This window comes from Balaenoptera ricei, chromosome 8, assembly GCF_028023285.1.
Source record: "Balaenoptera ricei isolate mBalRic1 chromosome 8, mBalRic1.hap2, whole genome shotgun sequence".
In the NCBI taxonomy this organism is placed as follows: domain Eukaryota; kingdom Metazoa; phylum Chordata; class Mammalia; order Artiodactyla; family Balaenopteridae; genus Balaenoptera; species Balaenoptera ricei.
Window position 1 is genome coordinate 64,100,396 of NC_082646.1, and position 143,061 is coordinate 64,243,456.

The 143,061-nt window shown below is 44.2% G+C and overlaps 9 protein-coding genes across 20 annotated transcripts; 7 read left to right on the top strand and 2 right to left on the bottom strand.

Moving 5' to 3' along the window:
* Positions 1 to 1,114: 1,114 nt before the first annotated feature.
* LOC132369825 (olfactory receptor 52B6-like) lies at positions 1,115 to 2,122 on the top strand. Its single transcript, XM_059929510.1, is given in 1 exon segment — positions 1,115 to 2,122. A coding segment is annotated over 1 exon segment (1,008 nt).
* A 12,654-nt stretch (positions 2,123 to 14,776) lies between these two features.
* On the top strand, positions 14,777 to 30,589 carry LOC132369826 (tripartite motif-containing protein 6-like). 2 transcript variants are annotated; one of them, XM_059929512.1, is made up of 8 exons: positions 14,777 to 14,811; positions 22,811 to 23,300; positions 23,797 to 23,892; positions 24,567 to 24,797; positions 27,309 to 27,331; positions 29,016 to 29,116; positions 29,402 to 29,428; positions 29,642 to 30,589. In XM_059929512.1, the coding sequence occupies exons 2-8, from the start codon at positions 22,878 to 22,880 to the stop codon at positions 30,202 to 30,204; spliced, it is 1,464 nt and encodes a 487-aa protein (XP_059785495.1). In that variant the 5' UTR covers positions 14,777 to 14,811; positions 22,811 to 22,877; the 3' UTR covers positions 30,205 to 30,589. The 2 variants fall into 2 exon arrangements, with proteins under 2 accessions (XP_059785495.1, XP_059785494.1); XM_059929511.1 differs by having other exon boundaries at positions 14,801 to 14,885.
* A 1,595-nt stretch (positions 30,590 to 32,184) lies between these two features.
* LOC132370169 (olfactory receptor 52E5) lies at positions 32,185 to 33,672 on the top strand. Its single transcript, XM_059929913.1, has 2 exons — positions 32,185 to 32,197; positions 33,140 to 33,672. Exons 1-2 carry the CDS (start codon positions 32,185 to 32,187, stop codon positions 33,670 to 33,672), a joined length of 546 nt encoding a protein of 181 aa, XP_059785896.1.
* Positions 33,673 to 52,875: 19,203 nt separating this feature from the next.
* On the bottom strand, positions 52,876 to 53,845 carry LOC132370170 (olfactory receptor 56A1-like). Its single transcript, XM_059929914.1, is given in 2 exon segments — positions 52,876 to 53,278; positions 53,280 to 53,845. Coding segments are annotated over 2 exon segments (960 nt in total). The 5' UTR covers positions 53,837 to 53,845.
* A 9,652-nt stretch (positions 53,846 to 63,497) lies between these two features.
* LOC132369827 (olfactory receptor 52W1) lies at positions 63,498 to 64,473 on the top strand. The gene is given in 2 exon segments (XM_059929513.1): positions 63,498 to 64,082; positions 64,084 to 64,473. Coding segments are annotated over 2 exon segments (963 nt in total). The 5' UTR covers positions 63,498 to 63,509.
* A 1,685-nt stretch (positions 64,474 to 66,158) lies between these two features.
* Positions 66,159 to 96,027, bottom strand: FHIP1B (FHF complex subunit HOOK interacting protein 1B). Of its 9 annotated transcripts, XM_059930948.1 has the most exons (14): positions 95,908 to 96,026; positions 88,102 to 88,430; positions 87,334 to 87,972; positions 86,807 to 86,965; positions 86,527 to 86,613; positions 86,120 to 86,320; positions 82,119 to 82,198; positions 81,703 to 81,908; positions 80,535 to 81,314; positions 77,882 to 78,060; positions 77,560 to 77,722; positions 74,843 to 75,031; positions 74,384 to 74,470; positions 66,159 to 68,548 (listed from the first exon to the last, which is right to left on the bottom strand). In XM_059930948.1, the coding sequence occupies exons 2-14, from the start codon at positions 88,237 to 88,239 to the stop codon at positions 68,484 to 68,486; spliced, it is 2,973 nt and encodes a 990-aa protein (XP_059786931.1). In that variant the 5' UTR covers positions 88,240 to 88,430; positions 95,908 to 96,026; the 3' UTR covers positions 66,159 to 68,483. The 9 variants fall into 9 exon arrangements, with proteins under 9 accessions (XP_059786931.1, XP_059786935.1, XP_059786934.1 ...); XM_059930952.1 differs by lacking the exon at positions 74,384 to 74,470; XM_059930951.1 differs by lacking the exons at positions 66,159 to 68,548; positions 74,384 to 74,470 and having other exon boundaries at positions 74,509 to 75,031; positions 81,745 to 81,908; positions 86,153 to 86,320.
* Positions 69,479 to 74,185, top strand: C8H11orf42 (chromosome 8 C11orf42 homolog). Its single transcript, XM_059930956.1, has 3 exons — positions 69,479 to 69,550; positions 72,991 to 73,789; positions 74,055 to 74,185. The coding sequence occupies exons 1-3, from the start codon at positions 69,479 to 69,481 to the stop codon at positions 74,183 to 74,185; spliced, it is 1,002 nt and encodes a 333-aa protein (XP_059786939.1).
* Positions 96,028 to 100,054: 4,027 nt separating the features above from the next.
* CNGA4 (cyclic nucleotide gated channel subunit alpha 4) lies at positions 100,055 to 105,295 on the top strand. The gene is made up of 6 exons (XM_059929514.1): positions 100,055 to 100,116; positions 100,252 to 100,353; positions 100,554 to 100,660; positions 100,962 to 101,607; positions 102,384 to 102,733; positions 104,835 to 105,295. Exons 1-6 carry the CDS (start codon positions 100,055 to 100,057, stop codon positions 105,293 to 105,295), a joined length of 1,728 nt encoding a protein of 575 aa, XP_059785497.1.
* A 20,253-nt stretch (positions 105,296 to 125,548) lies between these two features.
* CCKBR (cholecystokinin B receptor) lies at positions 125,549 to 135,987 on the top strand. Of its 3 annotated transcripts, none has more exons than XM_059929515.1 (5): positions 125,549 to 125,699; positions 134,134 to 134,385; positions 134,540 to 134,789; positions 135,098 to 135,270; positions 135,449 to 135,987. In XM_059929515.1, the coding sequence occupies exons 1-5, from the start codon at positions 125,549 to 125,551 to the stop codon at positions 135,985 to 135,987; spliced, it is 1,365 nt and encodes a 454-aa protein (XP_059785498.1). The 3 variants fall into 3 exon arrangements, with proteins under 3 accessions (XP_059785498.1, XP_059785499.1, XP_059785500.1); XM_059929516.1 differs by having other exon boundaries at positions 135,098 to 135,255; XM_059929517.1 differs by lacking the exon at positions 134,134 to 134,385 and having other exon boundaries at positions 135,098 to 135,255.
* Positions 135,988 to 143,061: the final 7,074 nt, after the last annotated feature.

The following is a 143,061-nucleotide window of genomic DNA, read 5'->3' on the forward strand; positions in this document are numbered from 1 at the left end:
TCCACAGACAAAATTTAATTTAACACACCGATAGAAAAACAATTATGTTATTTTCAAGATCAGAAAATTGCTTCTCAGAAGAGAAAGACAAATACCATATGATATCACTTACATGTGAAATCTAAAATATGACACAAATGAACTTCTCTACAAAACAGAAACAGATTCACAAACATAGAGAACAGACTTGTGGTTGCCAAGGGGGAGGGGGGTGGACAGGGAGTTTGGTGTTAGGAGATGCAAATTATTACATATAGAATGGATAAACAACAAGGTCCTACTGTATAGCACAGGGAGCTATATTCAATATCCTGAGATAAACCATAATGGAAAAGAATATGAAAAATAACTTACATATATGTATAACTGAATCACTTTGCTGTACAGCAGAAATTAACACAACATTGTAAATCAACTATACTTCAATTAAAAAATAAATTTTAAAAATCTTTTTAAAAATCAAAAAAAAGAAAATTGTATCTCAGAAAAGACAGCGACTTGTCCAAAATCACAGAGTCTAATTGACAGAGATCTCTGAACTAGAGTTATTCACACCCTGTCCAGTGTTCTTTGTAAATGCCAGAGCAGCCTTCACTGCTTTGGTAGTTGTCAGAGCGTCTGTGACTGGGGGAAAAGAGACATAGGGTCTGCAGTGCCCACTGCCCTCAACCCTACTTTTCCACATAGTCCACCAGGCAGAGGCAATTGCTCTTTGGTGTGAGACTGTGGCCCTTTGTGGGAGAACCTGAGGCTTTTGCAGAGCTCAGTACAGTTCACATACCCATAGAGACTGTTTGATTTTCTAGCTATTCCTGCTCTTTTCCAAACTGGTGGTACTCTACAGAGTCTGGCAATGTTTTTGAGACCTGCAGGTGCCTGAAAGTCTTATAACTGTATGGGGGGGCCTCTGAATAAGGACACAGAGCCTGTCTGTGGGGGTCTAGAGCTCTGTACTTTGTGCAGATGTTGAGTGTGATTCCCTATAGAGAATATGCCTGTGTGCAGAGCCCAACATGGTTGTAGGATCTGTGAGTGAGTGCAGACCTTGTGGCTGATGGCAAACCTTTATGTGCACTCTGCTAATATATACGAAGTCTGAAGCTATTTTTCCCTTATGGCACAGGTGAGGTTTCTGCAGAAAATCATGGCCGTTCTATCTGCTAACAACACAGCTGCTGTGAACAACTCTGATACTTGCCTGGTGGGCTGCTTCCTTATTGGCATCCCTGGGCTGGAGCACCTACACATCTGGCTCTCCATCCTCTTCCGCACCATGTATGTAGATGCTCTGGCAGGCAATGGCATTTTAATTTGTGTCATCCTCTCCCAGCCAAGCCTGCAGGAGCCCAGGTACATATTCCTGTCCATGTTGGTCAGTGCTGATATCTTGCTCTCCACTTCCACCATGCCCAAAGCACTGGCTAACTTCTGGCTAGGGAGCCACATTTCCTTTGATGGCTGCCTCACCCAGTTGTTCTTCATCCACTTCCTTTTCGTGGCTGACTCTGCAGTCCTCCTGGCCATGGCCTTTGACCGCTACATGGCCATCTCTGCCCCTTTGAGATACGCCACAATCTTCACCAGCACAGTCATTGGGAAGATCGTCGCTGCCACGCTGGCCCACAGCTTCATCATCATGTTTCCACCCATCTTTCTCCTCAAGCGCCTGCACAACTGCCAGATCAACATCATTACACATACATTTTGTGAGCACGTGGGCATCGCCCGTATGTCCTATTCTGAGATCTCCATCAACGTCTGGTTTGGGTTGGCAGCTGCTCTACTCTCCACAGACCTGGACATCATCCTTATCACTGTTTCCTGCATTTACATCCTCCGAGCTGTCTTCCACCTCCTTTCTTGAGATGCCCGTTCCAAAGCCCTGATTACTTGTAGCTCCCACGTCTGTGTCATCCTACTCTTCTACATCCCTGCCCTCTTTTCTGTCTTTGCCTATAGGTTTGGTGGAAGCCGCATCCCACACTATGTCCATATCCTCCTGGCCAACCTCTATGTGGTCATCCCACCTATGCACAATCCCATTATTTATGGAGTGAGGACCAAGCAGATTTTGGAAGGGGCTAAATAGATGTTTTCAAATCTTGCCAAGAAATATAAATAAATGCTCCCAGCTTGACCTCAAATTAATCCCTTTCTATACCTATTAATTGTTCTATATTCACCCCTCCTCATCTCTACATCTTCCATTTATCCCTGTGTTATTCTCACCCATGTTCCAATTAATTAAATACATGTTCTACTCGAATCTACCTTTGATTAAGTTTCTTTAAAATGTATAGTAATACCCACCCCACTTTCTTCCATCTATTATTCAAATAACTTCTGATCCCCCCACTATCTCAAGAAAAACTAACTAGGGGAAATGTGATAACTTATCTGGCATCTATTACCTAAATAGTACTTTTCTCAGCATCCACTTTCGTTTTCTCCTAAATGTGATACCTGATCACTCATATAATTTTGACATTTAGATTTGCCACTTCAATATCTTCCTCACAATGGAAACCCCTGAGAACTGTCATGTCTAGAAACTCATAGTTCCCTGGGATGACACTTATTTTTATTACCAGCTACACGTGTCCATAATTACACATATTTAAATACCCAAGTTCAGAGACACTAACACACAGTAGCATACACAGTAGGTGGACACATCCATTTATCACCAGCTAAATGTGAACATACCATTTCAAAAACTTTTATCAAATAAGCCTGGGCCACTGTTACCTGTTCCAGACAGAGCTTTCCTCAAAATAAAGATAATAGTATAGAGATAGAGTACTCTTTTCTAACCAAATATGTTTTGTATTTAAAAATTGTAGTCATCATTAAAATGAAAAGTCAAATACCTACTCTTATCTAATAGACATAGACTTACATATTCTTTAATAACTTGTTAAAGAAATATAAACATTTACATGTAACTTAGTTGCTTGCCCACTAATCATTACTTATTGACACAAGAGATTAGTCTAGCCTTATGTCCTCGAAGATTGAGAAGAGCAATTCAGCCTGAAATTTATCCCAAGTCCAATTCATCCTCAAAAACCTAGCTCACATCTCAACGCTGCCCACTTCCATACTCAGCCCACAGTGAAAGAGCCATCTTTCAAGATTCTCCACCTCTTTTCATCTAAATCACTATTTTGTTGGGTCCTGAGACTATTTCTTCTTGTTTTATTAAAGATCTTTTTCATGTGGGTACCTTTTTGCCCTGTCTAGAATGTATTCCTTGAGGAAAGAGGTTATTTTGAAAGGCTTTTTATTTCTATTGCTCCAAAGCATAAGAACCTGCTCATAGCAAATATGCAATATGTGTGTATGTGCATAAAATTCTTATTTTAAAGATTTTTTAATATCACTTTTATGCTCACATTTATTCTTCTTTGAGTGAGCTCTTCTCAGCCCTGGGATTCAGTGTCAAGTAGAGGAGAGAACTGTGTTAGGTGTGAGGCCAGGCTTTGACTTAAAGCCTGGATCTACTACTTACTTATTCGATGAGTTTAGAGGTTGCATAATCCCAATGAACTTCCTTTTCTACTCATCCGTAAATAAGATGAGAATGATGTAACATCATTTATCTATTACATATTAAGCATTCAATGATTGTTCAGTTCATTTTGCTCTTTCTTCTTTCCACATAGCTTTCTGCATAACTTTCTTTATCCTAGAGATAGTATAATGAGAATTAGAGAGAGAAGTTATTAACATTTATTATGTGGAGGAGAAAACAGGAGTAGCGGTTAAGTTTTGGGGTTCTGGATTTTTGTTGGAATTCTGACTCTTCTGTATACTATGTGACTTTGGGCAAGTTACTTCACCTCTCTAGGTTTCAACTTTCTCACAGTTAAAAGGGAAATACTAATAGTACCTTTCTCTTAATGATTTGATGAGAAATATACATATATAAGATATGCATATATATGTATATATTCACATATATATCATATAATAGTGCTTGGCATATAATAAATGCTTTACAAATAATAGCTTTACTTGTATTGTTGTTTTAATTATTAATAGCTCATCCAACTCAATAGCTCATCACCTCATAATTAATAAAAAGTTGTCTTGAGACCTAAGCCTATTGCATGGATTATACTCCAATTTTGTTTCTCTATCAAGAAATAGGAAGAAAACAAGAATCAAAAGAAAAGTATTTTAATCTAGTGTTTACAGTAACTGAATTGAACCAAATATAATTTTGAAATATCAAAATTAAATGCATTTACAAATCTTTGTAGACATTGCTTTAAATACAGTTATGCCACTCAAGTCACACAGGCCTTCTGGTTGTTTTGCAGATACAGCAAGTTCATTTCCTCTTCAGGGCTTGGTACTTGTTAATCTTATTCTCTGAAATGCTCACTTCCTATATCTTTAAATGACACACTCCCTCCTTTTACTCAGTGTTCTGTTTATATGTCTCTTTCACTGAGACATCTCTATAATTATAATCTTCCAGTAAAACAAACAAACAAACAAAAACCATGCCTCCCTTTTTTTCCACAGGAAAAAAACCCCACCATAAACAAAGTCAAAAGTCAATGGCAAACTGGGGAGAAATATTTTCAAATTATATTATAGATAAAAGGTTAATTTTTTCTTAAAATGTAGGGAAAAAATTATCAAAAGTTTGATGAAAAAGAGGACAAAACATAATTAGAGTAAGCTTAGCTGTTAACAAGAGAAAATATAATGAAGACTACACCAAAACACCATATCTTGTCAGATTGGCAAAAATTAAAAGGATTGGTAGCAATGTGAGAAAACAGGCCCTTTCATACATTGCTCCTGAATAAACAATGTGATAGAGTTTCTGCGGAATTAGGAAATATCTTAACAAAATTCTTATGCATTTTTCTTTTGAATCACAATTATAGGAAATTACCTTTCAAATGTACCTTCATAGGTATAAAACAACATACACACAAGGTTAGTCATTATGGCAAAGTTTTTGTAGTACTAAAATATTCGAAACAACTTCACTGGAGTCTGAATTCCTGGATTCCAAATCCACACCCTTATGTTTACTGGTAGTGTAACTGTCCCCAAGCTACACAAAGGCTTTAGAGTCACTCAGACTTGGGTCAGAATTGCACTCACCATATTCAGTACATACTAGCTATTTGTCACTGGGAAATATATTTAACCTCTTAAAGCCTTGGCTTCCTTCTCTTTAATAAAAAAGATAATAACACCTACTTCAGAGTAGTTTTGATTATTAGTGAGATTACCTACATATAACAAAATAAATAACTGGAGTTTTAATGGACATTTTGTTGCTCTCACTGTTTCACTATTATAAAAGAGGTGGAATATATTCGCGTGCACCTCTGGGAGGACTGTATTTCTGTAGGTTAAATGTCTAAAAGTGGAACATTTAGGTCATAGATAATGCATTCTTGAAATTTTGATAAATTATTATTTTTTTCTTTTTTTTGAGACAATTTCTTCTATATCTTCTTTATATTTTTATTATTTTTATTTATATTTATTTATTTATTCTTGGTGGCACAGCTTGTGGGATCTTAGTTCCCGGACCAGGGATCGAACCCGGGCCCTCAGCAGTGAAAGCGCTGAGTCCTAACCACTGGACCACCAGAGAATTCCCTATATTTTTAATTACAAAATTAACATGTGCTATTAGTAAAGAAGTAAATTTGAAAAGCGGAACACAAAGCTTCCCTAATGTTAGTTCCACAAAAGTAACATGTTCTTGTCCAGAATCAAAGGGAGAATCTTCCCTTTTTCATGTAAGGAACACCACAAGGGAGCCTTTCCTTGTGGATTGAGGGTTAAGAATCTGAGAGGGAGATTGAATGAAGGAGGTGTAATCGAGCAGGTATGACATAGTTTATATAAAAAAGTATCCAGGGGTTTGAGATATTTCTTCTCATGGAGTCCCTATCACTCTTTCAAGTCTCCATCTCAACCCTCCCATATCATTATCTAAAGAGTTATTCTCAAGTATCTCTGAGAATGCCCAAATGAATGATGGCTTTACCTTTCAATTTGACAGATTTCCAAAGAATTGAAATTGAAAGAACAGTAAGAAGAAAAAGCTAGAACAGTTCCTTCCCCATCCCACTTGCACTTTTCAAAGCCTCACAGCCCTCCATCTCATTAATTGAAACTTTAGCCCTAGAACAAACATCAAAAGACTTCAGATAATACTTTTCTGTGTGTGAGTTTCCAGGTGTCACAGCCTACTGATGGTCACCATCCTTTATTTATGCTAGTTTTATTAATGAGAACGTTTATTAAAAAATGTATTTGCCTATCTATGTCCATATCAATTAGGATTTGAATTAAACAAACCTAAGGTGTCTGTTCCATTTTAGCAAATTTTGGTAACTGCTTCTACCTCACCTCATATTCTTCCCTTTGGTCCTTAACCCTTCGGTCTGAATAGCCTTGAATAAGTTGAGAGACTTAAAGTGAAGCAAGTCCATGGGAGTGAGAGACTGGGGAAGGATGACAATGAAAGACACGCTCATTTTTGGAGAAGTCGTGAATAGAACTGAAGTTCAGAATAAGCAAGGATCATCTACATCAGTATTGAAGTCATCAAGGATTGTGATAAGAGAATAATTATGGAGAGGAGAGGAAAGGAGAGGAGAGAAGAGGAGGGGAGGGGAGGGGAAGGGAGAGAGAAGAGAGATAAAGACAAAGATTCAGAAGCAGAAGCAGATGCCACCTGGGAAAGAAGGAAAAAACAGGAATTAGTAGGTAACAGGAATATGGACAATTAGTGAGAAGTGTAGTATGATAAAGTGACATAAAGATGCTAGGGTTTTATATTTTAATAGAAGGGAGGGAATTAGTGATAAGGTGCAGGGATGACCTCCAGGCCAGGAGATCTGAGAAGTGTGGGAGAGAATGAACAAGTGTACTATGGAGAGACAGGTTTAGGTTAGCCAAGAAAGTAAAGAGAACGTTCCAAGGAGAAGTTGATAATACAGGGAATTTTGCTGATGGCTGACTATGAGTCACAGGTTACTCAGTAAAGGATTTCAAAAGTTGGAGACGGATGATATATGGAATCAAAACTAGGGATATCCGGAGCCTTATGGAGATGAGGATCTGAGTGATGACCTTGAATCATGAGCTTCTTGCATCTGACAAAACAGGGATAAGATACATAATAGCATAGTTCCCAGTGGTCTCAAAGCAGTGAGTGGTGGGGAGTATTATGAGGAGGGACGTGTGAGAATGGAGATGTGGAGGCTGGGGGAGGGGCTGGTCTTCTCTGGAGCAGGGGAGCACTCTCTTGATTCCTGGGGCATCACCCCAACATTCCATTCCCCTTTTGGACAAGATGGACTTTACTTATTCTCCACAAGGCAGTCAAGTTTTCCCAGGCTCTTTTATGCCTTCAGTACACAATGTTAGACTCCATAACTTTTAAAGTGCTTATAAACATATTTGGATCCTAAAAACAATATGGACCTAATAACTCCTTAATATAGGGGGGAGAGTAAGCTACAAAACCAAAATTATCAATGCTTAACTCACTATTAACCACACTTCAATAATGCTTCAATTCAACTCTCCTAATTACTTTTAATAGGTGGGATGTAGGCATGTTTTCTTTGTTTTAAATTGTGATGGAAAAGCAAAGATCACTGAGGCTGAGACCTCTATACCGCTATCTATTGGCCTCTGGTATTATTAAAGCCTGTTGTACCTGCTGTTCTTTAAAATCCTGACACAGTTCTTTCTTGCTTAGGGCACACATTTCTTCCTCTTCCCACTTTCTGATTGGTGCTGCAGAGTTCTAGACTTGGAATGACTGAATGTATTTGAATTGGCTCTATAGGAGGCTTTTCTGGCTGCTCCTGTTGCTTCAAGACACTTCCCCACCCCCAGAAGCTTTCCTTACTTTCTGTCCTCTTCTGCACGTGCAAGTATAGGTGAGTGAAGTCAGGCAGCCTTCATCTTCCCTTCAGAGGGTTTCACCTCACCCACCAGACTTCAGCAGTTGGCTGGGGTTGGGTAGAGAAATGTAGGGAATTTTGCAGGTTTAAAGTGTAATCCAAGCTTGGGGAGAAACATAGAAAAGCTGATTTCGGGCCATGAAGTGGCTGTGTAAAGGCCATTGTCCAGCAGACCCTGACCCAGAAAGCTGAATGAGATGGGAGGGGTAGCCCTGAAGCCTTGGATAAAGGGATTAATCCCTTGGATAAAGGAATTCAGCCATGAGATAAGAGGAGATTGAGAGGCCAGCAGCCCACATTTCTTTCTGCTACAGGAAGTAAGTCCAGTTTCTTTTCTTCCTTTTTTTAATTTTAATTAGAAAAATTTAATTAATTAATTAGAAAATTTTTTAAATTTAATTGTACTCTATTGAAATACAATTTATATACCATATAATTCACCTATTTCAAGTGTATGGTTCAATATTTTTGTTATTATATTCATAGATCTGTGCCACTATCACCCCAATTCATTTTAGAACATTACCATTACTCCCCTGCCCCCAACAAAGTGTATCCCCTTAGCAATCATTCACATTTTTCTCCCATCCCACCCCCAGCCCTAGGCAACCACTAATCTACTTTCTCTCTTTATAGATTTACCAGTTCTGGACATTTGAAATAAATGGAATCATACAGTGTGTGATCTTTTGTGACTGATTTCTTTCATTTTTCATGTTTTCAAGGTTCATGCATGTTGCTGCATGTATCAGTACTTCATTCATTTTGATAGCTGAATAATATGCCACTGTAAGGATATACCACATCTTGTTTATCCATTAATAAGTAGAAGGCCATTTGAATTATTTCTACTTTGCGGCTGTTATAAATAATGTTGCTATGAACGTTCATGTGCAAGTATTTGTAGAATTATGTTTTAATTTCTCTTGGGTTTATACCTAGGAGTAGAAATGCTGAGTCATATGGTAACTACGTTTACCTGTCTGAGGAACATGCCAGGCTGTTTTCCAAAGTGATTATACCAAATTACATTTCTACTTGCATGCATGAAACTCCCAATTTCTTCATATACTCTATAACATTTGTTGTTATTAATATTTTTTTTTAATTCTAGCCCTCTTAGTGGGTGTGAAATGGCATCTTATTGTGGTTTTGATTTGTATTTCCCTATGGCTAATGATGGTAAGTACAGTTTCCTGCCATGTCCCAATTAGCCCTCATTTATACCCCTGGGAATGGGACTAGAAATCTAATGTTAGAAAGATTAATTAATGAATAAAAATATGTTAAAGTAAATCCAATTCATTTAGAATGGTGGATGCCTCATATCTAGACTTCTGTTTTATTTTTCTTGGAGCTCATGCTTCAGCTATCATCTCTTAAAGAAGATGATAATCTCTGCCCATTTTATTTTCCTGGGTTGTCATGAAAATTGAATAATGGCTTGAAAGTCTTTGGTGAAATTAAATATACTATACAAGCATGAAGAAAGAAAAATGGTAGAGAGTTTGTTCACAGAAATGGGCTTTCCAGCTACCTACCAAACTGGGCATTTGCACAGCAAAAAGCAGTGTCTCTGGGCTTGTTCAATGAAGTGCAGACCTGAAATTGCCATTTCCCTGTGCTTGTTCCAAGTATGTTTCCTGGCTTTTACTGGAGATATTGGGGGACTACAAGAGAGAATGTGGTTGACTGCCTAAGAGAGAAGGTAGCTCCTGATCCCAGCCTCTTTCCTACCTAAAAAGAGATATCCCTTTGTCCACTATCTTGTAGGTCTGACTCAGGAGATAATTGATATATTATAAAAACACACTATTATATCAGATGTCAGTCTGTCCTAGCTTTACTTCTTGAAGTCTTTGGATATAATAAGTGCAGAACATCTTGCTGAAGTGTAGTACAACTCTCAGTACCTAGAGTTCAATTTGTCTTGAGTCTTTCCTACAGTTCAAAGGAACAGACTCTTTGCCTCCTCAACTAAAGCCAAGGCTTCATAGAGGACATGAAGGTGAGTATAGAAAGAACTAAAAGAAGTCAGAAAAAAAAAAAAAAAAAAAACAAAAAAAAAAAGAAGTCAGAGAAGGACAATCTAACCTGACATCAACCCCACAGGAGAGGCTTTTGAGTGACTAAGTATGGAAAAACTCTAGAAATTCCATGATCTAGGGTATGGGTATTATATGGCCTGAGGGCAAGACTTGAGTTCTTCATTCTACAGTGATGGAAAGCATGGGTCATAATGCTACAACTCCCAGAATTGATTCAGAATTTGAAGAGGCAAGTGAGTCAAAACACTCTCAGTGATGAGATCGACAGGCAGAATATGGCTCAGACTGAAATTTCTGTAGCACAATAAACAAGTTTTCAGTAATAAAAGTAATGTGAGGACACAGGAAGAGAATCACCAACCCTGAGACTCTTTTTACTCCACATCCCCCACTGACTTTGAGAACTTGCCAAACTCTCTTACCGTAGACACTTGCCCATTCCTGCTGGTCACGAATCCTTAATACCCAGATCAGTGACCCATATCTGCTAACTGCTCAATATCCCATCTTCCCTACCCTATGATTCCCACAAGGGCTCATACCACAGTTCACAAGACAAAGTGACTGACACTCCCCACCCCACTCCCATCCATATATTCTTTTCTGGGACACTTTTCCCCTCCTGTGGGAGAAAAGAAAAACAGGTTCAGTCCAGAAGTCATAAAACATTGCCCCCTTTCAGAAAGGCTTAGTACTGCCATCATAAAAACAAGATCAGGGTCCAGGCAGATTATTCTAGTGAACTAACTGGGGGTCATGAGAAGATACAAAAATAAGAACTCCAGGGTCTACAGCCAGAGAGACTTGCTGGATATAAAGAGGAGTCTATAGTACTTTCTTTTGGTGATCTGATCCCTGAAAAGGAAGTCATGTACTTTCTTCCTTTCTTCCTTCCACAAGCCAATTCTGAATAATTAGTACATTCTGTGTGTTGTTCTACACTCTAGATATACACATATGAATACAGAAATGATCCCTGGTCTTAAAGAGTTCAGAGTGTTATTCTCCAGCCTCTTGTTTCCTATCATTCCATATATACTCCTTAGGGTTATAATTGTATCCCGTGGCTTTAACCCTCACATAGTGTGTTGACTCACAAATCTAGAGTAAAATATAGTGGCTACAGCTTACTTGGAATCCAGAATTTATTAATCTCATATGAATGATATCCAGAAAATTCTAACTTGGTTTAAAAAACAACAACAACAAATGTGCATTTTTTTCCCCCCCAGCAAATTGCTTTATCTCCATAATTCCCCACCTTGGTGAAGAGCCTCACCATCTTTCCAATAGCTTGACGCAAAAATCAATCTTAGAAGTTTGGGATTAAAATATACACACTACTCTATATAAAGTAGATAACCAACAAGAATTTACTGTATAGCACAGGGAACTATACTCAATATCTTGTAATAATGTATAATGGAATAGAATATAAAAAAAGAATATATATATGTATTATATATAATATATATATTATATATAATACACATATATATATGGTTGAATCGGTTTACTGTACACCTGAAACTAACACATTGTAAATCAACTATATTTCAATAAAAATTTTTTAAAAAGAAAAAGAATCAATCTTAGATTCCTCCTTCTTCCTTCCTCCAATATGCTGCTGTCACAGCCTAATCATTCCGTCTTAGCAACTTGTTTCATCAGTTCCTTCATATTCTCACTCTACTGCCTTAGTTTATTTAGTTTCATCTGGACTGTTTCAATAGTCATTGAATGGATCTCCCTGATTTCAGCATTGTGCACTTCCAAGCCTCCAACTACCCAGTCACCCAACAGATCTACCCAAAATACAAATTACTGCATTTTCCATTGCCTGTAAAAGAATAAAATCGAACGTCATGGAATAGCTATTGATTGATGGAAAGTAGATGAGCAGATACATTACAGAACAACAGCTATTCAGTACCTGATCTGCCAGTTAATTTTAGGCAAACAAATGTAAATTGAGTTTCTCAGAGTTTCTTTGTAAAGACCATGTTCCATCTTTCACAAACTTCTCTGTGATAAGCTGAATTTTAAGTGCAAAAATTGAATCTGTAAAAGCAAATGAAGATACCTTTAAGGGGTGAGGGAGGGTGGATCGGGCTTGAATAAAGTAGGGGTTCAAAAGTGTGTGGTGGGGTGAAGGAAATAAGAAAGATCAAGGAAAACTTGTTAGGAGAACTTGAAAGATAAAAAGATATTCTAAAAACAGCAGTGTAACTTTTGACTTGGAATTTTGGAGTAGCTGGTCTCTTAAGAGAAATACAAATCAGAAAAGAAATGCAAGTTGTATTGAATGGAATTGATTACCAACTCTTTGATTATTCATCCTCATGTTTAAAAAACCTTTTGATGAAATGAATTTTGAGCTAATTCTTGTGCTAGATACCAACCTTCTTTTGAATCTTTTCCTTCCCAGACCTAGATACTGGTCTTCTTTAATACCAAGGCTCCCTTGAGCTTTTGCCTTGGCTTTTTGCTCTGTTCCTTCAAGGAACTTTCCCTAGAGATAAGTTTCTTCAGTGTGCTCCCTTGAACATCAGCTCACATTTCTTTTTATTTTTTTTATTTTTTGTATTTATTTTTTATTTTTATTTTTTTAAGATTATTTTATTAATTTTTATTGGAGTACAGTTGCTTTGCTCAGCTCATTTCTCTTCTTACTTGTATTCTTCATCTCTTAACTTACATACGTTTTCTTCTTAATGTCCTTCATTGAGATGTGAGAGTAAGAGACCTGGTTGTGCATCTAGAGTTACTTATCCTTAATCCCCACCTACACATTGTCACCAATCTCATGAAGAGAAAACCAATTATTAACAAATTAATTCTCTTCTATCTATATTCAGTAGCATCTAGTTAAGCAACTTTTCCTCCATACTAAAAGCAATAACTAGCCATTTACTCGTCCTGGATTTAGGCATTTTTTGTCAGCTCCAGACCTCTTCAACTTGCTCAGGGCTGCCAGGTGACCTTTTCTCACTTAACATTTAGACATTCAAAACATGTCATTCCTCATCTGCCCCCTACCATCTCTCTCTCTGTTTCACACACACACACACACACAATTCCTTAATGATGGTTTCCTGACAATGTCAAGACAATTCAATGAGGAAAGAATATGGTCCTGAGACAAAAGAATATCCACATGCAAAAGAATAAAATTGAAAGAATAAAATTGAACCTCTATCTCACACAGTAAAAATGAACTGAAAATAGATCCTAGATCTAAGTGTAAGAGCTAAATTATAAAACTTTTAGAAAAAAATATAGGAGTAAATCCTTATGACTTTGGATCAGGCAAGGCCTTCATAGATATGACATCAAAAGTACAAGTGACAAAAAGATTGGATTTCATCACAATTAAAAACTTGTTCCTCAAAGGATGCAATCAAGAAAATGAAAAGACAACCCTTAGAATGGGAGAAGATATTTTCAAATCACAGAATTCATAAAGGACTTGTATCTAGAATATAGAAAGATCTCAGAAAAAGACAAATAACGCAATTAAAAAATGGATAAAGGATCCAAATAGACCTTTCTCAAAAAAGATATGCAAATGGATAGTAAAGTGTATGAAAAGATGATAAACACCATTAGTCCTTAGGCAAATGCAAATTAAAATAACGATGAGCTATCACTTCACAACCAGTAAGATGACTATAATAGAAAACACATATAATAACAAGTATTGGCAAAGATATGGAGACATTGGAACCCTTCTTATACTGCTGGTGGGAATGCAAAACAGTACAATCACTTTGGAAAATAGTCTGGAAGATCCTCAAAAAAGTAAATACATGATCCAGCAATTCTATGCTTAGGTATACACCCAAGAGAAATAAAAAGCCTATGTTTAGAAAAAAACTTGTACAAGAAAATTCATAGCCACATTATTCACAATAGCCAAAAAGTAAAAACAATCCAAATGTCTAAAATACTGATGAATGGATAAACAAAATGTGGAAAATCCATGCAATGGAGTATTATCAGCCATCAAAGGAACAAAGTACTCATACAAGATACAACATAGATGAACTCTGAAAATATTACGTTAGGTCCCCCAGCCCTCTGTCCTGACTTTTATCTGGACACCCTTGGAGGTCCAGGCCCTCCTCCCACAGCTCACCTTCCCAGACCAGGTCAATTTCCTTGGGGCAGGAAATTTAGCCTTCCTTTTCTTCTCAGAGTTGCTGTGCTATTGAAACCCTATAGTTATAGTTCCCAGGGCTTTATAAGCTTTGCCTGTATGCATAAGGACCTAAGGACAAACATGTACAGTCTCTCAGTTATATAGATTAAAATCACAGATATAAACTTATATCTATAATGTAATTTTAAATTATATTCGTAATTTTAAATTGATAACTTTTAATGATCTTTTTGCAAAACATGCCATTATAATGCCAAGTGGTTATTTTTCCTTACTCATATAACTTTAGATGTTTTTTATTCAGACATTTTCATTGATATTTTAATATGGGGTACAGGTGTATTCTCAGTGTTATTAACACTGACATGAGGTCGGAAAGCTAAAGTGAAGACAATTTACAATGCCACCCCTGGCCTTCAGGTGTTCTCCAAGGCCTCAGAATTTTCAGCTCATCAGGTAAGCGGCACAGCTCTCTTGCCCCTGGACGGGGCCCTGGAGTGCAGGTCCTAACGCCGCGCTGGACAAATCAGCAGCATCTCCTCCCCCCCTCGCCCCGCCCCTTTCCCCCTGCGCCTTTCTGTTTTGGTGGAAGCTGCGGCAGCTGTAAATCCTCGGCTCTGATCCAAGATACAGATTCCAGGTTGGTGAGCAAATCCGTTTTCTGGCCAGCCACCACTGTCCCCACTAGTACTCAGAGGTTGACGCGCCCTACAGGTTGGTTGGGAGGTTCGCGGGTGGAGGCAGGGTGAGGGAGACCTCTGCAGTTTTGAGTTGACTCAAGTTCAGGAAGAGAGTACGGAAGAGGCACCTTTGGAGCTGGGAGTAGCCTGTGTAAAGATAGTGATAATGAAACCCTGATTCTGGAAGCTGAAGGATGTAGGGGAGGCAGCTCTGAAAGTTTTGATAGGGAATGATGGCAGACCCGGCGGCTGGTGTGGATCCAGAGGTCAGCAGCCCTTCCCCCCATCTCCAGCCTTTCTGCTCCAGGAAGTGAGCACCGCTTATCCTACCGCCCCCCCCCCATCCCCACCCCCACCCCACCCCGCCCCAGGAGGCCCTGACTCCTCCCAGAGGGAGCTGGGAGATGAGCCTTCCGCATTCAGTCTGTGCAAAGGCCGGGCTGGCCCGAGAGCCCTGCGTTTCACCTTAGGTAGCAGGGCCGTGCGCGGTTGAGTTCAAGAAAAAAGACCAAAGGAGTGAGCGCTCTCAGTTGCTCAGAATCTATGTGAAACTCCTTGGTTTGCTCAGAGGAGCTTTGACCACATGATGGAGCCTTACATCTGGAGCCTCCATGTGCCGGTCACCTGGAGATGTATGCCATCTGTGGCTGGGCCACTTACTGTCACTTGAAGTGACAGGGCGGTAAAAGAAATGGGGTCCCTTCCCTTTAGGAGCTCATGATACAGATAATTTCTCTTTTCATCCTCACTGCGAATGAGCTCAGCGAGATCAGGAACAACATTTAATCTGTCAATCAATGAAGACAGAGATGTGTGGTTAGGAGCGTGGGTGCTGCGAACAGAGTGCCTGGGTTCCAACTCTGCCTCTGACACTTAGACGCTGGCTGCGTACCCCGCACCTGTTGTTTGAGCTCTTTGAGCTTCAGTTTCTTCCATCTATAAAATGGACAGAGTGATATTTATATTATAGAGTTTTGGTGAGGCTTAAGTAAGGCAGAAGTTTAAACACACAGGAGAGTGCCTGAAAAAATAGTAAATACTCAAATTATTAAGTCATTATTATGGACAAACTCAATGCCTACCTTAAAAAATGCAAAATCAAAACAATTTTTGAAACAATAGAGTAGGGAATAAAATACATAAAAATGCACTATGGTAAAGGAGACTATGACTCCTTCTGACATCTCAACAAGTTAAAATACAGCAGGGTTTAAACGATTAGGAATTACAAGTGGAATATCACAAATGCAGAAAAAAATGATTAGAATTTTATTATCTAACCTAAAAAAAGACACTCGGTTAATGGATTATCTAACACTCAGGGAGAAGAAAACCTGTGCAGGACAATATTTTAAGAATTTGGAAAGTTATTAAATCATTATAAGTTTTGAATGCATGAGGTAGTGATTTTTTGAAGTTTAAAAAAAATGTAAATTATGTTCCAAATCAAATATTTATCGAGTGCTTCCTGCAAAAGGGTAAAAAAAAATTATTTCCTCAGCACAATCTCAACTCATTTATGAGTGTAGTTGCCACGTGCTTAGATTTTTACCCTGTTTTCACTAGAACTCCCAGCTCGGGGGCAGTCCCACCCATTTTATTTCTAACTTTCAGTCTGAGCCCCAGCCTGGACTAGTGTTATTCTGAAAGCCCTTTCAATATCTAATTGTGAGCTTTCATTCTAAAAGATGCTTCAGATCTACATATCAGTCCATTCTTTGGCCTTCCCCACCCACCCTCCCCCTTTTCTATTTTGCACCCTAAATTGCATTTACGTGGGAAGAAGGCTCCTGTATTTAAGGCAATGCTTCTGAGGCCTTAATGTGCATACGAATTACCTGAGATCTTATTAAAGCGCAGATACTGAATTGGTCTCGGTGAGGCCTAGAGATTCTGCATAAAGAGCTCCACTGGATGCCATTGAGGCTAGTTAGCAGACCACACGGCCTTTTTCTGGCATCTGCTTCTGATTTAACTGGCACTAGTGGTGAATCTGGCCTCTTTCATTTGCTAATTTGATCTTCAAGCTTCTTCCCCTTAAGGTCTGGTATCTGCACTCCTCACACAGCCAGACTTATCTTTCTGCCACCCACACTGCTCTTGAGATGTGGCCTTAGTCAGGGACTCTGTTGGCTTTTCTTGTGTCCTCTAGGCTGCGATCAGGAGTAGCTAGTGGTCAAGCCCCTGCTGGCATGTGGGCAGGGCTACGCAAACCCTCTCTAACTGAATGTTAACTGACTCTGTTCCCCGCCTTCCTTTTCCCAGCCTTAACTTTATACTCTTTAACAAGAGACATCAACTCTTACATAATCTTTTCTGTTCAAGATTCTTTCTCTGCTTTGAATATCTCAAGCAGAGCATTAGATGGAAAAGTAATAGAGAAATATAATAGAGCCACATATATAATTTAAATTTTTCTATTGGCCTTATTAAAATGTTAGAAGAAACAGATGAAATTGATTTTAATATATTTAACTCCATGCTTCCAAAATATATTTAGAACATGTAATCAATGTAAAAAATCCATTAATGAAATGTTTTAGATTATTTTTTCTTACCAAATCTTTGAAACCCAGTGTGTGTTTTATACTTAAAACATCTCATTTCCAACTAGCCACATTTCAAGTGCTCAGTAGCCACCTGTGGCTACCATATTTGACAACACAGTTATTACTTGTGCTTAGAAGATCAAAAAACCAAGCCTCAGTTATTCTCATTGCATTTCTTCTATTTTGTTTTTGTTAGCTCTAATGAGTTATCATTTACATTTAATAAGTTAGCAATTTTAAGCATGCAATTCCGTGAGTTTTGACTTGTATATAGTTGTCCAAACAGCACTATCATGATATATATAGGGGATTTCTGTCACCCCCCAAATTTTTTTGTGTCCCTTTGCAATTCATCCCCTTCTCTCCCTGGGCCCTGGTATCCACTAATCTGATCTCAAATAGTAGTGTTTTGTCTTTTTTAGTATTTCGTATAAATGGAATCATACAGCAACTTATCCTTGCTGTCTAGCTTCTTTCACTTTGCATAGTGCTTTTGAGATTTATTTTGTTGTATATATCAGTACATCCATTTTCTTGGTTGGTAATATTCATTGAGATCATGTTTTCAGCTCACTCGATCCCCAGCAATGCCCTGTACTCACCCTGCTCATCTATGCTGTATCTCACAGACTGTTTTCTTAGTCTGGGACACTTTCTCAGGCCCTTTCTCCTGTAAGGGCTTCTTGTTACTGGGAGGCAATTTGATATTTTTTATCCTACCACGCACTCAGGAGGGGAAAATTGGTGACAGTTACAGGACCTGTTACTAGACTCAATGGTCCGTCACTTGGGGTGCATAGCCAATGGACACACCAAGTACTTTTGATTAAAGTAGAAGCATTTCTTACTTGTGACCAGTAAGGAGACAGGGAGATAGCTCTCAAAGTACTGTTTTTCTGAACAGCTGGATCAGGGAAGTTTTATGTCTGGGGTACATGCGTGTTCATTCAGGGGCAGGCATGATCTTCCATGTAGTACGGGTTTCTCTAGGTTGCCAAAAACTGCAAGCAAGCAGGTGCTTGGTTGTTTGCTTATACTGTGATAGCTTGTTGATTGGAATGCACTGTAACCTTTTTGAAACATCTGGTGTTTGGAACTTTATGCAACTTAATGGTTAGTTTCTGCAAAACAAAGCACACCTTCGTTTAACCCCATCCCTTCCCTACTGCTGCCTAGCTGACAGACCTTGTGTTCTTTAATTATGCCCACACTGACCAAGCTGTACATCAGTGTACATCTGCCTTTGCAAGGGGGCCAAAGAAACACTATGGAATTATATCTGCTCTCAGTCACCCTGTGGCCCATCCTGTACACAAGGGTCACAGCTGGGATCAGGGGTAGTGAGCCTCCAACTAGGCAGTGCATTTGTCAGCTGGCTCTTCTTTGGTGGCCCAAACTAGACTCCAGCTAGGCAAACGGAGCATATGGCTTCCAATGAGTAATTCAATTCTGGAATAGTAAAAATAAATAAATAAGTAATCTTAAATGTCTTTACAAAATTATGTGATTTAAGATTGACATATATACACTAATATGTATAAAATAGATAACTAATAAGAACCTGCTGTATAAAAAGTAAATAAATAAAATAAAATTCAGAAAAAAAATTATGTGATTTAAGACAACAGTAATATAATTTAATGACTGAAAACTTTCAAGAATGAGAATAAGATGTTTTTCAGTGGGGACATACATATTAATTCAGCCCAGACAAAAAATAAAGTTACGGTTAGTTCCAGCATCTTTAGTTGTCTTGTCAGAGAAGCTACTAGCTTTCTTAACTGACCCTTATTTATGCCAGGCACACAGAAACTACTGGGTGAGGTCCAGCGTTCTCACATTGTCCTTAAATGCCATCTTATTAAATCTTGTGACGAATTGAGGTAGTGGATTTTTCTCCTAGGTCCAAAACAAGGAAGAAGATATGAAAGGGGGTGAGAAAGTGATGCCTTCATTCTTATACAGATATTTATATAGAGCTATTCATCCCCCAGACTCTGCTGTATCCCTATTTCTGGTAAAAATACTGAAGAGGCTCTTCTCCTCATGGTAAGAGGGCAGAGCACTGAAGGACTGAAGCACAATGACAGTATAAATGTAGTGACAACTAGTTTTTATTGAGACTTTTCTACACATTGGCTCAGATAATTTATCACAAGCGTGCTATAAGGGAGGACTTGTTATCGGCAATACACAAAACATTAAACCACATCTCAGATCAGGAATTACCCCAGTGTTCCAGAACTAGAGACAGATAAATTCAGGATTCAGACCTGTGTCTGTGTTACTCCAGTGTCAGTGCCTTCTCTTCTCACCTCACCCTGCCAGGGCAAGGGAAGCAGCCTGAGTCCTGGGGATGTGCCACCAGGAATGAAGCAGAACAGGGCTGGAGAAGGAGCCTACACATAGCTTAGGAAGAGCTGTAGGATGCCTTCAAATGCTAGGAAGAAGGGGACGATCATGCTGAATCAGTGCAGCCCAAAAAATGAGACGAGCACCAGTCAGGAGGTGGGTAGAAAGAAGCTGAGCCACTCTGTGACCTGAGCACCCTTGCAGGTGGTGTGGGGGGCATAAAGGAAACATTCTCTTCCTTTAAGGACCAGACAACAACCTGAGGTTTGGATTTGCATAAAACTAGATTATAACCTTTACTTTGTCACTTATTCATTCTGAGACCTTTGGTAATTGAATACCTTTTTAAGAAGTTCACTTTTCACATTTGTAAAATAGGTGTTATTAAACGTATCTGATAGAGTTATTGTGGGATTGGATTATATCAATATACTACCTGTAAAGAGTTCAGCCATTACCTCACATAAAAAGCGATCAGAAGATGGTCTCTGATTATTTTCTACCTTCCACTGTTCCTTGAAACAAATACCTGCATGCATATATACTTGCTTGCATTAATGATGATTGTCTTTGCTATGTGTTCAAAAATGGATGTGTTTCTTGCTCGAAGTCTGAATGGTACACCTCCTCGTAGAGTATATATTTCATTCACCGTTATCTCCCCATACCAGCTATACACTGTGCTTGACTCTTAGATCCTCTCCCACAGCATGCCTTGTGTAAAAGCTGTGGAGTTGGGACAGCTCTGAACCAGAAGTCACAAGATAGCCTCTCCCTCTTATTTCCCTCTCATAAATTTTTTTTTTAATTGAGATATAGTTCACAGACCATAAAATTCATCCTTTAAAGGTATACAATTCGCTTTTTTGGAAAAATCCAAAGTTTTTCAACTAGCACCACTATCTAATTCCAGAATATTTTCATCACCCCCAAAAGAGACCCCAGACTCATTAGCAGTTATTTCCCATTCCCTCTCCCACCAACTCTTGACAACCTACTTTCCATGTCTATAGGTTTGCCTACTCTAGATATTTCCTGTAAATGGAGTTATACAGTGTGTAATCTTTTGTATCTGACTTCACTCACTTAGCATAATGTTTTCAAGGCTCACTCTTGTTATAACATGCATTGATACTTCATTCCTCTTTTTCCTCCATTTTTATACTTTTCTCCTATTAGCGATTCTGAAATACTTTCCCCAAATGCTATAAGACCTCTTTGTCCCAACCATTCCACCTGCATACCCCTGCCTCAGGTCTTTTTTCTGTGAACTCTCACTAGAACATATGTGGCCTTGACTCTCCCACCTGTCCCCTGTCTCCCCAACACACGGGCACCTTAAGAGTCCTGTCAGGGTTTTGGACAGGCCTGGTGAAATCTCTTCTCCCAAAGCACCAGGTCTGTGCCTGACTTTGACCACCTTCACCACTGTCTTTGGTTAAAGTTATGAGGCTTGAGGACAGAGCTTTGAACTAGGACTCTGGACATGATAGGTTTTGCCAACTCTACGTTTATTTATTTATTTTTTTCTGGTTTAAACTAGTTTAATGAAACAATAATGTCAATAAACATTTATTGAGCATATACTATATTCGGAGGATTGTCCTGCGTCCTCCAGGAGATACAGTGATAACAAATACATAGTCCAGATACATAGTTCTCAGGGGCTCACAATCCGAGGGTAGATACACATGAAAACATCTAACCATAATACCAGACAGAATGAATCAGGTGCGGGAGCTGAGGGACAACTAGTAGACATAGTAAACATCCATTGTTTCACCTGCCCCACTGTCCCTTCTCTTCTCACAAGTCTCTTGGTTTTCTTTGGGCCACCCCTTTCACTCTCAGTTCACAGGAGAGCTGATTCAACCTCCATGTCCAGGTTTCTTTACCTGTAAAATGGGTATACTGACTCTACCTCGAAGCATAATTTTTTTTGAATTTTATTTTATTTATTTTTTTATACAGCAAGTTCTTTTTAGAACACATCTACGATTTTATAAGATGTGTGATTTTATAAAGTCACTTACTGTCTCTCTTTATCAAGAGGCTAAAAATACTCTTATTTATTCAGAGTTTTCCTATGAGAGATAAAGAAAACAGGGGAATATGATTTCTAAATCACAACTGGTTACACAAGTGTTAATTGTAAAGATATAACATCACCTTATTGTGGTCATTTTTGTGTCTTTGGGTCTTTCTGGGAAGGTGACCATGAGAGATGAAAGGGCTCTGTAAAGAGCTGTTAGAAGGTAGTCGTGTCGTCACAATAAATGATACTTTTGATCTTGGAGATTAGATCCTGGAGAGCAATGCCAGCACCATGTGAAAGAGAGGCGAAGGAGCTCATGAGAAAGGTCTTATCATCTATGGAGGGATGAGGAGGTTCTAGAGTTTTCTTCATCAAAAGTTGAGGACCTGTGTGTTGGACACTGAGCTAGTTCAATAATGAACAAAAGCAGTCTCTGATCTCATGGAGCTTATATTCCAGTGGGAGGATTCAGGCAATTAAAGATCCATATTAGGTGGTGATTGATAAGAAGGAAAATCAAGCAGGTAAGTATATTGAGAGTGATGGTGTGGGTGGCCATGCCTTAGCTAGGCTTGACAGAGCAAACTCTTCTGATAAAACATGTAAGGAGAGAGTTGAATGAAGTCAGAGAGTCATGCAGATACCAGGGTGAAGGGGCTTCCTTGCAGCAGGAACAGCAAGTGCAAGAATCCTGAGGCAGCAGCATGTTCTGGTGCTTTGAACATTGAGGTTGTGTTTTGGTGGGCTGAGAAAAGGTTAAACAGACAGTGGCCTATCCAAGGCCACTTCTCTCCAGCACATCATTATCCCTTCATCCAGTAGGAGTAAAAGGAAACCGTGAGCATTGCTCTAATGAGAGTGCAAATTGCTGTCTAATGTGAGCAGGGGCAAAGAACATGTTTGAAGTTAGAATGAGAAGCTCTTGTTACCCCAGGTGCTTGACCTGTTTATCCAGAACAGTCAGCCTGCCTTTGTCTGCCTCATTTCTTACCCTGAACCCTTTCTTTTTGGCCATCTACCCAGGATTCTATACACAAGAAACACCTTAGAAGCCAGGACTGGGCAGGCAGGAGCCAGGAGAGTGGCTACAATGACTTCAGCAGTCCTGGTGGACATCCAGGATGAAGTGACCTGCCCCATCTGCCTGGAGCTCCTGACAGAACCCCTGAGCATAGACTGTGGACACAGCTTCTGCCAAGCCTGCATCACGGGGAATAGCAAGGAGTTGGGTATTGGCCAAGAAGAAGAGAGCAGCTGTCCTGTGTGCCAGACCAGCTACCAGCCTGGGAACCTGCGGCCCAATCGGCACCTGGCCAACATAGCGGAGAGGCTCAGGGAGGTGGTGTTGGGCTTGGGGAAGCAGCTGAAGGTGATTCTTTGTGTGCACCATGGAGAGAAACTCCAGCTCTTCTGTAAGGAGGATGGGAAGCTCATTTGCTGGCTGTGCGAGAGGTCCCAGGAGCACCGTGGTCACCACACGTTCCTCATGGAGGAGGTTGCCCAGGAGTACCAGGTGGGAGCCCAGATGGAGGGAAGGCAGGTGGGAACAGACTCCTTGGTAGATTATTAACTTTTCTTTGTGCTCTAATCTAATTTCTTTGTAGTCCGCCTATTTATGTAGAGGATGAACCTAGAAAAAGCCCCTCTGGCCAAGAGCAGAGACTTTAGCTCTTTCTTGCTGCTCATGATTGGCTCTGCATGAGTAGAGGACGCTGCTTGGGGCCAGTAGGGGGCGGAGCAGATTGAGTTCAGGGGATATGTTGGCAGTGAGAGTGAAGGACTTAAAGTGGTTCATGGTCAGGTTCTCTCCCCTGGAGAAAAGAGAATCAGCCTATTCCAAGTGGTTTCTATTCCCTGTTTATAAAAGATAACTTTGACCTTCTCAGTGTTTCATTCCAGGACAGGCATCTCCTGAGGTCAGCGTAATAATCTCTCCCCCGTTCATTCCATGTCTCCGCACTGAAACGATTTGACACTTGATCCTGCTTGACTTGATGTGTTTCTTCCAGGAGAAGTTCCAGGAGTCTCTGAAGAAGCTGAGGCAAGAGCAGCAGGAAGCTGAGAAACTAACAGCTGTTATCAGAGAGAAGAGGGCATCCTGGAAGGTAAGAGAGATTCCTCTGAAGGTGTCCTGGGACGGCGATCAGGGCAGGGCATGGGAGCCGAGGGCAAAGGGGACCTAGTTCTGTCTGTTCCCTGATGTAGCTAGAAGCTTCCCTTTGCCTCGTCCTTCACTGCAACCCTTCCAAACAAGGGCATTGTTCTTGGTGCAGAGCCAGGGAGAGAGAAGGGGAAGTTAGCAAATGAACATATCAAAGGGAATCTAGGTTTTTGAAGACAATCATGGGAGAGGAACCATGGCCATTGGCAGCCCTTAATTCCTGATTCTGGACCTTGTTCTATAGTTTTGAGCTCTGAACGTTGGAAAAATAGGTCAGGCACAGGCCGATCTCAATATTGAAAACTGGAAGGGGAGGCTGATGGTGAGTTCTGAGAGGCCAGAGAGGCTGCTTGGAATCTAAATCTCACCTAGGAATCAAAGTCTCTATCTCAGAAGCCTAGATAAGACAGCCTGGGGCCAATGGTCTGGGAAGAGCTGAAGGGAGAATAGGAGAAAAGGGCAGGTTCTGCAGGACTTACTCCCCCATTTGCTCATTCCCCCCCCCCCCCCACTGAGACCCACCAGGAAAGCAGTGCAGAGCCTGCCTCCCCAACCCCTTATACAGGAGACCCTCAGCTCTGCAGACTAGCAGCCTCTTTCTCTTCCATGTTCCTGAAGAGTCAGATGGAACCTGAGAGACACAGGATCCAGAAGCAGTTTGATCAGTTGAGGAGCATCCTGGACAGAGAGGAGAAGCGGCAGCTGAAGAAGCTGGAGGAGGAGGAGAGGAAGGGGCTGAACATCATAGCAGAAGCCGAGGGCGAGCTGATGCAGCAGAGCCAGTCCCTGAGAGAGCTCATCTCAGACCTGGAGCGCCGGTGTCAGGGGTCAACAACGGAGCTGCTGCAGGTAGGAATCGCAAAGGAGCCCGAGGTCTGACAGTCAAGGCAAAGAGAGACTAACTTTCCTTCCCTTCTGAGGTGGGACTCCTTATCTTGGTGGGGGAAAGAAAAAAATTTCCTTTGACCCTGTAGTGCCTCTTCCCTATTAAACAGTTCAAAGTTCATGGATAAAGCGTAGGATAATTAAAAGTACAAATGCTAAAGGAATGTCTCATTTTTATTTCTTATGTATAAAGGATAGTCCAAAAGTTCATTTGATACAATGTAAAAGATCGAGTGATGTTTTACTGCAGCATTTCTCAATCTTGGTACTATTGACCTTTTGGGCTAGAAAATTCTTTGCTGTGAGGGGCTGCCCGGTGCATTGTAGGATGTTTAGCAGCACCCCTGGCCTCTACCCTCTAGATGCCAGTAGCCTCCCACTAGCTGTGACAACAGAAAAACCCTCCAGGCATTGCCAAGTGACCCTGGGGAGAACTTATCCTCCCGCCCCCTGTTGAGAATCACTGGCCATTAGGTACCTGTTGTCTCTGATGCCGTGTTGGGATTGGTCAGGTTCTTTTCACTCAGCTTAGTCACAGGCAAACACATACCAAACTCAAGTACTTAGAGATTTTTTATGTAATTACCAGCCCTTCTTTGCTTCACTTTCTCCTCTAGGGCAGAATCATTGAACATGTTGTAATAGAAGTTTGAACAGGACTTTTGAGGCACAAACAATGAGCTCTGGTCTGTGTGTGTATGTGGATTGGGAGGGTGCAAGCTGTCAAATCCAAAGAGATTTGATGGAGAGATTTGAACTGAGGTTGAAATCTGAGCAGCTGTTGGCTTCATAGAGTGAATAGTGTGACTATTAAGTTGAAGCAGGATGTACCTTGTGACATTCTGGAACCTTCAGGCTCTCCCTTATTTTCTGTTTGCTTTCTTGCTTTCCTCTTGCTCCCTTTCCTGGTGGAATAATAATTTCTTTACTTATACTTGGGCCCTAGTACTGGGGTCATGGGGTAGTTATTTTCCACCTGTTGGAGCTTTTCCTCATTCACTACTTCTGGTTTCACGTCTTCAGTTTATTCTTCTTGCTTTTTTCTTCATCTTTGATGTTGGGTTGCCCTAATGCTTGCTCCTTCCCCCACTTGTTCTAGCCCCTTTACAAGTCTCTTCAAACTGGAAAAATTGCTTCATAGGTGCAAATAGATCATCAATTTATATAATACCTAGTCCAGGCACCTGTCTAGACTCTTCTACCCACTAGTTAGTATGACTGCCCAATGGTCATTTTAACTAGAGTGTTACCTCACAGTCAATTTTTCCAGAACTTGCCCATCACAGACACTTCCTCCTTCTCTTTTCCATATCTGTTTGACATTGTTACCCATTAAGATTTGACAGCTGGATACAAGCCTGCAGCTTTCAAGTTTCAAAATGTGAACCCTGAGAATAAAGCTAAGAGGAAGAGGCATGAAGTGTCACCCTGATTTGATCATTTGAGTTCCTTATTACAAGTAGGCCTTAAGATTGCTACAATCCTGGATCCACCTCTACCACTTTACATATGCAAGCCAGTTTGAGTTGTGTTTTTGTCAAATACAACCAAAAATAGCTCCAATACCATGCAAATAGTTATTCCTGTGTTACATAGATCAAACCATTGGCCTTTTCTTCTGCTACATTGAGGTGTATAGAGCAGAAGTTAGGAAGACCAATTCGGAGGCCATGAGATAATTCTACTCAATTGAGGCGGGCAGTGGCAGTGATGATGGTAAAGAACAGTAAGGGTGTGAAATGCACTGGCTTGGTCTAAGATGGGATGGCAGGTAGTTCTTAGGACAGTACTTTGTCTACATTTGGTGACTGGATGGTGGGATCATTGAGGAAGATGGAAGATAACAGAAGAGACCTCATGGTTGCAGGAAAGGGAAGTTTTCTTTCAGATATCTTGAATTTGTGGTGCCCGTGGCTTATGTGCTGGGGTATATAAAAGAGATGTAAGCAGAAGTACAGATTTAGGAATCATCAACACATGTGTGTGTTGAAATCAAGAAAAATACGCAAAGTCAGCAAAGGTAGCATAGAGGGTTAGGGGAGGTGGAATTTGAGAAACAACCACATTTATGGCCCTTGTGTCCTCAGCAACCAGAATGTGAGCATCTCGAGGACAGAAATTAGGACTTAGTCATATGAGAGCATCTAGAAGCAGGCACAGTGCCTGGCAAATAAAAGATGAGGTACATATATAACACCACACACACACACACACACACACACACACACACGCACACACACTCTGTTGTAAAAATAAAGGTACTAATGAATGAAGTGAATCATTTCCTGACATCCCTACATAGGGTCTCAGGGAGAGTCTGCTTTGAGTTCTTATCTCTACTTTGTGGCCTCCATATTGGATCATCTCTAGCTCTATCATCATGGGGTGGTGGGAATGGGATGAGGGACATGAATGAGGCTGTAGTAGAGGACAAGGCCTATTACCCTTGACTTAACCTGTCTCTTTCTTTCCTAGGATGTGAGTGATGTCGCAAAAAGGTATGTGGAGAACATGACGTGGTTCCCTTGGGTTGACAAAAGATTCCTGTACCCATAGAGTTATCTTGTGGTCAGTGGGAAAGGAAAACAAAAATCACAAAGCAGGGAAGATTTAGGACTGTGGTGTCTTGAGTTGCTTTTCATGAGAATTTGGGGTCCCCCAAAGTAAAGGGAATGACTTGGTTTCTATGGTAGGAGAATTTGAGCGGCAGAAGGTCACAAATTGGGACAGTAGTGTTCTTAAGAATCAAGGATTACCATATCACTGACTCCCCACGTACCTCGTGAGGGAACTCCTTTTCCACAAACCTCTGTACCTGCTTTCCAGTCTTGATTCTAGTAGTTCATAGCTACCTCAAAATACACAGGGATTTTCTTTGCCCACATACTTTATCAGAGGGAAATTTCCCATTTGCTTTTTTTTCCAAGGTCCAGAAATCAGCTCTTGGGACAGCTGCTTAAATTTCCCTTTCCCCCTTGGCTTTGGAACAGGCCATGCCTTGCTACCTAGTTTTCCTCAGACTTCCATTTTTCTTAATTCCAGTAAAAACATAGACCTGAGGTCTTGAAAAGAGTGGCTTTGGCCCTGGAACAAAAACATGTTCTCTTCTCTATCACCTACTCTAGAATTTCATTCATCAAGGTGACCCCTAAAGTAGCCCACATACCTGGTACCTTGAAGCGCCTCACGAACACATGACCTATGGAGCCTGTTGTCCCTTCAGAAGTCTTTATTCTCAGTTTGGAGGTGAGGACATTTCCTTTCTCCGACTGGCGTAACGTTCCCAGAGACCAAGAATCCTAAGAGGCTGTTCTGAAGGTCTTTCTCCCTAGGCCTCTGCAAGACCTTGAGACCTAAATCACAGACTCTTCTAAGGGAGCCCTTCACCTGATACTCTGAAAGCCCTAGCAGCAGGTCCTGATGTCCTGCCTGTCAACACAGATACCTGTAGACCCTCTAAGAGGGCGCTGACATTTTAAGTATTTTGTATCTTTTTTAGAGGTAGCAAAGGATTTCCCAGCCATTATTTTATTTAATATTATACAGTCTCTAGGATGCAGAGAAAGAAGGGAAAATTATTGTATTTTACAAAACAACAACAAACCAAACAAAGAAACAAAAATGAGGCTTTGAGGGACAAATCCTATTAACTTTTTTTTAAATTGATGTATATATAGTTGATTTGCAAGAGTATATTAGTTTCAGGTGTACAACATAGTGATTCAATACTTTTATAGATTATACTCCATTTAAAGTTATTATAAAATATTGGCTATATTCCCTGTTCTGTACAAAAGATATATTCACCCCAGTATTCATCGCAGCACTATTTATGATAGCCAAGATGTGGAAGTGACCTAAGTGTCCCTCAACAGATGAACAGATAAAGAAGATGTGGCATATATATATATATATATATATATATATACAGAGAGAGAGAGAGATACTACACGGCCAATAAAAATAGAATGAAAATCTTATCAGTGTGTACACAGATGGTGAGAAGCTAGTTTTTAGTCCAGTTCTTCTGGCTCCTATGCCAGAGGTCTTTGCAGAATGATGCTAATTTTCTTCAAGAAAGAGTGTTGAAGTTCACCAGTGGGCCTGGGAGATGAAGGAGACAGGTGCTAGAGACACCCAAGGTTAGCAGTGTTGAAGATTCATAGTGTCTGTTCTCTCTAGGAGTGAGTTCTGGACCCTGAAGAAGCCAGAAGCTCTCCCCACCAAGCTGCAGAGTATGTTTCGAGCCCCAGATCTGAAAAAGATGCTGCGAGTGTTTAGAGGTGAGGAGTTTCAGGGAACAGCGTTTGGATGAGGGATCATGGTAGTATAGGAAATAAAAAGAATGAAGGGTATGGTTGGTATTTGGGAATAGTGTCAGAGAGAGAGATCAGAGAGGGAGGGACACAATGTGCTGAAGAAGATGCAGGTCATACTGAAGGGGGAATGAAATGGCCAGTTCACATCCTTATAGAATACCCTGCCACACCTCTCAGCCAGGTAAGGGAGAGACAGCAGACCTGAGACTGATGGTTCTATATAATGTGATTGACTCTTTATCATTACAGAGCTGACAGATGTCCAGAGCTACTGGGGTGAGTAGAAACTGTGGCCTCTTTGAGCTGACATGTTCTTATCCTTGCCAGACATACCCACACACACTCTCAGGTATGAGGTATTGCTGTTTCCCCCCAGCCCCCCACCACCTGCTCCAATTCCTCCCACCCATATCCTGCGCTTCCTCTTCTCAGAGCCATAAGACCCACATACCCATTCTCATCTGCTGATGCTGTACCTTTCTCCCACAGTGGACGTGACTCTGAATCCACACACAGCTAATTTAAATCTTGTCCTGTCCAAGAACCGGAGGCAGGTGAGATTTGTGGGCACTCAGCTGTCTGGGTCTCATCTGGAAGAGCATTATGGCTGTGGTGTCCTGGGCTCTCGGCACTTCTCCTCAGGAAAGCATTACTGGGAGGTGGACGTGGCCAAGAAGACTGACTGGATCCTGGGGGTGTGCAGTGATTCAATGGGACCTACGTTATCTTTCAACCAGTTTGCGAACAATCGGAACGTTTACTCCCGATACCAGCCTCAAAGTGGATACTGGGTGATTGGGTTACATCATAAGCACGAATACAGAGCCTACGAGGAATCGTCCACCTCCTTGCTCCTCTCCATGATGGTGCCCCCTCGCCGAATTGGGGTGTTCTTAGACTATGAGGCCGGCACGGTCTCCTTTTACAATGTCACCAACCACGGCTTCCCCATCTACACCTTCTCTAAGTATTACTTTCCTACCACCCTTTGTCCGTATTTTAATCCTTGCAACTGTGCAGTCCCGATGACCCTGCGTCGCCCAAGCTCTTGAACTTCCTGCTGTTCCCACCATCTGAGCCGTACCCTCTACTCCAAGGCTCTTCTGCATCTCAGTTTCTCCTTTCTTACCTCCTATTTTCCTGTGTTCTCACTCCTTTCCTGTTGAACATTTACTCAGTGCTAGAGTTGAGTGACCCAGTGGTGATTGAACATCCTTGACAGATTAATTACAGATCTTGAGATGGGTGAGGGGTAGCTGTCAACATTTTTCCTTTTTTATTTTTTTTAAAGAAAGAATTGGAAAATTTTATTCGAGCCAAATTTGAGGATTATAACCTGGGAAGAGCATCTCAGAAAGCTCAGAACTGTTCCCTCAACATTTTACCATTAAGCATGGTATTTGGTGGAGATTTTTCTTTGTTGATATATGGAATCAAATTTAGGAAATTCTCTTTTATTAATTTGATGTCAGTTTTTGTACTGAGTGGAAAGTTGAATTTCAACATATATGATCGCTGTAATTATTAAGATAATCACACGTCATTTTTATTCTGTTCTTGGAATACATTGATTTATTTCCATTTTTAAATCTAACACAGATTTCTGGAATAAACCACTATTATTCTTCATATGCAATACTGGATTTGTCTTTGCTTATACGTTGTTTAGGTTTTGTTTTTATCTCTGTTTATGAAAGAAATTGACCTGTAATTTTACATTCTTGTAACATCGTTGTCAGGTTTTGTAAAATGCAATACGTGGGCAAAGAAATTGCTGTTTTTTTTGTGTAAGTATATATAGGATTGAGTGCTAAAATCCATTATAATGTTAATTTGGGTGGCTTTAAATTCAATTTTAAAAAAAGATTCTAACTTCAATTTTTACTACAAACTTCATGGATCTTAAAAATCTAAGGTAGTGATTGAAAAAAATTAAACACACTGAAGTAAAAACAGGGGAGAAGAGGAAAATGCTCAACCCAATACAGATTTTTCTGTCAGAATGGGAGGAAAATGTAAAAAGAAAATAATCAATATGAAGCACTTTTAGGAAGAGAATGATTTCTTCTAGTTTCTCCATACCTCCTTCTCTTTATGATCAAACATGAACAGCTTGTGCGTGAGCGCTTTGCCTTTGGGAGAGGGATGCTATATGCTTTTTGAGCTAACTGTAAAAGAAATTATGATGAGGGGGCTGTAAGGATGGAATGAATATCAAGGAGTTGAATATCAAGATCTGGCTGTCCACTATGATAGCCAAGGGGTTCTGGTGGCTGTTGAACACTTCAGACATGCCTAGTCTGAATTGAGATGTGCCGTACATATAAAATACACACCAAATTTTGAAGAATTAGTTCAAAATATAATGTAAAATATCTTATTAATAATTTTCATATTATAGATTGCAGTGATGATACCTTGATATATTAGATTAACTAAAATATATATTTACCTGTTGCATTTGACTTTTTTGATGTAGATACTAGAAATTTAAAATTTAAATTTAAAATTTAAAATTACGTATGTGGCTCACATTACATTTCTATTGGACAGTTCTTCCTGTAATGCAGTTTTTATCCCCAAGGGGGCCCTAGTGTAAGGCAGATGTGTTTATTTCTTCAGGGACTCGTGACCCCTCCGAGGCATATTTATAGCAGAAGGTAGTGGCAGAGAGAATTGGATCTCAACCTACCTAGAAATTTACAATTTGGAAGATTGTAGGAAGGGTTCATAGCCAGAGAATATGCCATACTGCCTAGTCTGGTCCCTGTTTTTGGCCCTCGGTCGGTTGGACACTTGACATTCCTTCATGGTTTGAGTTCATCCTTGGGGCTCAGCTCTGGTGTTTGTGGTGAGATTAAGTAAAGGATATAGTAAAAGCCCAGTACTGGTTTGGTCTAGGATAGGGTTTCATTTGGGAGATTAGAGGCCAGATGCATACTCTTCACCTTGATTTGCATTTCAATTGGGAGAACTATGAAAGGAGATAGAACAGGCAAACCCGGGTTCATGCAGCTGGTGGATTTGGGGGGATGAGAGATGATGGTAAAAGAGAATCTGTCTGAGTAATTGCTCCCTTCCCACTTATTTTCTCATATAATAAATCCCAGGCAAAAGCAGTTAGCCCAGCTGTCCCCTATCTGTGGAAGTGTCCAGTGAATGACCTTAGATAACAGGAAAGCCAAAGTACCTGCTAGTATTCTGTAGGTGGTATCTGGGGAAGGTTGTTCAATCGTAGATTTGACGAGAATTATTAGGATCCTTGGAATGAGTTTGCAGCCCTGACTGTCTCCTGAGGGATTAGGGGATCTGGGCAGAGGCCTATTGGCGTTGATACTTTTGGTATGATGCAGTAGGCTAAACTGCTATGAAAAAATAAATTCAAAAACATAATGCATCAAATATTAAAGAAATTTATTTTTTCATATAAAAATCTATGATGAGTGTAACTAGTGGGTGAGTGGCACTGTTCCATGTGAGATTCAGGGACCAAACTTTCTTCCATCTGTGGCTCTGCCATCCCCTAGGACAGTACTGTTCTCAGCATCAAGCCAGCAGAAGGGTAAAGAAAACTGGAGGCAATTTACTTCTTAAATCCTTAGTTCATATATGGGATTCACAATTTCTGCTCACTTTCTCTTGCTGAGAATAGCCATGAGGTCACATCTAACTGCAAGGAAGACTGTAAAAATGTCTGCCATACACAGTCATGTACAATCAAATTTCAAAGGAAGGAAAACGCAAATTTTGGTGGAGATCTAGTGTCTATTACATAGATTCCAGGAGTACCTAGAACCTTAAAGAACTCCTTTTTTCTTATCACAGAAGACCCACTTTTTTTTTTCTGGGGCTATGTTTAGTCTATCCTGTAGCCTAAATTCATAAAGAGTAGTACTGTCACCAGGCAAGTGGTATAGTTATCCTAACATTTCCCAACAAGTCTGTGCTTGCTAGAGCTGGCATTTTACATTTGACTCTAACTTAAAGGGAATTTTGCCATCTGCGACCTCCTGAGATACAGCACGATCCTCACCAATAAGATGACAGCCGTCCCGGGCATAGTCATCATAGTCCGGACTTTGGTGTCTGTGACTCCTTTTAGAGCCCTTATCCTGAGCCTTCCTTTCTGTGATGTCCAGATCATCCCCCACACCTATGGTGAACCCCTGGGTTTGGCAAAGTTGGCTTGTGCCAGTATTAAGGTCAGTGTTATCTATGGCTTGATTGTTTTTTCCATGGGATATATTGACCTTTCTGTGACTGGATTTTCCTATGTCCAAATCCTCAGAGCAGTCTTCTACCTCCCGTCCTGGGATGCCCGCCTCAAGGAACTCAGGACATTTGGCTCCCATGTCTGCTTAATGTTGACCTTCTACCTGCCAGCACTCTTCTCCTTCATGACACACTGCTTTGGCCACAACATCCCTCATTATATCCACATACTTCTGGCCAATCTATATGTGGTTTTTCCCCCTGCCCTTAACCCTGTAATCTATGGGGTCTGGACAAAGCAGATATGAAAGCGGGCACTTAGGATGCTTAACCCTAAAAGCTATTGATATTTAACCCCAAGAGGATCTTCCACGATCATTCAGTGGAATGATAAGATCAAAACAGAAGTAAACACTGGAATATTTTTGCTAAAATCCTCTACGTGTAATCCTCTACTACATTTTCCTCATTAGTCATAATGTACACCACATTAGAAGGCAGAGCTCAAAGATTCCAAAATAATCACTCTATTTTTTGCCACAGGAAAAGTACAACAAAAAATTCTCCCATTTAAACCCCACTGATACTACAAAATTCCTAAGGTGAGAAAAAGGTTTGAAAAAGTGCCCCCAGTAACTAACTACCTTAAATACTTTTCTTTCTCATGGGGATTCTCTTCATTCACATGTCAGAAGCTGAAGTTCATGACTATAAAAATGATGAATTTCATGAAAACCAAGCAGGATATAGTGGGAAGAGAAATGCACAATGAGTCATGAGATACAGGTTTAAATTCAGGCTCTGGCCTTGACTGGAAAATGTACGTGAGAATGTCACTTAGAGCTCTTTGAGCTTCGGTATCCTTACCAATAAAATAACTTAAAAAAAAAACAAAACTGTTGTGAAAATCTTTGCACCTTCTGAAACGTAAAAAGGTTTGACAACAAATAAACACATGTATTTCTAGTGTGGTTGTTACTTCTGGTGCATGCAGATTTAACTTACTAAATCCAATCCTACTATACCGTCACTGGTATGAAGTGAGGTCTCCAGCTCCAGATGACCCCATTGCTTGGGGATCTTTAGGGACTCAGCCCTTACCTTGGTCAGAGCATTTCATTTAGAAAACTATAAAGCCTGAAGAGTTAAGAGGGCTTTCTCTGGGCTTGAGGACTCAGTGAAACCTCATGCCCTGCGGTTCTGGTTAGGGTGAGCTTCAGGGCAGAATGAAATAGAATGACTGCTGACACAATATAAAGTCATTCTCATTTGAGTATGGAAGCTAGATAGGATAATTGATTTCTTTGGGTATTCTAGGAGCTGCAAAAACATGAAGTTGGCTTCTAATTGGAAATGGGACCCTGGCTGAAATTTAAGATAGAATGAGGAAGGAATATACAGAGAATAAGGCTAAAGTAATAGTAATGTAAACTAAGAGAGGAAGTGAACTGAAAAAAATGATACTTTGTATAAATTTATAAAGAAAAATGACCGAATCATCAGTTTCTAAATAGAAATTACAATATTGACACAAACAAGATTTAGAAAAAAACTAAACAGATCAAAATATGAAGGAAGATGACCAAAAAAGTCATTGCAGATTTTCTCCCAAGTAAGGTGGTAGACCATGATAACTTTTCATATGTTTCTTATACTATATTAACTGTTTTGCAATATTAAAAAATTTGCAAAGCTTTGAAAATTATTTAGAAAATTAACATTATTCTGATGACAAAATCAGAAAATAGAGAAAATACAGATTCTCTAAATCAATGCAAATGGCAACACAATTATGAGAAGTTTGACTCAAAGTGGGTATACACAGGGATAGATACTACCAATTTGTTGTAGGGATTTGTAAAGGATGTAGGGACTGATACAGCAGTTGTCATTCCTCACAATAACTAGCACAATTTTGGCACATGAAGGGGCTCAGTAAACATTCCTTTACTTATGATATTGGAGTGCCTAAGTGTAGAGTTGACAAATAGTGTCTACAATGGATCTCTAGTTCCTTAGAAGTCAAACCCTAACTATAAGTAGCAGACAAGCTACACACTTAAGTGTGGCTCTCTGCTCTGGTTCTAAGGAGAGAGGTTAAAGAGGACCACAAGTTCTCACAGAATTGTCAAACCCAGTGAAGGTGGTTCAAGGAACTGGACACAATAGGCCTAAGACAGGCTTGGGGTGAGCCTACATACAGATAAAGGAGACGGGGTGGGGGGGCAGGATTACTCAAAGAGCCAGATCTTAAAGGGCAGATTCAACTCTGCCATGAAGTTCCAACAGTATTAAAAAATGTCCTATTAGCACAGTCTTGGTTGGCTAGATTTAGTATTAATTAATGCATTTTAAATTAGTAGACTGTAGATGTTTTGTCAATTTAACTGAGAAAATCTGTTAAGAGTCACTTTGCTATTATAGTCCGACTATGGTCCAACTGTACTGGAAGCAGGTGTATTAAGAACAAGAGAAGGGGAAGGTGGGACCTACCACCTCACTCCCTGGTTTGCAGGTTTGTTGTATTTGCATGAGAAATTTGCATGAGCAACACAGATTCTTTTGAGAAAAAAGATCTGAAACCACTGAACAGTATTCAGGAACAGAGCAAATTTAAATCAAGACCCAGTAGCAAGAGAGAGCAACAGGTTACCTGGGAATTAAATATCTAGAGGAAAAAGAAATCTATCCTGGTGACCAATGCTCAAAACAAAGACCTAAATATTGTTGAGGAAATAAAACTGTGTATTCCACATATCATAAAGTAGAGTTTGGGAGCCTCTTGGTACATAGTCATCTGATATGCTTCAGATATATTCTAAGCATATGGGTGTTAACGATGGGAGCTGTGACCTCAGAGGCCTAGTGTGGGACATCAAGACTGGCAGTCAGGGAGTCTAAACAGCAGGGCATTACTGCCAGGAGTAAATAAATGCTTCATTGTTGACAACTCAACAGTGCCTCCTCGTGGCTATTAACCAGAATAGCAATATTGAAGTGATTCCAGTTAACTTTTGCTTGGTGTTTGAAAGGAAACTGACAACTTTCAAATCAGAAAACTCCTGGGATCTCCAACGCTAGGGGACGGTCAGGGGATAGCTTAAAGAAGAAAATAGTGTACTTCATGATCATAAGGCACGTGGGGATTTTAATGATTAATTTAAAAAATAAAAGGTATATAACAGTTTATACTCTGATTTTCTTTTCTCCATTGACATTGAAGAGTCAATATCAAATCAATAACATGAGTCAAGTATTCATAAGGATAGAGTATATCTCAGTATTTTATAAGATGTTGCATTAGCAATGTTTGACTAAGGACTATATATAATAGTAACATTTCTTCATTTCTTCATTTTTCAACCAAAAATTAGTTATTGAGTGCTTTACGTGTGATTAGCACGGTAGTGGTTAGCATAGGTAGTTACCAAGAAGTAAACTACTTTCAGAGAGATTATGTTCAAAATAGCGCATGAATTATCATTATTCCCAATCTTGCAGATTAGGCAATTGAGCAAAAAGATAAATTACTAATGATCATTTAATTAATAGTGACCAGAGTCAAGAGTGAGACATTAGGCACATTTGCTACATAAATCTATTTTTCCTATTACATTTTCGAGGAGTGAGCTGCATAGTTAGACTTCAACTGGATAGTTTTGTCGTTTTCTGAAGTTTTTCAGGCTCCAGATTGTAAATAACAAAGGCAGAGCCCTACACAACCCAGCATATGTTGAATTAGTCAATGCAAGTAAAGTTAGTTTCTACCACAAAGATATCACAGTAACAACATAATAAAAGTTTACTTCTCATCCACATACCATACCAATGAATGTGGGCTTGGTTTCACATCAGCATTTAGAGACCCATGTTTCTTTCATTAGTTGGCTCTTTCATGTTCCTGTCCCTTACAGACTGCCACTGGTTCTTCTGAATCTGTCAGGCAAGTGAAGGGAGAAAATGTGCAAGATTTTGTAGGAGGTTGTAGGGACTCAATCTGGGAGAGATTTACATCATTTTCTCTATCATTCCATTGGCCAGAAACTTCACATAAATCTAGGTGGAGAGACCAGGTGACTAAATATTTATTTCTTAAGAGAAATTATATGAGAGACCCTCACATGTAAAACATACGTAACCTCTTCCCAAATGAGGCTGAGCAAACTCTCTTCTAGCCACTATATGCAGCATAGAGTCCAAGATCTCCAGGAGTGTGTGGTCATCTCCATCAGGTCCTGATGTGCTTTCTCTTGGACAAGTCATCTTCCTCCTACTACCACACGTTTAATGGTGGAGCAGAAACTGAATACCAGTTGAAAAGATTCCCAGTTGAAGTGAAACATGGAATACATTTAACAAGAACTTGTCAGTGGTAATTCTGGAATACTTTGGGGGCAGGCCTTGCAATACTTTTATCTCCTGACAGTAGAATACGTTTCCTGACTAGGTCCTGGATATGACTCTGGGAGAATCTCTCCTGGCCATTGTTTTCTATGTCCCTTTTTCTGCATATGTGGGATTGTGCCTTCTTCAATGTCCCCCGCTGCCTTATATGAAGCAGACATTGGAGAATGTGACTTCTTTTGCAGATACTACATATGGAGACTGCGTCATGTCTGTAAAATATTAAAAATTGTTTTAATTTTTAATCAAAAGCTTTTTTAAAAGCCTAGCTCATCTTTCTTTGGCAACGAACCCTCTCGAAACTTAACAAGGATTTTCTTAGGTAAAATTTAATTTTTTTTCCCCTTTTTTGAATGTCTTTTTGCTTTCCTCATGCCGCTACTTTTTTACATAATTCTGTCTACCTAAGGCTATCAGACTTTAGTAGGACAGCTATCCACATAATGTAGTCTCTTCTCAGGGCTGCTTTCTATGAGTCTTTGTTACTTAAAGGCATTCTAAATCTTTCTCTAAAACTTTGACCTCCCAAGTACTAGGAAAATTCTTCAAGGCTTTATATTTATGGCCTTTATGTATTATGATTCATTTCAGCTTGAAAACCAACTAACTTTCTGCTAACCTCATTTATTTCTCATGATAACTTGTCAAGTGAAATCAACAATCGCAAACACACACTATTATTTTGAACTCTTTCAACCTTTTCCCTAGAATTGCCATTTAGTAGACATGTCAACTTGTTAGGTGCTCTTTCTAGCACTGGATGTCAATTTTCTCATTGTCTGCAGCCTTAATTAGAATAACCTTCCAGCTGTCAAAAAATCAATTCCAATTTGTCAGTGGTTTAACACAAAGCAATTTTATACTTTTTAATAACATCCAGTCCAATGCAATGTGGAAGGGGAAAGCTCTCTTCCTTGCAGTCATTCAGGGTCCTAGCCTCCTCCAGTGTGTGGTTCCACCATTTTCCATGGGTTCGTGTCTTCCAGTGGATTATCTGCAACTAGCCAGAGGAGGAGGAGAGAGTGCAGAGGGCATCAAGGAGGTTGTAAAAGCCATTCCTGGAAGAGGTGCATGCGATTCCCTTGGACAGGCTTAGTCTTATAGCCCCACACAACTCCAGGTATGTCTGAAAATGTAAATTTATTTGTGTTCACGACGAAAAAGAATTCTGTTTGGAAAAATTAGCCTCGACTCTATCATATATATACATTGATTGTCAAGCTACAATCCAGCTTGTGGAGTGAGAATGGTGAGAAGTGGTAGGAGAACTTCTGGAGGTTTCTGTGGTTCTCCTGGTCTCTCTGAGACACTGTCTGCCCTAGAGCCTGATCTACATCTTGTTTGCCTCTTACAGATGTTTTATTAAATAATTCACCGTCTTTTATTTTAGACTCATAAGAGAGAGAGGCAAAGGGACGCTTTTAGATCCCTTCCATGTTTTCCAGTCATCCCCCATCACCCGTGGTAGGAAGGAAGAGAAGGCAGTGGGTGGAACGTCGGTAAGCTGCATCTCAGGGATAGAAGTTCAATGGATGGAGTGCAGGGATTTGAATCCTTCCCCAGACCCAGTCCCCAGCCCAGGACCATCTAAATGTATTCCTGAGACCTGCCTTGCCATTCTGCCATGGTGACATCAGGAGTCCCGTGTATGATTCAAACAAGCAATGATTTTCTACTCAGCCTTTGAGTTTATGCAGTTTGTTGTCTGTCAGGAGACACTGCTGTTGGGACATAATTGGGAAGAGAGACTAGAGGAGTCAATATTCTAGGGACGAACAGACCTTGATGGATTTCCTCAACAAAGGCACTGAATCTATTACATTTTCTTGGATGTTTATAATAGAATTAAGAACTGTGTCCTGCTTGAGAAATAGGCTGAGAGTTTCCTAAGACCTATGCTTACTCCTGTAAAAGTAAATATTGATTTGTCTGTAGATTGAGCCGAAAGGGGGATATTTATGGGTCCATGTGTCTTGCTTCCTCACGGCTGAGGTGAGAGCAGTCTCCTTGACTCCCCAGGTACACTACTGACTTAAAAGGAGTCTGAGGAGTTCTGTACTACGTTTATCCAGCCAACTAGTATCAGCAAGAAGATATTTCTGAGATGTTTTTTTCCTGTTGTGGGAAAATACTACCTTGTTTAGTATCATCACTTCACTTTCCTTTTGCACCAAAGTCTTTTCTTCCTAGCCAGACGGATTGCTTAGTTCACCAAATAATAAACATGTTATAATGATCACTATGCCTCATTCTTCCTACTCTCCACTGAGTGACAGATTGATCAATATGCCATATACTCTTCAGAAAGAGCCTCCTGCCACTCACTTTCAGTGTAAAGAGACTTGGATTTTAAGTGTGGAAGCCAGGTTCAGTGTCCTGGCTGAGTTATTGCCAGCTGTTATTGACCCACCTTATTGACCCACCTCCTAGAGAAATGGAAATAAAAACAAAAGTAAACAAATGGGACCTAATGAAACTTAAAAGATTTTGCACAGCAAAGGAAAACATAAAGAAGATGAAAAGACAACCCTCAGAATGGGCGAAAATATTTGCAAATGAAGCAACTGACAAAGGATTAATCTCCAAAATTTACAAGCAGCTCATGCAGCTCAATATCAAAAAAACAACCCAATCCAAAAATGGGCAGAAGACCTAAATAAACATTTCTCCAAGGAAGATATACAGATTGCCAACAAACACATGAAAGAATGCTCAACACCATTAATCATTAGAGAAATGCAAATCAAAACTACAATGAGGTATCACCTCACACCAGTCAGAATGGCCATCATCAAAAAATCTACAAACAATAGATGCTGGAGAGGGTGTGGAGAAAAGGGAACCCTCTTGCACTGTTGGTGGGAATGTAAATTGATACAGTCACTATGGAGAACAGTATGGAGGGTCCTTAAAAAACTAAAAATAGAACTACCATACAACCCAGCAATCCCACTACTGGGCATATACCCTGAGAAAGCCATAATTCAAGAAGAGTCATGTACCACAATGTTCATTGCAGCTCTATTTACAATAGCCAGGACATGGAAGCAACGTAAGTGTCCACTGACAGATTAATGGATAAAGGAGATGTGGCACATATATACAATGGAATATTTTACTCAGCCATCAAAAGAAACGAAACTGAGTTATTTGTAGTGAGGTGGATGGACCTAGAGTCTGTCACACAGAGTGAAGTAAGTCAGAAAGAGAAAAACAAATACTGTATGCTACCACATATATATGGAATCTAAAGAAAAGAAGAGGGGAAGGTTACCCTTGTAGGCGATGCTAAGAGAAGAAAGATCTGCCTAGGTGGATGTTCAGTAATGATTAATGATGTGGTTTTAGGGACTGGTAGACCCTAAGCTCTTTGGGGGAAGGAGGTAGGAGAGCAGAGTGTCAGGAGACAAGGTTTAAAGGCATACAGGAGCATATGCGGCCATACAAGGTCCACCTGGCAGTAAGCACTGCCATGTGCACTGCTGTGAGGAATCACAAAAATCTGACACAGGGAAATGGTGTGCTATGGATGGGACAAAGGAGAATCACACAGCAGCCTTTTAGAGAGTTCTGAATAGGCCAAAGGAAAAGTGATCAAGATCTGAACATAGGCATGCAGGTGGAGAAGGATGTATATGAGGGGTGGGGAGGACACCTGGATTTAGCGTAAGAAAGGCAGCGGACACAGAGAGACTGGAGTCAAGAATATCACCAAGAGTCTTTTAAATGACACAGGGAAGAAATGTCCCTTTCAGACCTCCTATAACACTGATATATTGTAGCAGTATACTTTCAACTCTGTCTTATAGTCCCTTTTAAGTTCCTTATAGCTGGGACCATTTTTTCTCTATATACATACTCTCCTCAATGAAATCATTGGCCATCTGGGGCATTGCTTTGATCTTCAATACCGCAATTCCATTAGTTTATACTCACAGACTGATATTTACAAAGGGATGGTTGCAGTAGTTCTTTGTTCCAAGCGCTAATGAACAAAACATGATCTCTGACCGTGAGATACTGAGAATCTGGAAAGGTCAGACAAGTCTTAAATTACCAAAATTATAACAGAAGATCCAAGCCTAGCTATGATTGCCTAGAAACAGGAGTGATCATCTTGGCTCATAGATGGATTTAGACAAGAGCAGAAAGGAAGATCCTGACCCAGCCAGACACACAGCCTTGGCCTCCTAGCCATGATATGGGTGGGGGGCTTTGAACCTGCAGTTGCTCAGGGCCCACAAAACTTGTATGGCCCCAGGATCTAAGCATCTTGGCAGGTCGACATCTACACCAGGCCCTATGGAAAGAGTTCCATCTCCTTTCCATTCCAGGCTCCTGGACTCACCTCCTCTCCTCATTGTCTCCTTCCTCACAATTTTCCTGGCCCCAACTTGAGACTTACAAGCTTCAGAAGTTCGCACTGCTGCTGTTTTGGGCTGTTGAAAAAAAACACCATAACTGGCCCCTCCAAAGGCTCTAAAGGCTGATTTTATAGACTCTGGCTCCACTATGCCCCTCCATCTCCATTGCTCACAGAGATTGGTGCCCTTGTTAGACACCTGGACCCTGAGGCCCTATGGTCTATTTCCCAGGAGAGAATATTATAAAAGGCTTAATTCAGCATTGTGAACAGAGTGAAGACAGAGAGATCAAAGGCTCTTGGGGAGTCTAAATAAAGAAAAAGAAACCCCGAGAAAAGAAGGGTAAGAAAACTGAGTGATGAGAATCTTCTCAGGAAAAACTTCTATGGATGTACCTGTGGAGAAGGAAATGAATAAATTATCCTAAGAACTATAAGTCTGAGGAGGGAAGTGACCAGAGGAACATCCCCAGCAATCAAAGGATCAGGGACCTCAAAGGAGCATGGACCACAGACAACTGTGGGGGCCAGGAAGCACTTTCCATGTGGTCCCATCTCATGCAGTGGGAGGATCAGTGGTCTGGACCCAAGCAAATACCTGGTAGTGACCCTGTTTACACAGTGGTCTCCTGTCCAGGGTTTTACCTTCATGGCTGTTCTTTGTCTAAACTGTCACCTAAGCATGGTTGTAGGAAATTCTACTGTTAACAATACATGTCTTATACAGAGCAACACTTAGCATTGCTTTCTTGGGAAAACAAATGGGATTGTCACTAGTATAGCCACCACTCTGAATTGAAGAAAATAGGACCTAAAAAATTAGCCTCTCCTGTGAAGGTCTTTAAATGCTTCTGAGGATAGGGACACTCAGGCTAAATGTAGACTCTTTGGAGCTTTGTGCACAGGAATCACGGAGAGGGGAGGGCAGGTGGAGTCAGGTTCTACAGCTCACACTTTCCTACCCACAACTGCTGGAGAAGGAGATATCGGGGCAGAAAAAAGGAGCAGAGAAAAAGAAGGAAGGAAGGAAGAAAAAAGGGAAGGGAGAGAGGGAAAGAAGAAGACTGGAGATAAATAAGGAAAAAGAACAAATCTATTGAATGATCGTAGTTAATGTTGTGTACAAATGAATTTAAAAATCACACAGTTAAAAAATTGCTCTTGTCCATGTTTGTGAGAAATTGAAACTAAAATATAGAGGGTTTAAATAATCTGCCTAATTCATATAGCTAACAACAGCCTAGCCATGATACTAAATGTGACTTCCAAATATTAAAATCCAAGTCTCTTTAGCAAAAAGTGAGTGTCAGGAGGCTCTTTCTGAAGAGTATATGGCATATTGATCAATCTGTCACTCAGTGGAGAGTAGGAAGAATGAGGCATAGTGATCATTATCACATGTTTACTATTTGGTGAATTAAGCAATCCGTCTGGCTAGGAAAAAAAGACTTTGGTGCAAAAGGAAAGTGAAGTGATGATACTAAGCAAGGTAGTATTTTCCCACAACAGGAAAAAAACATCTCAGAAATATCTTCTTGCTGATACTAGTTGGCTGGATAAACGTAGTACAGAACTCCTCAGACTCCTTTTAAGTCAGTAGTGTACCTGGGGAGTCAAGGAGACTGCTCTCACCTCAGCCGTGAGGAAGCAAGACACATGGACCCATAAATATCCCCCTTTCGGCTCAATCTACAGACAAATCAATATTTACTTTTACAGGAGTAAGCATAGGTCTTAGGAAACTCTCAGCCTATTTCTCAAGCAGGACACAGTTCTTAATTCTATTATAAATGTCCAAGTAAATGTAATAGATTCAGTGCCTTTGTTGAGGAAATCCACCAAGGTCTGTTCGTCCCTAGAATATTGACTCCTCTAGTCCCCCTTCCCAATTATGTCCCAACAACAGTGTCTCCTGACATACAACAAACTGCATAAACTCAAAGGCTGAGTAGAAAATCATTGCTTGTTTGAATCATACACGGGACTCCTGATGTCACCATGGCAGAATGGCAAGGCAGGTCTCAGGAATACATTTAGATGGTCCTGGGCTGGGGACTGGGTCTGGGGAAGGATTCAAATCCCTGCACTCCATCCATTGAACTTCTATCCCTGAGATGCAGCTTACCGACGTTCCACCCACTGCCTTCTCTTCCTTCCTACCACAGGTGATGGGGGATGACTGGAAAACATGGAAGGGATCTAAAAGCGTCCCTTTGCCTCTCTCTCTTATGAGTCTAAAATAAAAGACGGTGAATTATTTAATAAAACATCTGTAAGAGGCAAACAAGATGTAGATCAGGCTCTAGGGCAGACAGTGTCTCAGAGAGACCAGGAGAACCACAGAAACCTCCAGAGGTTCTCCTACCACTTCTTACCATTCTCACTCCACAAATTGGATTTTAGCTTGGTAATCAATGTATATAAATGACAGAGACAAGTCTAGTTTTTCCAAACAGAGTTTGGAAAAACTCTAACACAATAAATTAACACAAGTAAATTTTCCTCCTCCTAAACACAGAGAAATTTACATTTTCCAGGCAAACCTGGAGTTTTGTGGGGCTATAAGACTGAGCCTGTCCAAGGGAATGGCATGTACCTCTTCCAGGAATGGCTTTACAACCTCCTTGATGCCCTCTGCGCTCTATCCTCCTCCTCTGGTTAGTTGCAGATAATCCACTGGAAGACATGAACCCATGGAAAATGGTGGAACCACACACTGGAGGAGGCTTGGACCCTGAATGACTGCATGGAAGAGAGTTTTCCCTTTCTATGTGCATTGGGCTGGATGTCATCAAAAAATAAAATTGTATTGTGTTAAACCACTGACAATTTGGAATTGTTTGCTTTGACAGCTGCCAAGTTATCCTGAATAAGGCTGAAGACAATGAGAGAATTGGCATCCAATGCTAGAAAGATCACATAACAAGGAAAGCTGACATGTCTACGAAATGGTAATTCTAGGGGCAATGGTTGGAAGAATTCAGAATAACAGTGTGTGTTTGCAGTTGTTGATTTCATTTGACAAGTTATTATGAGAAATAGATGAGCTTTGCAGAAAGTTAAGCTGGTTTTTGAGCAGAAATTAATCATAATAGAGAAAGTCCATAAATATACAGTCTTGCTTGGGATGTCAAAGGTTAAGAGAAAGATTTAGAATGTCTTTAAGTAGCAAAGACTCATGGTAACCAGCCCTGAGAAGAGACTAGATTATACGGATAGCTATCCTACTCAAGACTGATAGCCTTAAATAGACACCATTATGTAGAAAAGGAGTGGCATGGGGAAAGGGGAAAGACAACAAAGAAAAGAAAGTAAAATGTTAAATTATGCCTAAGAAAATTCCTCGGATGTGTGTTTTGTGTGGGTGTCAGTCTATGGATAGTGATGCTATTGGCTAGAAATGCCTGGGGGCACTCACCTGGGCTCCTCCTCCTTGCAGGGAGCTCCCACAGACATTTTCCCACCCAGAGCCAATGTTGAGGCTGGACCAGCCCTTATAGTTCTTATTATGATTACAAGACACACCTCAGCCACAACCATTAGGAAACTTTGGAGAAACAAGGTTTATTATTCACAAGTCCTGTAGGGTAAACAGCATACCTGAGTCACACAACAAGGTCAGGGGTACAGAAGAGGGAGGGAGAATGGACCTGAGGTTCTGACTTTACTGGGGTCAAGGGTGAGGTCCCCAGATTTTCACAGTTTCACTCTTTATTGGTGAATTTAAAACATAAGAGCAGGAATTAAAGTGCAAGAAGGGAAAACCAGGGGCATTCAGAAGGTCATTCATCTACTGAACCAGAGCTTTCTAAAAAGGGGAAGTTCACGGACCGGGTATCCTGATTCTTTACCTAGTTGTGTCATTGGTAATGTGTTTATTAGAGATGAATGCCTTTATTTTTCAATTAATTTTTATTGGAGTATAGTTGATTTACAATGTTGTTAGTTTCTGCTGTACAGCAAAGTGAATCAGTTATCCACATACATATATCCGCTTTTTTTTCCCATGTAGGTCATTACAGAGTATTGAAAAGAGTTCCCTGTGGTATACAGTAGGTCCTTATTTGTTATCTATTTTATATATAGTAGTGTGCACATGTCAATCGCAATCTCCCAATTTATTCCTCCCCCCCTTTCCCCCTTTCCCCCTTGGTAACCATAAGTTTGTTTTCTAAATCTGTGACTCTATTTCTGTTTTGAAAATAAGCTCATTTGTACCATTTTTTGATTCCACATATAAGCAATATCATATGATATTTGTCTTTCTCTGTCTGACTTACTTCATTCAATATGACAATCTCTAGGTCCATACGTGTGGCTGCAAATGGCATTATTTTGTTCTTTTTTATGGCTGAGTAATATTCCATTGTATATATGTACCACATTTCTTTATCCATTCACCCATCGATGGACATTTAGGTGGCTTCCATGTCCTGGCTATTGTAAATAGTGTTGCAATGAACACTGGGGTGCATGTACCTTTTCAAATTATGGTTTTCTCCAGATATATGCCCAGGAGTGGGATTGCTAGGTCATATGGTAGTTCTATATTTAGTTTTTTAAGGAACCTCCATACTGTTCTCCACAGTGGCTGTATCAATTTACATTCCCACCAACAACGTAGGAGGGTCCCCTTTTCTCCACACCCCCTCCAGCATTTATTGTTTGTAAATTTTTTGATGATGGCCATTCTGATGACTGTGAGGTGATACTTCATTGTAGGTTTGATTTGCAGGAGATGAATGTCTTTAAAATGGATGCCTCAGCAATCCAAAGCTTAACGTTAGGCACTTACATTACAATCAAAAAAGCTGATTGTTGGGTGCTTACACTACACTGTGATTCTAGCACATGGAATTGACCTAATACTAATATATCAGAAACCTGTTAGGTATTTGAGGGGGTTCATTGCCAAAGAAACATGAGCTTGGCTTTTAAAGAAAGCTTTTGGTAAAGAATTAAAATAGTTATTGATTCTAATATTTTATAAGCAGGAAACAGGCTGCAAATATGGTACCTGCAAAAGAAGTCACATGCTCCAATGCCTGCTTCATTTAATGTCATTGGGGACATTGAAGAAGGCACAACCGCCTAAAAGCAGAACAAGGGGATATAGAAAACAATGGCCAGGAGACATTGTCCCAGAGAACATAACCAGTGTCTAGTCAGGGATCTTCCCCAACTGTCAGGAGATTAAAATGTTGCGATGCCTGCCCCCAAAGTATTCCAGCATTACTATTGAAAAGTTCCTGCTAAATGTATTCTGTGCTTCACTTTCAACTGGGAATCTTAATGGCTGGTACCCAGTTTCTGCTCCACCATTAAATATGTAGTGGGAGAAGGAGGATGATTGGTCCAAGAGGAATCACATCAGGATGGAGATGACCACACACTCCTGGAGATCTTGGACTCTGTGCTGTATACAGTGACTAGATGAGAGTTTGGGTAGTCTCACTTGGGAAGAGTTTACAAACGTTTTACATGTGAGAGTCTCTCTTACGTCATTTCTCTTAAGAAATAAATATTTAGTCACCTGGCCTCTCCTCTAGGCAGCTAGATTTATGTGAGGATTCTGGTCAATGGAATGATAGAGAAAATGATGTAAATCTCTCCCAGATTGGCCCCAGAAACATCCCGCAAGATCCTGCACTTTCTCTCCCTTCGCTGTGTGACAGCCAGATTCAAAAGGACCTGTGGAGGTCTCAAAGGGTAATGTGGAATACCCACATGTGATAGAAGCATGGGTCCCTAAATGTTGACATGAAGCAAAGCCCCCATGCATTGAAGTCAGGGTGTGGATGAGAAGTAAACTTATACTGTGCTAAGTTCCTGTGGTATCTTTATTGTAGTAACCAACTTTACGTGTATGTACTAATTCAATATATGACGGGTTTTGATGTGCACTGCCTTTGCTATCTATAATCTGGAACATGAAAAAGTTCAGAAAACTACAAATCTATCTAATTGAAGTCAAAAAGTGTAGCTCAATCCCTAGACAATATAATAGGAAAAGTAGATTTAGTAGCAAATATGCCTAATTTATCTCTCTTCATCCTTGTCCCTGTTAGTTGAATGACCATTAGAATTTTATCTTTTTACTCAGTTGCCTAGCCTGCAAAATTGGGAATAATGATAATTCATGGGCTATTTTGACCATAATCTCTCTGAAAGTAGTTTACCTCTTGGTAACATCTATGCTAATCACTACTGTGCTAATCACACGTAAAGCACTCAATAACTAAATTTTGGTTGCACAGATGAAGAAATAAATAAATGTTGTTATTACCTACAGTCCTTAGCAAAATACTGCTAATATAACATCTTATTAAATATAATTATACAATATACCCTTATGAATACCTGATTCACGCTATTGATTTGACATTGTTTATAAATGTCACTGAAAAAAAGGAAACCAGAAAAAATAAGAAAAAAGGAAACCAGAGAATAAATTATATCCCTTTTATTTTTAAAATTAATCATTCAGCTCCCCACATTCTTATGAGCAGGAAGTACAGTATTTTCTTCTTGAAGCTACTCACTACCACTCCCCCTGAGTGTTGGAACGCCAGTTTTTCAGAGTTGTCAGTCCCCTTTCAGAAACAAGCAGAGGTTGAGAACTAAAGTATTGCTATTCCTACTTATAGCCACAGGGCGGCACTATTGACATGTCAGCAACGAAGCGTTTCTCTACTCCTTGCAGTAATGCCATCCTGTTTAGGCTCCCTGGCTGCACAGCCTTGAGGTTCCACAGTCCGCCTCTGAGGTCACAGCTCTCATCCTTAACACCCGTACGCTTAGAATATATCCCGAAGCACAGTAGAGTATCAGATGACTATGTACTAAGAGGCCCCCAAACTCCACTGTGGAAAACGTAGTTTTGTTCCCTCAGCAATATTTCGGTCTTTGTTATGGGCATTGGTCACCAGCATAGACTCCCTTTTTCCTCCAGATAATTTAATTCCAGGGAACTTGTTGCTCTCTCTTACCACTGCGTCTTGATTTAAATCTGCCCTGATCCTGAATAGCAGTGTTCAGTGGTATCAGATCTTCTTTCTCAAAAGGCTCTGTGTTCCTCATGCAAATGTGACTAACCTGCAAACCGGGGAGTAAAGTAAGTGGCCTTGGTAGGTCACTTCTCCCCCCCTCTCATGTTCTTAGTACACCCCTTCCAGGACAGTTGGACCACAGTCAGCCTATTGTAGCACCGTGATTCTTCACAGATCTCAGTTAAACTGAAAAAACATCTGTATCCCACCATTTTATTTATTTTATTTTATTTTTCAGTTTTATTGAGATATGATTGACCTACAGCACTTAAAAGTTTAAGTTATACATATGTTGTGAAATGACTGCCACAAGAGTTTCGTTAATATCCAACATCTTATATAGGTACCAAAAAGAAGAAAAAGAAAAATGCTTTTTTCCTGTGATGAGAACTTTTAGGATCTACTCTCTTAGCAACTTTCAAATATATCTTACAGCAGCGTTAACTATAGTCATCATGCTGGACATTGCATCTTTGATACTTATTTATAACTGGAAGTTTGTATATTTATACCCCACCAACTTAAAATGCCTTCAGTTTATGCTACTTCATTCTATCCACTCAAGACAGTGTTCAAAGATCTCTACTAAGTACATTTTTTAATGCTATGGGAACTTCACAGCAGAGTTGTGTCTGACCTTCAAGGATGGGCTCTTTGAGTTATCCTGTTCCTCCATCCTCTTTATCTACATGTAGAGTCACTCCAAAGCCTATCTTAGGACCACTGTGTCCCGTTCCTTGAACCACCTGCCCTGGGCTTGACAATTCTGTGAGAACCTGTGGTCCTCTTAACTTCTCTCCTTAGAACCAGAGCAGAGAGCCACCCTTATGTACATGGCATATCTGTTTGTGCCCTGCTTCAATGAAACTAGATATGCACTGTAGACACTGTCAACTCTTGACTTAGTCACTTCAGTCTCGTAAGTAAGGGGATGTTCACTGAGCCCCTGGATGTGCAAGAATTGTCCTAGTTACTGTGAGGAATGACAACTGGCGTGTTGGTCCCTACATCCTTACAAATCCCTACAACAAGTTGGTAGTATCTATCCCCGTGAGCTCCCAGTTTGAGTCAAGCTTCTCATAATTATGTCAGCTGTTTGCATTGATCTAGAGAAGCCTAGCTGAGGAATTAAGACCTGAATTTCGTCCAACTAACAGACTCTTATTTGAGTTCCTTCTGGGTTTGCAGCTGGGAAAGCATAACAAAGGTAGAGAAAGCACTCCTACAGACCAATAGAGTAGACCAGATGTTTGAAAATATTCCTTGACAATACATACCGTATTCCTATGAATTATATTCTTTCTGTTAGATCTTTTTTTAAAACTCATTTTTATAATCATCCACAGAAGTCTCTTATGAAAATTAAATGTTATCATGCACAAACACTGGTATATTGCAAGTGTTCAAAATATTTGAGCTTTTAATTTCATGACTATTACTATAATTATTATCAATATATAAGGACATTGAGATTATTAGCATCATTAGGCAAGTGGTGTTAAAGTTGGCCCTTCTGTCCTCTGAGGGACAGTAGGAGATGGTGGTGCATAAATTTCTTCTGGCAACCATGAGATGGAGAGAATTGCTATTAAAGAATTCCTTTTTAAAAAAATGATAAATACTGAATCATACCTGTGGCTCTGCCTTGAGTAAATGAGAAGCATGTCTGAGGGCATTAAGAGCCCCTTCTTGTAGGGAAATGGATGTCATTTTTCTTTCCCACTGTTACTGAGTGTGGCTTTAGGAGAATCTGCCCCTGGAACCCACATCAGCATTGAGTTGCAGTTACTTTAATCCCCACAGGGTGGGGCAGTTGATCTCCATTCCTGTTGCCGGCTTAATGCCAAATTCCTTCCTAACTATGAAAGCTGCCCCTATAGCATTATGTCACATCTCTTTTTTTGTCTGCACCGGAGGACTTGATTCTGTCTCTGTCTCACTGGGAGGCATGCTGTACTGCAGGGTTCTGCTATAGCTGTCCTTCATGAGGTACTAAGTTTTCAGACTCAAGCAATTGGAGCTGTGCCAATAATTAACTCTTGTCTCTCAGCCCTAGACCCTCCCATCCAAACATCTTGTGATGCTGGGGCTTAGACTATAGGACCCTTGGTCAGCCGGCTCCCTCTTAGTTTCCACCTACAGAGAGCAACAGAGAAAGACTGGAAGGTTGAAGCAGGGGCGGGGATATTTGGTCCCTCCTGTCTCTTCCTCTCGTCGGATTCCCTCAGCAATGACTCTTCCTCCTGGCAGTGGAATTGGTTTTAGCCTCCAGGATTGGTTGGTTGGTTGGTTGGTTGGGTTTTGGATTTTGTTTGGGTTTGCTTTTTGTTTGGGTTTTAGAACTCCCAGGATCAAATCAGCCTCACTGAACTCCCTAAGAGATACCAGCAGCAGGATAGAGTCCTTCCTCAGGGGTCTCAGTCCAGGCTGTAAGGGCACATTCTCGGAGGTCCTGTGACACTAGTAGCATTCAGAGGCAGCCCCCCTCCTCAGAGTTGTGAGAGTAGTTCAACGAGCCCACCGCCAACCTGCTGTCTCCTAATGACCCAATGCTTCCCAAGTATAAGTTTCTATTTTTTTTTAAATGACCAGTGTTTTTTGTTTTTTGTTTGTGGCCACACCACGCAGCATGCGGGATCTTAGTTCCCCGACCAGGGATCAAACCTGTGACCCCTGCAGTAGAAGTGCGGAGTCCTAACCACTGGATCACCAAGGAATTCCAAGTATAAGGTTCTTCCTACAGATACTATCTCTGTGTTACCTCAGCACCCCCCCCCCCATTTTTTTTTTTTTTTTTTTTTTTTTTGGTTTTCAAGTCTCCAATACTTATTTAATCAAGTGCTTACCTTAAATTCTCTAAAAATGGTCAGTGGGATTTATTTTCTCCTGACTGGACCCACTGTTACCCAGAAACCTGACACTGTGCTGTGTCTTCCCATCTTCAACTAGAGCTCTTGGGAAGAGTCAACAAATAAGACTTGACTTTCAGTTCACTGCATGTGCAGCTTAAACACGTGGAGAAGTGGTCAACCCACTGACCTGATTTCCCAATTTTTACCCCGTTGGTATCCCCCCTCCATACCCCTCTCTCAACCTGTATCCTCATTCTCTAGACTCCCTGAAGGTTGTGAGGCTGTGTAGGACATAGTAGGAGGCTGGCATTGCTTTATATTATTATGAGTGCTCTTTCCCTGTGGTCCTGCAGATGCTTTGTCAGACAGGACTCTGCCTTCTCTGAGAACCCCCTGGCTCTCAAAGTAGTAGGTACAGGCAGGAAATACCTATGGACATCCAGAAGGACAAAACGCAGGCGAAGGAGAGTAGGGTAGAGGCCTGGTCTCCAGCTTCAATTGCACAAGAAGGGGCATTTCTCTAGAAAGACACCAGGCTGTAGAGCCTAGATTTTAATCTCTGCTCTATCACTTCCCAGATATATGATCTCCAGCAGTTTGTTCTCTTAAAATTATATTTTTTCTGCTATGTAAAATGGAAGTAATAGTACCTACAAGAATGTTGTGAAGATTAAATTACTTCACTATAATTGCCCAGGCTCAAAGCAATTACTCAAGAAAAATGAGTTTCTTCCTCTTGCCTACCCCATGCTGAACCAGGCAAGAATAAAGGAAGAAACCTGGGTCAGGCTTTTCTCTAGCTCATGTCTGGGCAAAATCACTGAGAAGGAAGGGGAGAGAGAATTAGAAATCTATTTTACATATTAACATCCCTCTCTGCAGCAATTTCTGAATTCCTTGTTTTATCTCTTTGGTTTGAACCCTGTATACAATAGGGTTCAAGGCAAGGGATATGAGGTGGTGAAGAACATTGAGCAGGATGAGGATGTCCATGGGGACGCTCTTTCTGGCCACATTTGTCAACACCACAACCAGCAGGATGGTGCTGAAGAAGAGGATGAGGATGAAGTGGGAGCCACACGTGCTCATAGCCTTGACTGCAGCCCCCTCAGCCTTGAACTTGAGCACAGCTCTTAGGATGAAGATGTAGGAGATGAAGATGAGGATGAAATCTGAGCCTAGTAAGGTCCAACCAGTTACAGATTGGTAGATTCTGTTCAGGGTGAAATTGTCACAGGAGAGCTGGACACAGGTTGGCACAGATGCAGTTCTCAATGACATTTTTCCCACAGTAGAGGAGCTGGGCAGAGAGAATGGGAATGGGTACAGTGAGAAGGGCATTTTATATGACAACGAAGACACTAGCCTTGGCCACAAAGTGGTTAGTGATGATGGATGGGTACCTCAGTGGATGGCAGATGGCCATGTAGCAGTCATAGGCTGTGACCATGAATGTGCAGGACTCCATGGCGAGGAAACTATTCATGATGAACATCTGGAGGAAACAGGCAGAGAAGTTGATGGACCTGAGGTCAAACCAGAAGATGGCCAGGACCTTGCGGATGACAATGAGACAGAACACCATATCCAGGAGGGAGAGGAGGCTGAGCAGGTAGTGCATGGGCTCCTGCAGAGAGGCCTCCAGCTGGATAGTGATCAGAAGGGTGGCGCTGGCCCCCATGGCCAGAAAGAAGAGGAGGCTGAGGGGTAGGGACAGCCAGTGCTGCTAAATCTGATAGTTAGGGAAGCAGATGAGGAGGAATTCAGAGACTGGAGCAGTGGAGTAGTTGCTGGGTGATGCCATCCAAAGAATCTTGAGCTGAGAAGTCTTTTCTTGACTATTTTCTTGGGCAGATACAAGAAGTAATTTTGTTTAATTGACTTCAAGAATAACAATAGGTAGTAACCTTACAATATTAAAAATGTGCAACAAATTAATTCAGTATGGTACCAGTGTAAGAAAAGCAAAACAATAGCATAACGTAGAAGTTGCTTTCTCAATGAAAATTTTAAGGAGCACAGGACCAACTTGTCAGCTAAGCAGAAGTTTAATAACATGAGAATATGAATGACCATTACATTTTTTTTAAAGGGTATCATTAGTGATCTGAACATGACTAATTCATTGGACTAGAAACCAGAATGAAAGGAGTTGAAGATTTTGTAAGTGAGGAAGTGTAAATAGGGAGGGCTGACTATGTAGCTAAAAGGTTCGTTTCAAGCTTGTCAGTAAAGAAAAGAGCAAGACAGAAATGAAACATACTGTAGCATACCTATTTGTCTGGGGAAAGATTATGAATTCAGAAGGAAAGTAAGATAAATGAAGTAGTTAGTTCATTGAGAATGCAACTTCTATTATTATTATAGTTTCTTTGTAGCCCTTTACACATAGATTTTATACCCCTCTGTCTCCCTCCACCCCACTCAAATATCTGAGGACAAATAACATGTACTTTTCATTTATACACACCAACATTCTCTAACACCTCATAGATTCTTAGCAAAAGCCTGTTGAAAAAGGTTTTTTAGTTCCTGGACCTTGGTGTTTACACTGATGGAAAATTTCAAGGAAGGAAAGTGAAAGTAGAGAATTAACCAGAGTTGCAGTGTCGAAGGGAACCCTGAGGAAGGGAAAGGAGAAGCTCTGATCAATACTACGAATGGTGGCTATATTTAAAATGGATAACCAACAAGGACCTACTGTATAGCACAGGGAACTCTGCTCAATATTATGTAACAACCTGAATGGGAAAAGAATTTGAAAAAGAATAGATACATGTATATGCATTACTGAATCACTTTGCTGTACACCTGAAACTATCACAACATTGTTAATCAACTATACTCCAATATAAAATAAAAATTTTTTTTAATTTAAAATTTTAATTTTTTTAAATAAATATATTTTTTTAATGCTACAAATAGTGGTCACTGAGGGTCTGTGCGGTGGACTTCAGAGGATGGACTGGGCATGACACAAAATGCATGCTGGAACTTGGAGGCTTATTCATGCCACTGTCTGCAGGTGCTCCTCGAGAGCCTGCCCCTTGGTAAGTGGTAAAACCCTGGGCTAGGTCTCTGACTTAATAAATCTTTTGCCCTTGCCCTAAAACAAATACAGAACCACTCTATTGCTCCTAATATGTTAGTAAGAATTTTCTTGAATTTCCTTCGGTTTAAATTATTACCAACTTTATCCATACAAAATCTCATCTCCCTGCACCTATCTTTCCTCTCCTTCTTGACTTTATTCTCCCCATATTCTATTTTCTCATCCCTGATGAGTGCCCTTCTTAGCACTTTGTCCTTTTCTAGCATTGTTTGACATAATATTCACACCTGTTCATGCTTCTCCTCAAAGACCACTCACTGATCAGTTCTCCTATTTATCTGCTTCCGTTCATCACATGTTCACCACTTACTTGTGGAAAGACTCTATTGCCCAAAACTCATCAAGCCCAAGGTACTTGCCTTTAGCCACCCAGTGTTATCACTTAAGCTCTAAGTCTATTAAAGTCCAATTTCTTCACTATTTAACATTGGATAACAGGTGAGTGAGGGGGGGAGAAAATCTGGAATGGGAAAGAAGGAAAAGGCAACAGATTCCTAGATGTTCTAACAGGTGGAAGTGCATATGTGAACATAGTCAATAATGTGGTACACAGTGTAAAACTTAATTTAAGGGCTCTAAAGCTGGACTGACAATGTTAGCTGGTATACATCAAGCATCCAGTATGTACCAGGCATTCTTCTAAGAGTATTATATGAATTTATTTCATAGAAGCACAGTGTCAAGAACAAAGTGGTTGAGAATCTTTCTCAACTCTGTTCTGATTACCCCACCTGGAGTACCCTATCCAGTTCAGGGCACTATGTATTAAGAAATTCCTTGTCAAACTGAGACAAAGTCACAGAGAGTTAAAAGATGGTAAAAGGCATCTTTTGTGGGGAGGGGAAGTCATTGTTACAAAATAACAATGTTACATTTGTAACATTGTTACAAAATATAGATGTGTGGTCTGAAAAAAAACAAGGACGTCAGTGATAACTTCAAAGTATATGAATGGCTATCTTGGGGGAAAAGGCAAAACAAGGACCATCAGATAAAAATCACAGAGAAACTGAGTTTGGTTAAATATGAAAGATTTCTGTCAGTCGAAAGAAAGTAATCTATAGCCAGTTTAAACTACTCTACTGGGACAGAGTTGGGGGGAAGCTTCTTCATCAGTGTTTTTCCTGAATCCCTACGCCAGGTGTCCAGTGATGTACTAACTCAGCATCCCTGTAGCCTTTTTATCACATTGTATGATTTATAGACCTCCTTTCTCTTCTAGTCAGGCAAGATGAAGCCCAATTCTGCACTAAGTCTCCTAACCAAGAAAGGAAAAGGGACCCTCTTCTAGGAAGGCAGAGGGAAGAAAGAAAACTAGGAGACTCCTTACAGATGTGCTTAGGGTTTCTAGATGCTAATGCAGCCAGAGTTGCCATACCTCCCACCTCCTTATTGCCTTTTTCTTCCTACTTATTGGAGGCTGCCTATTAGAAAATGATCCTTGCCTGCCTTGTCATTCTTCCTATCCAGATCCAATACAGCCTGTGCTATCCGCCCTTGGCTCTGGGACTTACAGAAGATGTAAAGGGATGAGTCCTTCATGATGTATCATCTGTAGTAGTCACCATGCAGGAAATTTGCTAAATAAATCTTGAGCGTTTTATGAGCCCCTATTCCTCTCCTACCCTCCTTCTTAGACCCAGATGGGAAAAGGTAGCTTGGGAAACAGAGACTCTATGGATAAAAAGCTGAGTCCTTTGGGAACTGTGTTGTATCATGTTCCTGCAGGTAGGGAGTGAGGATATGAAAGATGGAGTGGTTTGAAACTGAGGTAGGAACTTGCCGAGGAGCCAGAAGCCTGGGATCTGGTGCATAAGCCTGACTCACAGACATGGTTGAAGATGTAGGAAAGAGACAATAGAGTCTTTATTACAATAAGAACTCCAATGTTCTGAGTGCTTTCTGAGCAACCTAAACTGCTTAAGTTCTTTATCTAATTGTTCTCATTGAATCGTCTCTCTTAGATATGAAAGAGCAACTCTTTGGAGTAGAAACTATTAACCCTACTGTGTGTAGGGGATAGATAGAGAGATGGGGCCTTGCCCAAAGTCACACAGTTAGTCTCTATTCATAGCCACATCGATCTGACTCCAATGTCTGTGTTCTAAATGACTCATCCCCACTGTCGCCACTATTCTGATGACTGTGACTATAGCTATTGAAATCCTAAACAAAATCCTAGCGCACAGAGTTCAGAAAACTGTTAAGATTTGTTTAATTGATAAATATATTTATCCCCTAAAAAATGCAGAGAGAGTTCAACATAAGGAAATCTGACAATCTAACTTAACACATCAAGGTTGTAGATAAGATATGGGAACAAAATCATTCAAATCACAAGCAGATTTGAATCCTAGCTCTGACATTTGCTATTTGTGTGACCCATCCATCAAACAAATACTAACTACCTACTACACTCCACAAACTGTATTAGACACTGTATACAATGGTAAATAAGGCAAACATGGTCCCTGCCTTCAGCAAGAGTTCATTCCAATTATGTGGTTGTTAAAAGAAAATAGGCATCTCTAAATGTACTTCTTTGAATAATTTCTGAGATATGTTGTTTAGCAAAGAAGCAAGTGACAAAAACAGTACATAGAATGCTACACAAAATAACTTTGTAATGCTATACCAAGAATGCAATATGAAAAAGTGTATGTATATATACACTTCCTTATATGTTCTTAGATATAATCAAATTACCTCTGGAAGGATACACAAGAAACCTGTAAGAGTAATTACTTCTGAGAAAGACAAATGTGTCAAACTTGGCAGACAGGAGTAAAAATGGTATGTTAGAGATCGCTGGTTGTTTCCCCAATGCCCCAATTCTTCCTTAGTAACAAAAAACATTATTTTATTTGGGTACTCATGTATACTGACGAAGTACTATACCTCTCAGATTCCAAATGTTAGTAGATGTCATTTGACAAAGTTTCCAAGAAAACTCTTTAATATGAACTAACTCAGCTGAGACATGAAGGTCATTTACCCTCCCTCCTTCCACATGGAACAGGCACAGGATTGATGCCTGAATTTCTAGCAGCCATCTTAAACTATTATATGCAGTCAGAAATAATACTGATATAGAGAAAGAATTACTTTTACTGAATACCTTTTTTAATTTTTAAAACTTTGAACTACATGAATATAGTTTCTATTTCTTAATTAAATACGTTTTAATTTTATTCTTTTGATCATACAAGTTAAAATGCAGAAAGCTTTGGTAATTTTACAAAAGAAAATATACAAAATCCTGTCATATGCCATCATAGAGCATTATTGTGGAAGCATTACTTTAGATAAGTGGGATCAAAAAGGCCTTAAGGAATAGAGATATGAATGGGAAGAAAAACAAGAGTAGAGGCAGAGAAGCCAGTCAGAAGACTATTACTTGGTCCAGGCAAGAGGTGGTGGCCTGGACCAGATTGGTGGCAGAGGAAATAAATTTGAGTGGAAAAATTTTGGAAGAATAGTCAGGCAAATATACAGATGAATTAGAAATGAGGTATTCAATGTAGAAATCAAATATAATTCTTAGGATTCTCTGATAACCTGATGGATATGGACCCATTTACTGTAATGGCATCACATAGTAAGATTTCTGGGTATTGTTGAGTTTACATTTGAAGTTTGTGATGATAAATTTAATGTGAAGTCAACAAGTTTATTTATGGGATTTTTTTCTAGAAAGCTTCAACCTTCCACAGAGGAGACATATATTTAGATTTAATCAGTTTCTGTTATTTCAAGCAACTACAATGGAGGGAGAGAACAAAGGAGGTTAGATTATTTCCAAGAGCGTAATTGAATGATGGGCCATAGAATCTAAGCTTGACAGGAGTAAAGTCAAGAAAAGAGAGTGATATATAATAGAATGAAGGGGATTCTTTCAGTGGCTTGGTAATCTTTAGGTCCAACAATTGTGACTGTACTAAGGATAGTTAAAAATTTTAGCCTGCAATTAGAAGGTGACAGTCAGGTAGTAGGATGTTTTGAATCTAAGTTTTAGAGGTGGGTCAACCACGAAAATGAGGTAAGTCAAAAACTGGGAGTTTAAACAAGAAAGGTTAAGTTTTGAGTAAAAGCTGAACTGAGTATTCAAGCATTTCCAGTTTTCCCAGCCATGGGATGCCCACTGCATGCAAATGACATTCTCATGAAAAATAAATGCATATAAGTGAAGTAATTAATAATTATAGGAGGGATACATATAGTATAATTTCTTAAATTAAGGATAAATCTGAGAAAAGTTTGGGAGAAGTTTAGACTTCAGACAAAGAATATGTTCAACAGAGAAATGATTTGAGATATGAATTTTTAGTCTGTAGCCTCCCACTGACTTTAGACAAATAATTTAATTAGGCAATAAGTAATTCATTTCCTTCTTGTCTCATCAGATGCACCTATAGACACAACTGCCTGGGAGGTACCTTGCATTAGAAAATGGACAGAAACTTATTCTGGTGCCCTTTATAAATTTGTCTGGGATTGGTGTAATTGTAGCAGTCTGCTGCTTGTATGGCACTTCCTGATGGTTTATATAGCACCGGAGGATTGAGTTCATCGGTAATAGATAGAAATGAGGAGAACAAATAGATAACAACTCTGGGCAAGCAGGGCAGGAGCTGTTTCTGCTGGGAACTTAGCACAGCTCTATTGTCTTGTGCTGGGAGGTGTGTACCTGGAACACAATAGGGCTGTGCAGAGATAGCACCAGAACAGACTAATGGCCAAACTAAAATTTCAAAAGGGATGCTACAATCAAGCCCATAAAAAGTGAAACGACTGCTTTGTAATTCCCTCTCCTCCCATCCTTATTTTTACTGTTTCCCATGAGTTCCTAACTGATGACCTTTAAATGTGTCCCACAGGTTGGGGGGGGGGTGGCTGGGGGGGGAGGTGGTGGTGGGATGAATTGGGAGATTGGGATTGACATGTATACACTGATGTGTATAAAACGAATAACTAATAAGAACCTGCTGTATAAAAGATAAATAAATAAAATTTTAAAAAGAAAAAATATAAGGGAAAAATTTTTTAAGTTTTAAAAATAAACGTAGAACTGCAAACTAATGTAAGTGCAATGAAGGAAAGAAATTCAGTCTTTACAGAATAAAGGTAGCTAACTTTGGAACTTATTTATCAGATACATTATCATTTTAAAAAATGTCCATTTTTTTTTTAAATGAGGATTTTTGCACTTATGTTCATCAGGGATATTGACCTGTAATTCTTTTTTTTTTTTTTTAATATCTTTGTCTGGTTTTGATATCAGGGTGATGCTGGCTTCATAGAATGAGTTCAGAAGCATTCATTACCTTGCAATATTTTGGAATAGTTTGAGAATAGTTTGAATTTGATTTGCCATATTTCATTGAGAATTTTTGCATCTATATTTATCAGAGATATTGGCCTGTAGTTTTCTTTTTTAGCAGTGTCCTTTTCTGGTTTTGTTATCAGGAGAATACTGGCCTTGTAAAATGAGTTTGGGAGTGTTCCCTCCTCTTCAATTTTTTTCAAAGAAACTCAAACTCTTTGAGTTTCAAAGAAACTCAAATTCAAGCTCTTTTTTCAAAGAGCTTGAGAAGGCTGGGGGTTAACTCTTTAAATGTTTGGTAAAATTTTACCAGTGAAGCCATCTGGTACTGGACTTTTCTTCATTGGGAGAATTTGATTACTGATTCAATCTCCTTACTAGTCATTGGTCTATTCAGATTTTCTACTTTTTTCTGATTCAGTCTTGAACTGTAAATTGTATGTTTCTAAGAATTTTTCCATTTCTTCTAGGTTGTACAGTTAGTTGGTGTATAGTTATTCACAGTAGCACCTTATGATCCTTCGAATTTCTGTGATATCCATTCTAATGTCTCCTTTTTATTTATAATTTTGTTGATTTGGTCTCTTTCTCTTTTTTCCTTGGTTAGTCTAGCTAAGGATTTATTAATTTTGTTTATCTTTTTAAAGAATCAACTCTTAGTTTGGTTAATATTTTCTATCATTTTCCTGTTCTCTATTTCATTTATTTCTGCTCTAATCTTTATTATTTCCTTTCTTCTGCTAATTTTGGGCTCAGTTTCTTCTTCTTTTTCTACACTCCTTAAGGCGTAGAGTGAGGTTGTTTATTTGGGAATCTTTCTTGCTTCTTAATGTAGGCATTTATTGCTATAACATTCCCCCTTAGAACTGCTTTTACTCATCCCACAGGTTATATTCTAACCACTTAACATGTGTAAAATGGTACTACCATTTTTATTAGGTTCCCATCCTTTTTTAAATGTGTCACTGATGGGGCTTCCCTGGTGGCGCAGTGGTTGAGAATCTGCCTGCCAATGCAGGGGACACGGGTTCGAGCCCTGGTCTGGGAAGATCCCACATGCCGCGGAGCAACTGGGCCCGTGAGCCACAACTACTGAGCCTGCGCGTCTGGAGCCTGTGCTCCGCAACAAGAGAGGCCACGACAGTGAGAGGCCCGCGCACCGCGATGAAGAGTGGCCCCCGCTCGCCGCAACTAGAGAATGCCCTCGCACAGAAACGAAGACCCAACACACCCAAAAATCAATCAATCAATCAATAAATCTATAAAAAAAAAAATGTGTCACTGATGAAGTTGTTAACGTTGTGCCCCTACTCCCATTTTTCCCATAGGCCCTGTGGTTTCATTATACGATCTTACATAGTGCAGTGATTTTTAGAATATGTCTCATTATAGCAGAAAGAATTTTACTCAGTGGACGTGTGGAAGATGGTGAATAACTCTTTTTCATTTCCATGGATACTGAAGGCTTCTGAAACCGTAGGAGCCCCTGTTAGCAAATGCTGTTTGCGTGGCTGTTTGGGCCAGCAATTTTGTCCCACAATTAAGAGCAATAAATATTTATTTATAGACAACAAACTACCAGGCATTGTGATAAGCAGTGGTAATATTGAGGCTAATAAGCACTGCCTGTAACTCTTTCAGTCTAGTGGGGGAGAGAGACACAAGTAATTACAACAGAGGGGAACTGATGCTATTAAAGAATAAAGAAAGCAAGGTCTTCTCTCCAGACTTCAGGAAGTCAGCAAAGACCTCCCAGAGGAAGTGTTCCTCTAACCCAGATCTTTCCACTGCCAAAAGTCAGTCTCTTTCCTTGTTGCCCCCATCTCTGCCTCCTTACTCTACTTCCTGAGTTACCCAGGCTAGCAGAGGCAGAACAGGGAAGAGTTAATGTGGCCCAGGTGGGAGGGGTAAGGGTCCTGAGGGAAGTGGGTAGAAAGGGCCCCACAGGCATTGGTCAAGGTGAAGAGAAGCTGCAAACACACGGTGCTTAGGCTCTTTCCCCAGTCAAGTCTTCTGCTGGTGCTTTCTTCCTCCTTCATTTATCCATCCAACCTTTATTAAGTTTCTGCCATGGGCTAGATTCTGGGAGGAATCGGTTCTACTCATCTTGCCTCCTCCAACGCCAGAGATGCTTCTTCCTCTTCTGGCTGCTACTCTGGGTTGAGTGCCATTTCCTCCCCTTCTGTCACCTGTTCTGCCTCTGGCGCCCCAGGAATGAAACTCGAGGGTAACCCCCTTCTGGTTTGTGAAGAAGGAAAGAAGACAGAGAAGTTCCTTTTTCTGCTGCCATCTCTTTCTCCATTGCTTCCCAGGCCCAGCATCAATTCTCCAGCCCATGTTCAAGTTCACTACTTCAGCATCAAGTTAAGAATAAAATAAGCATCCCACACCCCAAAAACCCACCAGGTTGTCTCCTGTCACATCAGCCTTCACTCCAGGTCCCATCTGCCTCCTCCTCCTGTTTCTGCCTTTCTCTCTACTCTCCTTCTTTCTTCTTGTGGGGTTGGTGCCCAGAATGTTAAAGCTGGGCAACACTTAAGATCATTGTGCTCACTCCCACTGGAGAGCTGAGGAAGCTGAGGCCCAGGAGTTCTGCTTAAGGATACACAGTCAGGGACAAAACCAGCCTGAGGCCTGATCCCCACCCAGCACTGGCTTTCTCCCCACCTACTTGGACCCTTAGGAAGACAAACATTCATCTCCACTCCACGCTCAGCTGAGCTCCAAATGGAGGGCTCCAGTTATACTAGCCACTGCAGCAGTGACACCACTGTCACTACCACTGTCTCCCATTACTCCCCCTGCAATACTCATGGACTTTCAGGCACAAGGATTCTCCCATCCTAGCTAGGGTTGTGACCTGGATTATCCATCCAAAACCCCAATCAAAGGTTGTAACACTGCAATCCTCCCAGCCCTGCACCACTCCTACACATACCTGGATGGATCTGTGCCACTGCGACACCCCCCCAAATCTCTCCCTTTGTCCTTCCCCTATCAGGAGTGATGCCCCCATGAGCCCTAAAGCTTTGACCCCACAGGATGGCAGAAGCTCCACAGTCCAACTCCACCTTCTCACGCCCAACCTTCTTCATACTGCCTGGCATTCCAGAGTTAGGGGTTGCCCAGGCCTGGCTGACACTGGTCTTTGGGCCCATGTATCTGCTTTCCCTGCTGGGCAACGGAGCACTGCTGGCAGTGGTGGAGATAGACTCCACATTGCACAAGCCCATGTTTCTGCTCCTGGCCACCCTGGCAGCCACAGACCTGGGTTTAGCCACATCTATTGCTCCAGGGCTGTTGGCTGTGCTGTGGCTTGGGCCCCAGCCTGTGCCATACGTTGCCTGCCTGGTCCAGATGTTCTTTGTTCATGCACTGATGGCCATGGAATCTGGTGTACTGTTGGCCATGGCCTGTGATCATGCTGTGGCAGTAGGGCGTCCACTGCACTACCCCGTCCTAGTCACCAAAGCCCACGTGGGCTATGCAGCCCTGGCGCTGGCACTGAAAGCTGTGGCAGTTGTCGTGCCTTTCCCTCTGCTGGTTGCACGATTTGGGCACTTCCGAGCCAAGACCATAGACCACGCCTACTGTGCACACATGGCAGTGGTGGACACTGGTCGGGGGTAACACTCGGGCCAGCAACTCGTATGGGCTGGCGCTTTCATTGGCCGTGTCAGGTGTAGATATTCTAGGCATCTCGGGCTCTTATGGGCTCGTTGCCCACGCTGTGCTGCGGCTGCCTACCCAGGAAGCCCGTGCCAAGGCCTTTGGTACATGGAGTTCCCACATCTGTGTCATTCTGGCCTTCCACATGCCTGGTCTCTTCTCATACCTCACACGCCTCTTTGGTCGTCACACCATCCCAAAGCCCATGCACATCCTTCTTTCTAACAACTATTTGCTGCTACCATCTGCCCTCAACCCGCTCATCTACGTGGCCCGCACCAAGCAGATCAGCGACCAGCTCCTAGAAACCTTCGCATTCAGAAAAAGCCAGTTCTAATAGGCAGTGAAAACAACGGAGGCTGGGGGTGGAAGTGGGGGGACATTCAGAGGAGTCTGGGGTCTGGAGGTATGGATTATGTCATCTTTGTCCCATGGTCTGCCTATGACTGTGATAATCACTCAACAGATACTTGCTGTGAAGGCTCTACTGTGTGTACCACTGGCATATGTAGATTGGCCTAGCCATGCATTCTGCTTCGGAGGAGGCAGGAGACAGGCTACCACATGTTACCATGCAGAGAAAATAAGAAGAGGGACCAGGGAATTATCATGGGATCACAGTACACACGATTTAACTTAAAGACTACCCTCCTCCTCCTCCGCCTACTCTGCCCCATCATTTTAACCTAAGTCTGCCCCTGTCCCCACACAAAAGCTCCTCTACAGATCCTGGACCCGGGAGCCTGGGAAGACTGACACTGCCTCTGGAGGCAAGTGCTTGGGTACCTGTCTGGGATCACAGCCCTCTATGCCTGGAGCCAGATGCTGTTTTCAGTCTGTCCTTAGGGAAGGAGCTAAACAGGCTTATTCCCCACCTTCTGAGAATCCGGATAATGTGCCCCGGAGTCCCAAATTTGTCTAAGACCCTGATCCTTAAGACATATTCAGTTCAGAGAATCTTCTTGGTCTCATGTGTAATCACTATTCCCCCTACCCTCACTGTGCTGCCAAAGTCTCGGGAGTTAATGGCTACAACGTCTCTCCCTGGGCCTGCAGCTTCAGGGGCCAGGGTTCCAACTGAAAGCAATTTTGATATCCCAGAAAATCGTTGTATTTAATATTTCACCTGATTGCCTGAGGTCGAGTCATTATGGTCTCTTACCAGTCTGCCCTTCTGTGCATCCTGAGCCAGAATGTAGAATTCTCAAATAAAATCCTCATCAAATAGAACCCCCATTTGTTCTGGCCAACATCACGAGTAGCACACGATGCTGGTGCAATATGATGAAACAGGAATATTTCACACTGCTGTGGCTTCCAGAGAACAGAGATATTAAACAGGAAGTGTCGTGGTATTGCCCAACATGGGATTCACTTTCTGCTAAAAGACTCCACACTGCAAGGACATTGCACAAAACAATCTTTCATGCCAGCATAAAATCCAGAATGAGAATATTCTCAGACAAAAGGCAGGGAGCCACTGTTATGAGGTCAGAGAAAGCTATGGGCTGCACAGGCAGACCCAAGCTCTCTGGGAAAACGATCATAACCGTGGGTATTAGAGTTAGCCATTAAGACCTGAAGCCCAGTACAATCTGGACCACTCAGACAGCTGGACCAAGCACCATGGGATATCACACAGGAGGGCTGCAGATCCAAAAAAGCAAGTGATGCCGTCTCCAGAGCCACATGGGGTCTCACCAGGTCCTCATTAACAAGGAACTAAAGAGATAGCCCAGGAGCTCAGTGTGATTTTCAGAGGTGTTAATGCTGAAGCCAAGTGGATGAGGAGGAAATCTACAGTTCTCCTCAACCAAAGTGTGGGCTCAGTCATTCTCAAGGCTAATCTTTTTCATGAAGTTCTAAGTTAAAAAGCCCTCCAGGCAATGATTTTACAGATAATTGTGACAAAATTCTAATCCTAATGGGTCATGAGTCTTTAAGATGTACACATCCTTCTCTTAGTGATTCCTCCTCAATAAATCTATCCTGACAAAATAATTAGAGATGTGAACAAAGATGTATGCAGTAAGATATTTATTACAACATTATTATAAAGAAATATAAAGAAATGCGTGACAGTCATGTGTCACACCTACACACACACACCATTTTTTGTCTTTCACCTCTGGTACGTGAAAAGGGAAATCATGTGCAGCTGATGTTCAAAAGCAGTGAGTTCTGTCTCCCTCCCACCACAGGAAGCCTCTCTGCTAAGGCACCTTCACTCCGTGGTTGTGCACAACTCCCAAAGCAGCTGAGTCCAAAGCAGTACATTGTTCACTGTTAAGCCAAAAGTCCACCCCCTCAGACATTTATATTTTGTTTTGGATTGAGATTGCATACATACCTAGCATGCGGTGTGTTTAGAAGGCTTTTCCGGCACTCCTACTCCTCTCAACAACCTGAGAACAATTATAAGCCCATAATCCCTTACCTATAATTACAAAATAAAACATCTCTGAAGAAACAATAGTTTTTTCATAACTTTGACCCCAAATCTGGCCTGACCCATCATGATCATATTTATACTATTTATTTCACTTAGTGTGAATATTCATACATTTAGCTACAGAAATATTGATGGGTTTGATGACAGGGCACTGCCCTCAATCTCACTGGGGTATTCCTTTATATATCATAAAGGCACAATATTCCCTTTCTAAAACCTGAAAAATTCTGAATTCCAAAACACATCCGTCCCAAAAGGTTTCAAATAAGCGACTAGGGACCTGTAGGATTATCCCTGTAGCCTGAGAGAAGTGAAGAGACTTGTTAGGGCTCCTGATCCCTCTGAGGTCTTTGCTATCCAAACTATTCTATACTGCCCTGGAGGCTCTTGCAGAGCGCGGCATGTTCTCTGGATAACAGCCCCTACCTGTTTGTTTCCCTCGTGCTCTCCACTCTGGTCACTCCTCAGGTATGCTGATTAAGCTGTGCCTTTTTTCCCAGGGAGACCCCAGAACGTGCTACCGTGGTGGCAAAACCCATGAACAGGATACGGCCCAAAGAGCCCAGGCCTATGGGCTCATCAGCTCCACCCAGAACTCAGCTCTCATGGGTTTTCCTTCACCAACTTTCAGTCTCAGACTCTGTGAGCTGAAAGGAAAGGCAGACTTACTCAGAGTAGGGCAGGATGGAATTTAGGGAGCCTAGAGAATCATGGTACTCAGACCGCAAAAGACAGAAAACAGAGGTATGGGCTTCTGGTCGAGGAGTTCAACAGTACCCAATTTCCCCTCCGAGCTCCCTCTATGAACAAAAATCTGAAAGAGAGCCTCATCTGATTTCACCGACAGCTCACCATCCTTGCACCCCTACTTCAACCACCCCCTTCTCATTCTGGACCCCCTTCAGGATACAGATGTGCATCACTCTCTGCCTCTGTCTCTCAACAGCTCTCAACGTCTCCGTCCCTCTGCATCTGTCTCCTTGCACTGTTGGTCAGTTTTGCCCCACGTCTGTGTCTCTTGTCCTTGTCTCTGTCTACCTCACTCAGAATTCCTTTCTGAGGGAACAGAGGTGCCAGTTGTACTATACCAGGTGACCTCTCCTTGTCAACAATAATAAAAAATGTGCTAAAGGGGCAGTAGGAGGAAGAGACTTGGTTTCACGTAACAAGAAGCTTGGGGTTTCCGGTTTGGTCTATTGCGGCTCTCCTCTCATCCTGCCCATTTCCTTGTCACCACATCACACTGTACTTCCACCTGGCACACACCCCTCCCACCACACTGAGGCAAGCAGAAGGGACGTGTTGATCTCTCCCTTCACCAAAAGGAACTACCGGTTAATGGTTAAAGCTGGAATCAGGCAGACGCAGATTTGAATCCCAGATCCTCCATTAACTCACTGTATGCCTTGCACTAATTCATTTAACCTCTCTGAGCCTGTTAATTCACTTGTAAAATGGGGAAATGATAGTTCCTACTTCAAGAAGTTACTAAAAGGATTAACTAAGATAATGCATTCAAAGTGTTTGGAATATCCCCTAATACATTCAATTTCAACAAATATTTGAATATTAATTCCTCTCCTGGAGCACAGGCCCATGCTCACTTGCCAAACCTTTGCTCAAAGACCTGATACCCACACTCTCAGCTCTCTAGGAAGACCGGCCCTCTCCTGGGGCCAGTCACCTCACCTTTAAGAAACTTTTCTTGGTAACACTCTCTCCCACCACGGTAGGACCCTTCCCAGTGCTCCATACTCATGGCACCTCAGACAATGGCCCACTTTGTGGGATGACTCTACATGCTGGGCAAGGATAGGGGAGAATGCTCCCCACACACAAGGAGTCTTCGTGGGCACACAGGAGTGGAGTGGGAAAGCAGCTACTAGAAGGACTCTCTAGAGTGGTTCTTCTCCAAAGAAAAACCACTCTTCTTCTCCAGCAAAACACCAGGTTGAGATCTCTGGATGGAGACACAAGTGAAAACCACACATAGATTAGGGCCATAAAGGAAGAGTACCCACTAGATACAAAGCAGCCTTGGAAAGGAAGTAGAGGATAAAGAAAAATTTCCTTAAATTTAGCTGGGTAATTTTGGCTTCCTGAAAGTTCTCTCCAGTTACTAAGGCAACATTATCCCAATTCGATTCTTATCCTCCACATTGTCACCACTCAGCATGGCACCCTCCTACACACACCTGGTTCTCATTGCAATTGTAACCCACTCATTAATAATGAGTTTCAACCTAGGCTGCACATGAGAATTGCCTGGGGAGCTTTTAGAAATCCTGATGCCCAGGCATACTCCAGACCAATTAAACCAGAATTTCTGGGAGTATGATCCAAGTACCAGTAATTTTTAAAGCTTCCAGGTAATTCCAAAGTATGGCCGAGGTTGAGCGCCACTGCTTTGTTCTCAGTTTAAGTCCTGATCTATGCTTCTCCCATGTCCTTCAGGACCCCAATCCAACCTCACAAAGAAGTCATCTGCAACTGACAAGATAGCATAGCAAATTGCTTAAAGGAGGAAAGGCCTGATACTGTTTCCTTAAAGAATTCAGACCAAGAACTACACACACACACACACACACACACACACACACACATACACACACAGAGAGACATATACAAACACACCCTAATGGATACCTCATCTACCTCCCCTAAAGCACGAGAATGAATAGGTGACTAAAGAGTATGGACTCAGGCTGTGGGTACAGTGAGGCTATGAAAGCGACTGCCCTCCCCCCACCCAAGGCCCCAACACCCGGCAGGACCTCTATGACCTCATGCTGTAGTAGGTCAGAGTCCAGGGCCTAGGGCCTCACCTCCATGGGCAGCTTGGGGTTTCTGCAGCAGCTACTGCCCTGCCTAACCCCTCCCACACCCCATCATGTTGGTTGGTACCCCTCACCTGCTGACACTGGATGAAGCTGATGCTACCTGGACCCTCATCAAAGATAAGGTAGGTAAAGAGGGCTAAAGAGGAAGTAACAAAGTGTGACCTAGATGGGTCTGAGCAGTTTATGAGTTGGAAGGAGTTGGAAGCCTAAAGACAATAATAACTAACATTTACTCAGTGCTGGCTTATATGTGAGGCACTGCACGAAGTTCTTTGCACAGAGTGTCCAATTTAATTACAATTGCAAAAACAGTAAGAAAGGTTCCTTGAAAGACAATGGATAGGGAGCTATGAGAGCAGAAAAGAGAAGTGCTAAGTCAGGGGTAGACTTAGGAGGTCAGGAAGGCTTCCTGGAGTGAGTACATTCTAGTTTGGCATATAGGAGTTATTCACATGGAGGGAAGAGGAATACCTGGCATATAAAGGGTGCTTAATAAACACCTAATGAGCAAGGGGCAGGGGGTGTGTGAGAGTGAACAGTGTACTAGTTAAAGGCAGAATATATGCAAAAGCCAAGAGAGAAAAAAAGAAAAATGTAAATTAGTGAACTACAAATAGTCCTCTAGAACAGGGTTCAAAGAGTTAGTGGTGAAAATGAGGAAGAAGAGGTATAGGGGCTGACGGTGAAAGGCCTTTTACATTTTCTAAAGAACCTGAACTTTACCTTTGACCTCTTCACAGACACTCCCTCCAGCTTAACTTCCACAGAATGAGAAATTTGGGTCTTGAGCCAAATAAACAGATTTCCAGGAGCAGGCAGATCTCAGCTCTGAGTTGCTGGTGTCCAGAAAATCCCACAAAATCTAGATGGCCACTAATTTTTGATATTAGAGAATTTAGGGATCAGGTTCTGGTCAGGCTATCTGAAGGAGAGTGAATTTAAAGCATTTGCAGAAAGCAGCCCACCAAGTTTAAAATAATCATCTTAAAGCAGTGCCTGTACCAAACTCAAAGCAGCCTTAATGGCACGTAGCTCCCATTTGCAATGGAGTAGCAGCTCGCCACAAAGGTCAGCTTCCCAAGGAAGCAGAAAGAGAAGAGCCAAGGTCCTCCCAAGAATGAGGGCAACTAGTTTCAGCAGCGTTAGAGGTTGGTCCTGGACTAGCTCAATCAGAATTAGGGTGAAGTAAATGAGGTCTTTAACTATTAAAAAGCTACACCATCTCTGAGTATCAGAAAAACTCCCTGTCCTATTTAAATGGAAAATTGCCAGGAAAAGTCAGGGTAGGGACATTCAGGATAAATCACTGGTAGTATGTGACAAGTTCAAGAAGTAGGACACCTTTGAGTAACCTGGTTTCCTCCTCCAGAACTGCTGATTTACTGGGCACTTTGTAGAAAAACAGAATGTGGCTCAAGGGCTCCCTATTCAGAATTCAAACCAGCCAAGGTACCTCCAGGAAGATAATCTTCCACCATCACTTTCCTGGGCTGCCCCGGGGAGAGCTGAATTTGCAGGCCTCTAAGTCCTCAGAACTTCTACCCAGAAGCGCAGTGGAAGCAGGCAGTGGTCTCAAATGGCGACTGCCAAGAACACGTTCACCCTAGCATAGAGTTGAGTGCTTTATTTTTCCTGCTTTAGGATAACCACTGGGGCCCTCAGGGTAAGAATAAGGGCCTAATAAACTTCCATGGCAAATTCATGTCTATATTCTGAAACAGAGTTTCCAGCTTAATCACCTTTTAGCAGAAATTTAGACCATAAGAAACATCACACTCCTGTTAGAGGGACCTCTCCTGGAGACACTCCAATTCGTCTCATTTGTACAGAATCCTAGGCACCAAAGGAGCAGCTAGGCTGGGATTCTGAGGTTATATTTGATGATTATGCTTTCACTGTCACGAGGCAGAGCATTCTATACAAAAATGCTAACCCACCATTGCTCTGCTCTCACCCCTGGAAATCCAACTGTTCTTCTCAGGGTCCTGTTCTTCAGACCTATGCCCCCACCCAAAAGTTAAATGTCCCATATCTTAGTGAAACAAAGGAGAAGGAATGATAGGAAATTCTTCCATGCAGATCAACGAAGAGCACCAGTTATTTCCTTGGCTAGGTGACAAGACAGTAGTGACAAGCTATCTCAGCTTGTGTAAAGTCCAGACACAAATAGCTACGCCCCTCTTACGCTGGGGGGCAGCACTTCCAAAACAGCTTTACGTAGCAAAAAGCAGATCAACCTTAAGGGACCATTGGTGAATTCTACAAGAAAGCCAGTAAAGTGGGCAATGCCATCAGCAGGGGCACAGACATATAGGATTGGGGGTCTGGCGGAGGGAAGTAGAGCACACAGCATTTTAAGAATAGGACTCTAACATGAAAGGGGCCCAAAGAGGGAACTGTGTATGCTCCTCAGCAGAACACAGAGCCAGAAGTCTCAGCCAACAATATCTTGAATGAGTCAAGATCATACCTAAGTACAATTACGAGAGAGGATCTTACAGGGCTTCCCAGTTGGTCATGAAATTAAATTTTCCAGAACTGGGTTACCAAGCACAAAAAGGCCAGAAGGACAAAACCAAGAGGAACTGTAATCTGTGAAAGCCTACTGGAACTAGCATTACAAAGATGAGGCCTCAAATCCCTAAAAGAACTATCCTCTACAGCTCGGGCAGAAGGTGTATACTAAGATGTTATAGACACGGTGTGGACTTCCAAACCTATTTCTGTGTAACCACTCTTGGTTAATGACATCACCCATCTAACCCTAATCCTTGAGGATGCCTTTTCCCACACCCCTTAAGTGACCAAGTTCTACTAATTCTATAACCTAAATACCTTCCCCCATTATTTTAGTTCAGGGCCTCACCATGTCTTGCCTGGAATTTTACAATACTCTTAACTGACTTTTTCTACCCCTCTTTATTTTATGCCTTCCTATTCAAAATTAACTTTCTAAAATGCCTATCTGAATTGTGCCCCTCCTAACCAGAGCCCTTCAAGTGGCTTCCCACTGTCCTCAGGATAAAAGTCCCATCACTTAGCATACACACAAGGCCTTGAATAATCAAGCTCCTGTGTGCTTGTCCCTCTCCACACCCTACACTTAAGTAATATGAAATTATACTTTCCTGACTATGCCCCTCTTAGTTTGTAAGTTCAAGTTTTTTCACTGGCTGTTCCCTCTGCCTGGATTGACCATTCTCCTACCTGGCTAATTCCTTCAGAGTTAAAGCATTACCACCTAGACAGTATCCTTGATCCTCTTCTATCAAAGACAAAGGCTGTTAAATCACATCTCATCTGCTCCACAGCTTGCTCTCTGAGCTATATCAGGACAAGAACAAAGTCTCATTTTTTATTGCATTCCCAGTATCTAGCAGAGTCTGGCACATAGCAGACATTCAGGTTTTGCTAGAGGGGAGAACTGGGAGACAAGCAGGAAGCACAACAGTTTGAGCACATTGTGTAGTGACAGTGGGAGGGTCAAGCTAGAGTAGGCTACCAGGTAACTCCTAACTCTGACCCTAACTCAGTCCCTGACCTATAAACTGGCCACCTGCAGGTTATAGAGGAGCGCTTTGGACCCAATGTAGTGGCAGTACCTTTCCTGTCGGATGCAGCCTGCTTTGACCTACTGGGTGTGCTAGTGAAACAGCCCCGCCCAGCCCACACCCGCCTGGCTCTGCCAGGACGGCAGGGCCGGCGGGCACTACAACCAGTGGGGCCACTACCGAACCTCCTGGAGCAGGCAGGCTCTGAAGGTGCCTTTGCCCACTGCACTAGAGAATACTCACCAAATGGCCGGGCAGAGACAGCCTATGAAGAAATGCGACTGTTGGATGGGCAGCCCTGCCGGATCCGCTTACGTATGGGTGGCCTGCACAAGAAGGTGGCCTTCCTGCTGCTGCCACCAGGGCAGGTGAGCCTACAGCAGACTCTTCCCTGGCTCCGAAACACCCACAGCATCTACATCATCTACCAGGTCTTCTCCTGTTCCTGGCTACAGCTGGGGCTGCTGCCTACAGCCCGTGAGCCCCAACTGCTCTGGTTACAGCGGTCACTGCCTATTGCCTTCTCCTGCCTCAAGTTTTCACTGCAGCCCAAGGGAGTGCTGGGACCACAGAAGCCCCTGATCAAAGACCCACTGCCCCATGGGGCCAGTTGGGTCAGACCCGACCTCAGCATCATGCCACCTCCGGCCCCCACGTCAGCCCCTGCTGATGTCCCCGAAGCTGCTGATGTGCCCTCACCTGGCCCAGCCCCACCTTCACCACCTCCCCAGGAAGGGCCAGAGGGCAGACCACCCAGATTCTCCTACAAGGGCCGAAACCCCTTCCGAAGGGGGCCCCAGATGCTGTCAGGTACTGCGAGGGGAAATAAAGATGAGAGGGATGGGATAAGGTGGAGGGAAAGGGCGTGGGGTGTAGAGCCCAGGAGTGTGTGGGGCACCCATAACTCCACACTGGACCCTGGTGAGGGGGATGGAGTGAGGGAGCCAGGGGAGGGCGAGATGGAAGCGTGGTCCTGGTGAGGGGGTGGGTACAGCACAGAAGACCAGAGGGAGGGACCAGGGCGGCAGAAAGACGAGGGCATGAGTCAAGCTGTGGCTATCCCCAACCCTGGCAGAGAACTGGCTCTTCAGCCCCCGAAGCCCCGCACCAGGAGCCCAGGGTGGGGGACCCGGGGACCCCGAGCAGCACTCCATGTCCCTGCCCCTGCTGCAGGGTCTGTCCTCGGAGTTCGACAGCGACGAATAAAGCTGAGGCGAGAGATGCAGGGGGCCAGGCCCCCAAGACCTGACATAGGGACACTGGTCCCCAATAAACATCAGCTGCTGCTCCCCCACACCATCCTGGGCCCATCGTGCTTCTTCCTGTAGGAGTCTGGAGGAGGAAAGTCCCAACCTTTTTCCCCAGGCTTCATGTCCCCTCACCCTCTAAAGGCATAAGAAGTACCTCGAAACCTTGGCATCGTGTCCTCGCCAGAGAGAAAACACCCTGACCACTTCCCCATCCATGTACAACTTTCTTGGGGCCCCAGCCCTACAGAAAAAGGGTGGGAAAGAAGAATGAGCACAGAATAGAGATTTCCCTTTTATACATATTGCAACAAGTTCTCCAGAAAACATTCATCGGAAATAAATTAAAAAGTCCTCTTGCCACTGCCTCCAAACATAAAAAGGAGCCTACACCCTGGCCCCAGCACAGGCCACTCAAGGCCCTGATTGTCCATGGAAGAAAGTTAAGGATTGAGGGGCCCGAAGCCTGAGATGGGAGGGCCAGATCCCTCCTCTGAAGTATCCAACAAGAAAGGCGAGGTGACAGCGTGGGCCTGGGAGATGGCAGCCAACTCCTTGAGAAACTCAGGGAAAATGACTGCACAGTAGACAGCATTCTTGACTCGCAGAGCCTCACCTTGGCGGTCAGGGGCCCCACCCCGGGGGGGTAGGACCGGCGTTGATGCCCCAGGGGAGCCCCCACCTAGGCCAAGTCCTGCGCCGTCTCTCCCAGGCTGAAGAACCATTTGTGCTGCCTGCCGAGCCCTGGTTGGACTGTGTGCATGCCGCAGGAGCAACTCCCCCAAGGACGGCCTCCGGCTCTTCACTGGGAACAAACAGGAGTGTCGTGAAGCTGCTGGCGTCAGGCAAAGTCCCCTGGCCTGGGAGAGGAGACTCCCCTCCCCACGCACCCCCACTCCCCCAGGGGCACGGACCTCTCCACTAGAACTCTTAACACCAGAGTGCTGCCTGCCCAGCCTCCTTCCCTCTACCCAGCCTCCCCACCAGCCAACCACCATGCTCAGTCTTTAGGCAGTCAACCCTTCAGACACTTCGTTCCCAGACAAGACCCCTCCCTTCTCCAGGCCCCTTCACCGTGAGGGGTTCTCTTACTGCGCCTCCCTTCCCAATCACTCTTCTACCATCACCAAGCTCTTTCTCCTCAGTCTGTAACATGCCCTTATTCTTGCTGCCCAGCACCCTCCTGTACTAGAGTCGAACATTTCCTCCTTCCCCCTGCCTATCTATAACACGGCACCCACATCCCCTGCTCCTTCAATACCCACAGGTGCTATATATGCACTCATAGTTCAGTGGCTTTATCAGATCTGTCACACACCACTGTCCCTCCAAGATCTGCTCTCCTGTGCCACCACTTGGCCTTCCACCAATCCCTCTCCTACATCCACCAAAGCCATCCTCCCACTGGTTGTGGCCAGACAACTTTATGTCAGCTTAGACTCAAATGAACCATTTAAAATACTGCCTTCTCTTCTCTCATTTCCTTCCTCCTAGATTGCTGGCTCTGGATCTGTTCTTGGCCCTGTCCAAGACCTAAGGCCTAGACTCTAGGGATCTAGTCTCTAGATCATGATACCATTCCCATTCTCGACCTCTAATAATGGCTACAGAGATATGCTAAACAGATATATTAGATTTGGCGTTCAGATCCCTTTGCAACCAGGTTCACACACTTCCTCCCACCTCTTCTAGAAACTCTCTACACACTTCCTCACCTCTTCTAGAAACTCTCCCTGCTTTGGCATCCACACCTATGTGCTCCTCCTGGAACCCTCCAGGCTCCTTTCATGCCTCTGTAGCCCCTTCTGCCTTAATTTTGCCTTCCTCAATGTTTTCATCCTTAGCCTAATTTCCCCATGCCTACCTCTCCTCTAATTTGCCCTCCACTAACTTCCCATTTTACTGCCCTATCACACTGCATTTTAATAACTTGTTCTCATGTCTTCTACCTCATACATTAATCTGTGAGTTCAAGGGCTTGGACTCTGTCTTATTTACCTCTATATCCCCGGGCCCTCCACAGTGAACACAGTACCAGGACTATGGAAGCAAGAAATAATTCCTGGTACTGGACCATGAGGAAATCATGCTAAGGAACTTCAGCTGGGCCTTCACAGCTATATAATAAGCCTTCTGGTACCCTCTTCCCAACCTATACACTTTCCTCCTTAAGCCCCCATCTCACCTCTGCTCTCTTGCTCAGCATATTATTTTGCCTCCTACTTCAATTAGCAAATAAAGGATGACTTCAACTCCCTAAAATTTCCCTCCACACCTCAAAACTCCACTTGTACATAACACTTCCTCCTTTGATCTCTCCTCATTTGCCTCAAAGGGGGAAAAAGACTTTCCTGTGCTCTGGATCCCACTTACTTCCACCACCTTTGGGACCTTGCTCCCTCAGTTATGACAATCCTCTAGTCACTATCTAGACTATCAGCTTTTTGAAAGCAAAGATCACATCTTGTACCTCCCTGAGTCCCCTGTATCAAAGACAACACCTAGCACATACGGCAAGCGCTCAGATACTTGCTGATGAAAGATCTAAATTTAGAATATCATGGTCATATTTAACTCTTCCTTCTTCCTTATACCCCACAACCACTCACCAGACTCTACCAGTACTTCCTTCCCATTTCCACCTTTTCAAATTCTTCCTTTCTATTTCCACTATTCTAATTCAAGCCTCACAGGTCACATCTGCATTATGGCAGAAGCCTCCCAATTGCTCTTCTGACTTCATTTTCTCCGAGCTCCAGTGCAACTAGCACATGAACTAACACACTTATCTCTCCATTCCCAGATCTAAGAACCTCCAATGGTTTCTCACTGCCTAGAAGTTTACAACCTCTGCCTAGCCCAACCTCTACGCTGAGAACCTTCTGCTCTGACCAAATCTTTCCAACCTTACTACCAACTGTTCCACCACCTTCCAAATCCCCTGCTCCAACTAAACAGTTCATGCTGTCCCCTGAACAAAACAATAAAGCCATCCCACGCCTTTGCCTACCCAAGTCCTACCCATCTCTCAAGGCCCATGTCAAATGCCATGTCCTTTACCAAGCTTTAACAATATCTCAACCTAGAGACTATTCTGTCCCCTTGCCCGTCCCCAACTTCTAGAGTAGTTTTTGCTGCTACTGTTGGTTTGGCTCTCAGTGGACAGAACTATGTTTTTCCTCTGCCCAGAAACCTGAGGACAAAATCAAGACTCTACTCTCTGCAACTCCCTAGTTCCCGGCACAAGGCTTCAACCTTAATAAGAAACTCAGTTAACCTGAGCTAATTAGTTGCCTAGGGAGGACAGGGAGGTGGTGGCAGGGTAGGCCTCACCTAGGGAATCAGATCGGCGGGGGGCAGAGCCTGCCGCAGGGCCCTCAGTCCAGTCCAACTTGCCACGGGCAATGAGGTACTTCTTGGCTTTGGATAGCAGTGCAGGGAAGTCCTCCTGGGAGGCTGCAAAGCTCTCAATCTTATTCTTCACAGAGCCCAGCACCTATGAAGCACAACTTCATGACATTTCTGGGTGGCTCTAGACTGACATAGTCCTTTCTAGCCCCACTGGGCCTATTCCCAGCCCCCCCAGGGCCACTCCAGCTGCGGGCCTGGCCCACCATGGAGCCTGGACGCACCCATGCATGCATGCATCGCACACCTGCAGCAGGGACTTGACACTGGGCTGGAAGACCATGTTGGTGTTGAGCAGGAAAGAGCGGAGCAGGGGCTGGGGGTGACAGGCCAGCTGGGCCACCAGCCCCGTCAGCAGGAAGTTGACATAGACGGAGTTCTGCAGCATGTTCTCGAGTTTGGCAAAGAGCACAGCCATGAAGGGGCCTGGGGGGGTGGGCACAAGGATACAAGGCCTGAACACAATGCACATCACACGCATTCCTCCCCAAAATGAGACCCCCCCACCACCACTAGATGAAAATTATTTGTGTCAGAAAATGATTTGCATGTTTAAATATCCTGTGACCACCTATTCTGGAGGAGATAAAATGGCAGACACCACATGGACCCACAAGAGGTCCAGATGCCAGCTTTATACACATTCTAGCTGAAGGGCCAGACCACAGGCTCTGGAATCAGACAGACTTGGTTCAAATTTTAGCTTTACCGTTTACTAGTTAAGTTACTGGATGAATCAAAACTCTCCAGGCATAGTTTCCTACTTGGTAAAATAAGAAAATACACCCACCTCATAAGGTTATTAAGAGGATCAAAGAGATACTGATACACAACATTTAGGCCAAAATCTAGCAAATTATAAGTATTCAATAACAACCATAAGCTATATATTTCTCAGCTTTTTAAAAAGTTTCACCCAAGAGGACAACTGAAGAAAGAACAAGTGAGAAAGTGATTAGACCAAAAGAAGAAATCAGGTTACATAAAAGACAGAGGCTAACACTAGACCTGAGCCAGAAATAAAGCAAGAAGCAAGTATAGTGAAGGCAAAGACGGCGACTAGATTGGTCAACTTAAAGTTAGGGGAGAAATCTTTGGAGAACCAAAAAAGAAATCAGGTCTGTTCAGGAGCTGGGAACCAAGGTGGTGAAATAGAATCTGCAGGGAAAAAAGAGCTTAGTTCAGGGCCAGAGAAAACTGATTCAGGACAGACTCTTTGGTGGAAAAGAGGATGGCAGAAGGGATTAGAATGATCTTCTGGGAGAACTGGCCTCAACTGAGCCAGATCACCAACAATAGGACTGTAGAACCATCACAGTCTGTCTGGTCAGGGATTTGTCAGGGAGAGGGAGTGTGCTTAGGAACTGCACTAAGGCTTGAGGCAGGAGAACAATGAAGGGCAAGAGACACTGAATCCTGAAAAAGATCCTAGAACATTCTTACTCCACATGCACATGACTAGCCTTAGCTCTAAAACAACTCTAGCTTAGCAGGGTCCTAAGATATCCCATAACTTTGTCCTTCTCATCTCTGGGGACTTTTTTTGCAAGAGAAAAAGCTCAGATGAGTTTAGAAGAAGAAAAAGGACAGAGCTTCAATTAACGCTTCAAGAAAGTGGTAAAACCTGCACACCACCTTCTAGTGGTGTAGAGCAGAAAAGAGCAGAGCAAAGGCTAAATAAATGAAAAGATATATTTTCTGTAGTCTGCAAGAGAGAGCTGTCATTACTCCAGAGCAAAAGGCCTGATGCTGTGCAAGGCCCAGTTAGGACATGTACTGATCAATGCATGATAACTTGACTACAAACAACAGGAAGATATGTGGGTACCTTGGTCAACTTGTATCTGCCATGCACCCAAGAGATGATAATCCTAAACTACCACATGCTGAGTTCTCACAATGTACCAGCATCATTAGTAAGTGATTTACATGCATCAAAGACATAGATGGAATGCTAACTCAAGGTATGTCTAGTCCAAAGCACTATACAGCTTCCCAGAAGTGCCTCCCCACCAATCCCCAGCATGGGGTGTAGAACAGGAACAAGAGCCAGGTGAGGGTTGGGCTGGGTAAAGCTGGCTCTCAAACAAAAACAAAGAGGAGTTACCCAGCCACTCAGGCCAGATCTAGCTCCAAGGTCTTTTGGAGAGACCAAAAGAACTTAGCTGGGGGGCTCAGGGCCATGCTTTGTCATTTGCCCTGATAGAGGTATTTCACTGATCTAATTTACCCAGATAGAGGTATTTCACTCTATCTGCTTCAGTTCTTACCACTAACCATAAACCCTTAGAAAGTCTTACTGAGAAGTCAGGACAACCAACAAGGTGCAAGGATAGGGAACAGGAGAAACTTGAAACTGAGCCCTTCTCTAAAGAGGCTGGGAGAAAGGAGGCCAGGGCTGAAGAAGAGAAGTATACCAGAGAGCTGACCCTGGGCCACAGAAGAGCTGACAAGAGACCCAACACCCAGACAGATATACTGGTGGGAACAACATGGAACAGCATGATTTATAGGTGCCTCACATACAGGACAGCACGTATGTCTTCCACATGGTTCAGATGTATTACTTTGATTCACCAGGAAACACCAAACACAGAATATCCTGATCACACATCCCAGAAAATGGCCAGACTGAGGAAGAGGAGGAACATGCATAAAGGACAGACATACAAGGCTTAGACAGAAGTCAATACTCAAACCAGCACAAGCATGGAAGACTACAGACAGACACTGAGACACAAGTATGACATGATATGTATCTGGAGGGGACCCAAGCAAAATGGATGAAGAGCTAAGCAAGTACAAGAATGGCATGGGCAAGAAGTCTCAGAAACCAGCACAAACATGTCGAGAACATGCAAAGAGTACACAAAGGAGAAGACCTAGGCTAAGTAGCTTACCAGTGAAGGGCTGGCTTGGCAGCTGGTTGAGAGTCCGCAAAGGGCTGCTGAGGAAGGGGCCAGGGGGCTCAGGGGGACAGGTGAAGCTTTCGTAGGCCTCCTCCTCCTCAAGAGGTAGTGAAGGCTCTAGAGGGGGCTCGGAGCCGGCGCCCCCATTGCTCAATGCCACCTCCAGCTCCCGGAGCTCCTGCCCAAAGCTCTCTAGTCCTGCCACACCCTCGGAGGTGCCCTCTAGTAGTTCCCCAGCTCCCTCCTGTGGCACCCGACGAACCTTCTTGGCCCCCTCCGGCCATGGTCCTGGCACCCCATTGAGCTGGGGAGGGGGCAGGTGGCCAGGGCCCTCCCTTGCACCCAGAGCCTGCGCCCCCCTCCCCAGCTCTTCCGCCTCCCCCTCCCCTGCATTGTCCCTGTCCTCCTCAGGCAGCAGGCTGCGTTTCTTAGTCCGGGAGCCAACAGGACTGGGCTCAGGAGGGGGACGCTCGCCATCATAGGGGGCAGACCAGGTGCGGCAGGCTTGGACACAGCGGTCCACACCAAGGCGCGCCTCTCGCAGATACTCCAGGTAATTGTCTTCCAGCTCACCGGGCTCCTCCACAGGGCTGGGCCGTCGGCCAGGGCTGGAGGCTGGGGAGGCAGCAAGCCCTGGTGAGCGAGGGGCTGGGGCTGGGGACTCGGAGCCACCCAGGCTCTGCTGTCGCAGGAAGAGGGCCAGACGAGATGGCGTGGAGGCCCGGGGTACCGTCACCACAGAAGAGGAGTCAACACTTGGGCTTCCAGGGCCTGCAGAGGGGAAAAAACATAAGAGAGATCAAAGAGCCAGAGGTGCAGGAGGAGGGATGAGACACCTTGGGTAACTAAGAGAGAAGGCCATGAAGCAGAAGAAACACGGGACCGATTCAGACAGCTGACTCTCCACCCCTCAAATTAAGCTTTTCCTCATCCACCACCCCCTCCTCATTACCACCAACACCACAAAAACAATGGAAATAGAAGAGTACAACTGGAGTGAAGAAAAGGAACAGCTTTGCTCAGAAGCTAAATTTCTTTGGTGGAGTTAAGGATCCACCCTACAACACCCCTCATCAACCCCCCCAAAGACGGAATGCCACCCACGGCCACCTCCCTCCTCCCACCTTCTTGCTAGGCTCCCCCAGAAGCCAGGCCATACCCGTCGTGTCCTCCCTTCTCCCTGCCTCTCTGCTAGGCCCACCTCGTGCCCACGAGGCATGCTCTGGACGAGGTGGGCTGGAGGCACGGTGCCGACAACAGCGTGGGATTAAGGAGAGGAACTTGTCTGCTGCCCGTCCATATAGGTCCACGTCGCGCACAGCTGGCTTCTGGCTCAGCATCACATGGTTACACGGGACGAGATACCTGGGAAAGCAGCAGAAAAGGGACACAGGATAGATCAGGAAGGAAGGACAGGGCTTGAGGGAACATCAGTGGAACTATATGGCTAAGCCAGGCTTCGAGAGGACACACACAGGCAACCCCGATGCAACCCATCACCCCAGCCATGCACAAGGCCCGGAGGGCCCGGAGGGTTCAGGGTCAGCCATCCCTCAGCCCTGCCCCCGCAGGTACCTGAGAACCAGCTGCAGCAGGACATCCTCACAGCTGAGGTTCAGTAGGGTCCTGAAGAGACTCAGAGAGACCATGCAGAGCTGGGGGAGGGGGGGCGGGGAGTCACCATAAGAGCTCTCTACCCTCCAATATGTTTACCAAATAGAAACCTCCCCAACCCCAGGCCCAACCAAACTCTCCTGGAGCAACGATGGCACAGGGCCTGGCACAAAACAATCATTCAAATATTAAATAAATGATCACATGATCTTTGTGGTCAAGACCTCATTATTCACAGATAGGAACGAACCACATGTCAGATTTAATGTATTTCTATAGACCATACACATGTCAGCAAACTCTGGCTATTTATACCTGGCAGCAGAGATACCAGCAATACTTAAATGGAATGAATACCCATGAAGAGACCCCAGGAAATACTAGGACTGAGTGAATGACTAACAGGAGACAACAGCAACGTGATAACTAAGGGAATGCCTGTCAACGGACTATAGCAGCATAGTAACTGAATGCCTACCAACAAAAAACCAGAGGGAACCTGGAAGAGTCCCAGCTGGGAAGTGGGTGGGGCTGTGATCATGGAGTCTGAGTCACCTCTCCAACACCAGTGTCTCTCTCAGAAGGTAGGATAAAGAAAAGTTCAAGGGCAGCTGACAGGAAAAGGAAAAAATAGGTGGGTCCAGAACAAGGGAAACCTTTTGTTTTAGAAAAGTAAAAAGGGTGGCTCACCTCTGGCTAGATGAAGAGAACAGACACATGTAAGCACTCCCTCACTCCTATGAATCCCCGAAGCACCTTCTATATACTTCCCTTACGGCAAGTATACCTTGAGCACCCTGAAGACAACTACTGGGTCTTAGTCCAGGGCACTGCCTGCACAGTCTAGTTGCTCATCATTAACTAAATGACTGTGGGGGAGTTAAAAGCCAATCATGGGACTTCCCTGGTGGTGCAGTGGTTAAGAATCTGCCAGCCTGTGCAGGGGACACGGGTTCAATCCCTGGTCCGGGAAGATCCCACATGCCACGGAGCAACTAAGCCCACGCACCACAACTACTGAGCCTGCACTCTAGAGCCCGCGAGCCACAACTACTGAGCCCACGTGCCACAACTACCGAAACCTGCGTGCCTAGAGCCTGTGCTCCACAACAAAAGAAGCCACCGCAATGAGAAGCCCATGCACCGCAACGAAGGGGAGCCCTCGCTCGCCCCTAGAGAAAGCCCGCACACAGCAATGAAGACCCAACACAGCCATAAATAAATAAATAAATACATTCAAGAAAAAAACAAAACAAAACCAAAAACAAGCCAATCACGGTGGGAAAGAGATAAGATAGCAGTTCACATTTTAGACAGCATGGATGTGTATCCTAAATGACCATTTTAACTAGCAATGAAAACATTCAGACTCACTGAAAGATTGTGTGGTAGGTAGAAAAAATGGCCCCTCAAAGATGTCCAGGTCCTAATCTCCAGAACCTGTAAGTTACCTTACACGGCAGAAGGGACTTTGCAGGTATGATTAAGGTTATTAAAAAATTTAAGATGGGGAGAGTAGCCTGGATTATCCAAATAGACCCAATCAAATCACACGAGTCTTTAAAAGCCAAGAACCTTTTCTAGCTGGGTCAAAAAGAAGAGAGATTTGAAGCATGAGAGGGACTCGATTCACCACTGATGCCTTTGAAGATGGAAGAAGGGATCACAAGCCAAGGATTTAGTTGGTCTCTAGAAGATGGGAATGGTCCTTAGCTGACAGCCAGCAAGAAAACAGGAGTCTCAGTCCTATAACTACAATTAAGTAAATTCGACCAATGATCCTAGTGAGCAAGGAAACGGATTTTCTCCTAGGCCTCCAGAAAGGATGCAGCCCTGCTGACACTTTGATTTTAGTGGTGTGAGGTCCGTGTCAGATACATGACCTACAGAACTGTAAGATAATAAATTTGCGTTGCTTTAAGCCACTATGTTTGTGGTTAATTTTTTATGACAGCGATAGGAAACTAATACAGATACTCAGGCTAGCTAGCCAGCAAGATTCACCTTAAGCCACAAAAGTCAGACTATAGCAGTTACAAAGTCAGGCCAACAGAATCAAGCTTAAAAGGGCCAACAGGGGAAAGGAAAGCACCTGCATGTTTAACATGGGCATCCTGAAATCAGAAGAGATTTGGTTCCTCCAAGAATTGAGAGCCAAGAATAAATACCCCAAAACCATGAAAGGCTCCTGAGACCAGGGGACCAAATGCAAGACTAACAGAAATATATGCTAAAGACTAAAGACACTGAGGGAGAATCAAAGAAGTTAGGATAAGATTAAGACAAAAACAAGATGGACAGAGCCCAATACAGGAAGAAAAATCAACCCTAGGAAGGAAATCAACATTCCCAAAACATCAACAGGACATTCCATGAGGCCAAACAGATTTAAGACCTTGGTCGAGCTTCAGCATAATGAGAAATAAAACTTTTTCAATACCTTTGTAAAATTAAAGCTTTGACATCTCTTCCCTATCGGTTTATGACAATAATTCTTAACCCAAGGCATGTATCATAATTACATTTTGGAATATTATAAAAGTACACATGCCTTGGGCCTACTCCCAAAGATTATAACTCAAGAAATCTAAGGCCGAGCCTAGAATCTGTTGTTATGGTTATTGTCATTTTCAAATTTTAAAGTGTACACTTGGTTCAGGAACACTGGTCAAATCAGAGTCAGTCTAGAATATCTCATACACACCCTAACATAGCTTCAGAAACCTCAACTATACAAAACATAGCTATCCAGGAACCTTACTTACCTGGAACCCTACTACCAGGTACCTCAGTTATCTAGAACAGTTTTCTAGAACCTTTAGTGATCCAAGAACTTCTATTTTTAACACAAGGACCCAGAGAACTTCAATTATTTATAATAAAAGAAGGAAACAAAAATGGCTGATGGAGCCAAAATAAATGCCATGAAGTCCATGGCTAAACTAATGCTTTACTCCCCCAGAAAGACTTCAGGTCTTTATGACTTAGAAACAATTTACTCCTATTTTATATACATTTCTATTGGTTAAAATCTAAACTTCTTACCATGGTCTACAAGGCCACACATGATCTGAACTCACCCACCTCTCCTTCCCTTCTCCCCTTTGCTCACTATACCTCCAGTCACGCTGGTCTTTCATTTCCTCAAGTACATTTCATTTCCTCTTCCCCACTTACATACTTTGCATGCATTGCTCCCTCTGCCTAGACTGTTCTTCCACTTGCTCTTCAATAGGCTAACTCCCTCATGACCTTTAGGTCTCAACTCAATGTCATCTCCTCAGAAAGGTTTTTTTGACCACTCTACTGTTTTCTAAGCACCTTGTTGGGTTTTTTATAACAATGACCTCAATTTTCAATTATTTTGGTTATGTGTTTACCTGTCTACCTCTTCTATGAAGGAAGCTCCATGAAGTCAGCAATCACTGCTTACCATTATATCCTCAGTACCAGAGAACAGTATGACACATAGTGAACATTCAAACAAAATGTTCAGGAAGAAGGAACGTAAGGTAGGTAGGCGGGCAAATGGGTGCCCCAAGTTATAGCTATTCAAATACAGCAAATCCAGAGGGAAGAAAAGGTAAATATACTAGTAGCAGCTGGATCACCTATCAAAGCAGACACAAAGCCTGAAGAAGTGATCTCAAGTCACCCACAGCAAGTCACAAAGCGCTACACAGCTGAAGAGAACCTCAGGCCAATGCTACGTAACAAGTGTCGCACAATGGCAAAACCTACAGCCATGACGAGCAGCCGAAGTCATCCAGAAGAGGTAACTGTGTCCTAGGTTTGTATATTACAAAAGCAGGCGGCCACATTAAAATTGTACCCAAAACTGTTAAAAGTTTAATACTAGAAAGAAAATGCCACCTAACTTTGAAGTGATTGCTGGAGACAAAGGCCAAAGAAGGGCAGGAACACCCTCCCAGAACAAAGGTCGGAGAGAGAAGATGGCTCACCCAGGTAAGCCAGGACAGAGGTAGGGGCCATACCCGGGAGTTGCTGCCAATACGGGCAACAAGGGTGTCAAGGATGGTGTGGGTGTCATGCCGGTGTAATAGCAGGAATCGCAGGAAGGTACGGAGCAAGGCAGGCTCTGAAATACTCCGTAGGAAAAGTTCCAGATAAGCGGTACTGGCAATCATCTCCTCCACAGAGGTCTGGACAAAGGAAGGGAAAGTTTGGAAATTTAGGGCTTCCCCACACATATGCTAAGCCATTTTCCCTAAGTTCTAAGGAGGTACCAGGAGCAGACAGGGAAAAAGGGAGGAGTACCCAGCCCACTGCCACCCACATTGGTCCTGGCATTGAGGTTACCACCCCTCAACCTAATCCCTTAATCTGCCTTGCCACCCATGACTCTCACCTTGTGCAGGGCAGGGCCCATGACAGGCACCAGGAACCCATTATGGATATAATCTACCAGCTGCTTTTGCACTAGAGGGTGAGCCACCTGTAGGGGTGCAAGAGAGAGGACAGAGGATTTTGAACGGGACCATTGTCAGGAAGGGAGCAGAATAGTAGAATACAAATAGGCACCCTACCCCCAAGCTGAAAGAAAACCAGAACTCCAGGGAATGCACCCCCTCCCACCCCATCTCCCCAGAATGACCAAAGGCCAGACCTCCTGGGAACCCCAGTCCCACCTGAATGACTGCATTGCAGAACTCTAGGGAACTCATGAAGAGGGCAAGGGCTGGCACCCCCAGCCAGTCCTCCCGTCGCAGGCAGTGCCAATCATCTCCTGGAACTTCAATCTTTCGGGGCAGTGAAGAGTACAGGGCACTCAGCCCTGTGGCCAGCACCTGGGGGCCATCCCCAAGGACAGGTTACCAAAGACTCAGACGATATAAAAAAGGGGAACAGGGAACTATTAACCCAGAGTTTTTATGCGAGTAGGGGGTAAGAGCTATTCTCAGAGCAGATATTTAGTCACCCAAGGTGCCAAGACATCACCTGGGAACACTGGCCCATGAAGAGCATTCAGACTTGCCTTATCCACCTAAGCCCATGTTTCATCCCCACCCCAACTCCAGGTGCTGCTCTCAAGCCCAGGGGGGCTACTTCCTGAAGGAGAGGGCCCTGGTACACAGTCCCTCCACATCTCCTGGACAGAAAGGTGCTCTCCAGTGCCTACACCATACCCTACCCCCCCATCCCAGGAGGTGCTGACCGGGCAGAAGTAAGAGTGATCTGCGATGTAGCGGCCCACAGTGGGACTTCCAGCTGACAGAGCCATGAGCAGGAGTAGGGCATCACGGGCCTGCTGGCCCAGGGTGCCCTCTCGATGCACAAAAGGTACAAGGCGAGAAAAGAGGAGAAGACGGGGAGCAGCTCCTGGCTCAGGAGGTGGCTGCAGGAAGAACTCGAGCAATGAAGGCTCCCGGGCCAGACACACGCACAGCTGGCTGAGAAGTAGCACCAGGCCTTCATCCAGTGCTGGGCTACTGGGCACAGGGCGGCCACAGGCATCCAGCAAGATCAGCAGAGCCTCACGAACTGGACTGTGCCGCAACAGGGGCTGGCGAGCTTCGCTCACTAGCATCTCAAATAGTTTCAGTTGCTCAGCCCGCCGTTCCTCAACCCCATCCCCAAGCTCATCCCACTGAAGCTGCCACGTCAACACACGGGTTAGCAGATCCTCGCGCAGAGCAAACTCCAGCAGGGGCCCAGGAGCTGTGGGAGCCGAGGGCACCGCACGATCCTCCGCCAGCAGTGTCAGCATCTGGTAAGTGTGGTTGCACACAGCACTGAGATCGTCGGCTCCCCCAGGAGCTGCCCTAGGGCCTTGCCGCTCCAGAATTCGCACCACCTGGGGAATGAGGACAGATAAGAGAAAAAATTTAAGATGATGAGGTGACTAGATGGCAAGGTGAGAGAACAAAGAATGTTAGGACTCGGGCAGCCAGTAGACTGGGACCTTCAGCATATAGTCTCCTACCTGGGACCAGTGATTCTTGAAGACCATGAGGCAGGTCTCAGGGTCAGCCATGACAGGGGTCTGCAGACTGGCCCCTTGTGGTACACGATGCCCAGGGCCCCGGGAGGCCAGTCTGCTCAGCCAGTTCATCCTCTCCATGAGGTAGGCCGGGCAGGGCCGGTGGCCAGAGGGCCACACTCTGAGAATTTGCCAGCCGGAGGCTTTCTCTACTTGTGTCTCTAGTCTGCTTCATCCGGTCTGTAGGAGCCAGTAACTGTCCATGGAGCCAGAAGATATACCAGGCTGGAGTAGTGAGCTCAGAGGTCACTGCCCGATCCAGACCTACAAATCTAATTCAAAGAGAAAGGATGGAAGAGGTTAACAGAAGTTTGCCTCTCTCTACCGCCCAGCAGGAAGAACTCAGAACCACCACTCCACTGAAAACTCCACACACACAGTCAGCACCTTAAATTCAACATGTCTAAAACAGAACTCATTCCAACACTAAACCTGTGTTACTCCCCCAGCCTTCTCCACCTTAGTAAATGATACCAATATTCACCTACTTGTTCAGGCCAAAAACCTAGGCATCATCCTTCTTTCTTCTTGTCCTACTTCTAATATCCAGTTCATCAGCCTATCATCTATACCCTCCAGACATGTCTCACTATTGCAATAGCTTCCAACCTGGTCTTCATACTTCCAGTCTTGCCCCTCTGAGAATCTATTCCCCACACGGCAACCAGAGTTTTAAAACATAAATTATACTACCTCTCTCCTCTGCTGAATACCCTCCAATGACTCCCTATCACACTGGTAATAATCCAAATCCTCTACCTTGGTCTCTAGGGCACTACATAATCCAACCTGTATAACCTCCTACCATACCCTTCCTCACTCATACTTTACTCATACAAGGCTTCTTGAATACTTACTCTTCCCTCTGTCTGGAGTGTACTTTTCCTGATCTTCACATTGCTCACATCACTCAGTTCTTTCCAAATGCCATCTCCTCGGAGAGGACTTACTTAACAATTCTATCTAAATAGCACATCTTCCCACCTTCACTCTCTAGCTTCCTAATCATACTTTCTTCTTAGCAGTTTTTTTACTTTCTAAAAATATTTATTTGCTTATTTATTTGTCTATCTTCCCCACTACGATGTAAGCTCATTGAGGGCAAGGGGTCTCTGTTGTATCCCCAGTACCAAGAGCAGTGCCTAGGGACTCAATAAATATTTGATGAATGTATATGCTTAAGTGAATGAGTGAATGAACAAAGAACAATCAGGAAATCCAGTCTTGATCTGACTCCGGCCCTCTGGGACTGCTGAGGAAGAAATTTTTTTCTAACTATTACAGGTCCCTCCCTAGAAGCCCACCCAGGAGGAAATACACTAACAGACCTTTAACTGGCTGAATAATCTTAAGAGGTAAAAATTCAGCGCCAACCAAAAGAGCAAAAGAATTTTCTTTCTAGCAAAGAACACAAGGATACACTCCCATAAACACACATATACCCACTCCTGTCAGATGCATCCAACACTCACTCCTGGGGACATGACGTGACACCCTCACTAGAGAATGGGGAAAAGTACCAAAACAGCTGTTGACCTCGGCCATGGCTCACAGTTCCTTCTTCATCACATCTACCACCCCCTCAGCAATACTGTCTCTCAACAATATCTCACAAGCATAAAAACTTCAGAGGAAAAAAAAAAAAAACTTCAGAGGAAAGGTGTGGTTCAGTTGTCCTTCCTCTTCATACTCAATAAGGCTAAAGGAACCCAGAGACCTGGCAACAGGCCCACACTTGGCCTCCAGTTATATTAACCACCACCCCTTCTACCCAGATACACTCCCTCTCACCATTATCAGCTCACACTAAAGGAAGATAGCAACTATGCTTAAGAAAACCTTCTGGAGAACAAAAGACAGTCTTTCTTTTTTTTTCAAAAGACAGTCTTATAAAGGGTGGGAGCAGTCCTAAACAGCAGGCAGGGCTCACTCATTGACTAAGTCGGTGTACATCATACTGATAAGTACTGGGACACTGTGCTAATAATAGGTAAGCACTGGAAATACAAAAATGGATAAAAACTGTTGGGGGAGCATAAACCAAAACTCCAATAGATATTATAAACAGAGGTACTTACAAAAATGTCATGGGGGTGCTAAGGAAAGCAACTAAATCTTCCTGGGAAACTATAAGGGGATTCCAGAAAAGAGGTGATATCTGATTTAAATCTTTAACAACGAGATACTGGCCACAAAGAAAGCAGACGGAAAGGCCTTCTTCATATTAAAAACAGTATATTCAAAAATATGGCACTGTGAAAGAACACAGCAAATTTGAAGAACAGTTGCAAGTTTGGTGTGGCTTAATCTCAGACTATTTAGAGAAGAGAGATACAATATTAAGTGGAAGGGTAAACATGGGTGAAGGTTATAAATATCACTGAATATCATGCTAAGGAGTTTGGGTTTTATCTATCAACACCCTGGAATAAAGGAGGTTTTTAAACAAGGAAATGACAAGATCAAATTTGCCTTTAAAAATATGTCAGGGGGGCTTCCCTGGTGGCGCAGTGGTTGAGAATCTGCCTGCCAGTGCAGGGGACACGGGTTCGAGCCCTGGTCTGGGAGGATCCCACATGCCGCGGAGCAACTGGGCCCGTGAGCCACAACTACTGAGCCTGGGCGTCTGGAGCCTGTGCTCCGCAACAAGAGAGGCTGCGACAGTGAGAAGCCCGCGCACCGCGATGAAGAGTGGCCCCCGCTTGCCACAACTAGAGAAAGCCCTCGCACGGAAACGAAGACCCAACACAGCCAAAAATAAATAAATTAATTAATTAATTAATTTTTTTTAAAAAAGGCAGATGCTTGCTTTAAAAAAAAAAAAAAAAAGTCAGATAGCAGCATAAGGTGGAGCAGAGAGACCTAGCGTCACACTCACACCCCAGGGGAGCTGAAGAAGGGCCAAGCATCCAGTCTCAGCAAAGTAAGGCCTTAACATGTCCAAAACTAAACTGCTTCCAGCTTCTAGAACTCAATTCCAAAGACTAACAAACAGCTTCTACCTTGTGATGTACCTGGGGCGCCCACTTCTGCTCTACTCCTTGACTAACATAGAGCACTGCTCACAGACCCAAAGGGAACTGGCCTCCAGGACTTTCCCTCCCCACCCCACCCCCATTTCTTTTCAAAGACCTCAAAGAGAAAAGCCACACTGAAATCACTGTCTCAGAACCCAAAAGCTAACACTTAACCTGGACCCTCTTCACATACTTCAGAAACCTAAAAGAAAGCCACAGCTTGGTGTTCCTGTCACCTACCTACGACTCCCTCACTCCCTGTTAATCTTGAAAAGTTCAGAACAAGACAGAAGAGAATGGGATCACCACCCTATTACTGTGCCCTTTCCTCCCACAGCAAAGTCTAGAGAAAAGTAGATCCTTCTTCCCAAATTTACCTACAGGCTCAGCCACAGGGAAAAAAGAAGGAGATGATCTTTCAGACCCCCCAAAATGGCCAAGGTCAAGCACTCACCGTAGGGCCCAAAATACAGCCTTATAGGAACACTCAGCAAGGGTGTCCACCAACCTCGGAATAGCAGGCACAAGGCAGGAAATGGCTCAGTCTCACTTATGAACCTTTGCCCTGGGAGAGGCAAAGAGGGAGGAAGGTGGGGGCAGGGATACACCTGCAACACCTACAGCAGACAGAGAGAGACCAAAACAACCTTCTAAGAACAGGTCAGTGAAGTTCTGCGGCTTCTCTCCCACTACAATGGCTCTTCCTAGGCTCTTCCTCTTACTGACATAAGAGGCAGCGATGGGCTCTTACCCTAGATGCTGAAAGTAGAAAGATCTGATTAAAACCTCATAGTAACACAAAAGGGAAAAACAAATAAACAAACCCCATCTCATAGGAGCCTACCATCTAGAGCTCAGCTCACACATATCCTCTCTGCCTGTCTATCCCTCAGCCTATATGTATGAGACAAATGGGATATCAGTGTATGGTCCTAACTCACTCCCTCCCCTCTCCCCAGTACCACCTCTGCTTCTTGCAGGGATCTCCCCACCTCACTCCAGCAGAGTCCTCATAACTCACAGCATGAACTCTATCGCACAGTGACTCCCCTTTACAACAGTAAATCCCCATGTCACACGTGGCTTTCTCCACCCCTTCTGCGGAAGGGCGACAAAGAAGTCAAAGAGGAGGTGAAACTGAACTAGATCCTAATGGATGAGGAAAGTTCACTGTGCAGAGAAGAAAAGGCATTCCTAGTAGAGGAAGCAGCTATTACAAAGATTTCAAGGCTCAAAAAAGTAACATGTTTGTCAGGGAACTATGAACAATTTACTCAAGCTAGAACACAGAGTAGAGAGAGAGTGGCCCGAGATGAGGCTGGAGAGGTGAGTTGAGGCCAAATGATGCCATATTAAGGAATTTGGATGTTATCCTACAGAACACAAAGAGTCAAAAGTTTTTAGCAGAGGAGCTCCATGATCAAATTTGCATTTTTAGAAAGACCATTCCAGGGACGGATTAGAAAAGAGCAAGTCTGAAGGCAGGAGACTGGGGAAAAAAATCCAGACGAGAGATGAGGAGGTAGTAAACTAAAGCCTTAACTGTGAAGATGTAGCTGTGGAGATGAAGAAAACAGATAATATAAAGGGAAATGTATTAAGATTTTAGTGACTGACTACATACAGGGGGTGAAGGAGCAGAAGGATGGAAGATGACACTGAAGTCCTCGCCTGGATTGCAATATGACACGTGGTGCAAAAGCAGACTTTCAAAGCAAAGACAATGAGTTCTGTTTTGGACACGTTAACTGCGATACCTGTGGAGATATACCATAGATCACTGAGTAAATATGACTGGAACATAGAGAGAGACTGAGACTAGATACAGACAAGTAATCACCTCGTTATGATATACTTTCATATTTCACATTCTCTCTCTCAACTGAAATTATCTTTCCATGTGTCCATCTCTCCCAACCAGATTGAAAATTCCTTGAGACTTCACAGGACCACATCTTATCTATCTTGTTATCTCATAAAATGTGAGCATCACAAGGGCAGACTATATGCTGAAGTATTTGCTGAATGAATAAATGAATTACTATATGAATGAATGAATTTGTCCTCCCAGCACTTAGCAGAGTGCCTGGCACATAGCAGATGTGGAATAAATGGTTACACAGAGCGCCCCAAGCATGTTTCTATCTCTACATCATCATCCTCATCTATGTTTCATCTCCTCAGATCTACCACTCAGCTATATTTATCATAAAGCAAAATCCATTATACTTAATGCACTATTATTCAACAAAGAGTTCAGTATAGCAAATAGGAAGCTTACGAAACCCACTGCTTTCTCCAGAACAACCAAGAATTTGGACAGTCCCTAAGAACCCTCGGACATGTGACTTGACTCACCTATCACTATCACAATGTGATCCAGGTATTATGTACACCTGTTCCTATGTTTTTGCCCCATTATTAAACAAAACCTTCAAACCCATGTCACCCTCAAAGTCTCTTTAACCTCTTTTGGAAACAGAGCAATTACAAATCATAGAAAAGACTTTTTTGCCAGGATAACGTCCTCCATGTCATCACAACCCTTCCTGTACATCACATGCTTTTTACTCCACATCACCTTCACTCTCTGTTACAAATTTTTTTTTTCCCAAGTCACTGTCACTCTCTTGAGACCAAATTTTGGGTCCAGCTTTGCCACTTTATCACTATGTGGTCTCTGGCTCTTCGATTTGATTCTCCATCTATAAAATCAGAATTCCTGCCCTTGCATTACTTCACAAGGCATCTATGTAATTCCAGTAAAATCTGACTTCGCTATGTAACGCATGAATGCAATTTAGATGTCAGACAGTAATTCTACTGTATAAATGCATGCTTCCTCAACATAATTCAGCAGCCACACTATCACCCTGAATTCCTGGATTTCATGAACCAGTAGAAATAGATTTTAAAACTTTTAAAATAGGATTGTTACTTTTTATTTTGGCAAATAGATCAGTTTTTTAAAACCCATCATCCGCTGCCACCATTACTTTACCAGTGAGAGAGCACTTTAATACCAAAAGAATAGGAAAGATAATTTAAGAATAAATTTATCTTTATGGAAAACTCATGTTCCATATGTTGTCTTTCTCTCCTTCCACCTTGAAGAGATAAAAACTTTATCACGGACTGGCACTGTCCTTGGCCCAGTGTTCAGGAATCATTGTTCTGAACTCTTTCATTATACATGTAAGTTCTGTAGGGTTCTGATCATCTGGGCAGATTGCCGAGGGTTCCACCAGCATGAAAACCTGTTCAGCCTCCAGAGAGAAGCAATGAAAACATACCACAGGACAGAACAGTTGGTTCTGAGGCTCAGACTCTAGAACAGAATGGGGACTTGGGCTGCCCCTAATTCCCAAAGAATGGTCTGGATAGGGAAGGTCTACCTCTTCCTGAGGTGGGGGGAGGTATCTGCTCTGTGGCAGACTGTCACTAGAGAGGAAATTTTAGTGGTGTGAAAGGAGCCATTATCTGAGTGCCAACCCAGCTTTCTAGAACACTCAAAATTTCCATGTGCATATGGGTTGGCAGGGAAAAGGGGACCTGCAAAATGCTAATAAAGTGAACCCAATAACATGTCGTGGGGCGAGGAATGAACTGCAAAGGGACAGGAGAAAACTTTTGGGGGTGGGAGAAATGTTCAGTATCTTGAAAGTGGTGATGGTTTCACAGATGTAAACATATGTCAGAACTCATCAAACATGTACATTTTAAATATGAGTAGTTTATTGCACATAAATTCGCTTTTTTTTTTTTTTTTTTAATTTAACTGTAAGAAAATGAAAGCAAAGCCATCCTGTTTGGGAGTCTAAATACAGCGTTGTATGTAACAAACCATATGATTTCCATGAAAGTAGAATTAGCAGCTGTAAGTGGTTAGTCCAATACAGATGGCAACGGTCAAAGCCCCACAGCTCAGCACAGGTAAGGAGCAGCGGTGGAGTACGGTTGCCCAGAAGCAGGTGGAGAGACAACAAACATAGGCGGTCATAGCCAAAAAATCTCCATGAGAGGGACCATCTTCAAGTCTGCAGTCCCAAGGAGGAACTTGAGGGAACGAGGGATTCCAATGATGACTCTGTTGAAGAGTAAGCCTAAAAAATGATTTCCATTATCATTGTTACTACTGCCCACGACGCTTTCATCTTTTGATCCTCCAAAATATGTAGAGCCCATGAAGCAGAAGAGCCAAGAGCACAACACTTCCGCCCAAGCTGTCCTACTCAGTCTAAAACTACTGCTCTCACTGGGCAGGACACTCCATTCAGAACCGACCTCTCACCTTTATCCAAGTCTCACAACCCTCATTCCTTCCCCCATGCCCTGCGCTCAACTCCCTCCCGATTCACCACCAGCCCGCATGCTCCCGCCTTCGCCCTGTCCATTCCCGCTCCCCGCACAGGCCTCAGCCCCTCACTCTGGTCCCAGGGTTGTCCCTCACGCCTGCCCACAAGAGCCCCAGCTGCTCAGTAAATCGTGTTCACAAGTCCCTTCCACTTGGCCCCTCAGAAGGCATCCCGGCCCCTCATACAACCCAGCTCCTTACTTGCCCACTCACCCCGAGGCTCTCGCCCTGCTCCCCTACCTTAGACACTCACACCTGGCCCCTCACCACATGCCAGCCCCTCACCCTGTCCCCTCACAACCAGGACAGTCACCAAACCCAGTGCCGTCATTCCCCAGCCCCTCAGCCCCTCTCACATGCCCTCCGGCCCTCACTTACTGTTCAGTCACAGAACTCCGACCCTGACCAGGCCCGATCGCCACCGCGGTGCTAGGTGAGTTCAGGCCGCCATCGCTCCTCAGGCGCACCAGCCGCGCCCCGCCCCGCGCCACACGCAACCCGCGCCCCCGCGCACCACACGTAACCGCCCAGCGACGCACCGCTGGGCAGCGGCGTGCCAGCTCATTGGCTGGGCCCGGCCAGAGCCAGAGCGTCGATGCTTGTTTCCTGGCAACGGCAGAGCGCAGGGGCGGGGTCGCCTACGGCATTCCAAGCAAGGAGTACCGCCTCTTCCCCCAGGTTCCGCCCCCTCGCATTGCAAACCCCGCCCTTCTGAAGGACTCTGGCGTGTCATAGGGGAAGACCTCTGGGGAGGCGGAGGCCCGCGGGGCGGGGGCGGAGCCTGAGGAAGAAAGGTCGAACCGGAGGGCAGAAGGAGGGACCTAAAGAGCGACGCGACTTAAAGAGGCAGGGAAAGACCGGAGGGCGGGGCTTAGGACAGAGATCCGGCTGAAAGAGAGACTAACGTGATAGGGGCGGGGTCACGGATCTTGGCGGTGCTGACAGTGGAAGAGGGGGCGTGGAAAGGGCGGAGATAACAAGAGGGTAGGCCTGAGGGGAGGAGTCGGTAGGTGGGCGGGGCCTGTGGAAAAGCAGAGCCCTAGAGAGGGCTGACCGCGAGAAGTCTAGTTCCTTTCTTGCACCATCTGCACGAACGGCTTGGATAGTACCCGGGCGATGACCGCCCCTCGTTGGCTCGCCAACACCTGCTGCCGCGTGATCCCTTGGGCACTATCGTTTTCAGTCAACCCAAGGAACATGGAGTAAGGTCCTCTTTGTCAGGCAGGATTCCAGATCAATTAAAACCAGTCTCAGCCCTCCAGGACCTCAGCCCTTATTGGTAGACAATTGCAACGTAGTGTAATTGCCATCGAGGAGCAGCACTTAGCGTGTTATGTGTGTTTAGAAGATGAGGGGAAAGAAGAGCGAAGGGGCCTAGGGAAGCCGTCCAGGAGGAGATGATGTCTGAGCAGTCTTGAGAAACAAGCAAGAGTAAGATTGAGAAATGGAAGTTTCAGATAAGGTCTGCAATTTAGTTGCAAGTATTGTATCGATGTTAATTCCCCGGTTTTTATCACTGTGCTCTAGTTATATAGATGATAACAAGGGAACATGGGTAAGGAGTTTACAAGGACTTTTATACTATTTCTGCAACTTTTCTGTAAGCCTAAAATTAGTTCAAAAGGAAAAGTATTTAAAAAGAAAAAGAAATGGAAGTTTCAGCCCAAAGGATCAGCACATAACAAGGTGAGAAAGAATGGACAACATGTGGGAGGTACTCTGGAAACTATAATCAGTACAGCTTGTCTGGAGCCTAGGGAACATGCAGAGGAAACACTGTGAGATGAGGCTGAAGACACAAACAGAGGTCAGGTACCAGAGAGCTTTGCAGGCCGTGTTAAGGAGTTTAGATTTTTATCCTTGGGATAATAGAGAACTATAAAGAATTTTATGATCAAATTGATAAGGCCCAAATTAGAATAGGAAGGATGTAGAGAAATGGATATGTGGTTATTAGGTCACCAGGGCTTGATGACTGGATGAATATGAAAGGAAAATAAGAGGAAGGATTAAAAACTGATGCTTAGTTTATAGAAGTCAAACACAGGCAAAACTAAACTACAGGATTGAGAGCCAGGATAGTGATTACCCTTGGAAAAGCGTTGACTGGAAGAGGACAGAGTGGGGCTCTTGAAGTGAGTGCTGGTTCATGACTGTGTTCACTTTGTGAAATTCATCAAGCTGTGTACTTAGGAAATATGTACGTTTCTATATGTATGTTCTGGTTACTATGCTGTGTAACAAATCATCCCAAACTTAATAGTGTAAAAAAAACAGCCATTTTTTTATGCTCACAGATTCTGGGAATTTGAACAAGACGTGGCAGGAATAGGGCTTTTCTCTGTTCCCTGATGTCTGGGACCTCATCTAGAAAGTTCAAACGTGTGGGGGGTGACTTGAGGCTGGTGGCTGGAATCATCTGGAGGCTTCTTCACTCACATGTCTGATGCTTGAGTTGGGACTGTCAAACAAAGTACAGACACCTGACTGCTTCTGCGGCTTGGGCTTCTCACAACGTGGCAGCTAGGTTCCAAGAGGGAGCATCCTGAGAGGGAGCTTCCAGACAGTGAGTGTTCAAAGAAAACCAGAAGGAAGCTGCATGGACTTTTATGAGCTGGTCTCAGAAGTCACACAACATCATTCCTGCTATACTCTATTGACTGAACAGCCACAAGGAAGGAGCATCAAAGAATTTGTGACTATTTTTTAAAACTGCCACAATGTTATACAATAGTAATAATAATAAATACTGGGGCTAGGTATTTTGGCTGATAGGCCAGAGATAGGGATTATAAGAGAAAGAGCAGGTGGGGGAAGAAAATGAGCTCAATTATGGAGCCAATGGGCTGAAGGTGACTGTGGAATATCTGATTGGGGACATCCAGACAGCAATTAGTGGTATAGATAGGTCTGGAGCTCAAAGAGAGTTCTTGAGAGACATTAGATGCAAAAGGAGATCCTGTGGGTGACCAAGATTGACCAGAGAGAGTTGGGAGAATGGAAAGAGAGGAAGGCCTAGGACAGAGTCCGAAAAAACACCAGAACAGGAGGGGTGGACACAGGGGCTTATGAAAGAGACTAAGAAGAAATAAGCAGAAAACCAAGACATTATGGTATCAATAGAAGCCATGGGAAAAGAGGATTTCAAAAAAATAAAATAAAATGTTGGAAACTATAGATGTTCCTTCCAAGAAACTCTCTGAAAACACAAATCTAGCCATATCACTTAACTGTGCAAAACATTTCATGAGTTCTTCATTGCATTTAGATAAAATCCTAGCTGTATAACATGACTGACAAAGCTCTCCCTGAGCTGTCCTCTGTCCACCATTCAGCCTCATCTTTTACCACTAGTCTCTCAGGTTCACTACAAAAACCAAGTGATGTTCCCCCAGTCACCCATGCTTTTTGAAATCTCTATGCCTTTGCATACTCTATACACTTTGCCTGAGTGATCTTCACTCTTCCACCTTATACTTGACTAACTCCTATTCATCCTACAGAACCCAGTCTCAATTAGGACCCTTTCTATGTACTGTAACAACCCTCTGTGTACCCACCTAACAGAGTACCCATCAGACTGATGTGTAATTGCCTATCTACGTGATTCTTCCCCTCTACCAGACTGTGAGTTTCTGGAGGGCAAGGAATGTGTTTCATTCATCTTTTATCCCCAATACTTAGCACAATATTGGCCTGGCACATAGCAGGTGTTCTGGTTATGACTTGTTGACTGAGAAAGATGATAGTAGTGAAAGGGACATCAAGTTGAGGGAGAATTTTTAGGATTTTTTTGTTTGTTCTGGTATGGGAGGTTTAAGCATGTTCACAGAAAGGAAAAACTGAAAGAGGTTGAGGATCTAGAAAACACATGAAATAACGGGTGAGATCAGGCATGAGAGGTAACAAGAAGGGAATGAGGGCAAATATGCCACAGGATGGCCCCCATCACACTCATCCAGCAGGAAGGAAGTAGATAGGGTGCAGGTAATGGAAACAGAGCTCTTATGTGATGTGACAGGCATTCTTTGTCCCTGGAGACTAGTTCAGCACCTGACACAAATGAGCCATTCAGTGAATAGTTGTTCAATGAATAAAAAATGAGGTGCGAGCAGGGAACTTGCACAGGGTAAAACAGAATGAATTTCTGAGCCTACACTGGCACGCAGGTCTCCTGAGTAGAGGGCCCCTGTGTAGTTCAACCTTGAGGAAGGCGGAGGGAGACGAGGCGTAGCCTTAACGTCTGAGGCATGCACCTCCACCATCTCCAGGGACCCCATTAGAGATGTTTAGTCGGGCAGGTGTAAGCCCAGGCGCTAGGAGACGGGGCGGAGCGCTGGAGCCACACTGCCTCCACCCCTTCAGTAGCAGCTGGCCCTGGTTGTGTTGCTAAGAGCTTCAGAAGCCAAAGACGGAGGAATCGCAGCTGGAGACCAAAGGCAGCTTGGCACTACCCCCACCTCCTGAAGCCACCTGCAGACAGAGGCCCTGGATATCTTACACCCAGGCACCAGGCCACAGAACCATGAGCCAGGACAGCAAAGTGAAGACGACAGAGTCCAGCGGTTCTGCCCCACCCGAGGCCAGGTGAGAGATCCTGGTCCCCTGTGTAAGATCTGTCTGCCTCACTAGATGCAGCCTGGTCCTTCTTTGCTGCTCCCAGTCACAACCGCAGCACTGAACGGTGAATAAGTGAAGCACAACTTCCCCTCTTGCCCACAGGAAGTGGCTGCCGGTCCTGGACCCATCTGGGGATTACTACTACTGGTGGCTGAACACTATGGCCTTCCCAGTAATGTATAACCTCATCATCATCGTGTGCAGGTTTGGCGCTATGGGAAGGGCCTTAAGCAGAGACCAGGGCTAAAGAGTGAGGCCCAGGAGAGGGGCGGGTCCCTTGCACGGGGCTGGTGTAGGGGCGGCGTCCATACGAGAGCCCAGCGCTTAATGCTCAGCGGCTGCGGGAGAACACCTAGCACACAGAGGGCGCCCTGAAGCCACTCCTTTCTGTCCCTGCCACGCAGAGCCTGCTTCCCCGACTTGCAGCGCTATTATCTGGCAGCCTGGTTAGTACTGGACTGCACGAGTGACCTGCTCTACCTACTGGACATCGTGGTGCGCTTTCACACGGGTCAGTGAGTCTCAGGACTGACGTTTTTTTCCATGTTCCCTTCCTAAAGAGAGCCTCTTAGTAACAAGAAAGTGAGTCCCTCCCTGACAGCCCTTTCACATGCCTCTATGTTTACGGTATCCCTGTGCTCACCCCAGAAACCCTGGAGCAGGGTTAAGCCGGGCCCCACCCTGTCCCCGGTAACTGTCTCCCTGGCCTGCCCTGGCCTGCCCACCCTCAACCTCATTTCTGGAGCAGGCGGGTGCCCTGACTCCACCCCATATCTGACACCACCCACGGCGGCCCCCACTCCCCCCACCAGGATTCTTGGAACAGGGCATACTGGTGGTGGACAAGGGTAGGATCTCGAGTCGCTACGTTCGCACCTGGAGCTTCTTCTTGGACCTGGTTTCCCTGTTACCCACGGAAGTGGCCTACGTGAGTCTGGGTCCGCACACACCCACGCTGAGGCTGAACCGCTTTCTGCGGGTGCCCCGCCTCTTTGAGGCCTTTGACCGCATGGAGACCCGCACAGTTTACCCGAATGCCTTCCGCATCGCCAAGCTGCTGCTTTACGTTTTTGTTGTCATCCACTGGAACAGCTGCCTATACTTTGCCCTGTCCCGGTACCTGGGCTTCGGGCGTGACGCCTGGGTGTACCCCGACCCCGCGCAGCCTGGCTTTGAGCAGCTGCGGCGCCAGTACCTCTATAGCTTTTACTTCTCCACGCTGATCCTGACCACCGTGGGCGATACACCGCTGCCAGATCGTGAGGAGGAGTACCTCTTCATGGTGGGAGACTTCCTACTGGCCGTCATGGGTTTCGCCACCATCATGGGTAGCATGAGCTCTGTCATCTACAACATGAACACTGCAGATGCAGCCTTCTACCCAGACCACGCCCTGGTGAAGAAATACATGAAGCTGCATCACGTCAACCGCAGGCTGGAGCGGCGAGTCATTGACTGGTGAGGATGCTGGGGTTCCAGACCAGGACAGCGAGAGGTGTACTGGATAGAATCTGAGGAGGGTGGCTGGGTTCTTATCGCCTGGTGGGTCAGGCAGGGCATTCAGGATGTGGCTCATTGGAGGGTTCACTGCGTGGGACTTGGAAAAGAATTTCCTCCACTAATTGGATATGGACTTAGAGCGAGGTGTTGGGTAAAAGATTGACAGGGAGAGGAATTCATACACAAGGAAGGATAACCCAGAACCCAGAGAATGGGAACTGCCACCACCTGGTAGGACTCAGAAGGTCCTGGAAGAGGTAAGAGGGAAAAGCAATACTCCTCAGGGGATGGCCACCAACAAGATGGTTGACTATGTCGTGGAGTCCATACTGTAGGCTGAACAAAGGGAAGTGTCACCAAGTTGGGGACCTAGAGCAGAGGATCGCTAAAGAAGATGGGGCTTGGTGACTGAAGTAGATATCGGTGATACGGTACAAGACATCACTGAATGGTGGGTGAGTAGAGCCTGACAAGAGCTAAAGGGTATCCTAGTCACTCTTCACTGGTGGAGGCTTCCAGGCCCTGGGTGAGGGAGAAGCTGTCAAAACATATCTCTGACCAGCAGATAGTGCATTAAAGATGTTTATCAACCAACTGTCAAGTATTCCCATGACCCCTGTGAGAACTCAGTGTGGTTGGGTTCTGGGCTGAGGCTGAGCTGAGAGCCCTGATGGAAGACGTAGAGGGAGGCATGTAGCGGGCTGGTGAGGACTGGTGATGTACCTTGCCCCCAGGTACCAGCACCTGCAGATCAATAAGAAGATGACCAATGAGGTAGCCATCTTACAACACTTGCCCGAGCAGTTGCGGGCAGAAGTGGCCGTGTCTGTACACCTGCCTACTCTGAGCCGGGTGCAGATCTTCCAGAACTGTGAGGCCAGCCTGCTGGAGGAGCTGGTGCTGAAGCTGCAGCCCCAGACCTACTCACCAGGCGAATATGTCTGCCGCAAGGGGGACATCGGCCGAGAGATGTACATCATCCGAGAGGGTCAGCTGGCTGTGGTAGCCGATGATGGTGTCACTCAGTATGCTGTGCTTGGTGCAGGGCTCTACTTTGGGGAGATCAGCATCATCAACATCAAAGGTGGGTACGCCATCATTCGTTCCGGAGACAGGGCTAGGGGAGGGGAATGGGGACAGCAGAACCCCGTGCTGAGACCAGGTGGTACTTCAGAGCCTACAGATTAAGGACAGCTGGCCCTTGCCTGAGTCACTAGAGGGCTCAAGAGAGAAGCAGGACAAGGAGGGTCTGTTCCCTGAGAAGAGGCTGAACCAAGGTCAATGAGCAGGGTGGGTCCTTGGAAGACAGAGTAGACCTGCTCTGTGGATAGCCACCCAAGGCACCAACAGATCAGTGGAAAGTGCAGAGATAATAACAATCAATAATAATAATAATAATGGCTAATATTTATTGCATGCTTACTACATGCCTTGTTCAAAGTTCTCCACATGTACCAACTCATCAAATTCTCACAGCAGCTCTATAAAGTAGGTACTATTATCCCCATTTTAAAGGTAAGGAAATTAGAGCACAGAGAGTTTGGGGAACTTGTCCAAGGTCACACAGGTAATAAGTATACACTCCTGGGATCAGTACAAGAAACAAATTTCTCATAGCCAAGTGGAAAGGAAGGTAGAAGGAAGGAATTCCTATTTACTGCATCAACTCCAGTCCAGGCCAGGTACTGCACACTGGCTCATTTGTTCCTCTTATCAGCCTGTGCAGTAGGAGTTGTTATACCTAATCACAGATAAAGACACTGAGGCCACAGGAGATGGGAAAGACTAAAAAGGGGGTGAGAGCACTGGATGTGCTCTCAGTCTGGGGATCCCACTCTCCAGTTGTCCTAAATGCCTCACATCTTCCTCCAAGGACCCCCTCAAGACCCACATCTTGTGTGTAGTTGGCCACTGTTTACATGACTTTGGACAAGTCACTTCCCTCTTTTAGGCCTCAGTCTCCTCACCTACACGAGAGGGATGATATTAAAAACCCAGAGAGTTGGGCTTCCCTGGTGGCGCAGTGGTTGAGAATCTGCCTGCCAATGCAGGGCACACGGGTTCGTGCCCTGGTCTGGGGGGATCCCACATGCCGTGGAGCGGCTGGGCCCGTGAGCCACGGTTACTGAGCCTGCGCGTCTGGAGCCTGTGCTCCGCAACAAGAGAGGCCGCGATAGTGAGAGGCCCGCGCACCGCGATGAAGAGCGGCCCCCACTTGCTGCAACTAGAGAAAGCCCTCGCACAGAAACGAAGACCCAACACAGCCAAAAATAAAATAAATAAATAAAAATTAAGTGAAACTCTTTATAAAAAAAAAAAAAAAGGAAGGCATTTCTTTAAAAAAAAAAACCAAAAAAAAACAACCCAGAGAGTTATTTGGGAGGATTAAATGAGCTATGAGTGGGGCACTCAGTGCAATGCCTGGCGCATAGCAAGAGTTCAACAAACGGTAGTTCCCTTGCCCCTAATAAGGTCCTTCTACCTCTGAGACGTTGCAGCATTCAGACGAACCTACCTTCCCACCCACCACCCACCAATATCTTTCTAAAATGCAGATGACACCATACAGTTCTCCTGCTTAAAATATTTCAATAGTTTCTCACTGTCCTCAACATAAGGTCTGGACTCCTTGCCAGGGCTACGAGACCAGCATGACCTGGCTCTCTCCATCTCTCCTACTCTCCTCACACCCTGACCTTCAGCCTCCCTGGACGGCTTACTGTATTCTGTAACCACCTAACCCTTTCCTAAGTCCATCCCTCCGCTCACGTTCCTCCCTCTGCCTAGCTGCCCTCCCCACCCGCTCCCCTAGTTACCTCCTACTCAGTCCAGGCATCAGTTCCTCCGGGCTTCCCTAAATTCTCTGCCTTACAGCTTGTCAGGGGCTCTTTGCCTGTCTTCCCACAGTACCAGATGCACATCTACGCTGCATTGGCTGTACTGTTACATAACTATCCCCTTAAATGTCTAAGTCCTCTGGACTGTGAACTCTTGGAGGCAGGTCACTGATACCCACCCAGCACAGGGCCCAGTCCCTACCCAGTACTTTACTGGATGAAAGAATTAATGAGGCAGGAAGAGAGGCTCAGAAGCACAAACGTGGAGGTGGGGGTCCTGGTTCAGGAGGGAAATGCCCCCTCACGTCCACCCTGACTATCCTCCCACATGTCTGCCCGTGGCCACAGGGAACATGTCTGGGAACCGCCGTACAGCCAACATCAAGAGTCTAGGTTATTCGGATCTGTTCTGCCTGAGCAAGGAGGACCTGCAGGATGTGTTGAGCGAGTATCCACAGGCCCAGGCCGTCATGGAGGAAAAGGGCCGTGAGATCCTTCTCAAAATGAACAAGTTGGACGTAAATGCCGAGGCAGCTGAGATCGCCCTACAGGAGGCCACGGAGGCCCGGCTGCGAGGCCTCGACCAGCAACTCGATGATCTGCAGACCAAGTTCGCGCGACTCCTGGCTGAGCTGGAGTCCAGTGCACTCAAGATCGCCTATCGCGTCGAGCGGCTGGAGTGGCAGACTCGGGAGTGGCCAATGCCTGAGGAACTGGCCGAGGCCGACGATGAGGGCGAACCTGGGGAGGGAACATCCAAGGATGCAGAGGGCAGAGCTGGCCAGGAGGGACCCCCAAGCCCAGAGTGACCCCGTGGCTATTCCCCAGACCCCCACCACCAAGTGCATCCAGAGTTGCAGGAAAGCCTGCCTGCAGAAACTCTGCCATCCTGTCTGCTAGGTTACAGAGATGGGAGTGAATTGGGTACGTAGATGCACCACCTAGAGATGCAGGAGTATAGCACACATTTATCCCCTGCTCACCCAGCACACACACACACATGCACACACACACACCTATTTGCATATATCTACACTGGCCGTGAGACTGTGAAATCCATATAAAATGCTCTGGAGTTCCCCTTCTCAGAGCACACGTGCTTTCTCACATACATATGTCTTATACCCACATCATATATGCACATTCAGTCACGCACCTCATAAACACACATATACTGAGAATCACACATCAGTACACACAGATGCCTTCCACAGGTTTGCACACACTTGTAAACACACAAAAGTACTCCCATAACCCTCTTGTTCCAAGATATCTTTTAAATGCCCCTCCATATGGGAGGTTCACAAGTGTACCCTGCAAGTAGCACTTCAATAAATATTTGCTTCCTCACTAAGCATTTATGGGGCTGATGGGAAAAAGCAAAGCCAATATGGTCCAGGATGAATTCTGTCTGAATTCTCGGTTACAGGGGCAAGGGGCACAGGCTGTGTAGAGTTGGTGGGTTGGATTCAAAGAGGCGGGAGTACCTGAAGAATCAAGAAGCACTGAGCCAAGGCAAAGCAGGCTTATGTGTCACACTGCTGTAAGTGTGCACATGTTCTCATAGACACATTCACATATACACACTGACCATTGCATCTCACAGCAGAGTTTGTGTCCTCAACCTCGTGAGCTCTGAAGGGTTTGATCTAGCTTAGTAAGCCAGAGGAAATACCTCTGCTCCTTTTTCCTTCCTTTGGTTCAGCCCTGGAACCTGAGGCCAGGGCTACCTTGCTCTTGGGACTGATTCCAAGGGGAGAATAGTTCCCAGGACTACTCAGCTGGCCCTGTCCTACCATGCTGGTTCTCAGAGCTGGCCTTTGTCCTGTCAGAAACCCAGCCCTCCTTCTCTATACATTCCAAGATATAGGGTGGAGAATAGAGACTAGGTGGGGTGGAATATCATGACTGGGGACAACTGGAGATGAGTGTTTGGGGAGTTTTGGAGAAACTTTTACATACTTAGAAGAAGGTCTGCACGTTTGGGGCAGAAGAGGTGTTATAGGGTCTGTGGGGCAGAGTCAGGTGTCATCTCTGAATCAGATTCACCCTTGCCACAACTCTAGCTCCTCCAAGGCCTGGCAAGTCTTTGGGTGTGGGCTGTGCCAGGTGGTATTTTAAAATGTGCCTGGAATTTAATTTATCAACATCAAACTGATAAATTTATATTACACTGACTGAGTGATGACACACTCAGAGATCAATGCCATTGAAAGAAGAATTTATCACTTACAGTCCTCAACAGGAGGTGGCACACTGTGTCATGCAGGGCCACATGGGGAAGCACCAGCGTTGGTCAGGAGGCAGAAGGAACAAGAAGAAAACATGGGTAAAAGAGCCTTTATTTCTATAGTGGTAGCAAGTTTTTAGGTGGGGACATCGCCTATTAGGTAGGAAGCAAAACACAGTTTGGGGTCTTGTGGTTGAAGTGTTTGTAATATGATTTTCAAGCACCCATGAAAGTCAGATCACAGGGGAGATGTAAACAACTTTGGTCATTAATTTTCTCGTGATTTCAAGATGTTGAATCATCAGTTACAGAATATCAAGAATGATTATTACAGGTAGTACAAAAGAATGTAGGGTAGGGCCCCCAGTGCTGTGAGGGCAGGATGTGTAGGGAGCATCTGCTAATGTGTTGTCATGGAGACATTCCCCAGAGCTGTTGGGGTCCTCTAAGCTGATCAACCTTTTAGATATGATGCAGGACTCAGACATGAAGGACTTGAAACAAAACTTTTTCAAATAGCCATAGAAACTGAGGCTGTGGCTGGAGCCAGGGTGTCAAGAGAGATTATGAGGGCCATTGCACATTAAAATGTGTGGTTTTTAAAATGTGTGGTTATTTTTTGATAGCCTCCTCACAAATTATGAGATCCATTGGATTGTCACTGTCTGTCTTGATTATCACTGTATCCTCAGAGCCAAAACTGTGCCTGGCATATGGTAGGTACCTAAATATATATTTGGCAACCAAAGAGATGGGAGTCGAAGCAGGTAAAGGCCCAACATTGGAGGAAGACGTGTGCCAGTTTCTCAAGAGGTTTTCCTACCATCTCTACCTTCAAATCATGTTGAGCTAGAATGGGTGGGTATGTAATGAAGGCCTTTTTAGTGGTTCCTGATGGATTTGGGGTGCTGAGAATAAGCTTTTCATTGATAAGGTGCACACCTGTCCCAAGAGAAGACTCTCATAGAACAGGTGGCCCTGCCACCCCATAGAATCCTGGTCTACAGCACCAAGAGGGTAATAACTGGCCATCTTGCCTATCTTGGATGCAGAAACAAAATTCTTCTGGAGTCAGCTGTGCATCTTGCTCTGCCTCTGCTTTTCCAGGATGAGGAGATCAAATTCCTCCTGGTAGAGCCACCACACCACAAGACATCTTGAATATCAGCAATACCATGCTGGGGTCCTCTAGTTGTGGAGTGACTTCTGTGTGGAAGACAATGTTTTGACAACTTGGGATCAAGCTGCATAGAGTTGAGTCAGGATGGGCAGAAGAGAACACAATTTTAAGTTCCTGGAATCACAACAACAAAACAACAACAAAAATAATGTTTTAGCCCAAAGAATATTATTTACTGTGTGTCAATTGCTAGGCTAAGTACTTATATATGTGGCAAGAAACTTCACTGAGATATTCATTTGGGTTTTGTTCATTTTATCCCTCCTCTCATCATAAGAAAGTACCTAAATCTTTGTATCCCCTTGACTTAAAGCTTTTTGAATTGCAGCATCAAAACTAGAAATTTCCAAAATGGGAAAAGAATTTGAAAAAGAATAGGTACATGAATATGTATAACTGAATCACTTTCCTGTACACCTGAAACTAATACAGCATTGTTAATCTACTATACTCCAATATAAAATAAAAAGTTAAAAGCATATATAAATTTTCAGAAACTCTCTGCCTTAGCTTTTGTTTGTGAAAATCAGAGCTCCGAGGTTTTCACAAAAAATTAACCTAGGGGTGAATTGTGCCCGATTGTCTGCGAGGACTGAGAATTGAGGAAGCCAAAGCTTATGGACTTCTGAGGAAGGAGATTCCCCAAGACTAAGAAAAGGAATGGGATTCTTCAGCACTTTATTAGTTTTCTTATGCTGCTGTAACATATTGCCCCAAATTTAGCAGCTTTAAACAGCACCCAGGAGATTAACCAAGATGGCGGAGTAGAAGGACGTGCTGTCACTCCCTCTTGCGAGAGCACCAGAATCACAACTGACTGCTGGACCATCATTGACAGGAAGACCCTGGACTTCACCAAGGAGGATACCCCACGTCCAAGGACAGAGGAGAAGCCACAGTGAGACGGTAGGAGGGGCGCAAGCAGAGTAAAATCAAACCCCGTAACTGCTGGGTGGGTGACTCACAGACTGGCGAACACTTATACCACAGAAGTCCACCCACTGGAGTAAAGGTTCTGAGCCCCACGTCAGGCTTCCCAACCTGGGGGTCAGGCAACGGGAGGAGGAATTCCTAGAGAATCAGACTTTGAAGCCTAGTGGGAATTGGATTGCAGGACTTTGACGGGTCTGGGGGAAACAGAGACCCCACTCTTGGAGGGCACACACAAAGTAATGTGTGCATCAGGACCCAGGGGAAGGAGCAGTGAGCCTGGGGGAGACTGAACCAGACCTACCTGCTGGTGTTGGGGGGTCTCCTGCAGAGGCGAGTGGTGGCTCTGTTTCACCGTGGGGATAAGGACACTGGCAGCAGAGGTTCTGGGAAGTTCTCCTTGGCGTGAGCCCTCCCAGAGTCTGCCATTAACCCCACCAAAGAGCACGGGTAGGCTCCAGTGTTGGGTTGCCTCAGGCAAAACAGCCAACAGGGAGGGAACCCAGCCCCACCCATCAACAGTCAAGTGGATTAAGGTTTTACTGAGCTCTGACCGCCACAGCAACAGGGAGGGAACCCAGCCCCACCCATCAACAGTCAAGTGGATTAAGGTTTTACTGAGCTCTGACCGCCACAGCAACAGTCAGCTCTACCCACCACCAGAGCCTCCCATCAAGCCTCTTAGATAGCCTCAACCACCAGAGGGCAGACAACAGAAGCAAGAAAAACTATAATCCTGCAGCCTGTGGACCAAAAACCACAGTTACAGAAAGATAGAGAAGATGAAAAGGCAGAGGGCTATGTACCAGATGAAGGAACAAGAAAAAACCCCAGAAAAACAACTAAATGAAGTGGAGATAGGCAACCTTCCAGAAAAAGAATTCAGAATAATGATAGTGAAGATGATCCAGGACCTTGGAATAAGAATGGAGGCAAAGATTGAGAAGATGCAAGAAATGATTAACAAAGACCTAGAAGAATTAAAGAACAAACAAACAGAGATGACCAATACAATAACTGAAATGAAAACTACACTAGAAGGAATCAATAGCAGAATAACTGAGGCAGAAGAACGGATAAGTGACCTGGAAGACAGAATGATGGAATTCACTGCTGCGGAACAGACTAAAGAAAAAAGAATGAAAAGAAATGAAGACAGCCTAAGAGACCTCTGGGATAACATTAAACGCAACAACATTCGCATTATAGGGGTCCCAGAAGGAGAAGAGAGAGAGAAAGGACCAGAGAAAATATTTGAAGAGATTATAGTCGAAAACTTCCCTAACATGGGAAAGGAAATAGCCACCCAAGTCCAGGAAGCGCAGAGAGTCCCATACAGGATAAACCCAAGGAGAAACACGCCGAGACACATAGTAATCAAAGTGGCAAAAATTAAAGACAAAGAAAAATTATTGAAAGCAGCAAGGGAAAAACGACAAATAACATACAAGGGAACTCCCATAAGGTTAACAGCTGATTTCTCAGCAGAAACTCTGCAAGCCAGAAGGGAGTGGCATGATATACTTAAAGTGATGAAAGGGAAGAACCTACAACCAAGATTACTCTACCCGGCAAGGATCTCATTTAGATTTGATGGAGAAATCAAAAGCTTTACAGACAAGCAAAAGCTAAGAGAATTCAGCACCACCAAACCAGCTCTACAACAAATGCTAAAGGAACTTCTCTAAGTGGGAAACACAAGAGAAGAAAAGGACCTACAAAAACAAACACAAAACAATTAAGAAAATGGTCATAGGAACATACATATCGATAATTACCTTAAACGTGAATGGATTAAATGCCCCAACCAAAAGACATAGACTGGCTGAATGGATACAAAAACAAGACCCATATATATGCTGTCTACAAGAGACCCACTTTAGACCTAGGGACACATACAGACTGAAAGTGATGGGATGGAAAAAGATATTCCATGCAAATGGAAATCAAAAGAAAGCTGGAGTAGCTATACTCATATCAGATAAAATAGACTTTAAATTAAAGAATGTTACAAGAGACAAGGAAGGACACTACATAATGATCCAGGGATCAATCCAAGAAGAAGATATAACAATTATAAATATATATGCACCCAACATAGGAGCACCTCAATACATAAGGCAACTGCTAACAGCTATAAAAGAGGAAATCGACAGTAACACAATAATAGTGGGGGACTTTAACACCTCACTTACACCAATGGACAGATCATCCAAAATGAAAATAAATAAGGAAACAGAAGCTTTAAATGACACAATAGACCAGATAGATTTAATTGATATATATCGGACATTCCATCCAAAAACAGCAGATTACACGTTCTTCTCAAGTGCGCACGGAACATTCTCCAAGATAGATCACATCTTGGGTCACAAATCAAGCCTCAGTAAATTTAAGAAAATTGAAATCATATCAAGCATCTTTTCTGACCACAACGCTATGAGATTAGAAATGAATTACAGGGAAAAAAACGTAAAAAGGACAAACACATGGAGGCTAAACAATACGTTACTAAATAACCAAGAGATCACTGAAGAAATCAAAGAGGAAATCAAAAAATACCTAGAGACAAATGACAATGAAAACACGACGACCCAAAACCTATGGGATGCAGCAAAAGCAGTTCTAAGAGGGAAGCTTATAGCTATACAAGCCTACCTAAAGAAACAAGAAAAAGCTCAAGTAAACAATCTAACCTTACACTTAAAGAAACTAGAGAAAGAAGAACAAACAAAACCCAAAGTTAGCAGAAGGAAAGAAATCATAAAGATCAGAGCAGAAATAAATGAAATAGAAACAAAGAAAACAATAGCAAAGATCAATAAAACTAAAAGTTGGTTCTTTGAGAAGATAAACAAAATTGATAAACCATTAGCCAGACTCATCAAGAAAAAGAGGGAGAGGACTCAAATCAATAAAATCAGAAATGAAAAAGGAGAAGTTACAACAGACACTGCAGAAATACAAAGCATCCTAAGAGACTACTACAAGCAACTTTATGCCAATAAAATGGACAACCTGGAAGAAATGGACAAATTCTTAGAAAGGTATAACCTTCCAAGACTGAACCAGGAAGAAATAGAAAATATGAACAGACCAATCACAAGTAATGAAATTGAAACTGTGATTACAAATCTTCCAACAAACAAAAGTCCAGGACCAGATGGCTTCACAGGTGAATTCTATCAAACATTTAGAGAAGAGCTAACACCCATCCTTCTCAAACTCTTCCAAAAAATTGCAGAGGAAGGAACACTCCCAAACTCATTCTATGAGGCCACCATCACCCTGATACCAAAACCAGACAAAGACACTACAAAAAAAGAAAATTACAGACCAATATCACTGATGAATATAGATGCAAAAATCCTCAACAAAATACTAGCAAACAGAATCCAACAACACATTAAAAGGATCATACACCACGATCAAGTGGGATTTATCCCAGGGATGCAAGGATTCTTCAATATACGCAAATCAATCAATGTGATACACCATATTAACAAATTGAAGAATAAAAACCATATGATCATCTCAATAGATGCAGAAAAAGCTTTTGACAAAATTCAACACCCATTTCTGATAAAAACTCTCCAGAAAGTGGGCATAGAGGGAACCTACCTCAACATAATAAAGGCCATATATGACAAACCCACAGCAAACATCATTCTCAATGGTGAAAAACTGAAAGCATTTCCTCTAAGATCAGGAACGAGACAAGGATGTCCACTCTCACCACTATTATTCAACATAGTTTTGGAAGTCCTAGCCACGGCAATCAGAGAAGAAAAAGAAATAAAAGGAATACAAATTGGAAAAGAAGAAGTAAAACTGTCACTCTTTGCGGATGACATGATACTATACATAGAGAATCCTAAAACTGCCACCAGAAAACTGCTAGAGCTAATTAATGAATATGGTAAAGTTGCAGGATACAAAATTAATGCACAGAAATCTCTTGCATTCCTATACACTAATGATGAAAAATCTGAAAGAGAAATTATGGAAACACTCCCATTTACCATTGCAACAAAAAGAATAAAATACCTAGGAATAAACCTACCTAGGGAGACAAAAGACCTGTATGCAGAAAACTATAAGACACTGATGAAAGAAATTAAAGATGATACCAACAGATGGAGAGATATACTATGTTCTTGGATTGGAAGAATCAACATTGTGAAAATGAGTATACTACCCAAAGCAATCTACAGATTCAATGCAATCCCTATCAAATTACCAATGGCATTTTTTACGGAGCTAGAACAAATCATCTTAAAATTTGTATGGAGACACAAAAGACCCCGAATAGGCAAAGCAGTCTTGAGGCAAAAAAATGGAGCTGGAGGAATCAGACTCCCTGACTTCAGACTATACTACAAAGCTACAGTAATCAAGACAATATGGTACTGGCACAAAAACAGAAACATAGATCAATGGAACAAGATAGAAAGCCCAGAGATTAACCCACGCACCTATGGTCAACTAATCTATGACAAAGGAGGCAAAGATATACAATGGAGAAAAGACAGTCTCTTCAATAAGTGGTGCTGGGAAAACTGGACAGCTACATGTAAAAGAATGAAATTAGAATACTCCCTAACACCATACACAAAAATAAACTCAAAATGGATTAGAGACCTAAATATAAGACTGGACACTATAAAACTCTTAGAGGAAAACATAGGAAGAACACTCTTTGACATAAATCACAGCAAGATCTTTTTTGATCCACCTCCTAGAGTAATGGAAATAAAAACAAAAATAAACAAGTGGGACCTAATGAAACTTCAAAGCTTTTGCACAGCAAAGGAAACCATAAACAAGACGAAAAGACAACCCTCAGAATGGGAGAAAATATTTGCAAATGAATCAACGGACAAAGGATTAATCTCCAAAATATATAAACAGCTCATTCAGCTCAATATCAAAGAAACAAACACCCCAATCCAAAAATGGGCAGAAGACCTAAATAGACTTTTCTCCAAAGAAGACATACAGACGGCCACGAAGCACATGAAAAGATGCTCAACATCACTAATTATTAGAGAAATGCAAATCAAAACTACAATGAGGTATCACCTCACTCCTGTTAGAATGGGCATCATCAGAAAATCTACAAACAACAAATGCTGGAGAGGGTGTGGTGAAAAGGGAACCCTCTTGCACTGTTGGTGGGAATGTAAATTGATACAGCCACTATGGAGAACAATATGGAGGTTCCTTAAAAAACTAAAAATAGAATTACCATATGACCCAGCAATCCCACTACTGGGCATATACCCAGAGAAAACCGTAATTCAAAAAGACACATGCACCCGAATGTTCATTGCAGCACTATTTACAATAGCCAGGTCATGGAAGCAACCTAAATGCCCATCAACAGACAAATGGATAAAGAAGATGTGGTACATATATACAATGGAATATTACTCAGCCATAAAAAGGAACGAAATTGAGTCATTTGTTGAGACGTGGATGGATCTAGAGACTGTCATACAGAGTGAAGTAAGTCAGAAAGAGAAAAACAAATATCGTATATTAATGCATGTATGCGGAACCTAGAAAAATGGTACAGATGAGCCAGTTTGCAGGGCAGAAGTTGAGACACAGATGTAGAGAATGGACATATGGACACCAAGGGGGGAAAACTGCGGTGGGGTGGGGATGGTGGTGTGCTGAATTGGGCGATTGGGATTGACATGTATACACTGATGTGTATAAAACTGATGCCTAATAAGAACCTGCAGTATAAAAAAACAAACAAAACAACTAATACTAAACTTTCATTGGGTTATTTGTATGGAAACATGTTAATATAAATGTTTCAGACATTACATGAAAAAAAAAAAAAAAAAAAAAAAAAAAAAAAACAGCACCCATTTATTATCTCACAGTTCTGGAGAAGTAACACCAGAGGGCAAAGACAATGGAAGTCAAAATTCTACCTATCACAGGGTTTCTGGGAAGGAAAGCAGCCTGGACCCCACTTTCACCCCAGGCCCAGAATAGGGAACACTAAGAATTGAGTCTTTGGAAACTGGAGAGTGATCACCTTGCCCCAGCTCACACTGGAGCCTCAGATCAGCACCCTTAGGGGGAGACAGGCTTGAGCGAGGTGCATACCTTCATAACCAACATGGTCTGACTGCCAGAGGCCCTCCCCCTCTCCAGCTATTCTGTCCAACATAAAACTCCCAGGGACTTTTATAAGACCCTAAATTTGGAGGAAGAGAGAATGGAAAGAAAGTCACAAAACACAAGTGAGATTAAATCTTCTGTAAGGTAGGTGGTTAAACACTTAGATGAGAATTGTCTGATTTAGAGAATCAAGGAAATGTCCAATTTTTTAACACACTGTTATGGAATCACTTATAACTGCTCTATATAAATTATCTCATTTGGAAATTTAAATTAGCAATATTAGGAAATTTAACTGATTTTATGCTCATTTTTCCCAATCAGGAAACAAGCCCATGGAGCAACTAAAAATATTACATATGATTTATTATAAAGCTATTTTATGCCAGGTCCTGGGCTAAGTGCATTGTCTCAATTAATCTTTACAACTATGAGAAAGATGCTCTTATTTCCCCGTTTTGAAATGAGGAAACCAAGGATCTGGGAGATTAGATAACTTGCCCAGTATCACAGGGCCCCTAAGTCACATGGAAAGAAACCGAGGTCTGTCTTACTGTTTCTTTTAGGGAGATAAGAAAAGGGACTACCTTAGCTTGAGGTCAAGGCCAGGCAAGCTCCTTCTTTTCTTGAGAATGACTGTTGCAAGCTGTAATGGTGGTAACAAGTAGTAACCAGAGGAGAAGGAGCCAGTGGTGCAGAGCAAAACCTGTGAATCACCAGTAAGCCTGCCCAGTGTGCTGAAGTGTGATCTCAGGGCTACTGCCAAAGACAACGGACCACCCACTGCTCTGGAGAAGAGCTGCCAAGTCCAGCTCTCTGCCCGCACACATGCAGCTGTGGGAGGAGGGCAGGTGTGGGGGAGTCACCGCCAGATTTCTACAGGGGTGTCAAAACTGTTCAAGGCCCCTCCTGCTGAGAGCCCAGCTGCTTCTGGCTTACCTCTTCTCCCTCCCGCAGGATCTAGGGCCTCACCCACTTCCCTCCTTGGGTCACTAACCTCAGGACACCTTGGCCTGGCTAAGATTTGAGATATACACTCCTCCTCAGTGTTCCCAGTTAGCTATTCCCCCCACAGAAGCTTCTTTGGCCCATCGTACTTCACCTTTTCCTTTCTGACAGTTTGGTTGCTAGCCCCAAAGAGAGATAGAAATAAAGTATCAAGCTTGGGAGGAAATCCCATTCATAGCGAGACAGGCCATCCAGCCCAGGGAAGATCTGGTGCAGACACTAGGAGCCAGGAGCAGGAGGCAAGGTCGGTGGATTCTAGCTTGGGGCTGAAGCAAGGGTTTGGCTTGACGCTTGGATCAGAAATGGATGGGCAAGCTGGACTGGAGATGGGGTCAGGGCATGGCCCAAGTCAGGGCAGGTATTAGGCTGGCCTAAAAGCACAACAGATAAGAAAGAGTTTGGAGCCAATCATGTGCTTGTAGGCCAGTCAGAGTCAGATTTTAGTTCTGAAACATTGCTTACTGGCTGGGGGACTCTTCACCTCCTACAAAATCGTTCAAGGTTGTTGAAAGCAGTGCTTGGGGAATTAAAATATAAATGAGATAAGAAATGTAAACTGTCTACCAGTGCCTGACAGATAGCAAATGCTTAATAATGAATAATAGCTATGACCATTACTCCTATCCCTCTAGCAGCTTATGCCTTTGAGGACCCTGAGGAGCACGGGTTGTGCAGCCCTGCTTGGCCCTGGGCCTTGGGGCTGTGCTGGCAATGCCAGGTCTGGCCAGCAGAGGGCGCAGGGCTCTCCTTTCCTCCCTTCCTTCCAGCTCCCTCCCAGGCCTTCGGATTGCGTTGCCTTGCAAAGCTGGGAGAATTCCCCAGGGAGAAATGGAATCTTAGAGACAGAATCGGGGTCTCGACTGGTTTATGAAAAAACTTATTCAGATGTTTTAACAAACACTAAAATGCAGCAGTGGTGATGCTGAGAGACATTAGCTGTGCCAAATCAGAGCCCAAGGCACCTGGTGGGGTCTACACTATGGAATGGCTGGGATCATTCAAGACTCCCCTACCCGAGAGCTTGAAAACTCCTGTGCTTTTTATGCAGAATGCATGGGCCCTCTCTGTGTCTGGCATTGCCTTTCTGGTTTCGGTACCTTGGCCTGTTGCCCTCAGCCTTGTCCTTCACCAGTAGGTTTCACAGGGCCCCAGAGGCTCAAATGTATTCCTGGAAGCCCTCTATCCATTTGACTTCCTGGGTGAGCCTTCCTATGGCCATTTTAGCCCTCAAGTGAGGCCCTGACCTGGGGGATCCAGGCCTGTCTTGGCCTACCTGTGAGAGCCACATCTGAAGCCAAATGTAACCCTCCAGCGGGAGCCAGCCCCCAGTGCTCTCCCCAGCATAAGGCCAGCCTCTGGAGGGCTGCCCCTGGCCCTGGTTTCTTTCCTCTGGCCAACATCCCTGCCTGCTCTGGCTCCAGGCGTGTGTCTTCTCAGCCTATTCCCTCTGTGTTGAATTATGCCAAGAGAAGGGGCTTCTGTGTGGGCAGGGAGTGCGTGGGCAGGAGCTCAGCACAGAAGAATAGTGGCAAGACGGGAATAAAGACACAGACCTACTAGAGAATGGACTTGAGGATATGGGGAGGGGGAAGGGTAAGATGTGACAAAGTGAGTGAGTGGCATGGACATATATACACTACCAAACGTAAAATAGATAGCTAGTGGGAAGCAACCGCATAGCACAGGGAGATCAGCTCGGTGCTTTGTGACCACCTAGAGGGGGGGGATAGGGAGGGCAGGAGGGAGGGAGATGCAAGAGGGAAGAGATATGGGAACATATGTATATGTATAACTGATTCACTTTGTTATAAAGCAGAAACTAACACACCATTGTAAAGCAATTATACTCCAATAAAGATGTTTAAAAAAAAAAAAGAATTTCTGCACATCACAGAAATGCCGAGAAAAGAAGGCCTTGAACGGGGAGGGGAAGAGGCAACCTGATCAGCCACAGGGGGAGGGGCTGAGCCCGTGGGCAAGCTGGCACCCCAAGGACTAAATGACTGGTTCCCCTCCTAGCCCTGGATCCCAGCTGCATGTGTGCCAGGCAGGGCCAGGGGTGTGGAGGCAGAGCGTGTTCATGACCCTCACACCGCCGTGTGCGAGCACTGGGCTTCCCAAGGAAAGTGCTGATGTTTTGTGGACCTGCAAGCTAGCTGGAAATCGGTCCTACCTTATAAAGCGGGTTATGTGGCTGTGCATTCGGCACTGTGTGCGCCTCTCTTTCGTTCTTTCCCTTGCACGTTTACTGACATGTTGTTTAAACATTCCCCTCTTATCTCAATTGTGATATGGAATATTGAAAGAAGGATCATGTGCCCACCTCGGGCAGTAGCGTGGGTGACTGAGACTTCCCCGAGGCAAAGGGAGATTGTTCTAAGCCACAAGAGTCAAGCGAGGTGGGCCAGCACCCCCTGCAAGACACACACCACACACACACAGAGGCACCAAACACCAAAAAGCTGACCACATTGACAGGTCAAGGCCTGAGTCAGAAAGGCAGCTTCCCTGAGGACTGAACCTGGCCCTACTTCAGGACCTCATGCACTTGCTTCCTTGACCTCTTAGGTTTCTGACTTGTTCTGGAACAAGGGTCCAAGTCTCTGTCCTCTGGCATTGACTTTGCATTTCCCTCCTTGCTCTCATCTAAAATTCCCCTGTTTCCTGGCCCTAAGCAATCCCATTCTCTCCAAATGTTGGCTTAACTCTGGCATGGATGGAATTTCCTGATTTTGAGAAACGAGCTTTGACCCTCTTAGCAGTGCGTTTTCATCCCTCCTCCTCCGTCCTCTGATCATGGTATGTCCCCTTTCCCCACTGTATCTATGACTTGGGTTTTTTTCCTCTTTACAAACCATCTTCTTGAAACAGTTTATACCCACCGTCTCCTGGTCCTCACCTCCCATCACCCAACTGCACTTAGTTAGAGGGGAGAATATGAGCAAGGTACACGGATGATGAACAATATGGAAAGCACCATGAAATAATAAACAACTCAAGGTTCCTTGAGCATAAAGAAAAGATAGAAATGAGAGTAGTGTGGGGAGTGGTTTGAGAAAATGTTGGAGAAAAGGACAGACACCAGACCCTTGAAATATAGACAAGCAAAATGGCAATTACAAGACACGTAATTGTAAGAATTACTGTAATGAGAGATACAGGTGTTACAGAAGTACATGGGTTAAGAGGAACCTAACCCAGATGTGTGGGGCTAAGGAAAGCTTCTCAGAGGAGTTTCGTCCTCTGTAACTCCTTTCCCAACATCAGCAAACTGCTATATCCTCAAATTTGAACACCCTCTCAACTCCCATGTTAACTAAAACCAGCCATCCCCTAAAGATAGCATATCCTTCACAGAAAGGGGTGGCTTCTCATCCTCTCATAATCCATGTACACAGATTTGGGAATCCTCTGCCCTCACCAATGCTGCTTCTTTACTCTCAATAGACCTCTGCTCTTTGACACTTGTATGTTCATTGTGCTACCCTCTTCCCTTCCTTATTGCTGATGACCCCCAACCTTCTAAAGCCTACTTATTACTCATTTAAACTTTGTCACCTACCTCATAGTTCTGTCTTCTCCATGTCCAGCTGAGATTTTGTGGCCCATCATTTCATGCTTGTCCCTTTGTTGTCCATCCCACCCATCTGGTAAAATCTCAACTTAGGAGGAACTGAACCATCAACATTCTCCATGCTTGCATCCAACTGTCTGGGCTCTGCTGGAGAAACTGATACCACTAGAAATTCACAGTCACCAACTCTTAAGTGGGTCCTCAAAACTTTCCTGATTATCTTACTACATTCCTCAGATGTCCACTTTCCCTTTCCCATTATATACAGTTTTCTTAAACCATCTTGACTCCTAAAATTTCAGTCCTATACACACACACACATACATATACACACCACTCACTGTAAACAGACCTCCAATTTCATAGAGAAACCAGAAACTATCAGAAAACAGCTCTCCACAAAATCTAACACCTACTGTCTTAAGCTACAGATCAAGGTGCTATGATAAAAGAGAAAAAATTGTAGAGCCTTAAGATTGTAGTTTCTTTCTTTTTCATACAAGAGAACCAGAGGTGGCGAAATGACTTGAGCATGTAGGAGACCCAGGCCCCTTCCATCTTGTCACTCTGCCATCCCTAATGTGTGAGGGATGCACACTTCACTGCATGACTGAAAGTGGCTTATCCACATCCACAGTCAACCTGCAAGAAAAGTCAACGAGGAAGAGAGAGTTCACTCTTTTCCTTTAAGGACTTGATCTGGAAGCTGCACTTATGACTTCCATCCACAGCCACTGTCTAGAATGTAGTCATTAAGCCACACTTAGCTGCAAAAAAAAAGTCTAGGAAATATACTTGTTATCTGGTTGCCATGACGTTTTCATCTATATACTTGTTATCTGGTTGCCATGACATTTTCATCTATAATTATTCTCTTCTACTAACTTCTTACAATTGAATCTGTACTCCCATCAAAAGCTAGAACCCTCCACACATGCACTGGGTTCCATACTTCCCTACCTTTTCTCAGGAACCTTGCATTAGTGTCTCCGTCTCTGTCTCTGTCTCTCTCTTGTATCTTCAGTCTTTTCTACACATTGCAGTAATTCCATCTGCCCCTAAAAATGTTCTAGTTCTTCCATCTTAAAATCTTTCATTCCACATCCCCCTCTAGTTACTACCCTCTTTCCTTTCCTTAATAACTATTCTTTAAAAAGACTTGTCTAACCAAGGGGGGAAAGTGGGGGGGGGGTTGCTGTGATGAATTGGGAGATTGTGATTGACATGTATACACTAATATGTATAAAATGGATAACTAATAAGAACCTGCTGTATAAAAAAATAAATAAAACAAAATTTAAAAAAAAACCCTTGTCTAAAGTCACTTGCTCCACTTTCTCCCGTGACATGCAGTGTTCAGTACATCTGATCTGTCTTCTGTCTCTAGGACCTCACCAAAATGGCTCTTTCTGTGGCCAAGGACCTCCAGGTCCCTGAATTCAGAGAACATTTCTCATCCTTGTTTTCTTGGTCCAGGAGCAGTATTCGATTCCATTCAGCATGTCTCTTTTTGCTTTCATGATGCCTTGCTCCCCTTGTTCTCCTTTCACCCCTCTATATGCTCCTTCTTGGTCTCTTTTGCAGACTGGTCTTTCTCTATCCAGCCTTTAAATAATGGTCTTTTCCAGACTTCTGACCTGGTTCCTCATTTCTCCTTATTCAACATACTCTCATTAATTCTATGGTTTATTTTACTTCCTATACAACCTGCTTATTCAGCTTCCTACTGGAATTCCTGCTTAGATGTCTAATAGGCATCTGAAACTTTACTTATCCAAAATGGACCAGATTCCCTGGTGGGAGCTGCTGTCTGATAGCTACTATTTTCTCTATGAAGTGGGAGGCCGTGTTACTTGTTGTGACTGAAGGATGGTATATGTGTGTGTGTGTGTGTGTGTGTGCTTGTACATATGGGCTGTCATCAGGGTAAGAGATGAAATAAGAGATTTTGTAAGTCAAGAAAATTTGAAAAAAATATTTTGTAAAATGAGAAAAAGAAGGTGACCAGAGAAACAATAAAACTTATACTGGGAAGCAGCGTACTAGGAGCACCTGAATTCTGACTTCCCAAATCCCTGGCTTTGAATTGTGGCTTTTTTCAACTAGTAGCTTTGTGGCTTTGGGCAAGTTACTAATACTCTCTCTGAGCCAGTTTGTTTATTTAAAATAGTGATCAATAATATTGTGCCCAAATTTGTAGTTCTTTGTGAGGATTAAAGATAATATGCTAGGAACCTAGTAGGTGATTATCAAACAGTTCCTATGCAGTTCCCAGTTGGTCCCATTCCTTAAGTTGCTCTCCACACCAGCTGCCACTACAATATTTCCAAGTCTTTCTAAATTTTAACAAATTTCCAATGCCCTCACTTCTTCCTTGCACGGCTTGCAAGGGTCTGCATTTGCTACCTCCTGAGATGAGAGGTGTGTTATTTTCTATTGCTATGGTAACAAATTATCATGAATTTGGTAGCTTAAAAACATCCATTTATTAGCTCACAGGCAGTATGGCTGGGTTCTTTGCTCAGGGAGGATATCACCAAGCAGAAGTCAGGATGCCAGCCAGACTAAGTTCTCTTCTGGAAGCTCTGGGGGAAAATCTGCTTTCAGGCTCATTCTTGTCATTAGGAGGATCCAATTCCTGTGGTTGTAGGACTGTGGTCCCTAGTTTCTTGCTGGCTGTCAGCCAGAGATGGCTCTCAGCTAGAGGCCACTCTCAGGTACTTGTTCTATGCCCTCCTCCATCCTCAAGCCAACCACAGCCACCCCCATTCCTTGCCTCATGGCCCCCTCCATCTTCAAGCCAGCTACAGTGTATCAAATCTTGTTCCTCAAATCTCTTTGACTTCCCCTTCTGCTGCCAACCAGAGAAAATTCGTGGCTTTTAAAGGATTCATATTATTTAGTTAGGACTAGATGGATAATCTCTCTATCTTGAGGTCAACTGATTAGCATCATTAATTACATCCACAAAATCCCTTTTGCCCTGTACGATAATCTTAGGAGTAGAGTCTCATCACATTCACAGGTTCCACCCACACCTGAGGGAAGGAGATCATACAAGAGTGAGAATCATTAGGGATTATCTTGTGATTCTGCCTACCCAGGAGGGAAAGCCAGGAGAAACACCCCTGAGAAATGCTGAGACCTTGAGCTGAGATCAGAAGGATGAGTAGGAGTTAATTAAATAAGGAAGGAAAACTTCCAGAGAGAATGCACAGAAACCATGTAACTAGAGGACATACATCCAAAAACTGGACTAAAGGAAGGCCAGTGTCTTCAGTGGAGAGAACAAGAACAACAGTGACTCAAAACAAGGTGGTTAGAGAGATCAGTAGGAGTCAGGACATGCAGGCTTCATAGACTCTGTTACAAAGCTTTCTCTATCCCCAAAGCAAAGGTCAAAAGAGTGGCATAATCAGATTTGTATTCTAAACATATCACTCTGGCTATAAGGTGGAGGGTGGATGTAAGGAGACATCAGTAAAACGTGGACCACTTAGGAGGCTGGGAGAGGAGTACAAGAAACAGTGGGGCAACGTCAGTGGAGATACAAGCAGGCTGATTCAAGGAACACTCAGTAGCTAAAATCAACAGCACTTCATGATGGATTGAACATGGGAGGGAGGCTGTTATGTTCCCCAGGAAGCAGACTCTAAGACAGAGATTACTGTGGAGGATGTTTACTAAGGAGTGCTCTCAGAGTCAACACCTGTGTAAGAGAGAGGATGAAAGTGGGATGGGGCAAAGGGAGAAGCTGAGCAGCCCAACAACGACCTCAGTCAACCCCACAAGGAGCTGTGAACACGTTTCAGAGTTGTCCTCTGTCGGGGTGAGGGAGCTGAACCTTTATACCTCTCTGCTGATCAGTCATTGTATGCAGGATGTCCCAGAAAGGGAACATGACCTTAAATGAGCCAGCTTTCTTCAGCTTAGGCAACTCCCAAAGGGGCTGACAGTTGTGGGCTATCTTCCAGCAGCATTCTCAGTGAAGAAAGAGAGTAAATCCTTCATTTTTCGGCAGGAGTCTGGGCTTTTCGTCACAGCCTCCACCACAGGGGTGCAGGAGCATAAGGGAGTAAGGCATTCAGGATGATTTGTAAATTTCCGATTTGTGCATCTTGATGGATGCACTTATGACCGTATGTTGTCATCATTGGCTTACCTGTCATTTTCCCCGACTCGCTTGGGAGCTACTCAGGCACAGACTGTATCGGACAGCTAGTGTACAGCCCTATACCTGGCACATACTTTGCTGAATAAGTGAATGCCCGTCTACTTCTCCTATTTCCACTCCCCTTTCCCCTACATTTCCTTTGCTTCCCTGCTCCCACACCTTACCCTCATCCAGTGTGGGAAAAGTCCAGCAGGTTATCTGAGGCCTCACCTGTGCTGGAGCTGAACAAACAGCAAATCAGGCTGCTATGGTGGGGAAGGCAGGTAGTGCCAGGAGAAGGGGGGAGGGGGGCGGTTGACAACATTCCCACTGACCTCAGGCTTAAATCCTCCTTCAATGTCTCATCCCTTATAAACTCAGTGCTAGCTGGACCAGGTTCTCTCCAAAAGACCGATCGGCTAAGAGTCTCTGAATTCCCCATAAACTCAGACCTCATCCCCAGTCTAATGTTCTCTTTGACCGATAACTCCCACCTCTGACAGCTACTGCTGGAGGCCAGAGAATGGAATTCCAGGTCATATCAGAGTTTCTTTGGAATGGAGAAGAATGACATCAAGCAGGGCTGAACCATTAGAGGAGGCAAGTCCTGCCCAAGGAACCCAGCGCAGGCCTGCGCATGCCCCCTTCGGTTTTGTTCCCGCTGCACGCGGGTGCTCCAGCCCCCTTCCAGCCCCCTCCCGTGGGAACCTGACGCCCTACACAGGCTGCTCCACCTGCGCTGAGAACAAACAGGGAGCGTCAGTGTGTCGAGTGAGGGTGGGCGCTGCCTGGAGACCGCAGAGAAAGCCAGCCGCCTCCTCCCGGGTTATGCCTGTGCTGGTCTGGGAACAGAACCATACCCACTCCTGTTTATCCCAGGCAGTTCTCACCGCTACCCCGGCCGCCCCTCAACCCCCAAGTCACTCTTCGTCCAGGCAGCCCTTTTCCCCTGCCAGGGTTCCCCGGGGGGAAACGCTGCCCCTTCCCCATCCTTGCCCGCTGAGGAGGGTTCCTTGAGCGCTTCGGGTGGAAGCGTGGGTGCTGGGCCTGAGGTAAGAGGCGAGGATGCGGGAACTACCCCAGCCCCGGGGCGAGGAGCTGCAGGGAACTACCAGCGATGGTGTCGCGGTCACTGAGGCCACTGCGGCAAAGTAGGGAACCCGTGGCGCTCCGCGCGGGCTACGGCATCTGCGCTGCAGCGACGGATCCCAGCATGCGGCCCCGTCTCGGCTGCCACCTCCACGTTCCCCGACCCACCAGGGGAAGACGCTAGACCCCGCGGCAGCCGGGCTCTACCCCGTCCGTCTTACGCTCCCTCCTTGCCCAACCTCCCTCCTCACAACCTCTCCATCCACTCCTAACCTCTCCCCAACCCTCGCCAACACACACACACACACACACACACACACACACACACACACACACAAACACACAGGCTCCCGAGAATTCTCCGGAACCGGGACGCTGGCGAAGGGGAGGGGGCGGGAAGGAAATCTCTAAGAGAAGACCAGAGAGATCTAGGGAGGGGGCGAGGACAGTCACGGGGGTCGGGGGTGGGAGGACGAGTAAGTCCGGAGCAGGAGAGGGGGGCGGAGAGTCACCTGGCAGGACAGAGGCGGACCCGAGCCTGGGAGGGAGGCGAGCCGAGGCGGGGCGAGGAGAGGAGGAGAGGAGGGGCGGAGGGGCGGAGGGGCGGAGGGGCGGAGGGGCGGAGGGGCGGGGGCCGGGGGTGGGGGCGGGAACCAGGCGGGGCGGGAGCCTCAGCCGGAATCTCCGCTGGAGCAGGTGGAGCCGCTGCGGGAGCCGGCCCGGCTGAGCGCAGGGAGGCGGCGGATGGGCCGGGGCCATGGAGCTGCTGAAGCCGAACCGGAGCGTGCCGGGATACGGACCCGGGCCGGCGGCTTCCCTGTGCCGCCCGGGGGGCCCCCTCCTCAACGGCAGCGGCACCGGCAACCTCAGCTGTGAGCCCCCGCGCATCCGCGGAGCCGGGACACGAGGTGGGTGCCTCCTTGAGCCCCGTCCACGAGCTCCTTCTCACTGCACCCCGCAACACTCAGAGGCCCCCCACTGCTTCCCCAAACGCCCACGCTGTCCCTTCATAGTACTCCGTCTGTCCCCAAACAGCTCCCCTGACACGTTTGTCCCCCACAGCCCATAAAACTCCATTGCAGCTTCACACTACCTGGTCAGAGCCCCTTCACACCCTGGTCCCCTGACCACCCCCAGAGCTCCTGGTCACCCCCAACACACAGCCCCCTCCTAGACAGAGACGGTGGGAAGACAAGGCCCTCCTCTGGCCAACCCTCCCAGGTCTCTCCTTTCCTTTTGCAGCCAGTTCACGGAGCCACAATGGGGAAGGAAAGCAAGATTGGGGGAAAGAAGGGGGCTGGTTGGGGAAGGGGCACTCTGGAAGACCTGAATGGGAAGTTAGCGTTATAATCTCCTGTGTCCCCCACCCAACCCCCTGCCTTCCCAAAAGAGATCCTCTAACCTGAATTAGGCTGGACATTGGACTGAGCGGCTGCTCTCTAGAGCTGCCTGTGTCCATTTCCTCAGATCCTCTTGCCTCCCAAGTTGGAGTTTTTCTCAAGGGTCTATACCCTCTCTCTTTCGCTGTCTCCAAGTAATGTCTCCAGGTCCCTTCCAAGCCCCTTCTCCAACCTGCCTCTCCTTAGGTTTCAGCCTCCTAGAGCCTGGCTGCCCAACTCATCATCCCATCCCTTTGTGCCACCTTTCCCCCCTCACCACCAGGCTGCTTCCACTCACCCAGTCCCCAAAGTGACTTTCATTCCTCCCATCAGCCAACATCCACATTTTCTCAATGACCCAGCTCAAGTCTTATTTTTCCCCTTCCTATACCTTTTCTTTCCTTAGATGGTTACTGGACACCTGCTATTATATAGTCTCTGGGCTAGGTGCCGGGTATACAGGGCTGAACTAGACCCAGTCTGCACTGTCATCTCCAGTGCAAGCGGGAGACAAAAACCAATGGGAAAATCACAGTCAGCATTGGAATTCCCACAAGAGGGACCAAACTCTGGGCACCCAAAGGAGATAGGGTCTGAAAACTTCACAGAGGGAACCTTGAAGTTGGAGTTCATTAGGCAGAAAAGGAAGAAGAGGGATTCCAGGAGAGGGAACAGTGTTAAGCAGAAGGAAATTATTCCAAGCTCTAGAAGGGAAAATGGGAATAAATTGCAATTCAAGTATTTATTTACCCCCATAAAATATTACATGCATTCTCGGACCGGTTGTCACGCACTCTCTCGTTGTTACACCCAGATTCTTTCACTCAACAAATATTTATGGAGCCAGAGATTGTGCTAAGCACTAAGGACAGGAGTAGCACAAAACTGACACAGCTCCTACTTCATGGAGCTCACAGTTCAGTGGGGGAGAAGGACAAGTAAGCAGAGAATTGCCGTACAGAGTGGGAAGTGCCTTGAGAGGGATGTGGGAACACAGAAGCGGAGCACCTCTATCTAGCCTAGCCTAGGCTTGGGAATCAGAGTTGGCCTCCTGAGGAGGTGAAGGCTAAATTGAAATAAAAATTTAAAAGCTGAGGGAAAGCCAGCCAAGTGAAGGGGCAGAAAAAGCAAAAAGCATCTCAAGCAGAGGAACAGTATGTGTAAACAGTCAGAGTTTAAGTCCATGGCCCTTTCGTTCAGTGTGTCATAGTTTCTGTGTGCCTGAGACGTGTACCATAAGAGAGGAATAATGAACACTCAAGATGAAGACCAGCCTAAAGGGTTTCCAGAGAGCCTTATGGACCTTGTCTAAGGAGTATGGATTTTATCCTGCGGGTAATGGGAACTACTGAAAGTTTCAGTAGTACTGCCAGGATTAGCTCTGTATTAAAGAGGATGGATTGGAGGACAATCCAATGGAGAGAGGAGCGTCCTTTAGAAGGCTATTATATTACATTGGTCCTGATGAAAGATGATGCTGGCGTAGACTAAGCTACTGGCAATGGGGATGGAGAGAACTGGGTGGATTTGACAGGCACTTCTGAAAGTGAAATCAACAGAACTTGATGATTTATTGGAAACGGAGAGGGAGGAAGAGGTCAAGGGATGACATCTAGGTTTCTGGCTTAGACAATTGGATGGATGTTGGTGCTGTATAATGAGAAGGATAACAAAGGAACAGAAACAGGTTTGAAGGAGATTATACATTCAATTTGGAGCCCACTGAGTTTAAATGCTGGTAAAATATCCAGGTGGAGTTACCCAGTAAGCTGTTGAATCCAAGGGTCTGGAACATAGGGGAGAGGTATGAGTTAGAAATACAAATTTGAAAGGTGTTTGTCTAAAGGTGGTAACGGAAGCCATGAGAATAGATTAAATCATACAGAGATTGTGTCAGATGGAGAAAAAAAAAAGAAAGAGGTCCTGAGACAGGACCCTGAGGAAGGCCAATTTTTAAAAAAATTTTATTTATCTATTTATTTTTATACAGCAGGTTCTTATTAGTTATCTATTTTATACATATTAGCATATATATGTCAATCCCAATCTCCCAGTTCATCCCACCACCACCCGCCCCGCTTTCCCCCTTTCGTGTCCGTACATTTGTTCTCTACATCTGTGTCTCTATTTCTGCCTTGCAAACTGGTTCATCTGTACCATTTTTCTAGATTCCACGTTGATATATGATACTTGTTTTTCTCTTTCTGACTTACTTCACTCTGTATGACAGTCTCTATGTCCATCCACGTCTCTACAAATGACCTAATTTTGTTCCTTTTTATGGTTGAGTAATATTCCATTATATATATATACCACATGTTCTTTATCCATTTGTCTGTCGATGGGCATTTAGGTTGCTTCCATGTCCTGACTATTGTAAATAGTGCTGCAATGAACATTGAGGTGCTTGTGTCTTTTTGAATTATGGTTTTCTCTGGGTATATGCCCAGGAGTGGGATTGCTGGGTCATATGGTTAGTTCTATTTTTAGTTTTTTAAGGAACCTCTATACTGTTCTCCATAGTGGCTGTATCAATTTACATTCCCACCAACAGTGCAAGAGGGTTCCCTTTTCTCCACACCCTCTCCAGCATTTGTTGTTTGTAGATTCTCTGATGATGCCCATTCTAATCGGTGTGAGGTGATACCTCATTGTAGTTTTGATTTGCATTTCTCTGATAATTAGTGATGTTGAGCATATTTTCATGTGTCTCTTGGCCATCTGTATGGGAAGACCAATTTTTAAAAGCCAAGCAGAGGAAGGAGAGTCCATGAAGTAGATCTAGATGAGACCATCAGAGAGACAAGAAGGCAAGGAAAAAAGAAAGTTTCAAGCAGCGTGGGAGAAGTGATGTCAAATACTGCCCATATAAGTCAGATAAGGTCATAGCAGCATCCTTCCGATTCAATAACAAGGAAGTCTTAGGAGAAGCTGTGGGTGTTAGGGGGTGGCCACAGTTGGTAGAAGTTTGGGCCACGGGGGAGGGGTTATAAGAAGTGAACCAAGGTGTGCAGATAAAACTTGCCAGAAGTTTGGTAGGGAGAGAGAGAGAGACAAAGAGAAAACAGGATAGTGCTAGAAATAACATGGGGCTGAGGAGGATAACATGGGATTGAGGAAGGGTGTGTGTGTGTGTGAGCGCACGCTCATGCATGGTTTGTCTTTTGAGTGTGTATGTGTTGTAGAGATAAGGCCATTTTAAAAATGTTGATGGGGATTGGGCCAAGAGAGGAAGGTTGAAGTGCAGAAGATAGCAGGGCTAGCTAATAGAGTAAGGGACCTTGAGAAAGCAGAATGTGAAGTGATTCAGAGCACAAGTCATCTAGACGTTGCTGCCCACACACATTTGGATGTGACAGCTGGCAGTCAGAAGCTACCCACAGAGACTCTGTTAGCCACACTCGCTCAGCTGTTACCCCGAAAGACGCATCTTACCCAGGCTCACTCCAGTGTTACTGATAGACATATGGATGTTACTCACATTATTCTGATATAATCCACATAGACTTGAATGTTACCCATGTTCACTCAGACGCTACCCACAGAAAAGCAGATGTCACCCACACTCACTTTAATATTGCCCGCTGTCATTCAGATATTACTCATCCATTAAACACACTCGCTTTTGTTTTATTATTATCCACGTACAATCAAATATTACCCATGCTCACTTAAGTAACCCTCCTCCAGATATTACCCATAAAGTCACAGATATTACTCTTACATATTCAGATATTACCCGCAAAGACTCAAATACTACCTATGTTCCCTCAGGCGCTCAGTTATTTTACTCAATAAGATTAACATCTTAATCTGTTAATATCTCATATTCACACTCACTTAAATATTGCCCACATATACTTGCATATTACTTCTGCTCAGTCAGCTATGATCACCATCAGCTGGATATTCCCCCATTCACATACAGACCTCTGAATGTAACCCATGCTTCCTGGAGATGTTACTTACAAAATGAGATGTTATCTGCAGACCCTGGCTCATTCAAATGTTACAACACTTACTCAGATATTACCTAAATTTACAGGCAACACACACTCAATCAGATATTACCTATAGACACGTAGCTGTTACCCTTCTCCAGATATTGCCTACAGGAATATGTGTTACTCTCACCCACCCAGATATCAGCTCCAAGACTAAAGTATTACCCAATGCTCACTCTGATCTTACCTACATACACACCCTGCATATTATTTCTGCCCCCTCAGTTAGAATCCATTAACATGTGGATGTCCCCATCACCCAGCTGTTACCTACAATCAGCTCGATGCTATCCATGCTCACCACAGAGGCATGAGTACTACTTTGATGCCTGAGTGATGGGTGACCAGATCCAACACACCGTGAATGGCAGGATTTAAAGCATCAGCAGCTTCAGTGTTCTGTGGAATCCTTTCTTAGAAAAGCCTGTTTTTGTTTCATGTCACGTCATCTGGATTTTTCTACCCACACCTCTCTGCCATCATCTGGACAGAAGAAATGCAGATCCTCTAGACCCCAGAAGCAGAACTGAACTGTCCCAGTCTTCTGAGTCCCCTGGTCTGATTTCTGCTCTCCTCTCATCCCCAGCAGAATGCAGCGCACAGATAGACTGTCAAGGCACTAGTGGCTGTACCCCAGGAGGTGCATCTCCCATTCTGCCACCCCTGAAGCCACTGTGGTCATTCATATGCCACCACACAAACATACATGGATGCATACACACACACACACACACACACAGAGTTTCCCCTGTTCTTAACATCCTGCATTAGTGTAGTACATTTGTTATAATTGATGAGCCAACACTGATACATTATTAACTAAGTTCCATAGTTTACATTAGGGTTCACTCTTTGTGTTGTATGTTCTATGGGTTTTCAGAAATGTATAATGACAGTTATGCACCATTACAGTACCATATAGAATAGTCTCACTGCCCTAAAGGTCCCCTGTGCTCCACCTATTTATTCTTCCCTGCCTTTCCCAAGATCCCTAGCTCTAAGATTGCTTTTACTTAGCCTTTTCACATCTCCTAACTGTTCAACAGCAAAGACTTAGAGAGATGGTGATGGCTGGAAATAAAGTAACAGCTGGAAGTGCCCAGTTAAACAGCAAAGCATTGTACAGTTGTTGGTCATTTTTACTGGGACTTTGTCCTCTAGTTTTCAGAGGTCCCCACACAGATTGGGAACTTCATAATAGAGGGCCTAGCCCCATCTTTCACCTGCACCACAATTAGCCAAGTTCAGGGATACACACGGGATCCATTAGCCAGATGAATGAATGAGAAATGTGCTTTTCACAGTTTAGAATGCCATACAAACTTGAGGTGTGTTTGTTGAATCAAGAACTAGTTGAAGAGAGGGACTTCCTGGTGGTCCAATGGTTAGGACTCAGTGCCATCACTGCCAGGGCCCGGGTTCGATCCCTGGTCGGGAACTAAGATCCTTCAAGCCCCGCGGCACGGCCAAAAAAAAAAAAAAAAAAAAACACAAACTAGTTGAAGAGAAACATTCAGCGGACAGAGGAGGAAGTGATAGAGAAGATAGAACTAGAGACATTAAGGGGTAAGGGGAGAGAGGCGGAGAGGGGCAACGGACTGGGAGGAGACATAGAGTGCAAGATAGACCACCTGCTCTATTTTTCTGGGTCCAAGGACCTCTCTGACAGAGATCCCCCCCCAAAGTTCTTTATTTCCCCCTACACACACACACGCACACACACACACACACATACACCTCAAATTGTCACACATAAACCTGCCATAAGCCTTCCCTGCAGAGAGGGGCCCAGCTTCTACATGAGACACAGGTGGTTTGTATATAATAGTAAAAGTAACACATCCAAAATCACAGCCTGTCATTTGCCCCCTCCCTTCCACCAACAAAATCCTCCAACATGGGTCTCTAAAGAGACAGAGGCAGCAAGGAGAGTGCATGCTGGAGCTTTAGAAGCACAGAGGTGAAAGATGGATGAGGAGGGACAGAGCAGGTGCATTTATGTGGAGAGTGACCAAGATCCATTTAAGATTCATCAGCAAGCAGGTGTTAACAGCTCCTGTGCAGGGGACATTATGCCAAATGCTAGGGACATGCTGGAGAACGTGATGGGCATTGCCCTTGTGCTCAAGAGATCATAGTCTAGTGGTGGAGATAGAAAATGAACAGAATAATACAGTGAGAAATGCCATGGTAGAGTATAGAGGGGGACAGCATCATGAATGACAGAGAAGGGAGGAAGCGGTAGAAGGCAAAGCATTTTAGAGATCTAGAGACTGGCTTCTATTCTGAATCGGCTCCTAACTTACTGGGTGCTCTGAACAAGTAATATCACTGCTGAGTTCAGTTAGGGGATCTCTTGTAAGTAGCACTTACTCGAAGTCTACAACAACTTCTGAATAAGTACAAACTATTGTTATGAGAAAACAGTTTAATTTGGGAGCTCAGGCCGAAGTCAGCCAATGTATGGGGCTATGAAAAAGGGCCCTGCAGCTCTGGGCCCTTCCCTCCCCCCAACTTGGCAGGCTCTGTCCCTGCCCTCTCTCCCTCCAAGCTCCAGTCTCCCTCATGCTGAGGCCATGGGTATGGGTGACTGGGTCCAGTTTAATTTAATTCAATTCAATTTTGTCTGGGTTTGCTTGGCTGTGATATGGAAGCCCAATGATGAATCCTTCTCCCAATAGGCAATGACAAAAATGAATGGGGTCAGCCCTTTGTCTAGCCCAGCAACACTACATGTCCCTCCTGTGAGCTCCCAGAGCACTCTGTGTATTCCTCAACCTCACTCCTTATCACACCATGTGACAATTATCTGTTTATACATCTGAGTTTCCCTCTAGACTGTGAGCTCTCAGATGAGAGCTCACAGGGCATTTGCCATGTCCTCTTTGTCCCCAGGGCCTGGTATAAAGGGAGTCCTCTGTAAATGCTTGTGGAGTGAGAATGAATGTTTGTAGATAATTAAAATATAAGGCAGAAAGTAAACGGTTCTAACAGATGTGTAGGGAACATGCATGGTCAGAGGAAGGGGAGATTAGCTCCAAATAAGGTGTCCAGAAAGGCCTAACAGAGGAGGGGGCAGTCTGTCTGAGTCTTGAAAGACAATGGTGAATAGAAATTTACCAGATAACAGAAAACAAGTTTGTTATTGAAAGTCATTAATGGGGGGGAGGTAATAATAGTCGGGGGGCGGGGGCAGCGAAAGCATTTTAGGCTGAGAAACTGACATGAGCAAAGGAGAGAATCATGAATGCACATGATGCCTTCTAGAAACTGAGTCATCCGGTGACTTAAGTTGGGTGCATTGCAGGGAGGAAGTGGGGGGAGGAAGAGGGCAGTTCTGGGAGAATCTGGATGACAAGCTAAAGGGTTGCAGACAGGTGAGAGTAGGTGAAGGGTCTTTTTGTTTGTTTGTTTGTTTTGTTGTCATTGTTGTTTTTTAAGACAATAAAGACATGTTCGGACCTGCGTTTCAAAAGATAGTGGGTGGTCAACTGGGTCAAATGCTGCCGGGAGGTCAAGTAGAATAAGCTGAGAAGAGACCTGTGGATTTAGCAGTTAAAGCTCAGTTACCTCGAGAAGTGTCCAAACAGTAATGGGGGAACAGGTCACTGGATTGTAACAGTTTGAGGGGTGAATGAAAAGATGGAAATAATCTTTTCAAGAAGTTTGGCTGCAAAGAGAAGGAAGGATTTGGAACAAAGCTTGAGAAGTGACAGGCTTTCTTAAGGAAGGGTAGAGTTAGGCCACTTTAACTAGGCCTCCAGGGGTTAGAAAGGTAAAGGATTCAAGTTCACCATTTACTGAGTGGGTCCTAGGGGTTGGGGGCGGGGGCGGGGATTTGGAAAGCAGGGGATCTGGCTGGGTAGTGGGGGTTGGAGGACTGGGGATAAGTGAAATTGGAGAGCTGGGCTGAGTGGGGGCCAGGACCCCTACTGCGACCTCCCCTTTTTCCTACCCAGAATTGGAGCTGGCCATTAGGGTCACCCTCTACGCTGTGATCTTTCTGATGAGTGTCGGAGGAAATGTGCTCATCATCGTGGTCCTGGGACTCAGCCGCCGTCTGAGGACCGTCACCAACGCCTTCCTGCTCTCACTGGCAGTCAGCGACCTCCTGCTGGCCGTGGCTTGCATGCCCTTCACCCTCCTGCCCAATCTCATGGGCACATTTATCTTTGGCACAGTCGTCTGCAAGGCGGTTTCCTACTTCATGGGTAGGTGAACAACCGACCTGCCTCCCTCGCCCCTCTCCCCTTCTAAAGTCCTTGCCGGATGTAGGGGGTCTTTCTCCGTCAGCGGGTATGGAAGTCACACTGGTGAGTGTGTCGTACAGGTTTCCTAGGTGACCCCTTCCTCTTCCCTTGCTAGGCGTGTCTGTGAGCGTGTCCACGCTAAGCCTCGTGGCCATCGCCCTGGAGCGGTACAGCGCCATCTGCCGACCACTGCAGGCGCGTGTGTGGCAGACGCGCTCACACGCGGCTCGAGTGATCGTAGCCACGTGGATGCTGTCCGGGCTGCTTATGGTGCCCTACCCGGTGTACACTGCCGTGCAGCCAGCGGGACCGCGTGTGCTGCAATGCGTGCATCGGTGGCCCAGTGCGCGAGTTCGCCAAACCTGGTGAGGGTCCCTAGAACCCAGTCCCGGGAATTCCCTTCTCCATCTCCATCAGATACTCACGAGCATTACCCGGAATCTCCCTCCAGCTGCTCTAACAATTACCACTACAATTCCCTTTCCCACCACCCTGGGATTCCCATTCGGGGCTTCTCCCCAGGTCTCTAACCCTTCCCGGCCGCATACCCAAATCCTACTTCCACCTCTGGGGCCTGGTCACCAGCCCTAGAAACATCAACCCTTGGGTCTTCCTGCATCTGTGATTAGAGCTGGACGGAGACCCGCGTGACTGGTCTGTGCTCTGTCTCTAGGTCGGTACTGCTGCTCCTGCTGCTGTTTTTCGTGCCCGGGGTGGTTATGGCGGTGGCCTACGGGCTTATCTCCCGCGAGCTCTACTTAGGGCTTCGCTTTGACGGTGACAGTGACAGCGAGAGCCAGAGCCGGGTCGGAAGTCAAGGAGGACTGCCTGGTGGGACCGGACGAGGTGGGTGAAATCCAGGAGGGGCGGGACTTTGGGAAGAGGCGGGACATAAAGTGGGTGGGGCGGAAAGGTGTGTGAGTAGGAAGAGAGACTGGAAATGGGGGGGGGGGGGTTGGGGGGAGACCGCTGGAGATTTGGAGAGCTCAGCCTTCTGTTCTGACCGCCCACTGCCTGTGCTCAGGCCCTGCCCACCCGAACGGGCGTTGCGGATCGGAGACCCGGCTGGCTGGTGAGGACGGCGATGGCTGTTATGTGCAGCTTCCGCGCTCCCGGCCTGTACTGGAGCTGTCCGCGCTGACCGGACCCACGCCTGGGCCAGGATCCGGCACCCGGCCGGCCCAAGCCAAGCTGTTAGCTAAGAAGCGCGTGGTGCGGATGTTACTGGTGATCGTTGTGCTTTTTTTCCTGTGTTGGTTGCCAGTGTACAGCGCCAACACGTGGCGCGCCTTCGACGGCCCCGGTGCACATCGCGCCCTTTCGGGTGCGCCCATCTCCTTCATCCACTTGCTAAGCTACGCCTCTGCCTGTGTCAACCCCCTGGTCTACTGCTTCATGCACCGTCGCTTTCGCCAGGCCTGCCTCGACACCTGCGCCCGCTGCTGTCCTCGGCCTCCGCGAGCTCGCCCCAGACCTCTACCGGACGAGGATCCTCCCACCCCCTCCATCGCCTCACTCTCCAGGCTGAGCTACACCACCATCAGCACGCTGGGACCTGGCTGAGGGGTGGAGCGGGAGTGGGAGCCGAGGCAGGACAGACGGACTGGCCCCATCCAGACGCACAAGAGACATAGACCACCTGACACAAGAGACTGACTAACCCCAACGCACAGGAAAAGGTGGCTTACCCCACACAGGAAAGAAGGTACTTGATGTGAGACTGAGCCTGGTACACAGAGACATGGCACTGACCTTGGACATACAGACACAGCGTCCCTAGCTGTGGACTATCTCTACACTGTGGAAACTCTGACAGGGGCTGACTTGCCTCTCACACATATAGTAATGGCGTTGAATCTTTTAGGGCTCTGGAGCCTGGCACAGGAATGACTCCTGAGATGCTCCAGGCTGCCCCCAGTTTGACCTCACCGTGCCCTTCCCCAATCAGCGCTGCAAACACCAACCTGCCTAATCTCACACTTCCCAGACCAGCAAGCTGTTTTGCACTGAAAAGTCCTTTCATTCCTTTCCAGTTAAATACTATAGGCCTGCCCCTCCTCCCTTACCCAACTTTTTCAAGAAATAATAAATGACTTGGCTTCCCCCTTAATTTCCTTTTTGGACTTTTTTGGGGCACGCGTGGAGGCGCAGGACTTTGTAGAGTCCTCTCCGTCAGGTCCCCCCGCCCCTGCTGCTCACTCTTGTGCGTGACCCCCTGCCAAAAAGCCCATGGTCTGAGTCCAGATGAGGCTGTGTGAATTCTCTCCGAGCGGTCACCCTGGACCCACCTCACACCACAGTCGTATGCAGTAGCTGGGAATGGGGGTGGGGCTGGGAAGTGGGACATCCATGACCCATAATGATTCCTGAGCACATTGTCCTAAAGTGGTACCATTGTTAAGGTACTGTATTAATAGATGCTTATTAAAATTTTAATGAAAAGAGGAAGCAGTGTATGACAAGACTCAGTTTATTCCATGTGTATTTGAAACACCATGGGTCAGAACATGACAGGCATACAGAATTAATTAAAGAGTAGGGCCTTTTTAATGCACTCTTCCCCATGGAAACACCCTTACTGGCCAGCAGCAAGGAGGAGAGGTAGCGTGGGGAGACAGGGACGTGGACCTGAATAGGAGTCCCAGAGCCCAGCCTCCCTCTTGACTATAAGACTGATCCAGCCCCAGAGAGGGGCAGAGACAGCAACATCAGCCCTCCACACACATAATGACAAACAGGAAGAACAGATGACCTGACCAAGGGGACATACATAAATAAACAGAGGCATGGTATGCTGGGAGAGGGCTCCTTGACACTTCATCTTGTAATAGATGGGGAAACTGAGACCCAGAGCAAGACAGAAAGCTGCTCAAGGTAATACAATAAATTGGACCAAGGCAGAAATAATCCTATTGAAGTAGGCACTGAGCTGGAGGTTGGAGAGACGCCATACCCATCAAGGGGCAGACCCAAGTTCTGTGGGGCCTGGAGCTTATAAAACTGGGTGCCCTTTTTTAAGAAAAAATAAAAAAATGAAATTACAGATACAAAATTGCTAGGACACTGACCAGGGCCTTTGGAAGAGACCTGTGCAATGAGGAGCCCTGAAATTTAAGCCTCATTAGCTTCTCAGCCAATAATATCTCTAAAATCCCCCCACTATGCTGGACAAAGGCTGGATGGAGTGAAGGGCAGTGAGAAAGGAGAGTGGTCTTCTCTTTACCAATGCTAAGCTGCCCCCATCCATCCTTTCTACAGGGCTCTGGGCTGCAAGAGGCAGGAGGAAGGAAGAAGAGGGTGGCGAAGGCGTTCCAAGCTGTCCACTAAGACAGCACTGGTTAAAAATAGAATCCCAGCTGGTCGGAGTTGTGGAAAGTAAGATATTGGACATTTTTCTCTCATGCCAGCTTTCCAGGGGGTGGAAATAAGGTTGCCCATTGCCCTTGCAGCATTCCCCAGCCCCTATCCCCACTATCCCTTCTGAAGGAGAGACCGCCTTGTTGAGGCTGCCCCACTGTCAGCCCCTCCAGCTGGGGCCTGGGCTCCTGCTGACCATCAGATGGAGGTGGGGAGCTCAGTGGGGGAGCGATCAGTCCAGCCTCTCAGCCTGGAGTATGAGCTCAAGTACAGTGGCCCAGGGCTAGCCTAGAACCTAGTGCATAGGCACGACCTAAATAACGCCATTTCACACACTGTGCAGCCCTTTCATCTACAGAATACTTACACATCCATCACTCCACTCCCTATCTAGTTACCAGATGTGGAATCTTGGGACCCTCCCATCTTTTTACCATCTCTTGAAATCTGACAAAACATTTCAGGTCCAGATGTAATACCACTGTCTCCATGAAGTCCTGCTTGGTCATCCTCGCAAAGCTTGTCTGCTTGTAGAGTACTTACTGCTTTCTCTCTTCTGTCATACTTATTTGTATTCCTGCCTGATTTCCCATCCTGGGCAGGGAACAGCATGATGTCGTGGGAAGATGACTGAGCCTGGGCCTAGAAGGTGGGGTGATGGAGGGGGTGGGGGTGAAATCTAATGCTTCTTGGTGCTGTGTGACAGGAGTTTGTATATACCAGTTCATTTCATTCTCAAAACTCTTCTCCAGAACAATTTCATTTGACAGAAGAGGAAAGTGAAGCTGAGAAAGCTTAGGGAAGTTACACAAGCACTACAGCTAGAACGGAGGCAGGAACTGAGCTCAGGTATCTGCCTCCAAAGCTTTATTTCTTTCCATTATGCTGTTTTGCCTTCTTTCAAGCCTTGAAGATCTGGGTACCAGTGGTCTTGCCTTTTAAAAGTTGTGTGATTCTGCACAAGTTATCTTAGTGAGTTCTCAGTCTCACCTGTAAAATGGGAATAATTACATTAACTTCTGTGATGTTGTGATTCATAATAAGCAAAATCAGTCTTGAGGGAAAAAATGGAGCTGGAGGAATCAGACTCCTTGACTTCAGACTATACTACAGGGCTACAGTAATCAAGACAATATGGTACTGGCACAAAAACAGAGATATAGATCAATGGAACAGGATTGAAAGTCCAGAGATAAACCCATGCACCTATGGTCACCTAATCTATGACAAAGGAGGCCAGAATATACAATGGAGCAAAGACAGCCTCTTCTATAAGTGGTACTGGGAAAACTGGACAGCTACATGTAAAAGAATGAAATTAGAACACTCCCTAACACCATACACAAAAATAAACTCACAAAGGATTAAAGGCCTAAAAAGGCCAGACACTATAAAACTTTTAGAGGAAAACATAGGCAGAACATTCTTTGACATAAATTGCAGGAAGATCTGTTTTGACCCACCTCCTAGAGTAATGAGAATAAAACAAAAATAACCAAATGGGACCTAGTTAAACTTAAAAGTGTTTGCACAGCAAAGGAAACCATAAATAAGACGAAAAACAACCCTCAAAAGGGGAGAAAATATTTGCAAAAAAAGCAACTGACAAAGGATTAATCTCCAAAATATACAAACAGCTCATGCAGCTTAATATCAAAAAAACAAACAACCCAATCAAAAAATAGGTGCAAGACCTAAACAGACATTTCTCCAAAGAGGACATACAGATGGCCAACAAACACATGAAAAGATGCTCAGCATCACTAATTATCAGAGAAATGCAAATCAAAACTACAATGAGATATCACCTCACACCAGTCAGAATGGCCATCACCACAAAAATCTACAAACAATAAATGCTGGAGAGGGTGTGGAGAAAAGGGAACCCTCTTGCACTGTTGGTGGGAATGTAAATTGATACAGCCACTATGGAGAACAGGAAGGAGGGTCCTTAAAAAACTAAAAATAGAACTACCATGTGACCCAGCAATCCCACTACTGGGTATGTACCCAGAGAAAACCATAATTCAAAAAGACACATGCACCCCATTGTTCATTGCAGCACTATTTACAATAGCCAGGATATGGAAGCAACCTAAATGTCTATCAACAGAGGAATGGATAAAGAAGATGTGGCACATATATACAATGGAATATTACTCAGCCATAAAAAGGAATGGAATAGTGCCATTTGTAGAGATGTGGATGGACCAAGAGACTGTCATACAGAGTGAAGTAAGTCAAAAAGAGAAAAACAAGTATCATATATCAACGCATATATGTGGAACCTGAAAAAAACTGGTATAGACAATCTTATTTACAAAGCAGAAATAGAGACACAGACTTAGAGAACAAATGTATGGATACCAAAGGGGAAGGGGGTGTGGGTAGTGGGATGAATTGGAAGATTAGGATTGACATATATACACTATTGATACCATGTATAAAATGGATAATTTATGAGAACCTACTGTATAGCACAGGGAACTCTCCTCAATGCTGGTGACTAAATGAGAAGGAAATCCAAAAAAGAGGAGACATATGTATATGTATAGCTAATTCACTTTGCCATACAGTAGAAAGTAACACAACATTGTAAAGCAACTCTACTCCAATAAAGATTTAAAAACAAAAAAGAAAGAAATATACATTCAGTCTTTGTCCTGTTCCTGGCACAGAGCTCTTTGGAATTTCCTAAGTGATGAGAGCCATAAAGGTATCTTTTGTTATATTAATGAGGTGACCTTTGGACCGCCGCTAGGTCACCTAAGGATGGGGGAGCTGGTTTGTCAGAGGAACCAACCAAGTGATTAGAGGGTTGTCAATTTCAGCCCCACTCCCTGACCTCCAAGGAGGGGAGGAGGGGAGAGGGCCTGGAGATTGAGATCAATCACTAACGGCCAATGATTTAATCAATTGTGCCTATGTAATGAAGCCTCCATAAAACCTCAGAAGGACAGGGGCTGACAGGTTGGTTAATGCATGAAGATTTGGGGAGAGTGTCTCGCTTGGAGAGGACATGGAAGCTCTGTGCCCCTACGCACATATCTTGCCCTCTGCATCTCTTCCATCTGGCTGTTCCTGAGTTATATCTTTTTATAATAAACCAGCAACTAGTAAGTAAAATGTTTCTCTGAGTTCTGGGAACTGTTCTAGCAAATGAATCAAACCAAAGGCAGGGATTGTGGGAACCTTCAATTTATAACTGGCTGGTGAGAAGCACAAGTGACAACCTGGACTCCCAACAGCATCTGGGGCAGGGGCGCGGGGAGGGGGGGGTCAGTCTTGTAGGACTGAGCTCTTAATCTGTGGGATCCGACACTATCTCCAGGTAGATAATGTCTGAACTGGGTTGAATTATAAGACACCCAGTTGGTGTCAGCGCACTGCTTGGTGGTGTAGGAAAAAACATTGTAATTGGTATCAGAATCATAATTCACACTGCCATTTTGAGAATTAGGTAAAACAATGCTCAAAAGTGCTTATTTGGGAATTCCCTGCTGGTCCAGTGTTTAGGACTCTGTGCTTTCACTGCCGAGGGCCCAGGTTCAATCCCCCTGGTCGGGGAACTAAGATACTACAAGCCGCGCAGCACGGCCAAAAGAAAAAAGTGCTTATCATTGTACCATTGTACAAGCACATATCATAAGAAGGGTTAGATTTGAGATTGCTTTAAGACCAGGATGAAGGAACAGCACCAGGAAACAAAGCCCTCTGCAGAGAGAAGGCCACCCCTAACTGAGGGGGACAGAACCCTGAGTCCAAGGGGAGGCTCAGAGTCTGCTAGGAGATGATGTTAGAAAGTGGTGGAGTCAGAATTTGAACCCAGGTCTACCTGACTCCAAAGCCCATGCTCTTTTCACTATACATCTTGACTTTGACCTCCAAGAAGGGACATTCAGGGCTGGGGAGTTGGGAGCAACTGGAACCACTCAGGACACTTCTCAGGGCTCAAAGTAGAAGCACAGGTAAGTCTATCTCTACAGACCTGGATCCTTCAGCAAGCCCCAGTTCTAGTATCTCCATGCCTGGAGGGAAGCCCCTGGAGAAAGGGAAGCCAGGTCCGCAAAAAATGAGGATGGCAGTTGTCCTGGAAATCTAACCCCCCTCAAACCTTCCAAGAAAGCAGGTTTCTAGCTAAGTCTCAGATATGGGGACAAACCAGAGAAGGGGCGGTATCACAGTGAACATGCATGGGGGTATGGGGGCCCTTCTGCCAGAAGCTGGCCCCTCTCCTAGACAACTCAATCCAGACCTTTGGAGGACTATACACTCTGATTACTCAGGTATGACTAGTGGGGAGCAAGGGGTGTTTTATGGACAGACTTTGTTCCTTCAGGTTATCTCTGGGAAGAAAAGCAAATGGAAAGGGTGGGGAAGAAAGCAGGCCCCATCTGAGGTAAAAGCTTTGTTGCTGGGATATAATGCCTGGAGGTGGGGCCATCCTGGAAGTGACAGTCCTTGTCACAGATTCTAACCATGGTTCACTGGTTGCTTCCTATTCTCTGAGCCTCATTAACTGTCCTCCAACTTTAGGGGCCACTTGGTCAGCCAGATGCTTAGTCCATCACAAAGATTAGCCCCTCCCTTTTGGTAGGGCCCAGCCTTTTCAAAACAGAATTCTAACCCAGCCATGTATCCACATCTTGAGAAAGGAAATAGTTAAGCAATTAGGCTCATTGTCTTAGGCGCTTTTTCTTAATCAAACAGGCACATTGTCTTAATCAAATTAGGCACATTGTCTTAATCAAATTAGGCACTTTGTCTTAATCAAACAGTCTGGGGCTCCAGAATACTAACCTGGCATGTAAGTAGTGAGAGATAAGACATGAAAGGGCTCTTGAGGAATGTATATTTATTTGAACGATAAGGCTGGTTTGAGTGAATTTCCCAGGGTGAAACAAATGGGCTTTGAGCAACAAGGGAACGGCAGAACACAAGACATTCCCAGCCAAGATACAAGATCCCATCTATGTGTCAAGAAACAGAGCTACCACACTGCACGTGGACAAGGAAAGGCAGGTGCAAAGGCCCCACCTGGACAGGGGCAGAGCCTTCCAGGTAGAACTCAGTTTGTGGGCAGGGGAAAAAAATCCCTTTTTTGCCTCAAATCAGACAATCCCTTGATCCTTCTAAATTTAGCTGTATTAGCCCTCCACGAAGTAATGGGCAGCACTGCAGGGAACTTAAAGGGCAGCCCCCAGGCTGCCTAGATGTGGGGATCTGTAGTTCAGCCCAGAAAAGGCAAGAGCAAGAGCGTAGCGTAGTTGAGGCAGGAAG

Excerpts from the sequence above, each read along its gene's own strand:
- LOC132369826 (XM_059929512.1), top strand. The coding sequence starts at position 22,878 with ATGACTTCAGCAGTCCTGGTGGACATCCAGGATGAAGTGACCTGCCCC. Across the intron at positions 23,893-24,566 it reads AGAAGAGGGCATCCTGGAAG|AGTCAGATGGAACCTGAGAG; the intron begins GTAAGAGAGATT and ends ATGTTCCTGAAG. Across the intron at positions 29,117-29,401 it reads GATGCTGCGAGTGTTTAGAG|AGCTGACAGATGTCCAGAGC; the intron begins GTGAGGAGTTTC and ends TTATCATTACAG.
- C8H11orf42 (XM_059930956.1), top strand. The coding sequence starts at position 69,479 with ATGTTGGTTGGTACCCCTCACCTGCTGACACTGGATGAAGCTGATGCT. Across the intron at positions 69,551-72,990 it reads GGACCCTCATCAAAGATAAG|GTTATAGAGGAGCGCTTTGG; the intron begins GTAGGTAAAGAG and ends GGCCACCTGCAG. Across the intron at positions 73,790-74,054 it reads GGGGCCCCAGATGCTGTCAG|AGAACTGGCTCTTCAGCCCC; the intron begins GTACTGCGAGGG and ends CAACCCTGGCAG.
- FHIP1B (XM_059930946.1), bottom strand. The coding sequence starts at position 88,239 with ATGGAGAGGATGAACTGGCTGAGCAGACTGGCCTCCCGGGGCCCTGGG. Across the intron at positions 87,973-88,101 it reads TCAAGAATCACTGGTCCCAG|GTGGTGCGAATTCTGGAGCG; the intron begins GTAGGAGACTAT and ends CTCATTCCCCAG. Across the intron at positions 81,909-82,118 it reads CTGCTGCAGCTGGTTCTCAG|GTATCTCGTCCCGTGTAACC; the intron begins GTACCTGCGGGG and ends CTGCTTTCCCAG.
- CNGA4 (XM_059929514.1), top strand. The coding sequence starts at position 100,055 with ATGAGCCAGGACAGCAAAGTGAAGACGACAGAGTCCAGCGGTTCTGCC. Across the intron at positions 101,608-102,383 it reads GAGCGGCGAGTCATTGACTG|GTACCAGCACCTGCAGATCA; the intron begins GTGAGGATGCTG and ends CCTTGCCCCCAG. Across the intron at positions 102,734-104,834 it reads CAGCATCATCAACATCAAAG|GGAACATGTCTGGGAACCGC; the intron begins GTGGGTACGCCA and ends CCGTGGCCACAG.
- CCKBR (XM_059929515.1), top strand. The coding sequence starts at position 125,549 with ATGGAGCTGCTGAAGCCGAACCGGAGCGTGCCGGGATACGGACCCGGG. Across the intron at positions 134,386-134,539 it reads GGCGGTTTCCTACTTCATGG|GCGTGTCTGTGAGCGTGTCC; the intron begins GTAGGTGAACAA and ends TTCCCTTGCTAG. Across the intron at positions 135,271-135,448 it reads GCCTGGTGGGACCGGACGAG|GCCCTGCCCACCCGAACGGG; the intron begins GTGGGTGAAATC and ends GCCTGTGCTCAG.